At 39.7% G+C, this 144179-nt stretch overlaps 3 protein-coding genes and 1 pseudogene across 9 annotated transcripts; 3 read left to right on the top strand and 1 right to left on the bottom strand.

The window, feature by feature from the left end:
- The first annotated feature begins 739 nt into the window (after positions 1 to 739).
- Positions 740 to 1153, top strand: LOC116420502 (annotated as a pseudogene).
- A 39144-nt stretch (positions 1154 to 40297) lies between these two features.
- Positions 40298 to 54600, top strand: GNG13 (G protein subunit gamma 13). 4 transcript variants are annotated; one of them, XM_003761968.4, is made up of 3 exons: positions 40298 to 40892; positions 51065 to 51195; positions 53887 to 54600. In XM_003761968.4, the coding sequence occupies exons 2-3, from the start codon at positions 51098 to 51100 to the stop codon at positions 53990 to 53992; spliced, it is 204 nt and encodes a 67-aa protein (XP_003762016.1). In that variant the 5' UTR covers positions 40298 to 40892; positions 51065 to 51097; the 3' UTR covers positions 53993 to 54600. The 4 variants fall into 4 exon arrangements, with proteins under 4 accessions (XP_003762016.1, XP_031801600.1, XP_031801601.1 ...); XM_031945740.1 differs by lacking the exon at positions 40298 to 40892 and adding an exon at positions 50493 to 50598; XM_031945741.1 differs by lacking the exon at positions 40298 to 40892 and adding an exon at positions 50559 to 50648.
- On the bottom strand, positions 54492 to 106785 carry CHTF18 (chromosome transmission fidelity factor 18). Of its 3 annotated transcripts, XM_012543221.3 has the most exons (22): positions 106578 to 106780; positions 103740 to 103994; positions 101500 to 101644; positions 100003 to 100204; positions 98392 to 98484; positions 97554 to 97606; positions 95423 to 95594; positions 93806 to 94024; positions 93092 to 93189; positions 92113 to 92236; positions 90212 to 90354; positions 89020 to 89113; positions 88338 to 88436; positions 84976 to 85106; positions 82539 to 82695; positions 77743 to 77967; positions 76720 to 76869; positions 70789 to 70919; positions 64188 to 64332; positions 59660 to 59797; positions 55889 to 55946; positions 54492 to 54946 (listed from the first exon to the last, which is right to left on the bottom strand). In XM_012543221.3, exons 1-22 carry the CDS (start codon positions 106666 to 106668, stop codon positions 54810 to 54812), a joined length of 3060 nt encoding a protein of 1019 aa, XP_012398675.1. In that variant the 5' UTR covers positions 106669 to 106780; the 3' UTR covers positions 54492 to 54809. The 3 variants fall into 3 exon arrangements, 2 of the variants coding, with proteins under 2 accessions (XP_012398675.1, XP_031801598.1); XR_002769539.2 differs by lacking the exon at positions 64188 to 64332 and having other exon boundaries at positions 106578 to 106784; XM_031945738.1 differs by lacking the exons at positions 54492 to 54946; positions 55889 to 55946; positions 59660 to 59797; positions 64188 to 64332 and adding an exon at positions 66650 to 66988 and having other exon boundaries at positions 106578 to 106785.
- A 190-nt stretch (positions 106786 to 106975) lies between these two features.
- Positions 106976 to 129301, top strand: RPUSD1 (RNA pseudouridine synthase domain containing 1). Of its 2 annotated transcripts, none has more exons than XM_031945739.1 (7): positions 106976 to 107065; positions 115408 to 115565; positions 116966 to 117161; positions 118700 to 118823; positions 120757 to 120859; positions 121632 to 121733; positions 124538 to 129301. In XM_031945739.1, the coding sequence occupies exons 3-7, from the start codon at positions 116980 to 116982 to the stop codon at positions 124936 to 124938; spliced, it is 912 nt and encodes a 303-aa protein (XP_031801599.1). In that variant the 5' UTR covers positions 106976 to 107065; positions 115408 to 115565; positions 116966 to 116979; the 3' UTR covers positions 124939 to 129301. The 2 variants fall into 2 exon arrangements, with proteins under 2 accessions (XP_031801599.1, XP_003762033.1); XM_003761985.4 differs by lacking the exon at positions 106976 to 107065 and adding an exon at positions 113836 to 113928.
- Positions 129302 to 144179: the final 14878 nt, after the last annotated feature.

The raw sequence follows: 144179 nt of genomic DNA, 5'->3' as shown, positions 1-144179 counted from the left end.
TCAAGACAGAATACCTGTCCACAGTGATTCTCCTTAGGGAGATTCAGTTGGCCTTCTTTGCCCTCAATACCTTTTTTAGCATGTGAAAACTTGTTAATTCTCACTGATCACATTAGTTGTACTAGTTTCAGTCCTTTCCATTTGGTATTCATTACCCATGGTGTCTTGGAACCCAAAACTGAGTTGGTGACTACTAACTAGGGACCAGATTGAAAAGGTAACTACTGGATTTGGAATCAGAACCTAAATTCCAGCTTTGCTGCTCATAGACTGTGGGACTTGAAAGAAGTCATTCAATCTTTCTGTGCCTCAATCTCCACATTTGTAAAAAGAGGGTTGGACTAGATCATCTCAGGCCTCTTTCAACTCAGTCTAAGCATTCACTTTTCACTCGACTAATACTAATACCAGCAGCAATGCATAGATGATGTAGGATTATTTTTCACAAAGGATTTACTGTTAGTAATTTGATTTGCCATTAGTAATTTGAATCTTATCAGCATAAAGGGCTTAATGTGTTTTATATGAAACCAGTAATATTGACAAGCAGCTAAGTGGTACAGTGAATAGAGTCATTTTAGAAACATGAACTCTCCTTATAAGAATCCAATTTTCCTGCCACTCCCTCTCCCACCCACTGCCCTGCCCTCCTCTGGCCAAGCACCACACTTGCATCAAGCTCATACCAATCTCCCTCCTCCCACCACCACCATCATCTGGCGGAACCTTGTCAGCCATGATGGGGATGTTCTCCCACATTGCCCAATACCAACAAGATCCAGGAGGTCGCGAGCGGGTTGTGCCTGGAGGCAGGACAGAGGGCACCGCTGACGGTCCATTTGTTGGTGTGTGGGCTCCGAGAAGGAAGGAGCAGGTAGCACTGTTGATGAGTGGCGTGGACATGGTCATGAACCATCATCTGCAAGAAACGAGTTTCACGAGGAATCCTGCAAAACATCTGTCAGACTGCATGAAAACAATCAAAGGCAGACTTGAGGAGCACAAGCCAGTTAGAGTGGAACTTCTTTTAAGATGGGAGCAACATATCCTTGCTAATTTTAAAAACTATCATCAGTTCTTCATAGGCAAAAACATGAATCCAGATGTCATAGTGGTTCTCTTGGACTTCAGTGAGGATGGCATGACCCCATAAATGATTTTAACAGTGGTTTAGAAATGGCAAAATGTTAACAAATTTACTGATTTACCTTAAATCATTTGTCATAACTGATGACTGCTTTTTGTCATCTGTACAACACAGAATTTCAATAAACTTAGACTGATGTCATCTTAAACTTGATCCAATTGGAGTGGAAGCATTGTTTTTAAAATCAAGTCATATAGATGCTCTAAAATAAAAAGCACTTAACCTCCTTTGCCTCCCTTCTCCCCCAGAAAAACAATCCACAATGTATATTTTAATTTTAGTTGAGTAGTAAACATGACACCTTCTCCTACTTGGTGTGAGAGTGCCCAGATATTCTGTGTTGGGTTGACATTGCCCCAGCAATGAGTTGTGTCATTGATAGCATCTCCTTGCACGCTGTTAATTTTCTGCCTTTTCTGGGTATTTGTTGTACCACTGACACCCAGATGGATGAAATCTACTTAGATTGATGGCCAATTTCGTTGTTCAGTTGTGCCCAACTTTTCATGACTCTCTTTGGGTTTTTCTTGGCAGAGAAACTGGAGGGGTTTGCCATTTCCTTCTCCAGCTCATTTTATAGATGAGAAAACTCAGGCAAACAGAATCCTGTTCTTAAGGGTTGCCCAGGATCGCACAACTAAGTGTCTGAGGCAAATTTGAACTCATGAAGATGAATCTTCCTGACTCCAGACCTGCTGCCCTCTTCACCATACCACCAACCTGTCTCATATAGATCCCTGGAGAAGGCAGAATCCCACAGGATTGACTATTTATAAACTCAGGTATGATTGAGTAATTTTTTTGTGGATTAAATAAGACCTGTCCCATATTTAATTCAACAAACATTTATTAGGCCTGTGTTTTGTATCAAAAAAAAAAAAAAAAAAAAAGAATGCTAGGAGATAGGGATACAAAGATAAAACAAAATCTTTTCTCCCTCTTCTCCTCCCCCCCCCCCCCCCTAATGTATTCCTGTTAGGTTAACATGAGTGCTTGCATGGAAGCTCAAGTTGTAAACTCTTTTGTTCCCATAGGGATTATCAGAAAGCCCTGAAGCTCCCAGTCCAGTGTGAAACCAAGTTACTGGTTTGAGTCATCCATATTTTCTTTTCAGTCTTGTGGCTTGTTTTAAGTCTATTTAAAGGGAATCACTAAAAAAAACATTTTTATTCAGACTGTCTAAAGTCATAATGCTTAGGTATTATTTAAAGAATTCGATTGGATCCTCTTCATGGATCATAACTGAATGCCACCAAGTCAGCCTAGTGTTGTCATCTGATTCAGAAGGTTCCAAATGTCTTTCAGAAACAAAAACTGATTTGTGTGACTACACATAATCTATGTTGAATTACCTGCATTCTCAATGAAGGAGAGGGGGTGGGTAGGGAGGGAGGGAGGAAATAATCTGGAATTGTTTTTTCATGGAATTGGGGGAAAATAAAATACTGAATTTTTTAAAATTAAGGTAAAATAGAATTCTTCTGTGGAAAAGTTAAAAAAAAATAGAAAAACTGATCTGAAAACCCAATGTGCACAGTGATGTATGATGGTTATCATGATAAAACAGCTTCCTGGTTTTAAATGATGTTCATGTGGATGGTTCCAAATTCATGTATCACTCTGGAGAGAGGCAGTTTGGTTCTTTTAGCTGAGCCCCAAAGAAGAGGAGTGAAAAGAGAATGTGTGTGTGTATGTGTGCCCACACACATTAATAGGACAGGAAGCAAATTGGACAACTTGCCTTCCTTCCCACATAGTAGCTTAGATCTGATAAGATGGCAATGCTATAAACAATGTCAGCCTCTACCAAGCTGTTTACCTTCATGCTTTGTTAGCTTGGCCTCTGAAAATTCTCAGTCACCTCTTCATAAAAGCTGAAAGAAGGCAGAGAAATAACTATGGGTTTCTGGCTTGCGTGAGCTGTCACATGGTAGCTAGAGATGGTTATTTACCACAGAAGTCTTCAGATGCCTGGGAAATTATAAGAACAAAGGAAACTATATGTTCTCTGAACTGCAACTTCATCATTGCCCATGGCAATGGCTCTGTGTGCCCAAAGCATATCTGTTGATTTTAATTGACTTAGCAAAGGGAGAAGAATTGTGGAGTGGTAGGAAGAATGCCATGTGTCAGGTGGCCCTTAGTTCAGACTCTGGCCATGAAATTACCTGTGTGACCTTCCCATTCTTTTTCCTTTTGCCTCAGACACACAATAGTGAATGTTCCTGTTTTTTATTGGTTGATTTTGTTTTAATTGTTTTTCTTTCTTGGTAGTGGTGCAGGAAGGAGGGTGCCTATTCAGAAGTGACTTTTTTTTTAATTGTAAAAAAAAGAGATTTACGCCATAAAATGCATGGAACAGCCACTATAAAATCTACATAAATGAAACTATTAGCAAGTCATTTTATTTTCATGTTTGACTACATCAGTACTTAAAAAGCATTTAATGAATGCTTGTTGGTATAAAATCTAAAAAAAATTACATATATTGTCCACTGGTTCCCAGGCTTTTGTTCTCAGTATCTTTATACTATTAAAATTATTGAGAATCTGTCCAAAGTTTTTGTTTATGAGGATCTGTCCAAAGGTTTTGTTTATTAGAAATAAAAGCCAATTTTGAATTTGTAGACCCTTTGAAAGGGCTTCAGAAAGAGCCATCTGTACCTAGAGAAAGAACTATGAGGATTGAGTATAGTGATATACACACAGTATGGTATTTTCACCTTTTTTATTGTTGTTTGCTTGCATTTTGTTTTCTTTCTCATTTTTTTCTTTTTGATTTGATTTTTCTTGTGCACCATGATAATTGTGGAAATATGTGCAGAAAAATTGCACATGTTTAACATATTGGATTATTTGCCTCTAGGGGAGGGAGTAGGGGGAAGGGAGGGAAAAAATTTGGAACAAAAGGCTTTGGAAGGGTGAATGTTGAAAATTATCTGTGCATATGTTTAGAAAATAAACAGCTTTAATAAAAAAGAAGAGAAAGAAAGGACTTCATAGACCCCCAAGATTCTCTGGACCATATTTTGAGAACCACCGGCCTACTTGATAAGGTTTTTGTGTATTAAAAAAAAACACAACACTTTGAAGCTTGCCATAGAAATATGAGTAGTTGTTACATGTATTTATTGTAGTAATGAAACTTCCTACATTGGTTCTGGAGGAATACTACTTCTTTATAAAATGGTGGCACCGTCATTTCTGCCCTCTATTTCTAAATGGCTAAAAAAAAACCCAGAACCTTCCTATCATACTGTACTCCTGCCTGCCTTTTCATCTTCCTTCTTCCAATCTTGCCTCCTTTATCTGTTTTTGTACTTCTCTCTCTCTCTCTTTCTCTCTGTCTCTCTCTCCTCTCTCAATCTCAATCTCTCTCTCTCTCTCTCTCTCTCTGTCTTTCTGTCTCTCTCTCTCTCCCCCTCCCTCCTTCCTCCCCTCCTTTCTCCTCTCCCTCCTCCTTCATATGTGTGTGTGGGTGTGTGTGTATAGATAGATATAGATATGTAGATAGATAAATCATACAGATCAAATGGATAAGTTTATGGCCAGAGTTGTGTTTTCCTCCCCTACCTATTTCATTAAATCTTGTCTAAATTATCCTACCGAAGACAGGCACTGAGATTGAACTCTAACCAAATACCATACCTACAAAAAGCATTCATTACCTTGGTAAAATTGGCCTCCATGGATAGATAGAGCTTTGGATCTAATTCTCAGAATTATTAAAAAAGCCAAACTTAGATTGTTTTAGATATCAGGGTTTATTTATGTCATTCAGTCAGTCAGTATTTATTAAGAATTGCTTTGTGCCAAGCACTCTGCTGCTAAGTTCTGGGGATACAGAAAAATGCAAAAAAAGAAAAAGCCCAGTCTTTGTTCTTAAGGAACACAATCCACCGGAGGAGACACCTATGTATAAACAAGATATAGACAAGATGAATTGGGAAGGAAAGCATTAACATTAAGGAGGACTGCAAAAAGTTCTTTGCAAAAGGTAGGATTTAACTTTTCAAAACTTGTAGGAAGCTGGGGAAGTTAGTCCAGAGCTAATGCATCTTCTAAAATCTCAAAACTCTTATGGTTTAATGTTATTACCCCTGACAGCACTACTGACTTTGTATTATGGAATCTTGGCCTAAATCTGAAAAAGCACTAAGCTAGTTTTCCAGCTGACTTCTTGTTCTTGATATTTCTTTAGCTGTATTTTTTTTTAAGTGGTAATTTGACCTTAGTGCATCAATAATGTGATTCACTAATCCAGAGAAACTCCCAAATAAATGAACCAAGAGCACATTCTGTGCTTTAATTTTAAAAATCAGATTCATATTTCTAATTTTTCTTCTCTTATCAGGTAAGTGATCAGAAAAGCTAAGTTCTACCAATAACTCAAACCTGCTGATTTCAGTCCAATATTCTCCTTAAATCATTGCTGGAATAATGACAAACTATGACACACTTTTGAGAGCAGCAAGGGCCTGAGGTTTAGAATGGTGCATATGCTGTGAGCCATAGTTACTGCACTGCTTGATTTTGCTTCACTGTAAACCTATTTTTTTTTTTTAAATATAACTTTTTATTGACAGAGCCCATGCCTGGGTAATTTTCTGTTCTGACTTTTCCCCTCCCTCCCTCCATCCCCTCCCCAAGATGGCAAGCAGTCCAATACATGTTAAATATGTCACACTATATCCTAGCACTGTATACCTCTGTTAATGAAGAAAGTTAAGGGAGCAAAGGCTAGGGATAAAATGAGTCAAGAAATAACTACCCCTAAAGACATCAATCTCTTTATAAAATGTCACATAAAATTACCTATTTCTTGGAATAGACAACAGTATAATTACCCTATAACTCCCTTGCTGCTTTTAATTTTTATTTACTATTTGGGGAATTTGTTTTGGTATAAGGGGAGTTTCTAAAGGCATCCTGGTTTAGAGGATAATGTGAGACACTTAGATCCAGGAAGACCTAGTTAGGAGGCACAGAGAGCTAGATTTGGAATTGGGAAAATCCCGAATTCAAATCCTGACTCCCAACACTAACTGTGTGACCTTGGGCAAGTAACCTAACCTTTCTGAGCCATGGTTTCCTTCTTTGTAAAATGAGGGAATTGGATTTGATGGTAACTTCTATCCATCACGCTTCCTAGCTGTTATTAAAATCCACATTGCACCTAGAAATTATTCCCACTTCACTAAGAGTCCTGTGGAAATGTTTTGATCCTAAACTATTATGGAAGTTGGGATGGAAATTCTTTTCTTTTTCCTACACTTTTGAGGAGCAAAGGAGTTAAATTCTTTATCAGCCTGACCTGCAAAGCCAGAATCCAAACTGTAGGATCCTCACAATTGTACCCCATAATTATGTAACATCATTGAAGATCTTTGCCATGGGACTTCGGATAAACCAAATTATAAAATGAGAATGGGCCATTAAAGACTTACCTTGATAGTAAAGGGAACACAATGATTACACCCAAAAGACTAGGAAAGTTTTTGGAAATGGTTGAGGAAAAACAGGATTATATAGATGTGTAGCCTTGGTTCTGGAGCCCATGGGTATGGGACTTACTATTTAGATGAGATCCCTGCCCTGTGGGTGATGAGGTGGAGTTGTTGAAAGTCAAGAGCTGCAGTTTTTATCCAGATCCCCTTTTCTGGACTCTACAAGCAGGAATCCCTTTCAGGATTTTCCAAGTAAAAGGATTCGTTGAATGCAGAAATTAGAAGAGTTCAACCTCACTTCAGGTTGGGAAGGAAAAGACTGGGAAGATCCAATTGGTGCAGGCAGGCTCCTTTATGTTCCTACTCCCAGCTTGCTACTCCAGAGAATTCAGAGTGTTTCTCCTGGGGAAGACCAAGCACACAGTTGAGCCCTCTCCCTTTCCATGAAAAAGCTGCTTTATTTTATATTGTCTGCTATATATTCTACATATAACTTCTTTGATTTCTGTTTTGCTATGATTTGGATAAATGAATTTCTTTGTTTTTCTCTACTATGAAACTGGGATTATGTGGAGAAGGAGTAAAACCTTGGCTATATTCTTGGGATGCCTCTTCCCCCTGTATATGACAAAATGATAAAAAAATTCTAGCTTACATTCAACAAATTCTTGTCTTTTATTTTTTAAAAATGAGTCATATCCCCTAGACTTATAATATTTAAGGGAGCAGCTAGATATACTTCTAGCCAGGTACTCCCACTCTCTGTGGAAAGCAGAGAGGTGTCCTGGACCCCAACTTCCTGCCTCCCCTCCTGGCAGGAATGAAAGTCTAATCTCTTAGAAAAGGGTGGAAGGAGAAGAGACTAGAGATGTTTATTCTTCCTCCAAGATATGCAAGGAAAACCATCCTTGCCACACTGGGAGCCTTGCTACATATGTGGGGCCCACTACCATTCCCTCTATTCTCTTGTTGCTACATATGTACCAAAAAGCAAACTGCTGAAACCTCAGTAACACATGAGCTCCCACTCATGTATCCTCTTGGCTAAGAACAGAAAAATAAACTATTGGCTAGCTATTTTTACAACAGGAGACAATGTAATGGCTAGCATGTTTTCTCCAAATAGTAGATTTAGTCCTTTTGAAACTGTATAAAGTGAATTGAATTTCAGTCCCCTTTTTGTGGTCCCAATAGGCTTGCCTATATGTATGCATATATTCTGGAAGTTCCTCTTTTCCAATAATTCTTTTAAGGATGGTCTCTACATAAGTTCATTTCAATCCAGCAATGGACAAAAGGAAGTCACTCATCTGGAAGAGTTGTTGGAGAGGGAGTTCCTGCTTCAGGTAGGGCGATCCCTCAAGTCCTCTCTCATTTCTTGGAATAGTCTACTTAGAAGAGCACCCTTCACCCTGCTTTGTCTCAGGTTCTCAAAGCCCAGCTCTGGCAACTTTCTTTTCTATTCATCAATCTTAGGAATGTTTGCTCTGAAATAGATTTGCAATCCTTTCCAGGGATTAATATTAGTGCCCACACATACACACACACCCCAAACACAAATGTTGTTAAACTCCACAACGGCCACTTTGTCTGGGCTGCTTTGAGTGCCCACCAAGCCCAAAGTACATCCTCACCCTTGGGGCCTGGGTTTTATAACCTCACTTAGAAGAACACAAAACCAGCAGTGTTTTCCTCAGCCAGATGCATAAGGGGTGGCCTTGGGGCATTTTCCTGGAGAAAATTCTGAGCTGGAAGCATCTGGACCAACCCCTATACCTCAGCAAGAAGCCACACTACCATATTTAGCATATTTTTAGCATATTTACCATATTTAGCCTTCTATGACTGTTCAGAGTTTTCAAGTGATTTTAAAATCTTATTTCTGAAACTAGACTATGGACTTCTCGCAGGGAGGGTCCTTGAAAAAGAGTCCTTGAGCACAGGAGTTGAGATGGTTCAAATTCTGCCCCAGATACTTAGCAGCAGCTGTCATCCTGGATAGTTCGTTAAATTCTGAACCTGAGTTTCCTCAGCTATAACAAAGCTTCTTAAACTGTGGTTACCCACCCCATGTGGGGTCACATATCTAAATATGGGGGTCCTGAGAAATTTGGCAGCAGGAAAAGTTATCAGATATTCCTCCAGGATTTAATTCTTCATGCAAAAATAAATATATTCATCTCGTTAGTATACAAATTTGCTTTTATCTTTCATAAGTGGTAAAATGTTTACCAAAGAATTAACTTAAAGATTTTAATTTAAAATAAGTTAATATTTAAAGATATCTAAAGTGAACATTTATTAGTCACCTATTGTGTGCCAGCAACTGTACTAAGTAAGCATTGGAGGATATAAGGAAAAACATAAAATCATGGCCAAGCTGGCATCTTCAGGGTTTCATTAAGGTTTCATTCCAAGCCAGCCTTTGAGGGTTCATCCCACCAGATCTCCTCAGACTTGTTCTTTCCAGAAACCCTGAGAACCAAGTCTAGCTGGTGCAAAAGACTCCGAAGGTAGATGATGGTTCCTATATTACCCCCTCTAAAGAGAAGGGAGGTTCCTTAAAGCAAATTCAGCTGGCGCATCAGTAGCCAAATGATGATTAATACACAAATGCTGAGCTGTTGCCATTTTAAGTGATTATATTCTTATTAATAAATCCAACTTCGACCAACAGAAGCACGGATAAAAGAAACCACAGTTAGAGCAAGAGGTACATCCCTGTTAAGAGGGAATGGTCACTCACTAAAACTCTGATCCTGAGTATGTTGGACACTGGCTTTGCAAAGACTCAAGATTTGGGTTTTCTAGAATGACAGATGAAAAATTATGATGGTTTCTAGGAAATGACCTTATCTTGGCCTTCTTGTATAGAATGGCAGTGAGTCACTTGAACCCTTGAGAGGGTTTGTGGTAGTGGGACCACACTGACACCATTGGGCTTTTCATGTCCCTTCGGTACTGGTGTGAGCCAGGGAAGAAACATTAAGAGATTCAATCGACGTTTATTTATTATATGTGATACACCATGCTAGGCACTGAAGACAAGCAAGAAGCAGTCTCTGCACTCAGTTTACAATCTAGGCAGGATAAGTAAACATATACAATTAGAAGTGTTGTAGAAGTCAGAAGGGAGGTCATTCTGGGATGGGATAAGCACAGTGAAGAGAAAACTGGGCCTAGAGTCAGGATGATTCCTTTTTCCTATTAGATCCTGTTTGCCTCAGTTTCCTTATTTATAAAATAACCTGGAGAGGGAAATGGCAAACTACTCTAGTATCCTTGCCAAGAAAACCCCATGTCGAGTCACAAAGAGCCAGATATAGCTGGAAATGACTAAAAAAGAAGTGCAGGGAAAGGCTCTTGGAAGAGCTGAGCCTTTCCAGCAAGTCAGGTATCTCTAGGTAAGTACTACAATGTCTTTGTCTCATCTTGATTCACAGCTAGTCAAGATTCTAGCTATAGTACCAAGGTGGGGGACAACAGAGTTTGAATTGGTTGACAGGTGATAAATTTATAGAGTGGAAGAAACTGCTCAGATAAATGTGCCCTTAATGGGATTTGAATTGTGGTGTGATCAGAAAATTGTGAATCAACAAGTTCAGTGTCCAGGGTTTGTTAATGTTATTATGGGTCACAGGGTCTTCATTTCTCCTAAACTTTGCTTTTTCCTTTGCTGAACTTCCCTGAAAGAGGCATATTGGAATGAGGAATCCTGAGTCCTATTTCTGCTATTTATAAGGTATGTAACCTAGGATAAGTCACTTATCCCCTCTTGGGCCCCATCTATAAAATAAGAGGCCTAACTTTAATAATATTGCCAGGTATTTATGTAAGAGAATGATTAGGGGAGTCCCCCCAAAAGATCAGCTTAATTTTTTGTCAAACCTTGTTCTAGACTTTTAAAAATATCTTCCCATGGGAGTTGGGAAGGGAGGGAGAAAAATTTGGAACACAAGGTTTTGCAAGACTGAATGTTGAAAATTATGTTTGTATGTATTTTGAAAAATAAAAAAACTATTACTTTAAAAAGAAAAGAAAAAAATTTCCTTATGGAGGATGTGGATATGTGTGTATGTGTATATGTATGTATATATAAGTATATATACATATACACACATACATATATAATATATGTATATGTGTGTATACATATATATATATACATATATACAAATCTATATATGTGTGTATGTATACATACACACACACACACATATATATATATATATATATTTATATATATATGTTGGCACCTTGTTGAGAGACTGATACATGATAAAGAATCAGTAACTGACTGAAACTTTCACCAGGATTAACTGGTTAGGTTGGACTTTCGGTCAATGGTTTCTTGTAGGAGAAGCCAAATTTTTCTGCTGACCTACAAGATTAAATTTTTTCTCCTTTTCCACTTTTCTTGATATCCTGGAGGCACAGAATGTTAAGGGAGCAAATCATCCCTCCCACCTCTGACAAGAGGGGAAAGGAGACAGTGAAGTTTGGGGAAGAATCTTCATTCTAAGCCTAGTTCTCCTTGGGGAAGAAAAGTCTTTGTCCTTTTAAGAAAGGAACTCCAATCATCATCATCTAGATGGAGATGGGATTTAGAAGGATAAGAAGGGAATCTGTGAGATCAAACACTATATTTTCAGGTGAAAACCAAACAAAATGCAAATAGGTGACAGCTAAAATCATTTTTAAAAATTCCCTCACATTTGATTGAATGAGAAAATGTTTGGTTTTTTTAATTAAAGCTTTTTATTTTCAAAATATATACATAGATAATTTTTAACATTCACCCTTGCAAAACCTTGTTCCAATTTTTTCCTCTCTTTTCCCCTAGATGGCAAGTAATCCAATATATGTTAAACATGTACAATTGAGAAAATGTGTGTAAAGCATTATATATAAGCTATATGCTATTTTACAGTACTTTAGTCTTTCAGACCCAAGATCTCATTGGCTCTTCACAGCAAAACTGTTGAGTAGGTAGACAGAAGGAACTGTTATCCTTGTTTTCTGGAGTGTATAACTGGGACTCAGTGATATAGTTGATGGAACTTTACCAAGCGAATTACACTGCTTCTCTACCTTGTCAGAGCTTTAAAAGGATCCATTTTCTCTTTTATAAGAAAAATGCTTGGTATATATCACTGCAGGCTGTGTGTGTGGGAAGACATGAGGATGATAAAGGAGAGTTGAGTGAGTGAAAATCTCCACAAATTGGCCACTGCTTACCTTTCTACTCTGCCCTATCAAGATTAAATTTATTACAGAAAATTGAGTGGATGCCCATCAATTGGAGAATGGCTGAGTAAGTTAAGGTATATGAATGTTATGGAATATTAGTGTTCTATAAGAAATGACCAGCAGGATGATTTCAGAGAGACCTGAGAAACTTACATGATGCTAAATGATGTGAGCAGAACCAGGAGAGCATTGTACATGGAAACATCACTATTATACAATGATCAATTCTGTTGGACATGGCTCTTTTCAACAGTGAGGTGATTCAAGCCAGTTCCAATGGTCTTGTAATGGAAAGAACTCTCTGCACTATGAAAAAGAAAACTATGGAGCCTGAAAGTGAATCACAACATAGTATTTTCACTTTTTTGTTGTTTGCTTGATTTTATTCTTTCTTGTTTTTTTTCCTTTTTGATCTAATTTTCCTTGTGTAGCATGATAAATGTGGAAATATGTATAGAAAAATTGCACATGTTTAACCAATATTGGATTTTATTTGTTGTCTAGAGGAAGGGGGTGAAGGGAAGGGAGGGAGAAAAATTTGAAGCACAAGATTTTGCAAGGATGAATGTTGAAAACTATCTGCGTGTATTTTGGAAATAAAAAGCTATTATTAAGATTAAATGTATCACCTTGTTTGGAAATTGGACTAACCTATAAAGAAAGAAGCTCCAAGGGGGCAGGACCTGTATCCTACAATTTTAAGTGTCTAGGACGTGCCAGGTCCTGTGCTGAGTAGGAAATCCAAAGACAAAAGTGAAATATTCTTTGCCCTGAAAGAAATTACATTCTCTTAAGAGAGAGGATATGTATACATATAAATATTTACAGAAAATGAATAAGATGAATACAAAATTAATTTTGGTAGAAAGACACTAAATTGGAGGGGGGCTTAGAAAAGGTTTTACGTAGGAGATAGAATATGAGATGAGGTTTAAAGGAAACTAAGAATTCTAAGAGGAAGAAGTGTACACAGCTTTACAAAGGTACATAGAAAGGTGAAATTCAGAATGTGAGGAACAGCAAGAAGGCCAGTTTGGCTAGATTATAGAGTGCATTAAGTAATAAGCCTGGAAAGGTAAACTCAACTTTAAGAAATGCCAAACAGAAGTTTGTATTAGACTCTAGAGGAATAGGGAGCCACTAGGATTTATTATGGGGGTGGTCATTTATTTTTTTTTTGGGGGGGGGTAAGGGGGGAGGGATTACAAGGCAATTGACTTGCCCCAGGTCACACAGCTAGGAAGTGTTAAGTGTCTGAAGCCACATGTGAACCCAGGTCTTCCTGATTTCAGGGCTGGTGCTCCATCCACTGCACCACTTACCTGCTCCTGTCACTAAGGTTTATTGAGCAGTAGGAAAGTGACAGGTGGTATAGGGGCTTTCACTTTGACAGCTGTGTGAAGGATAGATTGTAGAGGAAAGAGAGATTTAAAAGGCTATTTGCAATAGTAATGGTCTGGACCAGGAGTGATTGACAGGTGTGGAGAGATGGGAAGGGTGTAAAAGATCAGCAAAATTCGGCAATTATTTGATATGTGGGGTGAAGAATAATGTGAGGTGCAAGCTGATGTCCCCTAGAGTACTTCCACCTCACCCCACAGCTGTCTAAGGGCATGTGTGAGTCTCTTACTAGACTGAGAATGAGATAAGATCAGAAACTGTATCTCATTCATCTTTTTCTCCCCCAGAATAATAACCTTATTGACAGAGCTCAAGAGGAAAAAATCATATCGAGTGAATGATTTTATGAGCAACTAGGGCCACAGCCAAACCGGCTTGAGCCACTAAAATTAATTTTTTTGTAACCAGACCCTTTAATGATGAGACAGAGCTATGGCCATTGCCAGATTAACAGATGGCCCCTGATCATTTATATTGCTCACCCCCCTTCAGGAGTTTGTAATTCCTTAATCTATAAAGCCAGGTGGCAGGATAATGCTGAAGCCCTGCAATCTGCCGAGCCTGCCCTGAGAGACAGTCCCTCAGGAGTTCATCCCTCGAATTCCCACCCCACCCTACAGTGGAGGCTGATCCTAAGAGGATCTGAGAATCAGGTAGGCAGGTGCTGATTGTACTGAGCTGTTCAGGGATGCAGCCTGGAGATAGCATCGCCTGGCCTTCGAAACAGACTGGGTACCCAAAGCAAAGACTTAAAGGGTCGTGTCCTCCTATTTCTTTTGTTGTTCAGTTGCTTCGGCTGTGTCCAACTTTTCATGACACCATTTGGCTTTGTTTGATTTTTTTGAGCAAAGCTACTGGAGCGGTTTGTCATTTCCTTCTCCAGCTCATTTTACAGATGAGAAAACTGAGGTAAACTTGGTAGGTGACTTGCCCAGAGTCACAAACTATTAAGTATCTGAGGCTAGATTTGAACTCGGGAAGATGAATCTTCTTTATTCCTATCCCAGTGCACTATCCATTGTGCTCCTCAGCTGCCCCACCTCCTACTTCTAGGAGGACCTAAATCCATGCCTTCAAAAAGTCAACCAGTCCATCCCCCTGCCTCCATGAAGGTCTCTTTTCCAATCATCACAGAAAGGATGTGGAAAGATGGGATGATTGTGAGAGAGATTATAAAAGTGAAATCAGCAAAATTTGGCAATTATTTGGATATGTGGGGTGAGAACAATGACGAGTGAGAAATGACAGTCCCTTTCTTAAGTATTTCTTCTGCCTTAGTATTTCCTTAAATCTCACCAGCAGGAGAATTGCCATGACCTTGGGTGTTTAGTCTACTCTGGCAGAAAGTTCTGGTGGAGTGGCAATTTGTGTAACTTTGGGCAAGATATTTTAATCTCTGAGCTCAATTTCCTAACCTGCAAAATGGGAATACTCCCATTTGTTCTTTGTACCTCCCAGAGTTGTAAAGATTTTGTAGAGTTATAGAAATTATTACTTTAAATTAGAATTATATCTTATTATGATAATTGTTTTGTAAAGGGGTATAGAAATTAATATTTTAAATTATAGATTATTATAATTGTTTTATAAAGGGATATAGAAATTATTATAACTCTGGAGGAAGTACCTCCTGGAGTCTAACCTTTACCCCTTCTCTTGTAGTTCAGACAACCACTATATAAAATCAGAAAGGAGGGGAGAGATGGTACAGACAAGTACCTTCCTGGCACCCCTGCCCTTGCCAGATCATCCTCCGTATTATCTTCTAGTCAACTAATCTCTTTCTGAGGTCCATGAAAATATCTCCATTAGGTCTGGTCCCCTCCTCACTCTACATAAGCTCAGACTTGGAAGGGACCTCAGGGTCACTTAGTTTAACTGATATCTGCACAGGAACCCCTCAGGGTACAGTGCAGAGAGGTATCAAACATGCTTTCATTGGCCACTTGTAGCCCACAATACTCTTGAGTGTGACCTAAACCACATTAATATGTAATTGGAAATAATTAATAAAATGGATAATATTACATTTTAAAACTTAACCAATGGGGAAATATGTATAGAAGAATTGCACATGTTTAACATATATTACTTGCTGTCTAGGGAGGGAAAAATGAATGTTGAAAATTATCTATGCATCTATTTTGAAAATAAAAAGCTATTGTTAAAAAATTAAAAAGCATCCTCAGGAAATTTAAGAAAAAAAAAAAAAAAACTAAGTCAATTTCTGGCCTGCAGGAATCCTTATCTATCGATTAGTAGTCCCTATTTCTATTCGAGTTTGACACCACAGGTAGAATGAATATAGTCCTGTACCTGAAATCAGGATGGATCTGAATTCAACTCCCGTCTCTAATACTTTCAAGTCATTTGTTTATGGGCAAATCATGTCTTTGGTTTTTTCTACCTTCTATAAAATGGAGAAAATATCTGTTGCACCAATCTCAAAGGGTCATTGTTGTTTTTATTGTTGTTCACTCGTGACTCTTCATTGACCAAATCTCAGGTTTTCTGAGCAAAGCTACTGAAATGGTTTGCCACTTCCTTCTCAGCTCATTTTGCAGATGAGGAAACTGAGGCAAACAGAAATTAAATGACTTACCTAGAGTCACACAGCTAGGAAGTGTCTAAGACTGATTTGAATTCAGGTTTTCCTGACACCACCCAACTACTTCATAGGGTCAATGTGAAGATCAAGTAAAGCCCTTTGCAGACTGTATGAAGGCCAGCTGTTATTTACAGGACGAGGGAGAAGGATTGACCTAATGATTTCATGTGTCTAAGGAATTCCTTTCTAACAATGGTGGATGGTACCTTCTTGCCAACATATATTCTGGGAGAGTTACCTAGAGTTTAGAGACATTACGTAATTAACTGAGGTTCACACAAAATCAATATGGAGCAGAAGTGGGGCTTGAGCCCAAGTTTTTTTTTTAATTTTTTTTTTTTTATTTACAAGCTATATGTTGGGTAATTTTTCAGCATTGACCCTTGCAAAACCTTCTGTTCCAACTTTTCCCCTCCTTCCCCCTACCCTCCCCCCCATCTGTCAGGTAGACCCATACATGTTAAATGTTAAAGTATATGTTAAGTACAATATATGTATACATATCCATATAGTTATTTCGCTGCACAAGAATTGGACTTTGAAATAAGGTAAAATTAACCTGGGAAGGAAATAAAAAATGCAGCCAGACAAAAACAGAGAGATTGGAAATGCTATATTGTGGTTCACACTCATTTCCCATAGTTCTTTTGCTGGGTGTAGCTGGTTCAATTCATTACTGCTCTATTGGAACTGATTTGGTTCATATCATTGCTGGAGATGGCCAGGCCCATCAGAATTGATCATCATATAGTATTGTTGTTGAAGTATATAATGATCTCCTGGTCCTGTTGAGCCCAAGTTTTACATGTTATAAGACCAGCTTTCCATTCATCTCCTATAGCTGCTTTTAAAATTTTTTCAATTATTTTAATTTTTAAAATTTAATTTAATTTTGTTTTCAATATTTTATTTAATATATTTTTCAAAGATCCTCCAGACTAAGTTATAAGCACTATCAAGAAAGACTAGACAAAAGGTTCTCAAAACGTGTTCCAAGTACTCCTTAAGGGTCCCTCGGACCACTTTATGGTGTCTATAAGGTCAACACAATTTTCATAGTAACAATAATAGAAAAGACATTTCTTTTTCTAACATGGTAATATTAGTAAATGACCCACTTAAATACAGACTTTTTTGGAAAGTCATTGGTAAATTTTGAGTTTGAGAACCATTGGAGCAGACAATAGAGATCAGAGATCAGAGAGAGCCCGTTTCCCTTTTAGAGATAGCGAATTTGTGTGAGCCGGCTGTTGCTGAGGCACAAGAAGGAGTGGAGACAGCTGCTCAGATTTTACTTCACATTGGGATTTTTATTTTGATCTGTTCTTGATGCACAATCCAATAACCCTGATTCAGTGCTATTTTGCTGCTAACCCTCCTCCCAGCCCACCCCCTCCAATCCCTGCTGGTTGCTGTTAGGGGGAGATTATGTTTGATGTCATCAACTCCATAATCTTGCCTTTCTGGAGCCAACCTCTCTGACCCCTCCGTGGGTATGTGCTGCTATTTAGAAAGCATCTCCAACCTTGGCCACCTCTGGGGAGTGAGCCCTGTCCTGCACAGGAGGAAGCCTCTCCCCCGGGCAAGTCCTCCATGGAATGCAGTTTCAGGGACCAGGAAAAGCCCCCATTGGGCCTAGAATCTGCTCCAAACCCCCTGCTCCAGACAGACTCATCTCATTGCTCCCTTCATGAACACACCAAGTTTTTTCCCACCTCCTGGTTTTCTCATGCTGTTCCCACCCCTCACCCCCTACTCTCTCCCATTTTTCTCTCCACCTTTATGAATCCTAGCATATCTTCAAGGTTTTATGCAAATCCCATCTCCAAGTAAGCTTTCCCTGAGTACTCAAACCTAGAATGGTATTTTCCTTTCCCAATCCAGAATAATAATAGCACTTTATAATTTATTTGTCATTTTCCTCACCGTAGCTTCAAGAGATAGGCAAGATTCTCTTTTCTTCATCTCTGACTTTCTAGAATCCTTGGTGTCTTTCAAGACTTTGATCAAGATGAACTGCAGGAGACCTTTCCATATCCCCCCAGATGCCAGAGTTTTCCTCTAAGATTATGTCCCAATCATTCTTTTTATTTTTAAAATTTTAGTTTTTCTTTAAAAAAAAAAAAATCTTGTTAAGTTTATTTATTAGAAGCAAACAGGGTTAAGTGACTTGCCCAGGGTCATACATCTAGGAAGTATCTAAGTCTGAATTTGAAGTCAGGTCTTCTTGACCTGGGATTGTTGTGAGGATGACCCTGGACCACTTACCTTCTTACCTAAGAGAAGGTCTCAGAGAAGGTGACCATCATCCTGCTGCATTGGTAGAGAGAATTTCCTCACCTGAGAGTTCCCTATACAAATGAATCAGGGCCACTTCCTATCTCTTAAAATTTACAAAAGACTTTTCTCACCAAGGAATCATTCATTAATCATGTATTTAAAGGGAAATGCGGATTGCAAGTTAGATTGCATCCAACTGTACTCTGTAAATATGCACCTTTTAAAATTAAAATGTTATTAACAACGATACTGTATAAGGATGTATTCTGATGGAAGTGGATTTCTTCGACAAAGAGATCTAACTCAGTTTCAGTTGATCAAGGATGGACAGAAGCAGCTGCACCCAAAGGAAAAAACACTGGGAAATGAATGTAAACTATTTGCATCTTTGTTTTTCTTCCCAGGTTATTTTTACCTTCTGAATCCATTTCTCCCTGTGCAACAAGAAAACTGTTTGATTCTGCACACATACATTGTATCTAAGATATACTACAACATATTCAACAAATATAAGACTGCTTGCCATCTAGGGGAGGGGGTGGAGGGAAGGAGGGGAAAAATCGGAACAGAAGTGAGTGCAAGGGATAATGTTGTAAAAAAAAAAATTACCCTGGCATGGGTTATGTCAATAAAAAGTTATTATAATAAAAAATTTTTTTAAAAATTGAATTAAATTAAAATGTTATTCAAGATGGATATTATTCAGCTACCTCTTAGCTATTTGTTAGTTTTTTGTGTTGTCATATCAAAGTTGAATGGATACCGTATCCACCATAAATTGGATGTGTTTTTTGTGTGTATCTTCGATTTTTATAAAGAGAGTAGTAAGTCAAAAAATAAAAATAAATAAATTGTGAAAAACGTGAAGAAACCAAACCCTATCAAGTTCGATCTCCTTTAAAAAAAGGAAAAATAAAATAAAAAATAAATGAAAAAGACCTGAATTATAGAGCATCAGTCTTGGAGTCAGGAGGATCTGAGTTCAAATGTGGCCTCAGCTGCTTACTATCTGTGTGATTGTGGGCAAGCTACTTAACCCTAATTGCCTTAAAAAAGCAAACAAAAAAACAAAAAAACTAGATTTAGGTCCACAGTTTATGGGTCTTTCACATAGTCTCAATGTCTCAATGCTCTCTCTGGATCAGTGGGGCTGAAATCAAATAGAAACGTTTAGTTTCTATTTGACCCTATTTAAGGATCCCCAAGAGCTGAGAACTGACTTAATTTTAAAATGTAGTTCGATCTATGTTTTATGATATTTTTATTTATTTTGTTAAATAGTTCCTAATTAGTTTGAAAATGTAGTACCTTCTATATTTTATGGCATTTTTATTTATTTTGTTAAATAGTCCCTAATTACATTTTAATCTGGTTCAGGCCTTACTCTAGAAAGCTGTGGACTACAGGTAGTCTAGAGCTTGTTCTAAGAAACTCTTTCAGACTAGAAATTACAGAAAAGATGCTTACTGCTATAGTGGAGGGAGTTTCCTCTACTGGGAGATTTGATATCTTAAAATGCTGGAAAATTCTCCCTCTAATATAATAGATAGGCTGGCATTTGACTAGGGAAATAAGTGCTTCTATTTCTAGTGTGATTATTTCCATATTACTAAAACAGGTGATTTCACTGGTGTTGGTTCTCCCTCTCCTAAGGCAGATTATCAGTCCTCTGCAGGTCAGTAGCTAGTCCCAATCCTCCCCCCACAACAAATCCAGTCCTATCCCCATGTTATAGACGTGGACAGTTAGAAGAAGTGACATGCCTTGCCCAGAATCCACCCAGCAGGATGAGTGTTAGAGGTACAACTGGGGCTCTCTGATACAAGTCCCAGGATCCTTCCAATATCACCTGCAGCTTTCTTGTGGTTGCTGTATCTTTCCCCCCCTCACAGAAGGCTTACTTGAATTAGGTCTCTGTGCTGCTAAAATAATTCTCCCTGCTGGCCATAGCTAAAATTATTTTTATATCTACTGGTAATAGTTATCCTCTTAAATGACTTTGAATGATATTATAAATTATAAATATCCAAATTAATCATAAGAACATATAAAGAAAAACACTATCTGCATCCAGAGAACTGACATAGGACAGAATTTTATATTTATAGAATAATTTTACATATATGTTATATACGCATATATGTGTATATCTATACACACACCTATCTGTGTCTGTTGGTAGCTATGTGTGGGGAGGGAGAGGAGGGGAAAAAAAGACATTTACATGATAACTTTATTGTGTATTTAAAAGGAATGGCAAGTTGTACATAACTGATTTACAGTTTTGTGTGAAATTTTTATTATGATATGGAAATGCTAGTTTTATTCCATAAATTAAAAATGAAATAAAATAGAAAAATAATGAAAGAAAAAAAGAGGTATCTTCTTAAGTACCCTTAGTTACTTGGTGTTTACTCATATTAAAACAGTGGTTCAATCATTAGGAAAAAACTTCAGCTGGTCTCTACACTGCTAGTTATATCACAAATATTTGCTCATGATTGATTTTAGAAAAGCCTGGAGGGACTTACATGAACTGATGCTGAGTGAAGTGAGCAGAACCAACAGAACATTGTACACAATAACAGCGAGATTCTCTGATGATCAACTAGGACAGAATTAACTCCTCTCTCAACAATGCAATGATCTAAGACATTCTAATAGATTTGGGATGGAAAATGCCATCTGCATTCAGAGAGAGAGAGAAAACTATAGAGATTGGATGTAGATCAAACATAGTATTTTCATCTTTTGGGGGGGGTTGTTTACTTTTTCTTTCTCATGGTTTTTTTCTCCTTCTGATCTTGATTTTTCTTGCATAACCTGACAAATATGGGAATATATTTAAAAGTTTTGTACATGTAAAACATATCAAATTGCTTGCAGTTTTGGGGAGGGGGAAGATAGGAGAAGGGAGAAAAATTTGAAACATGAAATCTAACAAAAATAAATGCTGGAAACTATCTTTACATGTATTTGGAAAAATAAAATACTGTTGAGAAGAAGAAAAACCCAACAAATATTTGCTGATCATTGCACTCAGTGGTGTCCTGGCCTATGCTCTAAGGGCTCCTGCTGGTCTGGTGTTCTTTCTAGTAGTTTTGCTTCTCCAAAGCAAGGAAACAGAACCCAAGACTCATTGTTGGGGGTGTTCAAGGAAAAGTTGGAAAACCATCTCTAGAGGATGCTAGAAATATTCTTGAATAAGTGCAATAGGTGGAGGATTAGACTAGATCTTAACTGAGATTTGTAAAGTTGGAGGAATTTTTCCTCCATCATTATTGTTCAGTAATTTCAATAATATCTGATTCTCTATGAATTCATTTGGATTTTTCTTGGCAGATACTGAGGTGGTTTGCCATTTCCTTTTCCAGCTCATTTTACAGATGAGGAAACTGAGGCAAGCAGGATAACTGACTTGGTCAGTGTCGTGCATCTAGTAAGTGTCTGAGACTGGATTTGAACTAAGGAATTATTAAATAATTTTAATAACGTATCAATTTAATAACATGTGAAGGTCTTAAAGGCCTTGCCAGTGGTACACAAGCTCTAGAAGATGTTTCTGTGGAACAAACATCAGCAATATCAGCATATAGAGTACAAGCAATATACTTTGTGTCTGTTTTCTGTGGACTAGCCCAGCCAAGTTCAGAAATGCTTTTTTATCAGAGAAAGTTGCTACATAATGATCAATTCTGATGGATGTGACCCTCTTCAACAATGAGATGAACCAAATCAGATCCAATAGGGCAGTAATGAAGTGAACCAGCTACACCCAGCAAAAGAACTCTGGGAGATGATTATGAACCACTACATAGAATTCCCAATCCCTCTATTTTTGTCCACCTGTATTTTTTATTTCCTTCACAGGCTAATAGTAAACTATTTCAAAGTCTGATTCTTTTTGTACAACAAATTAACTGTTTGGACATGTATACATATATTGTATTTAACTTATACTTTAACATATTTAACATGTGTTAGTCAACCTGCCATCTGGAGGAGGGAGTGGGGGGAAGGAGGGGAAAAATTGGAACAAAAGGTTTTGCAGTTGTCAATGCTGTAAAATTACCCATGCATATAACTTGTAAATAAAAAGATATAATAATAAAAAAAAGAAGCCCCTTGTAACATGGAAAAAAAAAAGAGAGAGAGAAGGTTGGCCATCGGGGAATGAATTATTTTAGCCACAACAATTTGTTAAACCAGCTACGGACCAGCAGAGGATTGTTCATCTGCCTTGGAAATGAAATTGGTACCGCGCCATTGAAATCACCTGTCTGTACAGGGTGGAAATAATAACATCAGGAACAGCAGCATTCATTTTCCCAGCCTAATGCTTACCTGTCTATTTTATTAAAGGGAAAATTTTCCAGCATTTTAGCATGATTTAATCTGCCAGACCCTGCCCTCCTTCCATTTGGGGCTCTCACTTGTCTTCTCATGCCCTGGGGTTTAGGGACCCTGCCCAGGCTGCTGGGAGTCTTATGTGCGTCACTAACGAGTCCATGGGGCTCTGTGACTCAGAGCAATTTGCAGCTGTTGGGAAGTAGGAGGACACGTTGTGTGTATGTGTGTATATGCATATGTATGTGTACATAAATACCCAGAGAGGACAGTATCTTGACAGTGTGTGTGTGTATGTAGATATTTATATATGTATGTGTATATACATGAACGAAAATATCCAGGGAGGACAGTAACTTGACTGCAGTTTCCCCAGCCCAACCTGATCATAAATTTAGACTTGAGAGCCCTTAGAGGTCAGCTAATCCAATACAAGGAGGAGGCTGAAGCCCGAATAGGTTGGGACTTGCCCAAGGTCACCTCACAGGCAGAAGTGCCAGAGCCAAAGCTGAAGCCAGCCCCTCGCAGGCCCTGTGCGGTGCCCTTGCACCCCACACCAGGTTATTACAGCCCAGTGGTTCTCATCAAGCCCTACTTCTCTTTGCCCAGCAAAGACGGTCCCCGTAACTGAACATCACTTTACAGATATTGACATACTATTTATTTTCTTTTTTTTTTTTAATACCATTTATTTTCCTATGCAGTGTCTCTTCTGAGCTCCACAGAGGGCCTGGGAGGTGATGGTTAGGGATTATGGATGAGGATTCTGAGGTCCAGAGAAAGTTCATGATGGTAGAGCTAGTTCATGTTGAGTTTGAACGCTGTACCTCCTCTCCCCTGAACCAGTCCGCCCTCCCTCTACCATGTTGCTCTGCCTTTCTGGGATAAGGCTGGCCCAGGGACAGGTCTGGCTGAGATATATATGGATTTAGGCATAAAGGCATTAATATATCTAATGCCTAAATCTATATGATTTAGGCATGAAGGATACCTTAAATTAGGAGAATAAGGGATAGCTTGCCTGTCAGATCTTTGGAGAAGGGAGGAATTTATGACCAAAAAAGAACCAGAGAACATTATGAAAGGCAAAATGGACAATTTTGATTATATTAAATTTTTTAAAATGTACAAACTAAACCAACACAAACGATTAAAAGGGAAGCACAAAGCTGGGAAAAAAAATTTTTTTACAGCCAGTGTTTCTGATAAAGGCCTCATTTCTAAACTATATAAAGAACATTGTCAAATTTATAAGAAGACAAGTCATTCCCCAATTGACAAATGGTCAAAAGATATGAATAATTTTCAGATAACAAAGTTAAAGCCATCTATAGTCATATGAAAAACTGTTCTAAATCACTATTAATTAGAGAAATGCAAATTAAGACAACTCTGAAATATCATTACACACCTGTCAGATTGGCTAAGATGACAGAAAAAGATAATAAATGTTGGAGGGGATGTGGGAAAACAGGGACACTGATACATTGTTGGTGGAATTGTGAACACATCCAGCCATTCTGGAGAGCAATTTGGAACTATGCTCAAAAAGCTATCAAACTGTGCATACCCTTTGATCCTGCAGTGTTTCTACTGGCTTATACCCCAAAGAGATCTTAAAGGAGGGAAAGGGACCCACATGTGCGAAAATGTTTGTGGCAGCCCTGTTTGTAGTGGCTAAAAGCTGGAAAATGAATGGATGCCCATCAATTGGAGAATGGTTGAGCAAGTTGTGGTATATGAAGCTAATGGAATATTTATTTTATAAAAACGATAAACAAGCTGATTTTAGAAAGGCCTGGAAAGGTTTGCATGAACTGATACTGAACAAACAAGCAGAATCAGGAATACATTGTGCACAATAACAGCAAGAATGTGTGATGATCAATTATGAAAGGCTTGGTTCTTCTCAGTGGTTCAGTGATCTGAAGCAATCCCAATAGACTTTGGACAGAAAATGCCATCTGCATCCAGAAAGAGAACTATGGAGACTGAATGTAAATCAACACATACTATGTTCACTTCTTTTTTCTATTTTTTTTTTCCTCTCCCATAGTTTTTCCCTTTTGCACTGGTTGTTCTCTCCCAACATGATTCAAAAAACAATGTGTGTTAAAAATAAATAAATATAAACATTCAAAAAAAAAACAATCAGGACTCCAAAACAAAAAAATAAATTCACACACAGACAAATGTATATAAATGTATATGTATGCACAGCGCACTTTTAAGTTTAATTTAAATATTAAGATTTTTCTCCAACACTTTCTTTTTTCACTCCTAAGGTAAGCAGAGTTAAGTCACATGCTTAGGATCACATATCTAATAGAGTTGAACTCATCTCCTGATTCTAGAGACAGTTTTCTATCCACTATGCCATATAGCTGCCCCACATCCAAATCTTCATAGTTTAATTTCGATTTTCGTTTTGTTTTTCTTGGCAAAGACACTGGAGTGGCTTCTCCAGTATCCCTTCTACAGCTCCAGAAAACTGGCATATAAGGTTAAGCCAGGAACACACAGCTAGTAAGTGAGACTGGATTTATACTGCAGGCCTAATGCTCCATCCACTGACCCATCTAGCTGTCCATCATTTGTCAAGTCCAGACAGTTAACAAAATAATAAATCAAGCCATGCTTTGTAATACTTGCTTATTTTGGGCTGTAAATGCTCACACTGAAATTTTAACCACTGGTTCTCTAGAAGCAGAGCCAATATAAGCCAGCTCTAACACACATCCCTGAATCCAGTCCACTAAAGCTAAGTGCAATCCTCTTCCTCATATAACAATCTGTGGTTGGGGCCCCCTGGGGACAGATAGATTTCAGAGTGTTGCCCCTTGTTATGGTAGCAAGAACAAAAACAAAACAAACCTGGAAACAAAGTTAAGTGTCTGTCAACCGGGGAAATATATATACATTTTTAATTGATGCCTTTTCAGTTCCATAGACTTGGAATGGAAAGTGCATCTGCATCCAGAAAGAGAATTATGAAGACTGAATGTGAATCAAAGCATAGTGTTTTCATCTTTTTTGGTGGTTAGTTGTTTTTTCTTCTTGTTTTTTAAACTTTTAAAACTATTATTATTGAACTGTTATAATTATATTTTATTATTATATTAATATAATTATAATTATTAAACTATTTTAAAAACTTGTGGTTTTTCTCTTTTGACTTGATTTTTCTTGAACAGCATGATGAATATGGAAATATTTTTTGAGTAATTGCACATGTTAACCTGTACTGGATTGCTCTCTGTCTTGGGGAGAGAAGGGAAGGGTAGGAGAAAAATGTGAAACACAAGGTTATGCAAAGGTGAATGTTGAAAACTAACCTTGCACATATTTGGAAAAATAAAACACTATTGGAAAAAAACAAAAATAAATAAATTGATGGGTTTTTTTTGCATCATTCATTTCTGAATATACCTTTCTCCTCCTCTCTCATCCAATAAGCCTGTCCAGGTTAAACAAGAAAAAGGGGAGAAAAAAGGCAATTACACAAGGCCTAATGATCCATCTACTGCTTCTGGCAATATATACCCAAATGATATTTATAATGTAATACTATTGCATTATAAGAAGTGACGAGAGAAATTCGGGAAAACTTGAAGATTTGGACGAACTGATGCAGAGCAAAGTTAGGAGAAGCAAAAGACAAGAATAATTTATACACGATCAGAGTGTGAAGGGAAGCAACCTTGAAAGACTTCAGAATGCCGATGATCCAGGGGTTTGACAATGACATACCTCCCTCATCTCCAGAGAGAGGGGTCAGAGCATGAGTTCTGCCCTGGGCAGAATGGTGTCTGCTCAGACTAGAGCATCTTAATATACACTGCCCTGTTTGTGTGTGTATGTGTGTATGTGTGTGTATATATCTATCTATCTATATATGTATATATATATATGTATATGCTATTATACATATATTAAAATATATGCTATTATTTATTTATATTAATATATGCTATTTTATTTATATATTAATATATATGCTATTATTTATATCTATTAAAATATCTCCTATTATTTATATATTAAAATATATGTGTGCTATTATACACACATACACACACACAATGTCCTATTCCCAAGGTGTCCTTAAGGCTCTGACAGGAGAGAAGGGGAAATGGGTGCCCAGAGAGAGCCAGTGGGAGATGTGCTGTGTGTTCAAATACAGCCTGGGAGGTTTCTATTTAAACATACAGCTGAGTGTCTAAACTCAGCCACCACATGGTGTGTGTGTGTGCAAAACAGCCCTTGGAGACGAGTAGCCCGTGTTACGAAACACCATGTGGTACCGAACAGAAAAAAGCGACAGCAGGTTCAGGGCTTTTAAATATGAACACACCAAAAGAACAAACCAAATGGACCGAGAAGGCAAGAGAAACCAGCCAAAGCTTTTTTCACAGCTACCCTGAGATTTTAATGCTTCTGAGATCCATATCATGATAGGAACTCCTCATTCTGATCCAGAAGGTATTGGCTTTTTTTTTTCTTTTTTTATATGGACATAACAATCATCAACAAACACGAACATGAACCTTTTCATATATAAAGAGCAAAAAAGAAATCATGAACCTCTCACATAAAATTTTAAGTGCACAGCAGTTTTTATATCTAAGCTTTTGTGCGCAGAATTGCCTTGTTTCTCTTTTGCTCCCCTGAAGTTTTTCCCGTCTTCTCCGAGCGACCCCTGGTCAGACAGTCAGGGGGGCTCCCCACGGAGAAGACCTTTGCCCAGAGGTTATTGCCGCAGTGACTTGGGAACTTGGCACTGAGAAGCGCCTTCTTGCTGAGCTGTGCAGAATCGCAGCGCTGAGCCGGGGTGTTAGAAGAGCAGCTCTGGCAAACTCTCCTCTCCACCCCCGGCGCGGCTCCCTGTTCGCCGGGACAGGTTGGAGCTTCGGAGGTGAGAAACCATCCCACCTCCTCGCGCTGAGAGCCGGGGAAGGTTGCCAGAGCTGGCCCAGCCGGTGGAAGCTTTGGCTCTCCCACTTCGCTTCTCAAGGGAAAGTTCCTGTCCCTGATGGACAATTGGCCGGTCTCTCCCCAGGCCCCTCTCCCACCCACCATGGGGAGGAAGAATGAGCGTTTTCTGTTTCTTCCGGTGCTGGCTGCAAGCGGCCAGTGCCCACATTGTTCTTTTGGCTATCACCCTTTCAATTTGGTGCTCTGATTGTTCGACCAAAAATAAGAAAAGGGGCCTTTCTGGCGTGCAGAGTGAGATTTAGGAAGAGATTTATTCCCTTTAAGCCAACCAAGACATTATATCGGTTCACATTAAGGTGAGTGGAGACAATGGACTGAGGAAAGAGTTATTTTTCCTCATGAAAGGAGACAGAGACAGAGAGAGAAAGAAAGACACACAGAGACAGAGACAGAGAGAGAGAGAGAGAAAGAGAGAGGAGAGACAGAGACAGAAACAGAGACAGAGAAAGACAGAGGCAGAAGTGGAGAGACAAAGACAGCACCCAGACCATGGGGATACAAAGAGACAGAGACAGAAAAGCAAACCCTGATCATCTCTTAGATTAGAAGAAACATAGTCTAGTCTAACAAGAGACTAATAAGAGAAGCTACTGAAGCTAAGTATTGCTGTTATTTTTATTTTTTTTATTATAGTTTTTTATTTACTAAACATATGCATGGGTAATTTTTCAACACTGACCCTTGCAAAACCTTCTGTTCCAACTTTCCCCCTCCTTCCCTTCCCCTTCTCCCCCAAATGGCAGGTAGTCCAATACATTAAATATGTTAAAATATATGTTAAATTCAATATATGTATACATTAAATATTACTATTATAATCCTAAGGCAGTACTGTGATAACCAGTGGGCTTACTTCTTAAGGTGAAAAATCCCCTCAGATTCGATTGATATTTAAGGGACAACAATGCAATTATATACCTGATAGCCCTATGGGAAGTGAGACACGATGGTCTGGGAGCTGCTGGTAAAACCACAAGCATATATCACTATTTGTATAGCCCTTTGGAAGAGGGAAAAAGAAAATCTGTCTTCTACAAATGACAAGGGGCTCCAGAGAGGGATGGGAAGAATGTCAGTCAAAAGCCCTGAGGGTACGTGGGGAAACCTAGTTCCTGGCTAAAAGCAAAAACAACTTATTTATAAAAATAATATATAAATATATTAACTTTCTGCTTCTAGGGAAACTGATTCCCCTATAGGGTGATTATGTATTGAATGTATAGACATCAACCTTGATACGGTGGAAAGAGAGCTGGCTCTGGAAGTGGAGGACCTTCCATCTCTGATGCTTATTACCTGTGTTACTTAGCTTTCCCGGGCCTCAGTTGTTTACCTATAAAATAAGAGAATTGGATTATATTTTTATTTTTTTATGTCATGGGTCCCTTTGTTCTAATGTTCATGACTACCAAAAACAGGAAGAAAAGATTTTTGTTTTGTTTTGAGAAGGATAAACGGTGAAACCAATGGATTCCTTCTTAGAATAATGTTTTTAAATGTACATAACAAAAAATATAGGATTACAAAAGAAAATAATTAAGCTGAAATAGTTATCAAAATAGAAATATTTTTTAAACTCATGTTCATGAAGCTCTGATTAAGAATACTCAACTAAATTCTAATTATGTTTTTTAGCTCCCATCCATACTAACACCAACATCAAACTGCTCTAGCTTATTGCTGCCGTTTTGATTAAGGCTTAAAGAGGACATTGAATGAATCCCTGGAAGTTGGAGTTGAAGCAAAGTTTTTCTAAATATAATGGGGATCCAAGGCATGAGATCTGATAGGATAGTGTAGCAGACTCAGTAAGAATATTGATACTTCTCACAAATGGACAAAACCAAGGCTTGAGGGACTGAAAGCTGTTTTGAGAAGCTGAGACAGATGCAGAGAGCATGGAGGATACCAGTATCTCCTGGGCCTGGATGGCACATTACTATGCGCGAGCCTAAATGATTGATAAGAACTAACAGACAAGACCAAGCCTTGGTCACACTTCCCTTTAACCTAATATATTCAAAACATTAAAAGAACTATAAAACTTATTTCAGCAGGTTATTTGACCTCTATGGAAGATTTATGGCCATCAGCATAGACAAGTGTTACCCAGGATGAGCAGGTATGAATGGGTTGAAATATGCATCAGCAGAAGTACCTGCATTGATCAGATGGCAAATTAATTGAAATATATGAAGAAACTGAGATTCATAGATGCTCGTGACTTTCCCAAAGTCACTTAGTTAATAAGCATCAGAGTAACTCAGCTCTCCAGACTCAGTCATCCAGTGGTTTGTGGCTTGTTTGTTTAATTTTTATCCTGTAATATTATTCTTCTCAAAGATGAGGCTCTAGTAAGAGTGATGTTTGAGTCACTAGGAGGTAAAGATGAAGAAGGACTTAAGAAAAGTGGTTCTTTAGTTGGGAACTTTGCCCAAAGGGCTGTCAAACTGTGCATTCCCTTTGATCCAGCAATGTTTCTACTGGGATTATATCCCAAAGGGATCATTAAAAAATGAAAAAGAACCCACATGTGCAAAAATGTTTGTGGCAGCCCTTTTTGTAGTGGCCCAAAACTGGAAATTGAATGGATGTTCATCAGCTGGAGAATGGCTGAATAACTTGTGGTATATGAATGTTATGGAATATTATTATTCTGTAAGACATGACCAGCAGGATGATTTCAGAAAGGCCTGGAGACGCTTACATGAACTGATGCTGAGTGAAATGAGCAGAACCAGGAGATCTTTATACACGGCAACAAGATTATATGATGATCAACTCTGATGGATGTGATTCAGACCACCAGTGAGATGATTTAGACCAATTCCAATAGACTTGTGATGGAGAGAGCCATCTGCATATAGAGAGAGAACTATGGAGACTGGATGTAGACCACAACATAGCATTTTCATCTTTGTTGTTGCTTGTTTGCTTGCTTTTTTTTCTTTCTAATTTTTCCCCATTTAATCTGATTTTTTCTTGTGCAGCATGATAAATGTAGAAATATGTTTAGAAAACTTCATGTTTAACCTGTATTGTATTATTTGCTGTCTAAGAGAGGGGATGGGAGGAAGGGAGGGAGAAAAATTTGGAACACAAAATTTTACAAGGGTGAATGCTGAAAATTATCTTTGCATATATTTTGAAAAATATAAAGGTATGATTTTTTTAAGAGTTGCTCTTGTACCAAGAGAACATTGTACACAATAACAACAAGATTATGTGATGATCAATTGTGATGGACTTGGCTTTTCTCAATAATGACAATTCCAATAGACTTTTGATGGAAAGTGCCATCTACTTACAGAGAAAGCTAGGGAGACTGAATTTAGATCAAAGCATAGTATTTTCACCTTTTTGTTGTTGTTTGGTTGCTTGTTTTCTTTTTCTTTCTCATTTTTTTTTCCTTTTTGATCTGATTTTTCTTGCATAACATGACAAATATGAAAAAACACTTAAAAGAACTGCACATGTTTAACCTAGATGGGATTTCTTGCTGTCTTGGGAAAAGGAGGGAGAGGAAGAGAGGGAGAAAAATTTAGAATACAGGGTTTTTCAGAGGGATGTTGAAAACTATTTTTACATGTGTTTAGAAAAATAAAATACTATTGAAAAAATAAAATAAAAGAGTTGTTCTTTCCAAGTTGTTTTCCCCCATTAGAATACATATTTTCTGAGGGCAGACACTGTCTTGTTTTCTTGTATTTATATCCCTAAAAGTTAGTACAATGCCTGGAACATAGTATGCACTTAATAAACACCTTTTCCCAGTGGAATGGTGGAGAAGGAGCCCTTATCTCCTGACCTGGCAAAGAATAGCACAAAACAAAAGACTATAAACTTTTATAAAATCTTAGTGTGGGATTTGAAGATGACCAAATGAATGAATATATGAATGAAACCCCATTTGTTAATCACTTACTATGTGCCAAGGACTGTGGAATCCAAAAGTAAAACAGTCCCTGCTTTCAAGGAGCCCAGGAAGAGACAATAAGGGAATAACTGCCAGTGGAGGCATATTTTAGTTTATGAAGATGAAACCCAGAATTAGTAGGGAGATATTACTAGGAATAGGAAAGAGTATTTAGCAATCATTAGTGAATTCAGGTGGCCAGACCCAGATCCCAGGGTATGGAGAAAAATGGTAGATGAGAATTTTGAACCAAGCTCAATGTCCTAAGGAAAGCAGTCAAGATGGTGAAGATGTAGATTATGCTATAATCCAAAAGAAACTATGGAAAGCGAGGGAAGTGCTATAAGCCTGGAAAAAGGCAGATGCTGTCCCAATTTTCAAAAAAAGAGGAAAGATAGTAGAATATTCATATTAGATAGAAGTGAACCTGACTTCCACTCCTATTAAAACTCCAGATTTTTTTTTAAGTAACAGTTACTGAGCAGCTAAAGAAGGAAGTGTTGATCAGAGGAACATCATGAATATGGCTCAAGAGATATGATGTATTTAGTACTTTTCAGATCTTAAAGTACTGCACAAAAAGCAATTTTAATTATGGTTTTATCAAGTACAGATTATAAGACTAACCCAATTTCCTTTTTTGATGGGGTTACCAGGGTGGTAGACCAGGGAATTGCCATAGATATATTTGACTTGGAAAAGGTTCTCACATTATTCAGGTGGATCAGATGGAGAGATGTAGATTTGAGAAAAATAATGTGATCAGTTCTGGGTACCACATTTTAAAAACAACATTAAAAAGGCTTCAGTATCCTGAGGAAAGCAGTCAGGATGGTGAAGATGTAGATTATGCTATAAAGATTGGTCAAAGGAACTGGAAACATTTATCCAGAAGGAGAGAAGATTTAGAAGGAGCATGATAACTTTCTTCTAGTCTTTGAATGCCTGTCATGTGAAAGATAAATTAGACTCATTCTGCTTAATCATAGTGGACAAACTAGATATATTGAGTATAAGATGCAGGGATAAAGATATCAGCTCAATGAAAGAAAAAAAAATTCTAACCATTAGAACTGTCTAGAACTACAATGGACCACCTCAGGAGATAAATGGTAGGTTTCTTCTCTCTTGAGGTCTTTTAAGTAAAGGTTGAATGATCCCTTGTTGGGATGCTGGCAACGATATTCTTGTTCAAAATGGGGTTGAGGCTTTCTTAAAATTTTTTCTACTCACCACCCTTTTTGCCCAAGAAATTTTTACATGATCCTGAATATATAGACATATAAAATAGATATACAAATCAAACATTTTTTGAAAATAAATCATAATTTTGCAACTCCCATATTCAGTTATGAGACCCCCATATGAGGTCACAACCCACAGTTTAAGAAGCTGGAAACTACACAATCATTGAGGTCCCTTTTTACTTTCTGATTTTGATTCTGAACTTCTGTGATTTTGTGAGATCACCTAATCTAACATTCTTATTTGATAGAGGAAGAAACCAAGGCCTAGAAACACTTCCTAATACACAGAAACAAAACTACAAACCAGAGCACCTGACACCAAAGCCAATGGGCTTTCTATTACCACAGTCAAATAACCAGCTAACCCATTAGTCTGTCCTTTTGGGTTTGGGAAACCTGATTAGAGCCACATGTTTTGTGTGGCACCAGAAAATAGGACAAGGATGGGAAAGAGAGGAAAGAAGGAAGGAAGGAAGGAAGGAAGGAAGGAAGGAAGGAAGGAAGGAAGGAAGGAAGGAAGGAAGGAAGGACGGAAGGAAGGAGGGAAGGAAGGAAGGAAGGAAGGAAGGAGGGAGGGAGGGAAGGAGGGAGGGAGGGAAGGAGGAAAGGAGGAAGGGGGAGGGATGGAAGGAGGAAAAAGGGAGGGAGGGAAGGAGAGAGGGAGGGAGGAAAGGAAGGAGGAAGAGAGGAGGGAAGGAGAGAGGGAAGGAGGGAAGGAAGAGAGGAAGGGAGGGAGAAAGGAAGGGAGAGAGGGAGGGAGGGAGAAAGGAAGGGAGAGAGGGAGGGAGGAAAAAATCATTTATTAAGCACTTCTCGTGCCAAGCACAGACTAGGACCAATGGAAAATAGGCTAAAGGGAGACATACTTTTGCTCAATACAGCATAACAAGTTCCTAACAAAGCAACCAGAAATAAAATAATGATATATTGACCTCCCCTAGTTGGGGAGTGAATATATTCAGAGAGAACAAGATACTGAATGATCCCCTATTGGGAATACTATAGAAGAGATTCCTAAAGCAGGCAGAGAGGTAAATTAGACCCCCTAAGGTTTCTTCCAGCTCTGAGATTTTAGTATTCCATAACAATATCTACTAGGGGAAAATCACAGTATAAGCTCACAGCAATATTTGTATTTGAAGATAAGACTCTGGAAAACTGCAAAACCTTCCAGATCCAAAGGAATAAAGTTATAATGATAGAATGACAGTCAGCAAGGTTAACATTTGGGGATCAAAGGACCTTACCTTGTGTTCTCTTAATTGACTGGACTGACTTTTATTCAACTTATGGGTAATGTCAACTTTGGAAATAAAGCCACTCTGCTTATTTGACCACCACCCTAGTTCTGGATTTCATCATCTCTTGCTGGACTCTGATCTCCCTACCTACACAGAGCTGCCAAAGAAAGGTTCCTGGAGCACAAGTCTGACCATGTCACTCCCCTATTCAATAAAGTATAGTAAGTCCTTTTTAATCCCTGGCTCTGATCTAACTTGCCAGTTTTATTACATGGATCTGTGTCCAATTCTCTTTCAACCAGGTAAATTCTGCCCACTGTGTGTGTGTGTATATATATATATATATATATATATATATATATATATATATATTCATGAGAGACACAATCTTTAGGGAAAGTGAAGTGTCAAAGCATCCACCTCACAGCACATTTGGCTCAAACAGTCCCAGGGGAAATGGAGAATCTGCATCTAGAAAATAACTTCTTACCACTGCACAGCCTTTATCCTCCTCCGCCATCAAGATCACTGTGGCTGGAAGTGACGGAGATCTAGGACGAGTCTCTTTTGTGGTAAAAATGTGAAAAACATGACCAGAGTTAGAGCTCCGTTTCTGTCCCACACACTTGCAGTCACACTCTCAAGGTTGCACAAGTCACATGTTCTTAGAAACTCTCACAAACTTGGTCAAAGCCATAAATTCTTCCTGAGCACCGAATCACACTCAGTTTGATGTACACAGAATTGGAGATGGAAGGGACTTCATCATCCATTCTGGTCTAACCCGTACAAGAAGTAATCCCAATCAAAACATACATGACCAGTGATCATCCAGTCTCTGACGGCCAAGGAGAGGGAGCATGCTATCTCTCCCAAGGTGTCCCTTTTCTTCTTTTGAACAACTCTGATTGTTAGGAAGTTTTTCTGAGGTTAAGACTAAATTAAATTCTTTTTTCTTTAAGGCAATCAGGGTAAAGTGACTTGCTCGGCTAGTACGTATCTGAGGCTGGATTTGAATTCAGGTCCTCCTAACTCCAAGGCCAGTGTTCTATCTCCTGTGCTTTTTAGCTGCCCCCTAAATTGAATTTTTTACCCTTTCTGGACAATGCTCCTGGTTCTGTCTTCTGGGGCCAAGCAGAACAAATCTAATCCCAGGCATTCATTTATTTACTCACAAACAATTTATAAAAGGTGATTTTTATCCTCCTGGTATTTACTCATTCTTTTAGCCAGAGGGGTATGAGCTGGCCACAGAATAAGTCCTGATCTCTTAATACTGAACCTAGACTTATCCCAAATTTAGACCCTAAACTGACTGATGCATAATGCTGGCCTTAAATCAAACCCTAATTCTCACCCTAGAATACGGAAATATTCAGGACCTGGACTGACTACTTACCATGGTCTCAAATCAACCCCAAATCCTAGCTATAGAATGATTCCTCTATTCCAAAATGACCCCTAATTAAGTCTTCAGACAACATGTAATCCTGTCCACCATCTGACCTTTACTTAATTTAGCTCCCGTCTAACTCCTGGTCAGCTGGCAAATATGAGTAAGACTGCAGGGACCAGGAAAGACCTCTTGCAGAGGATCTGAGCCTTCAAGGAAGCTAGGGGTTCTAGGCATGAAAAATAATCTGCTAAAACACAGTGATGGCCAATGATTGGAGACAGGATGGGTAACTCAGAGCAGTCTGTTCCTCTTTCTAGGGAACCCAGTTTATGGTGCTTGTCTCATCGCTGATGCCCCAAGAGTGTCACCTTCACACTAAGAGCTAAGATCCTCAAAGCTGCCACCCTCATGAATGTACTATTTTCTTATGTGATAAATGAAATTCTAATAGTCAGTGTATTGTCCACCTTTGGGACAGTCCCAAGGAGTCAGGACAAGTAGAGATTAGAAGCAAGTGCCATTCTTTATAGGGCCCTCAACTTACTCAGCTGTAGAATGGGGATAACTAATATGGTTATAAAAACAAACACTTAAATATCAGTCATAGCCTATCTGCAGAGCTGGATAGAGCTCATGAGATCATTGGAACCATCATAACCTTCAAATGACTTTGTTTGCTTCCTTGCCTCCAAGCTAAATAGGAATCATAGTTCATCCCAACAGTTTTCCTTTTATCTCCCCAAGTAACCCATATCTGTGAAAAAGCAGGGAGAAATGGTCTCTGGACAGTGAAGAATGTAAACTGGGAATGGGGAAGGTGTCTGCAAGCACATGTCAGAAAATACTGAGGCAAGTGGCCTGGAGGTAGAGAATTCAATTTAATTAGTTGAAATCCTTCTATAGAACTGCAGGAGTGAAGCCAAAGGGATTAAAGTCCTTTATGAAATAAGAGCTTCTTGGGCAGAAGTAAGAACCAATAGGAGAGATTAACCAACCTGCCAATGAAAAGCTCTTTCTTCTGAATCACTCGGGGATACAGACATGGGGAGAGAACTGGTCCAGAGAAGGGACCTCAGATACTAATGCTTGGTCAGTCCAAGTTACCAGCAAAATCACAAGGACATATGTTGTGGGGGGCAGTTAGAGAGAGACAGAGAGACAGATTCAAAGAGACAGGGAGAGAGGGAGAAGGAGAGACAGAGAGAGAGAGAGAGAGAGAGCGATAGGGAGAGAGAGGGAGAGACAGAGAGAGACAAAAAGACAGACAGAGAGAGAAAAAGAGACAGAGAGAGAGAGACAGAGAGAAAAAGACACAGAGAGGGAGAGACAGACAGAGACAGAGAAACGGAAAGACAGAGACAGAGACAGAGATGGGGGGCAGACTTCTGTTTTAAGCATTCAAAGTTCTCTCCTATCTGTCCTCAAGCTTTGTAGAAGCCCGTAATTATGACAGATACCAAAAATGAGACCCAAAGAAAGGAAGTAATTCCCTATACTAAGCCTTGCAAGTCAAATTAGTGATGGAGCCTAGTCTACAACCCAAATCCCCTGAATCCCAGTCTTTGGCAAGGAACATATTCACACTGAGGAGCAAGTCTGTTAACCATGACAGAGCAAGTTGAGTGAGAAGGTGAAGAGATCACCAGGATGGTGATCCTTCTGGTATTTACTCATTCTTCTAGCCAGAGGGGTATAAGCTGGCCACAGAGTAAGTACTGATCTCTTTATACTGCACCTAGACTTATCCCAAATTTAGACCCTAAAGTACTGATACATAATGCTGGACTTAAATCAAACCCTAATTCTCATCCTAGAATACGGAAATATTCAGGCCCTGGACTGACTGCTTTTACCATGGTCCCAAGTCAACCCCAAATCCTAGCTATAGACTAGAAAACCAGTTCCAGAATTACTATTATAGATAAAGAGACTGAGATTGAGAGAGAGACCCAGGGTCATATGGTGTGGCAGAATTTGAACCCAGACTTCTCTGAGCCCAGAAAGCCATGCTACATGAGGATTGGTCAAAGGAACAAAGGATATTCAGCCTGGGGAAGAGAAGCCGTAAGGGGGGAAAGATGTTTGTCTTCAAGGATTTAAAGGGCTACAAGAAGAGATAGATTAGGCTTGTTCTTCCTGGCCCCAGCAAGCAAAAGGAAGGGCTCTAGGAGAAAAACATATTTTAGCTGGATGGAAAAGGAAAGCACAATGAGAGCATTCCAAGAACTGAAAGCACAAAAAAATGTCCTTGTCCTTTGGCCTTGAGCACCCACTGGTAGACCTACATCCCAAAGAAATTCAGGGCACAAGGGCCTCCTTAGCTCCACAATATTCCTAGTAATACTTTGTGTGGTAGCAAAGACCCAGAAATGAAGATTAGAATATTGTTAAATAAACCAAGGTCCGGAGATGTAATGGAATATTACTTCACTGTAAGAAATGATGGATGTGAAGAATTAAAAGAGGCTTGAAATAGTGAACCAGCAAAACAAACATTATGTATCAATGACTTCAACAATGGAGTCACTGAAAGAATCCCTGAACCTGAAACCTGAATGAAAATTGTGGACCTCTGACTAAGCTTGGTCCCAAAGAGTAGATAGGAAAACAAACCTGTCCCTTCTCTGCAGTGAAGAAATATGGTTGGGAAACCTTGCTATTAATGTGTGGGTTAGTTTTTCTGGATTACTTCTCCATCTGTCTCTCTCGGTCATAGCTGTCCCAGATCAGAACTTCCCCACGTCCATACCAGTGTGCTTCATGAAGGGTCTTCAATCTCACTCTCCCCTTTTGTGCCTTAGCCCTCAAATACATAGAAATTAGAGACATTGCTCTCCTTGTGACTGCTAATGTGGGCATTCAGGACCACATCTGGTGACTCAGGAGCTTCTTATTGTCTCTTCTGGATCTTTTATGACAAGCAGGATCATGGTGAATGAAAGTAAGATATAGTATTTGTCCCTGACTCATGAGGTCATAGAATTGCCTCTCCTGGGAGTCATAATTTGGATGTTTCTTTCTTCCCAGGGATGTCAAAGCCCATTATTGATACTTCCTTGTTCCAAGTCCTGGTCACAAACTGACTTCAAGGAAAAAGGAAATAAACAAGTAGTTAGAAAAAGAATAAATATCCTTTAGGGTACTTCTAAGTCACCTAAGACATCATTGAAGGATATTAAATATGGGTTTTATTATAGTCTCTTTATGTGTGTGATCATGTGCTTCTATGTCTATATAAAATTTGTGTATATGTGCTCACATATGTTTTGTGCACATATCCATAATATTTAATTTTTTAATTACATGTAAAAATAGTTTTCAACATTTGTTTTTATAAGACTTTGTGTTCCAGATTTTTTCCCTCCCTTCTTTACCTTCCCCCTCCCCAAGACAGCAAGTAATCTGATATAGGTTAAATATGTGCAATTCTTTTTTTTTTCATGTCTGCAGATATTTTATTTAACAATATTAAATATAATGTGACATTTCAGCTAAAGTGATGCAATATATATATTTAAAATCTTTGGTCACCTTTAAAAATTTTAATAATAGTTTTTTATTTTCAAAATACATGCAAAGATAATTTTCATCATTCATCCATACAAAAACCTTGTGTTCCTTGTGTTTCTCCCTCCCTTCTCCTCATCCCTCTCCTAGACAGCAAGTAATCCAATACAGGTTAAACATGTGCAATTCTTTTAAACATATTTCTACATTTATCATGCTGCACAAGAAAAATTGCATCAAAAAGGAAAAAATGAGAAAAAAATAAGCAATAACCACAAAAAATGTGAAAATATTATGTTATGATCCATGTTCAGTCCCCACAGTCCTCTCTCTGAGTGTAAATGGCTCTCTTCATCACAAGTCTATTGCAAATGGCCTGAATCATCTCATTGTTGAAAAAAGCCACTTCCATCAGACTTCATCATCACATAGTCTTGTTGCCACTGTGTTTAATGATCTCCTGGCCCTGCTCATTTCACTTAGCATCAGTTCCTGTAAGTCTCTCCAGGCCTTTCTGTATTCATCTTGCTGATCATTTCTTATATATCAATAATATTCCATAGCATTCATATACCATAACTTATTCAACCATTCTCCAATTGATGGGCATCTATTTAATTTCCAGTTTCTGGCCTCTACAAAGAGGGCTGCCACAAACATTTTTACACATGTGGGTCCCTTTCCCTCCTTTAAGATCTCTTTGGGATATAAGCCCAGTGGAAACACTGCTGGGATCAAAGAGTGTGCAGTTTGATAGCCCTTTGGGCATAGTTCCAAATTGCTCTCTAGAATGGTTGGATCAGTTCACAACTGCGCCAACAATGCATTAATATCCCAGTTTTTCCACATTCCCACCAACATTTATCATTATCTTTTCCTATCATTTTACACAAAATTATGTGTGTTTTATGCATGTATTATACATGCCTGTATAATAATATATATTATATGATACATAATATAATAATAGTAATAACTGACAGTTATCATTTTAAGGTGCTTTGCATGCATTATTTCATTTTATCTTTACAATAACTCTGAAAAGTAGGAGCTATTATTATCACCCCCATTTTCTAGATGGGAAATTCGTGGCTCAGACAGGTTGATTTAGGGTGAGGAAGTGCCTTAAGGAGATTTTGAAACCAGACCTCCTTGACTCCAGGTCTATACTCTAGACCTTCTGCCATGCTCAGACATAGACTAACTAGATGATCTACGGGATGACCCTTAACTCCTTAGATTTTTACTCTTCTCATCTCTAAAATGGGAACAATTCTTACACCTAGAGCTGTTATCCTGTGCACTTTGCCTCTGTGCTGCTTAACATTTCTACGGTGTTTGTGTGATACAGGAGTATTCTGCTTTTCTGTGTCTGTCCCTGGCAGTGTACATACATTTTGTGTGTAAAAGTGGTCTGTATCGTGACTCTGCTATATAAATGTGTTCAAGTGTGTGTCAAATGTGTGGGTGCGCATTGCGCCTACATCTTTGTGCATTGTGTGTCCTGTATGTGTGTGTGTCCGTGTGTGTGTCGGGTCCGCTCTGCTCTCTGCCACCCCTCAGGGATACAATTAACGCCTTGCTCTCAGGGGGAGCGTGCAGTGGTACCCAAACCTCCCCTGTCACCCAGCGTCAGCTGCCAATGGAAATTACCCAGGAGCTAATGAGACAACAGTAGCTACCTCCTAATCCGCTCCTGTTTCTGCAGAACCTGTTATTAAGCACAGAGGGCACTGAGAGGGAGAGAAAAAGGACGCAGGACGCAGTTCGCAGAGCCCGGGGCTCGCTCTGCTGTTTGACTCGCCCGGCCCCTGCGCCAGCTCCGGCTCAGTGTGTCTGGTCCTCCTCGCTCCCTCCTCCAGCCTGCCCCCCCCCTCCGCTCCGGGGCAGCCCAGATCCGGGGGGTGAGCCGCGGGGTGTCCCCACCGTACGCGCCAGCGCGCCGGCTCTCCACTGTTCTCTCCAGCTGGGACTGCGGAACGGTCCCCAGCTCGCTCGAGATCGCGGAGCGGAGCCGCGTCTGCGGACAGCGAGGAGAATCTCCCGGGCTGCGGGGGAACGCCCGGCTGACGAGGGCCAGGGTCTGCGCTCCTAGGAGCTCTCCTTCCAGGTAGGGGATGGGGAGTGGATTGGAGCTGGGAGTGCCCGTACAGCCTTCTCCTCAAGCTTGTTCCCCCCGTGGTGGCTGGCTCCCGGCCACCTAGGCTGGAGGAAGGAAGGCAGCCTGTGACTCCCCTATCCCGAGGAGAAAAACTGGGCTGGTTGGGAGCTTGTCCTTGGTGTACTTGAGGCCTGGGGATGAGAGATCCCGGGCAAAGTGTGAAGGATGCAGGGCAAAGGATCTGGGTTAGGGCAGAGGATGCGATCTGGGTTTAGGGGTGCAGGACCGAAGTTACAGGGGTTCCTCCTATCTGGTCAGCTGTCAGGTTGGTCACAAAGGGACAAGGGCTCTTCAGGGTCAAGATCTTGGGGGGCTCTCAGAGGAGGACCCCATCTGTCTGACCAGAGAGCTTAAGCTAGGCAAGGCTAGACTAGGAAGGGATAATGGAAGAAAGAGGTTCCTTCATCAGTCTGCCTCCTTGTAGGTGGAGGTGGGAAGGGTGCAGAAGGAGAGAGAGGTACAGAAGCTTGACCCAAGAATTGGGAGGTCAGTGGCCACCTCCTCCCTCACCTCCTCCAGGAAGACCCTCCAGTCCTGTTCTTAGAGGCCCTGGTGGAATTCTGTAAAGAAAGGGGGAATGGATGGAGAGTTTGGGGGGAGGAAGGAGGAAAGAAGAATGAGGTGGGAAGGGAGACATTGTTGCCACTGGCCTTCCGAGTCATTTTGACCTTAATCCAATTTTTGATGACTGCTCTTCTAAAAAGAGAGGGAACATTTTGGCAAGGAGTGGGCAAAAAGTCAGACAGCTGCTTATGTGCATATGTAAATAGCCATTTGTGCCTATGTTTGTGAGTCTGAATATTTGTATATCTGTAAGCTGCATCTACCTGAGTACCTAAATCTCTGGAAGTGTGTCTGTGAATATATCTGTGCTTAAATCGGTATCACACACTTATCTATGGATATCCAATAGTATATGAGTGAAGGGATTCTTAGACTAGCTTACAGATAGCCCAATCTGTGGACAGAGACAGCCACCCCCCAAACAGTGTCCGAGAACCTGACTCCACAAAGCTCTTGTCCCTCTGTGACCATCTGAAAGCAGATCAGATAAGAGGAACCCCTCTGTGTCTGTCTGTCCATGTGCACGTCTGTCTGTACGTCTATGCCCATGAGTACCTATCTTTGTTTATCAGTGTGAAATTGTGTCTGTATTTGTTCTGTGTTTGTGTATGTGTGTGTGAGTGCGTGTACACACCCGATCAAACCAAAACAGCACCAGGAGGCAGTGTGCTTTGCAGACAGATGGAAAAATACCCATCTTGCTGAAGCTGAGAAAGGCATCCAGCCTCTCTATTTAGGCAGAAAGTAAGAAGGACTTGGATGCTCCCACCCTTTCTAGCCCCTTTCTCTCCCTTTATTGGGGACCTGGAAGGATTTCCAGGCCTCACATAGTTAAAGACAAAGCTACTGGCTCCCCTATACTCATCCTGTGCCAGGCAAGAGGGCACTGGGCCCAATTGCTCTCCCTTCACCCGCCTCACACACTTGCTAACGCTAAAAATAAAAATTTCAGCCAGACCTAAGAGGGCAGACACGCTTACCCCCTTCTCTTTACATCTGAACCAGGATTATCTCGGGTCCTGGAAATAGTACAACCAAATTGCCTTATGCCCCCCAAATCCCTTGTCCCACTGCCCTCTAGACACTCTCTCTCTACACCAGACCCCCAATATCCTACCACGCTCCCCTCTCAACTCTACTTACAAAGTCCCAAAACCTTGTATTCTAGATTTCCCCTCCTCCCCTAAAATCCAGATACTACATCTCCTAAGGACTGCTCCCCTCTGTCTAAAATCCTAATATCCTTCCCCCAAAACCCTGTCTTTAAACATCTTTGTCCTTTGGTCCCCAAAATCCTAACCCTTTGTACCCAACACTTGACCTTCTTTCCTCTCAGATCCCACTATCCAGCCCCTCGAAATCTTGCCCCCCAATTCTGTCATATTTGTCCTAACATCCAGCCCTCTAAATTATTCTGGTTCTCTCTGTTCCCCAAAAGTTGATCTGCTGCCTCCACTTCTCAATATTCTGCCTGCCCTGCCTTCCAAATCCTATCTTTATCTTCTGTAGAAGCTTGACTGCAGAAAGCCCCTGAGGACCTGGAGTCCAGAGCAAGGAGGGAGCCTCCAGGCCCCAGCACTCTGCTGCTATGCAGTGATGGAGTCACTGGGGGTGAGGGCCAAGAACTAAGTTCAGAGGGGGTAAGACAAATTCTCCCTAGGGAGCCAGCCTGGTTGGTCCTCCCCAAGTAGCTGGGCCAAAGCTCCTACTCTCCTGGGGGCTTTGACCATAGATACTTCTCTCTCCACCAGAGAAGATCCAGGTTACCTCAACACCTCATCCCTCACTGGGGACCTCCTTTTGTTTCCATTCTCTGTACCATTCCTTCATTCAGTAACTACTTCCTGGACACCAGCTCTATACTAACACCTGCCATGTTTCCCTTATCCCCAGCTACCTTTTGGTAGAACAACCCAACAAACAGTTCTGTACCAAGGCTCCATCCCCCAGCATTAACCCCAGGCAAGCTTGGTGTAGAACTAATTAGGGATTAGGTATCAGGAGCCATCAAGTCAATATATAACCTTAAGCTTAAGCAAGCCCTTTCTGGGTCTCTGTGAAGGCATATTTTAAGATTAGGTAAAGTTGGTCAAAAATGCAAAGGTTCTTAAACTTGTTAGTGTCTTGGACCCCTTTGGGAAGATGGTGAATGTGCTCAGGATGATTTTTAAATGCATAAAGTACAGGCCATTCCCAGAGTCTCAGTACAGCAATAAACTTTAATAGTGTTAAGACTTTTGGAACACCTATCCATAACATTACAAAGGAAACCAATTATATTGAAATAAATATGTAATTTATTTTTCCCAATCCAAATCCCAGAGTCCCTGAAATCAATCTAAGGACCTCATGTTAAGAACCTTCAGGCTACTTTATCCTTAAATTATCTTCTAGCTATAATAGTCATATTTTAAAAAATGTATTACTATCTCACTTTATCTTAATTTCAGAATATCTTCTCCTCCCATCCTTTGTCACAAAGAATTAAAAGAGAGACGGAGACAGAGAGAAATAGTAACAGCAATTATGGAATAAGAAAATTCTGTGTCATGAGTTCTAGTCATACCAATCTTGTGAGATGGATGGTACAAGCAATGATAATATTAATATTATGATAATAGCTATCACTTATATAATACTTTAAGGTTTATCAGGCTCTTTGTGGAAATCTCATTTGATCCTATTGTTATTCAGTCATTTTCCCGTTGTTTCAGTTCTGTAACCCCATTTGGGGTTTTCCTGGCAGATACTAGAGTTGTTTGCCATTTCTTTCTCCAGATCATTTTACAGACAGGGAAACTGAGGCAACAGAGTTAAAGTTCTTGCCCAGGGTCACAAAGGTAATAAGTGTCTGAGGCCAGATTTGAACTCTGGAAGGTGAGTCTCCAGGGTGCAGTGCTCTGTCCACTCTAGCACTACCTAATTATTATTTCTATTTTACAGATTAGATAATTGAGTTAAAGGTTAAATGAACCAGTTACAAAGGTCACATTTGAATTCAGGTCTTCCTGCTGCTAAGTCCAGCACTCTGTCTACTGCACTATCTAGCTGTCCTATTTTCATTCCCATTTTCCTATAGGATGATCTTGAAGCTCAGAAAGCTAATGGGACATAGCCACTCAAACCCAGGTTATTTGGTTCCCTGCCTAAGGCTCTCCACTACTGTGCCCTGCTTTTTTAAAATGTAGAACCTGTATGGATCAAGAAGGAACGTTGGGGCTTGGTAGTCCTTCCTTCCTTCGCCTCCAAGTTGACTGAGAAGCAGCCCCAGTAGGACTCTAGCCTCCTAAGTGGTAATTCCCAAGCCACGGCTGGAGCTGGGGTGAGAGGCCATATATCCCTGATTTCCAGGAGCATCTGAAACCTTCATGATTGCATCTAGACAACTTGCATAAAAAGTCATAGCCCCTGAATGGCCACATGTAACTTGCTTCCTTCTTCCTATCCCTGAAACAACCCCCAGTCCATTTCTTTATTTTATTTCTTCCTCTAATAGGAGCCGCAAAACACAATCTTAACCCTAGCCCTACTCCTGACTGTCAATCTAGAACTGAAAATTATAGAACTATAGATCCTACTAAAGGAACTTTTAAAAGGGCACAAACGAGAGCTGTGGGAACTGAGTGTGGAACACAATGTAGCATTCTCACTCTCTCTTGTTATTTGCTTGCATTTTGTTTTCTTTTTCTTCCTTCTTGATCTGATTTTTCTTGTGCAACAAGATAACTGTATAAATATGTCTACATATATTGAATTTAACATGTATTGTAACATTTAACATGTATTAGACTACTTGCCAGCTAAAGAAGGGGGTGGGGGAAGGAGGGGATAATTTGGAACAGAAGGTTTTGCAAGGGTCAATGTTGTAAAATTACCCATGCATGTGTTTTGTAAATAAAACACTTTAATTAAAAAATAATAAAATAAAAATAAAAGGGTACAAACATGAAATGTGTAGGTGGAAACTATAGCACACAAAACGTCAGACCTTAAAGGGGCCTGAAGAATATAGACTATAAGAGCTAGGAGGAATGCTAGAAACAATTCTAGTCAAATCTGCTCATTTTACAAAGAAGGAAACTGAGACCTAGGGAGAAGAGGTAACACACTTGGGATAACAAAGCAAATTATGTAGCAGAACTGGGATTAGAATCCAGTTTTCCTAGTTATATATTGTTTCTACTAGCAGCTAGGTAGCACAGTGGATAGAGCACTAGACTTGGAATCAAAAAGAAATGAATTCAAATCCTTAATTATATAAACTTGGGCAACTCACTTCATTGCAGTCTCCCTCAGTTTCCCCAACTGTAAAATGGGGGTAATAATAGCACCCACCTTCCAAAATAGTTATGAGAATTGAATATCTATAAAACATTTTGCAGATCTTAAAGTGGTAATATAAGGGCTATTACTACCTATCTAGCTGTCTTCCTACTGATGACCCTAAGTCCACCCAGGTTCAGAGCCTGTTTTCAAACCTCTCCCTACTCCTTCCAAGGCCTAGGAGCTTGTACCCCTTGTCTAACCCTGATCCCACTCTGTTCTGCCTTTGAATCCTTCAGCTCAGTTTTCTTTGCTGTTGGAACCTGATTCAGTCAGTGATTCAAATAACAGTCAAATCACAATCAAATCAGGTCTGATTTACCAGATTCAGGTTTTGCCTGTGAAATTCTTCTGACCAGCCCATGCAAAACGGCCCCAGGGGCACTCGAGGCAGAAGGCCAAATGAATAAGTCACATTTGTTCAGGGAAGGGTATACCAAGATTGTGACATGGCCCACTTTTAATTACCTGGGGGGCCAATGAGTGGGAGGAAGGGGAGGGGCAAGGGGACTATTAAACCCCAGGATTTCTTGTTTAGCTGGAAGGCCCTTTAGGGGGTGCAAGGAGGCTTGGTTTGGTAATGAGGAAACCTTGATTCACCACTTATTATTTCTTTGATTCTGGGTAAAGCAGTCCCCTTCCTCCTCGGGCAGCTCCTCTTTTGACCATTGCCACCACCACACTGCGACCAGTTCTCATTCCTGTTTGGCGCAGGATCTCCTTATCCACTGCCAAAGCCCATCTTGGGACCACATGGTTCCCTGGAGATGCCCTGGGGCCAGGCAGTTTTCCTTGGAGGGGAGGATCCCATGGGCCCAACTTCTCAGCTCTGGTTTTCCTTCTCTGGCTCTTCAAACTCCTTTTCTAAGTCCAAGCCTGAAATTGCTATGAACCATCAATCAATCAATCAATCATCCTGTAAGCAGGGTTCTCACTTCTCATTACAAGACAAACTCACACCTTGGTAAAGAGGTATGACTGACACCTGGAACGTTTTTTGGCCAGGATCAGTGAGGACCCAGGATGATACTTGAGTGTGCCCAAAATATGTTAAAATGAGATTTAGTCAAGGTTACATTGTTGTTCAATCATTTCAGTCCTGTCAATTCTTTGTGACTCTGGGATTTCAGAAATACTAGAGTATTTTGCCATGTCCTTCTCCAGTTCATTTTACAGATAAGGAAACTGAGGAAAACAGGATTAAGGGTCTAGCCCAGGGCCACATAGTTAATAAAGTCAGCCTGACTCCAGCCCTGGTGCTCTACCCACTGAGCTACCTAGCTGCCCTCGAGGGAGCACATCCAATTAGAAACAGGGAAATGAAGAGGTTAAATGATTTGTCAAAAGTCATTCAATGAGTAAGTGGGGATTCGAACTCAGGTGTTTCAGGTCCCCTGACACCAGATCTAGCACACTTTTCAAGACTTCATGGGCTGGGAAAGTATGGACTAATCACTTCCTTCCATAAATTGTTTCTTCACTCTTGTCCCTTTAGCTTTCCTTTAGAGAAAAATTCTTTTTTTTTTTCTTTAGAGAAAAACTCAAAATTTTTGTGAAAAGCTCTGGGAGAAGCTTTAGTGCAAGAAGATCATAGGAACACAGATTTAAGGCTAGGAGGGAACTTAAAAGACATGTAGCCCAATCCCTTCATTTTAGAGATGAGAAAACTGAGGCTGACGATAATTAAGAGTGATTGACCCAGGAGTGGACAGATAGGAAGAGGTGGGGTTTAAATCCAGAACCTCTGATTTCAGATCTATAGTTATTGCTGCTGTTTCCCAGAAGTTAGGAATTTCTGGATACTTGGAGATTTTCAGTAGATTTAAATTATTTAGGGTCAAAAAAAGATAAATTTCTTAATATCCTACATCCCCTGAGCCAGGGCAATGGGGAGTGGATCAGAGGTATCTTCAGTAGCCCCATGATTGAGATGACCAGGGTGTGGATCTCTTTGTCCTAGACAGAACTGGAATGGAGAGAGGGTAAATCTGAGCCCAGGGCTGGTTCATTATTAGTTTGGGGTTTAGTGATCAGTATAGAGCTGCAATTCAGTGTCAATCTGGTTTAGAAATTAATAGTTATTTCAGCTTTATACTGAACTTTACAATACTCAAAACCATTCCACTGAAAGAATCAAGTCAGGATTTACTATTTCACAAATGTAGAAACTGAGAAACAGAGAGGGCAAGTGTGCAAAGTTAAGGGGATCCCCCAAGTTGGATTCAGCAGTCCAGAGAGTTCTGACTCCTGAACCTGCCTAGCCTTCACTCTGGCAGAGAACCCTCAAGGATAATAAGGCAATGGTCACTGGGGGTCTTCTCTAACCTATTCTGCAGGAATATGTAGGCTTTCCTTTATGGAATCAAAGAATGTCAATGCTAGGAAAAACCTTTGGGGTTCTCACATTTTACATAGGGGAAACCTAGGGCACATAGGAGATTTCTTCCAGTCCTGGGAAATCCCATGCTTAAGTATAAAGCAGTGGGGTTCAGATCCCTTGGCTTTCCTGGGGACTCGAGGATGCAGACCTCTCCTTTTTTCTCTAGGATGCAGACCTTCCCCTTCCCCTCTAAGAGGTTTGCTGGTCCTGATATTCTCATGCCCTGGCAACTCTCAAATTTGTTAACCAAAAGCTCCAGCTGGTCTCTGGATTCAACACAACAGCAGAAGGCAAAGGGAAGTACTTTCAAAGGCTCTCACCAAAAGGCCTATTTGTCTCACCCATTCTTCTAGAATACAGGTCAGATTTTAGGGGTCTTGGGGGGAGGGGGACAAGGATGTTCTAGAATGCTGAAGTCTGGTTTTTATGAGGGCTCTAGAAACCCGAGAGCCTGTCCAAGGCAGTAGGGGAGGAGAAGTCTGTTCAATAAGCCGGATCATTTTATTGTTTCTTATCCCCAAGAAGGACTCTGCCTTGTTCCAGATTCTCAGTCCCACTCTGGGCAAAGTTCTTTCCAATGTCTAACCTTAGTCCTTCCTACTATAACAGAATCCATTAATCAACAGATCTTTATTGAACATGTGTAAAATCGACCAATCAATAAACATTCATTAAGGACCTACTATGTGCCAAGTACTGTGTTAGGCATTGGGCATATAAATAGAATAAATGGGTCAATCCCTCCACCCAAGGAGCTGACACACCTATGTTAGATGTTTTGGAAAATGCAGATAGATCAGAAATAATTCCCACATCCAAGGATCTTAAAATCTAATCAATAGATCTTTATTGAACATATGTAAAAACAATCAATCAACAACCATTTATTAAAGACCTACTATGTGCCAAATACTGTGCTAGGCCCATGAATATAATAAATGGATCAATCCCTATACCCAAGCTTACACACCTGTGGTAAATGTTTTGGAAAATACAAAGATAGATCAGAAATATTTCCCATGGTCTAGGATCTTAAAATTTAGTTAAGGAGACAAAGCATAGTTAATATTTTTCATCTGTGTATAAGTCAGTGAGATACAGATAGGAGGAAGATGAACTGGGGATCTGATAGAGATAGTATCTGAGCTCAGCTTGAAAAACAATAGGGAATCTGAAAGGTATAGATGGGCAGAAAGTGTATTCCAGGCATGGGCACCAGCTTGTACAAACCTATGGAGGCAAAGCAGAGCAAGACGCATTTATTAAGCACTTATTGGTGCCATGAATTGTTTTCAGCTCTAGGTATTTACATAAAAACAAAAAGAAAGACAGGGCCTCCTCTCAAAGAGCTTACAATCTAATGAGGGAAGATCACACACAAAAGGGAACTGGAAAGGGGTGTGTATGTGTGTGTGTGTGTGTATGTAGAATCATTGCACATGTTTAACCCATTTTGGATTGCTTGCTCTCTTGGGGAGGGAAGAGGAGGGAAATGGGGGAGGAAAATTTGGAACATGAGATTTTGTAATCTTGTGATTACAGAGACAGAGACAGATACAGTGAGAGACAGGGAAAAAGAGAGAGAAAGAAGAGAGACAGAGAGCAAGAGACAGAGACTGACAGAGACAGAATGAAAGAGACAGAGACACAGAGACAGAGATACAGACAGAGAAAGAGAGAGAAAAAAAGAGAGACAGAGACACAGAGATACAGAGACAGAGGAGGGGAGAGAGAAAAAGAGAGACAGAGACACAGAGATACAGGCACAGAGAGAGAAAGAGAAAAGAGCGACAAAGACACAGAGATACAGAGACAGAGGAGGGGAGAGAGAAAGAAACAGAGGTGGAGAGAGTGAGACAGAGACAGAGAGAAGAGAAAGAGAAAGAGAGAGAAAGAGACAGACAGACACAGAGAGACAGACAGAAAGAGATAGAGACAGAGAGAGAGACAGAGAAACAGACAGAGACAAGAGACAGAGAGAGACATGGGGGAAAGAGAGAGAGAGAGAGAGAGAGAGAGAGAGAGAGAGATGAGCTCAGGTCGAGAAGAGTTTAGAAAGAAGATGAGAGAACTCCCAGAGGGCAGCTGGCTGCTTTGTAGGGTGACTTGGGCAGTGGTAATGATGGTGATGGTACTTTTTGTGTGTGATTTCATTGATATGGGCAGCTCCTTATGACAAACTTATTACAGTACCACCGCTGAGGAGCACCTTATCTGCAATTCATGGTCTTGGAATGTTTCCAGGACGCTGAGAGTTTAAGTAACTTGGTGAATGTTTAACAGTCAGCTACAGGAACACACATTTTTAAGCTTAATCTGCATCGTTCTTACTTTCTTAAACCCAGAACTCGACAAAAGAAGAAGCCAAGGCAGCATTGGCTAGGTGGTGTAAGTGTTCACGCCGAGCTCAGTAAGGAGCCCTCCCGGCCCACTGCTGGGTGGGTGCTGAGTCTGGGGGTGGGGGAGAGGTCCAGATCGGACGCAGCTACACTTGGTCCCGGGCTCTGAGCCTCAGCTTCCCCGTCTGTAAGAGAAGGATACTAGTCTTTGTTCTGCGTCTCTCCAAAGTACTGGGAGGCTTCAGTGCAGCGATGGGTGTTAAGGGGCTCTGAAGAGCAAAAAGGGATCATTATAAAGCCTCAGCTGTATCAGAGACTTGTCTCCCTCTCTCACACTCAGCAGGGGAGAGGCTGGTCTTTCCCAAGAGAACCGGTTTGCTGAGACGGACAGGCCGAAGGATGTGTGACGTTGGTTCCCCGGCGGGCCACGGGCTGCGGGCCACCGGAGTTCGTCCCATTCTCTCCCACCTTCCCTCCTCGTCCCTAAATCCCTTCTTCTCTTCCTCTCCCGCCAGCCTGTTCCTGGAACCGCCAGCCCTCCAGGCGTCATGGAAGAGTGGGATGTACCCCAGATGAAAAAAGAAGTAGAGAGTCTGAAATACCAGCTGGCTTTCAAGAGGGAGATGTCTTCCAAAACAATCCCCGAGTGAGTCTTCCTAGCCCCCTGCCATGTGCCCTCCGGCGAAGCTCCCTTTTTTTGCCCCCTCTCCCTCTCAAAAGTGGAGAAAGCGGCCATTGTCGGGAGAAGCAAAGATATTTTCATGGTACAAGCTGTGGCCCAAATAGGCAAATTACATTCAAATTCCATGCAAATTAACCATTCCAAACAGCTGCCTCTGGCTTGGCCCTTGGGAGTCTGTGGTGCTGTTAATTTACCAAAGAGCCCTGGGGAGAAGGCAGGGTCCCAGAAGTGCCCGGGAAGTGGGAGTCAGAGGTCTTGTAGGGGAACAGCCCTCCCCCTTGGGTACCTCCGTGTCTTACTCCCCTTTTTCTGGCCCTTCGGTTGAATCCAAGGTGAAATGATCCAGAAAATTATTTTGGCAAGCACTTATTAAGCACTTGCTAAGACAGCGAGACTCAGCGCCGGGTGCCGGGGATACAGATATGAAACACCCCTGTCCCCCAAGCAACTTGAGGTGGGAAGGGGCAGCACAACATGTTAGATAGGGGTGAGACTGACTTGGAAGAAGCCCGAGGAAGGGGCAGGTATATATCTGGATGCAGATGAAACTTTCCATCACAAGTCTATTGGAATTGCCTTCAATCATCTCGTTGTTGAGGAATTAGTCTTCTTCCCACCCTTCAGACCTAACCCTGCCCCCAACTCCAGGGATGGGGTTATTCAAGGTGAGAGCTATCTAGCCTGGAAGACCCCTAAGGACTAATTCCTTCACCTCCCCAGTTGTAGCTCTGAGAAGGAAATGGGCAGATGTATGTGACTGTAAATATAGGATAAACGTGAGTTTTCTGGGAGCTTCCTCTGAGACTGGCCGGCCCCCTTTTCTCCCCTTGCCTTCGGTATGGAAAAGGAGCTAGGGGCAGTCGGGTAATACAGTGAATAGAGACAGAAGGACCCCACTTCACATCCAGCCTAAATTCTTACTAGCTCTGTGACTCTGAGGAAGTCTTTTTTAACCCCAGTTACCTCAAAAAAAAAAAAAAAAAAAAAAGACCGAGATTACCCCCAAAGCTTAGAACTGATGTGGGACCAACGAGCAAGGGACAAGGGACATTAGGAGGACTGGAAGGAGGAAGAGCACAGATTCATTTGTAGGCATCAGTTTTTACATATATGCTGTGGGGCACAGCTGGGTATTTGTATGCCATTTGTATACGCCAATGCAGCGCGCCATCTGTTCTCAATGATCTAGGCCCTAGTCCAAGAGGGCCTCAGATGGTGGGACAGAGATGGAACTGACAGGCTCAGGCTGGGTGAAAAGTTGGCCCAACAAATGCCCCTTGGTTGTGGAGTAGCCCAGCTGGTCTCAGGCACTCATCTGGGGGTCCCGGGTGACCCCGCTCAGCTCTCTGACTCTCCAGGGCCACACACCAAACTCAGGCCTGCGGGAGCCCCTCCTGAATGGAGCTCCCCTGGGGCCCAGCCTCCGAGCCCGCAGGAAAGCCCTGGAATTCCAAGGAGTTTGGCTCAATGCACTATGTGGTTACTGATGTCATTAACACTTCCTATCACCTTCTTGTCCTCAAGGGACCAAGTCAGGTCCTGGGTGGCAGCTGATAAGGGGAAAACCTTTTGGATTTGAATTTGAAGTCAGGAGCACTGCATTCATTTCCTGTTCCTGCCAATCTCTTTGGACTCTTGTTTCTTATCTGTAAAATGGGATTTGGCTCAATATCCTCTCAGGACCCATTATCCTTATGTTATAGATGGGGAAAGAGGTATCCACAGAGAAGAAAAATTAAGGCTGTAGATGTAAACCTACATTTTAGTACCTGGGGGCTCTTGAGCTCTTTCTACCATGGTTCTCTTTCTTTGTTCCTCTTCCTTTCTTTCCTTTGCTTCCTTCCTTTTTTCTTTCTCTTCCTTCTTTTGCTTCATTTTTTCTTTCCTTCTCTTCTTTCTGCCTTTTTTCTCTTGCTTCCTTTTCTTCTTGTTTTTTTTTTTTTTTTTTTTGGGCTAAGGCAATTGGGGTTAAGTGGCTTGCCCAGGGTCACACAATTAGGAAGTGTTAAATGTCTGAGGCCAAATTTGAACTCAGGTAGGTCCTCCTGACTTCAGGGCTGCTGCTCTATCCACTGCACCACTTAGCTGCCCTGTTCTTTTCTTTCTTTTTCTTCTTTCCTTCCTTTCTTTTTTCTTTTTCTTCCTTCTTTCCTTTTCTTTCTTCCTTCCCTCCCTCTCTTTTCTTTTTTCCCCTTTTCTTTCTCCTTTTTTTCCCTTTCTTCTTTCTTCTTCCTTCTCTTCCTTCCTTCCTTTCTTCCACAATCAAGATTAAGTGACTTGCCCAGGGTCACATAACTAATGTCTGACATGAAATTTGAACCCAGGTTCTCCGGTCTTCTAGCCCACTGCACCCCCTTCCACCATACTCCTGAAAAAGCAAAGACAAGTTGGACGAACTTCTGACAAAAATCATTAAGTCCCTAAAGTGTTTGGAATTAATTCTGATAACACATTTATAAAGTGGAGATGCAGCATGATATAAGAGAAAGCTGTGGCAGTCAGGAAGAGTTGGGTTCAAGTGCATTTAAAGATGAGGAGATCGACTCAAAAGTTGAGTGCTTTGACCAGAGCCACAGGGTTTTTGGTAACACACAGGGCTCTGTCCAACAATCACCGGCCTCCCTGGGACACTAACTCATTTCCTTCTTTCTGCAGACTGCTGAAGTGGATTGAAGATGGAATCCCCAATGACCCATTTCTGAACCCTGACCTGATGAAGAACAACCCTTGGGTGGAGAAAGGAAAATGCACCATCCTGTAGTGAGTGGCTCCAGCTGCCCCTCCCAGACCTGCCCTGGAGCAGACGCTCCCAAAGGGACAGAGAATTCTTCCCCATCACTCCACCCCCTCCCACTGACTCAATCTCTTCTCTGGTTTTCAGTTAGGTCCATGACGCACTAACGCAACCTCATTATCGCCTTGGCTTCTCATTTGTAAGGGGGGTGGGAGGGGAGGGGGAGGCAGGATTTCAAATCCTACAGGACAAGGACAAGGGAGAAATGAGGGTTTAGGGAAAGGTTAACTGGGCCAGGGAAGAATCTGGGCTGCGGGGTGCCTATGGAGTATGGGGTCAGGACCACCATCTAAGTGACTACGGTAGGGTAGGAGAGGAGGGAGCATTACTCCAGCTGGTCTTAGGGTTCTTGCTAACAGGGATTTCATTTAATGATGCTGATACTGGTGTAAAACCATTCAGACATTTTTGGGGGGGAGGGGTAAATGAACAACTTTTATAAAAAAAAAAAAAAAAGACTTTTCAATGGTTTTCAATACTTTTGTATATTGTAGAATATACAATTTTACAGTCAACAGGCTGACCATGCAAGAAACTTAAGGTTTATACATAAATAAAAACAAAGCAATACTTCACAAACTCTCAATGTTACAGTTTATTCACTGGTTTATTTATTGCAAAGTGGTCAGGGGAACACCTAACCTCCCCACATTCTCTGTCTCTCTCACACACACAGTGGGATGGGGGTAATCTGTCTCTCTGCGTGGACATGTGTCTTTCTCCCCCCTCAAGGAGGCACCCAAAACCTTCGAAGGAAGAACAGTTCTAGCCAGAGTCCAAGGGCTCAGAGTAAGTCTTTAATATAAAGGTTTCGCCGGACAGCATTGGAAACACCCTCGTTAAATCGAAACCACACATCGCTCTTCCCCACTGCTTTTCCCATACGCCTCTCCAATGAATCTCTTTCAGGTCCTTGGGTTTCTGTGGGGGAAAAACAAGGGAACCATGCGGTGAGTAAGGAGGACTGAGAAGGACCACCAGAGCCATGAATGGAACAGTCAGTGATATCTGTGTCCCTCCTGGGACAAGGATGGGGCTGAATTATGTGATCTCTAAAATCCTCTGAGGAAATTATCTGCAATGGGATTTGGATTAAGCCAGGGGCTAAGGCCCTGAATTCCAATGGCCAAACAAAAGAAAGAAGCCGTGAGGAGTTCAATCATCCCTATCAGAGGAGTTTCACAGCTGTTCTCTTACAACCACCTGCTGAGGGAGACTCCCATTTTACAGACAAAAAGCCTAGTAAGAAGTTACTAACTCCCAGGTCATGATGCTAGGAAATGCAAGGAGGATGTTAAGATATTTTGAGTGACTCCTTAAAAGCTCTGATGGGGACCGCCCCCCTCCCCAGGTTGGACAGGATAGATCTTGGAATCCTTGCTGGGTATAAGAGGTAGACAGGGGTCATTTTCTAAGCCTCAGGGGTCAGAAAGGGGATTCCTCAGATCCCAAATTTTAAGTGAAGAAGGGAAGGGGAACGATATACAGTGAAATGGAGGGGGCCTACATAAGCCAACAGTCCATCTTAGAGGGCCTATGGAAACCATTAACAATCCTTTCTCCTATTCCTGATTGTCTAATCTGAACACTCTAAATTCTTTCTCTTTCAATGTGGTGACATCTTGCTGTACGTTTAAAAAAAAAAAAAAAAAACAACAACAAACTCTCCCTGATTCCAATTTCCTCTTTGTTCAAAGGGAGACTTCTGCCCTTAGCAAATAAGAGCAATTCAGTGACTCTAGAGGTGAAAACCCTATTAACATTCATGGGTCCCATCTGGCCTTCCCCACCTCCCTCCCTGACACCTACAATTTCCTCCCTTCCCCCCACAGGAAGGGTCCCATTCTTTCCCATTCCACGTACCTTGACTCGGAGTGACAACCTTCCTCACTATCTCACGGCCAAAGAAATCTCTTTCCGGCTAAGGATTAAAAACAGAGGGGTTCAATCATTTTCTAGTACAGCCCAGCATTCACTTGTCTGAAAAACCCATCTAGACCAGCCAAAGAGAACTGACTTTAATATCATTATCCTCCCAGCTGCCTAAGTGAACAAATGGTCTGAAGGCAAATTCATTTCTCTAGGGATTAAAGAGTCTCTCTCTCTCTCTCTCTCTCTCCATTCCTGAAAGTCACCCTTTAAATCCTTTTCTCTTCTCCCCCTTTGCCCACCCTTTAAATTTTCATACATACCTCATAGCCCCTCCTACTCTAATACCCCAAATCAAGAATAACATCTTTTGTGTAAGCCTGAAATTTTTAAATCTTATATCCTGGGACGGAATTCTGCTTGGGGGGGATTAAATCAATGAGAGAGAGAGAGAGAGTGAGTGTGTGTGGTGTGTCTGTTTCCCCTTCCCCCACCAACAAATGATCCCCTCCCTCCCTACCCCAACAGAGATTAACTGTGTTCTGCCTAAAGGAATCAAAGGCAACATCTGTTAGCCAGGTGCCCCCTCCCTGCTTTCCCTCTACCACTGTCTTTGGGGAAGGGAACAAAGAGTAGGTTGAGGTCACCCTTGAGACTTGAGCAGGTCTCTTTACTTGGGCCTCAGTTTCCACTTCTGTAAAATGGGGAAGAATCACATCTGTGCAGTCCACCTCCCAGGAGGATTAAATGAGACAGTGAGGTCAAAGTGCTTGATAATCACAGCTCATGACCCAAATATAATCTCATGATTATCATTGTTATCTGGCCCTGGAAATACAGGAGGGTACTGCAAGCAGGGCAGATGGGCTTTGATTCATCAAGGCCCTCTGATTCTTAATAGCAATCACATCCTTCATATCTCCTGTACTTTACAGCTGCCCAAGGGTTTCCTTCCATCTTTGTTACCAAGCCTCATACCCTGAGGGAAGCTGAGTAGGGATTAGGTTCTAGTTTTCACAGGCCTGGCAAATGATATTAACATCTGTTAATTATTATTAATTAATATTACAATCATTTGTAAATGTAGCACATAGTAGGTACTTAATAAATGCTCCCCCCCCTTCATCATATTATTATCTTTTTATTATACCACTTAGTCCACACAGTTCTGGGATTAAGAGCCCAGGAAGAGAATTCAGGGCAACAAAATCCCAAGAGCAATAGACTCAGAAGGATCTGAGTTCAAATCCAGCCTCAAACATTTGACATTTACTGGCTATGTGATCTTAAGCAAGCCACTCAACATTCCCCTCAAAATCCCAAGACTAATAATATTTCTAGAAAGGTTGTTCTCTTTTCTGGTGGGTATTACTCCTCTAAGCTCGTCCTGTTCGTTCTCTATTTGTTTTTTTGGGATGGGCAATCCGGGTTAAGTGACTTGTCCAGAATTACACAGTGTCTGAAGCTGCATTTGAACTCAGATCCTCCTGATTCTAAGGCTGGTGCTCTTCTATAGCTGCCCTCTTGTTCATTCTCACTGGGCTGCAAAATCAAAAGGACGAAGTCTCTCACTTCTTGGTGGAGGGGAGATCCTTTGCAAATCCCCTCATCTCTAACCCCTGTGCACCCCCCACCCACAGCAGCTCTCCGGAATGCACACAATTACCATAAATCCCAGGACTACTCCCCAAGAGTTCCCCCAGACCCTCAGCACTCCAACAAGCTGGGATGAGTTAGTGTGCAGGTTTTAGGAAGCACTGTTTGTTTTTGGCTCGGACCTCCCTGAAGGTTTGAGTCTCCTACTCTCTCCAGCCCCTCTCCTCAGGAAAGGAAAGATGGTGAGTGATGGAGTCCTTTACTAACAGTACACACACTAAGCCCTCATTTACTACCTTCCTACAGGATAGAAATTTTTCCATCTAGGTAGAAGCTCTGCTCTTTTCTTTCTTCCTTTTTTAAAAAAAAAATTAACTTTTTCTGGACTTTTTTTTTTAAGCATTAGAATGGTTCGTAGTTTATTACTTTTTTTTTTTTTTAAATAATAGCCTTTTATTTTCAAAATTCGTGAAAAGAGTTTTCAACATCCACCCTTGCCTTGTGTTTCAAATTTTTCTCCCTTCCTCCCTTTCCTCTCCCCTAGACAGCAAGTAATCTAATACAGGTTAAATATGTGCAATTCTTCTAAACATTTCCACATTTATTATGCTGCATAAGGAAAATCACATCAAAAAAAGAGGGGAAAATGAGAAAGAAAAAAAAAAAGCAAGAAAACAACAAAAAAAGATGAAAATACTATGTTGTGATCCACATTCAGTCCCCATAGTTCTCTTTCTGGGTACAAATAGAGCCTTGTTCTCCAGAAACCCTGAACCATGTTCTGGCCCCAAGTCTAGCCTTCCTCCTGGACTAGGGATAGGCCCTCCACTCAAGCATCTATGCTGAAGCAGGATTAGGATGCAGAGTATTTGACACAAATAAAATCAGGCTTCTAACAACACAAGGCAAGAAGGATAGCTCTAGGAAATGTCTTAAGTTTAAGGAACTTTCACAGCCCTTGTCCAACATCAAGGAAACAGTTTTGATTATGTCTCTATCCAGATGAAAAATCTTCAATGGCTCCCCACTGAATGAAGGATAAAGTCTAAATTCCTTAGCTTATATTCAAGCTTTGAATTTGTATAGGAATGCAAAGGTAATGCGGTACCTGCCCCCAAAGACTTGATATTCTACTGGTGAGGATTTAACATGTTCCGAGAAAAGTAAATGCAGGATTAAAAAAAAAAAGATATTCAAAGTGATGGGGGTGGTGGGACAGGGGGGTGATGGAGTAAGTATATTAATCAAACAGCAGAAGTCTCTGAAGTATGTGGCTTCTGAGCTGATCAGGAAGGGAGTTTCCAAGAGATGGGGTGAAGGGAAAGCCTTCCCGGTATGAGGGACAGCCTGTGCTGATAGCGGAATGTACGTAGAACACCAAAGTGTCACTGGCCTTGTAAAGTGTTTTAAGTTAAGAACTTGCCTCTTAACCTAAAGGCAACAGGCAGAAGGGATGCTTCTCAAGTTGGGCAGTGGGATGTGGAAGAGAAGGGGACCATTTGGGAAGCTGTTACGGCAGTCCAGGTAAGAGATGGTGATGGCCTAGTCTATAGTGATTGTTGGGAGAGATGCTGAGGAAGTAGGACTGATGAGACTTGACAACTGACTGGAAAAGGGGTGGGGAGAGGGAGAAGAGAAAGTAGAAATGATCCGAGAATGACTCTTAGGTAGAGAATCTGTGTGATCGAAAGAATGGTAAGCCTGACAAAAATAGGAAAAAAAAATTGGGAACATTAACAAGTTCAGTGATGGACATATTGGATTTGAGATGGGGCATCCAAGACAATCCAGGTAGAGAGGTTCAGCAGGCAGGTGGGAGCCTGAGTTCAAATCTAGTCTCAGACACTAATTAGCTTTGTGATCAGAGTAAGTCACTGACTGCCCATTTCTTCCTCTATAAAGTAAGAATTAAAAACAGCACTCCCTTTCAGGGTGGTTGAGACAACCAAGTCAGGTAATAACATTTGGCAGCACCTGGACCTTAGTGGACGTTATTTAAATGCTAGATCTTTTTTTTTTTTTACATGCTAGATATTTTTGAAGCACACATCATGATCTCCATTTTATAGAGAAAAAAACAGACCCGGAGACGGGTAAGAATTGAGTCATGGTCACCCAGCAAGTCATTTCTGAGCCAGGAAGAGCTACATCTCTATCTTTCAAACTCACCTTCTCATCAAAGATAGTTTTTCTCTTCATGATGTGCTCCAGACGCTGCTCATGGTTCCGGATGGAAGCAACGGGTGTCCCTTTCTCCCCACTGTTGACCTGAGGGTTCTCCATCACCAAAGGGCTTTCCTTGTCTGTCTATTAGAGGGAGGAGAAAAGTAGAATGAGAGAGATTTTAGGAACACCTTGAAGCCTGACCACTCACTCCACAGACAATTACCAAGTCCCCATCACCAAGCACTACTAAGGGCCCTCTTAGGGATTCTGATGCACCAGGATATGCACATGTGGGTTACCAATGGCAACTTAGGGTCTGAGGCTTGGGATTCTGGTTCCATTTCTTGATGACCAGTCAATCAGTTTTCAGAAAACTTTTGTGATAGTTTATACTCTGAATGTCTACAGGATAGAAACAGAAACACTTACCTCTTCTAGCACCAAATAGTCCTCTCCCAAATGGTAATGGTAATCTGGTTGTATGATTTCATAGGTGTGGAGATTTCTGACAAGAAATGTCTCTACCAATGCAGACCAACAACTTCTTTATAATTTGTAATAATCTCCGTAATTGTAATTTTTCCTACCAACAACTTTTCTATAATTTGTAATAATATTCATAATTTGTAATTTCTCCTACCAATGTAGACCAAAAACTTCTCTGTAATTTGTAATAATCTGGGTAATTTGTAATTTCTCCTACTAATGGAGACCAAAAACTTTTCTGTAATTTGCAGTAATCTCCAAAATTTGTAATTTCTCCTACCAACGTAGACCAACAACTTCTCTGTAATTTGCAATAATCTCTGTAATTTGTAATTTTTTTCTACCAACGTAGACCAACAACTTCTCTATAATTTGTAATACTTTCTGTAATTTGTAATTTCTCCTACCAATGTAGACCAACAATTTTTTCATAATTTGTAATAACCTCTATAATCTGTAATTTCTTCTACCAACGTAGAACAACTTCTCTGTAATTTATAATAATTAAGTTTTAGAGACTTGGGGTGAATTAAAGTGGGGAGACACTGAGCATATATATAAAGTAGGGAGATACATAACCAAGATGTGTAATCACAATCAAAGGCAGGATTGAGATCCAAGCCTTTCTGACAACCCTCTATCTATTATAACTATACCACTAACAAGGAGTCCATGAATTGAATGAAGGTGGGTTCCTGGGGCTGGCAGGGGAAATGAGACTTCCATATGAGACAACCAAACTGTATAGAATTAAACATACTTTCAATCACTATATACAAGAGGTATAACAGCTAGAGGAGGAAGACCATGTGAAACATTTTCCAATTCTCCATGATACTGTACTTGAGAGAGAATAATGGAGTAGAATCAGAAAGGCAGATACAAGGTCTACACAAGCAGCTTCAAAGCAAAATGGAACCTCGTAAGTGGGAAGGAGATCACTGGAGTACACAGAGCTAGCAAGGGGACCTGGAGATGTGTCCAATCCCTTTCTTTTATAGTTAGATAAACCCCAAGTCTACAAAAGGCTAGGGCCTGGCAGATCGGATCATCCCAAATCAAGTTCTACTCTGCAGAACAGTTATTGGGCAGCGTTTTATTTCCCTACCTCTACAAGGAGGGGATTGAAATGGATACAGTGAGTGCTGACAATCAATTGTCCCAGGGCATCAATCCTGGGAAAGAAGGGCCTAGTCTTGGACCCTTAATGTGCAATAATCTAATGGACACCCAGGGATATTAACTATTCGGAGCACTTTCCTGTTGTTTTTCCCCATTCCCAACTTAAGAAGTATATACTTTTAGAGTTTCCAGATTATTCTGTTCAATAGCCATAATTTAGGAATGTAAACTCTCAGGTTCACAAGGCAGAGATTTGTCTAAGGTCACATTGACTTGACTTACCAGTCCAGGAGCCTAGACTATAGTGTACTTATTATTATTATTTTGATTGTGGCAGAACCTACTGTATTCTTTTTTTAAAATTTTTCAATAGTATTTGATTTTTTCCAAACATATGTAAGCATAGTTTTCAATATTTATTTTTGCAAGATTATGTGCTCTAAATTTTTCTTTCTTCTTCCCTTATTCCCCACCTCCCAAGACAGCAAGCAATTTGATATAGGTTAAATATGTGCAATTCCTTTAAACATATTTCCATATTTGTCATGTTATGCAAGAAAAGTCAAACCAAAAGGGAAAAAAATATGGTATGCTTTTCTACAGAGCTCATAATGTGTGCCAGGTTCCAAAAAGAACATAGAAAGGACCACAAAAAATCAGCAACCATACAAATCTAGTAAACTGAGGGAAAAGATAACTGGCTCTGAGGTTCAGGAAAGAATGGGAATGTTTAACCCAGAGAAGAAAAGACATGATAGTTGGGCCCATCTTGATCATGGTGCCCAGTTCTACGTATCCTATATTTCTGAGATGGTAAATGGTCTTACTTAATGTCCATCAAGAATCAACAAATTAATGCACTGTACCCACATTGATTCTTAGTTTAAGAGGCTGTTTATGTAGCTGTCTTCATTAGAGACTCTGAGCATACCAACCGTGTTTAAAAGAAAACAAAACCCACTTCATTAACCTTAGATACAAAACAATAAATATAAACATTAAAACTACCTCTCTAGGTTGCCTATTTGCTTGGGTGCATTAATAACTCCCCATGGAGGACAAGAGCTGCCAGTTAAATTGATGCACCATTAAACAGAAGCATCAGGAGTTTAGCTCCTAGAATTACAGAATATCAGAGCTGGAAGGAGCTTTAGAGATCACCTTGTCCATCCCTGCAATTTTACAAATGAGGAAATGGATGATGAGAGAAGTAGTTTCATCTAAGGTCAAAAAGCTACCCAGGAAAAGAGCTGGGACCAGAATCCAACTTTTCCAGCTCCCAAACTGGGGCACTGTCTGCTACTTTACCACGTTATTCTTCCACCCTGTGAAAGTTAAAAGTTGTTTCTTATTTTAGCTGGGACACAACAGGCATTCTTTTTAACCTTGTCTTCCTTAGGCTAATATCTTGCCAAGTGCATGGTCCAGTTAATCTCTTACAATCTCTGATGATGCGAGATGGAGAACTTTAAACCCGTTGTTGCACTTGGGCCAACCCCCGAGGGCAGCAGGCCGAGGCAGCCCCCATGTCTCCCCAAAGACATGATGCAAACAAAAATTCCTCGGGGCTTTAGCCTGGCAGCCTTCCATGCTGGTTTCTGCTGACAAGCGTGCTCTCATGCTGCCTCGGAAGGACTAATTATCCTGGCCTTGGATGCACCAGGGAGGAGGTTTTTGCTGTGAGTCACTAAATAGGAAAGGAAAAAGAAATCCAGGGAGGAGGATAAGTTAAGTAATTTCTAATCCACCTTAAGTGTGCACCCCCAGGACGACCTGCGGAGCTCCAGGAGTCCGACTGCTTACCTGGAATCCTTACCGCACGGCTCAGGTGGACATTCTGTGATTGTAAAAAGGGCTGGGGATGGGAGAAAGGTCTGGGATGGGGAGTAAGGTTGAAGGCTCAATATGATATGGTAATTAAAAAAGGGGAGGGGGGCAGTGACCTGCCACAGTCAGATACCCCCTGTAAGTAATATATTGTTTGGAGAAATCACATCTCAGGAAGATCACTGACGAATAAGTACAGGATTGACAAATAAGGCTGAAGGAACTAGGGAAGCTTTCAGGATAGAAAAGATATTAGGGAAACATGGGAACTGTCTTCCACTATCTGGAAGGCTATCATGGGGAATTAGATATCAATCAGCAAGCACTTATTAGACACTTGCTGTGTGCCAGACACTGTACACAAGGAAAGGCTTAGTTTTACAAAGTGGAGTGGGATTAATATTGAGGGGGCACAGGAGATGAAGGTATGGGAAGGCATATTTTGGTTCAAGAAAAAGGAATATGTTGACAATAAGATAGTAAGATTCCATCCTTGCCAAACCTGCATTTTCATAATTTTTTTTACAAATTTGGAAATCACTTGTAAAATTGCACCCAACCTTACCAAAGGTTTTTCAGGAGAGGCTGGATGACTGTGTGTTGGAGCTGTTACAGGAGGAATTCAGATCTCTAATGGGGAATAGATTAGATGATCTCTAGTAATTTTAGAATTTTATGGCCCAGGCTATCTTGGCTCCACTTTCCGTGAAGGTCAGTCCTTGATTTTGGTATTGAAAATCTGTCCCAATGCAATGGGGCAGGGGCTTCATTTCCCAGAATTACCCAGTGCATTCCAAAAAAACTAGAGCTGGTGGTCTGCAGGGCCTGAAATGAAAACACTCAAATTTGGGGCATCCTTTCAAATTAATTGCACTCAGACAAAACAAACTGGGACGTCAGGAGGCAGTCTTCCGAGCTCCCTTTCAAGAAGTCAGTGCCAAAGGCCAAAGAAAGGGAAAGACAATGAACTACTCATCACTGCCTGTGGATCACTGGAGGGAGGTTCCCATCTCCATCCTCCACCCTGGCCAATCCAAGTGTCCTCTCCCCTTCCATGGGGGAGAGAACCAGGGTTCGTGGTGTCCAGCCTACTCACCGGGCCACCGTATCGAGCCTGAATGGAAGCTTCTGCTCTCCTCATCTTCTCCAGATCAATTTCCCGAGCAATGAGCTGTTTAGTCTGATAGGTCAGCTGCTTGCGGGCAGGGAGATCGGGGAACCGGCAGACCTCCTCTATATTCCTTGTAGTTTGGGGAGAAGGGAAGGGAATAAAACAGGAGAAAGCAGAACTAAGACCCAACTGACCCTGGGTGGCCCATCTGCTGCTAGCCCCAGCTAAACTGGACTAACTGTCCCCTAAATTCAACAAGCCAAGCTTTTCTCATCTCCATCTCTCAATATTTTTCTCCTTTTGGCTCAGGTCACACACCATTTCCTCTGTGAATCCATAAGCATCAGGTGAGTAACTAACTATTCTGCATCAGGCACTATGCTAGGTGCTAGAAATACATGTATATAAAGAAGAAAGCCATTTTTCCTCTCAAGAAAAGGGACAATGGTAGCCCCTGGTATCAACTCCCCAACTCTTGCACACAGTCCTTGGCTGTTGCCATCCCTAATACCCTTTCCCTGGGAAGAGAAAACCATAATTTTATTACTCAAAGGGCTTATCTATTACTTAAAGGGTTTATTTATTCTTTCTCTCCTCAAGTTATCTTGTATTTACTTATTTGCTCCCCAACTTTTGCACACAGCTCTTGGCTGTTGCCATCTCTAATATCCTTTCATTGGGAAGAGAAAACCATAATTCTATTACTTAAAGGGTTTATTCTCTCTCCTCAAATTATCTTTTATTTACTTAATTGTTCCTCAACTTTTGCACACAGTTCTTGGCTGTTGCCATCCTCAATACCCTCTCACTGGGAAGAGAAAACCATAATCTATTACTTAAAGGGTTCAGTCTCTCCCTCTTCAAATTATCTTGTATTTACTTATTTGCATACAAGTTATGTCCCCTGAGTAGAAGGCAAGATTCAGGAGGGCAGGATCTCTTTAACTTTTTACTTTGTTCCCAGCACAGAATGAATGATTACTGAACTTCAGTTCCACTCTCAGAATGACAGCTCTGGTGAGAGCTCCGTAGTAGGAGACATTCAGCGTACACAGACTGTGGCGTGGCGTGGAGGTTTAATGTTTGAGGACCAGACTAACTGGATTTAGAGACTCATCTCCAAGAAAAGCTCATATTTCCAAAAGATTGACGCCATGGGGTCCTTTTGGCTTTGGACCCAGCATACTAAGGCATGGGATGTGCATCCATGGAAGGAGGATGGACCTGCACTCATGTAGTAAATATAAGGATGCTTCTGAAAGTAACTGTTTTCCAACCAAAGAAGAGTTTAGAAACATTAACTTCATTGTTTGAAGCCTCAGAGTGAAACTTCTCTCTGTACTTGGGGGTAGACTCCAATGGCTAGTTCGCAAATAAGCTGTTTTTAAAATATGCACATCAGCACATATAACCACATCCACGCAGCCTAAATAACACATCATGGTGCCCATGCAATTGAAAAATAGAGCCCTTGCAAACATTCCCAGAATCAGCTTCAGGGCTGCAGTGAATCATTTGTGAGAGAGCCAGAATCAGACCCAGAATCAAGTTTTTTTTTTTTTTTTCTTAGAACTTCCTAGTCGGCCTTGAGGAGAGATACCAAAGTTATGCTGGAAGATACAGCCAGAGCATACCTTCTGTGTCTACACAGGTTGGAAACTACCCACCTTTGCCAGCATTTATACATATCTTACAGATAGTAAGGGGGACGATATGGACTAGGTAGGTAGGTAGACGTAGGGCTAGGACAGAGGAGGAAAGATAGAGGTGTCTGAACAGAAATGGGGAGGGGTGGCTAAAGGAATGAAGGGAAAATGGGAAGGAAGAAGGAAAGGAAGGGAAGCAGAGAAGGAAAAGAAAAAAGGGAAAGAAAAGGAATGAAAATAGGAAAGAAAAGGAAAAGGAAAAAGAAAGGTATTTGAAAAAAGGATATAATAGAGGAGAAAAGGAAGAAGAAAGGAAAGAGATCTTGCCAGGCTTGTTTTGATAAAGTTTATAACGAACACAGCATTTGGATGCAAAGGTATCTAAAAAGTTTGTTCCCTAAAGTATTTAAAACCCATCTCTGTGATCTGGCTTTTTCTATTAACCTGCACATTCTTTTTTTTTTTTTTTTTTTTTTGGGGGGGGGGCGGTATCGTCTCTTTTTAAAAAAAATTTTTAATAATTTTTTATTTTCAAAACACACCACAAAGAGAGTTTTCAACATTCACCCTTGAAAAACCTTAGCATACCCTTTTTTTCAGAGATAAAATTGCAAAGATACCATTTAGTCCTGCTCTGTCTGAATGATCACTCACTCCTGATTAGTGTGGTCTGAAGGAACAAAGCCTGACAACATAAGCACTTTGAAAAGGTCATTCAGCATCCTATTTAGTCCTAACAACCAGGCACTCCTTACAAAGTGAAGTAGGAACTGAAACAGGGTTATTCACTCACATGGCTGCTGGAGCATCCTCCAGATGGACTCCTGTAACTGGATGGAGGTCCAGGCCACTCACCCTTTCTCCCTTACTGGCTTGTGCCTAGAGAGGGACAGAGTACCCTCTACTCCCTGGCAAATCCCAGGGCTCCAGCATGGAGTTCCTCCGTGACATTCTGAGCTGTCTCCATAACTACAGCCGAGTGATGCTGCAGGATGGCAGGAAGATAGATACAGAGGTAGATCAGCCCCAAAAGGATCAGGGCAACAGCCAGAGGCATACCCCAGTCAGTGATGAACAGGGTTTCGTGGCACCGGGCCTGGAACATTTGGGGTATAGTGCCAGCGGCTCCCCAGTCAGCGTCTAAAGAAAAGGGACAGCAGTAGCCCCTGGTATCAGCTCCCCAACTTCTGCACACAGTTCTTGGCGGTTGCCTCCCCCCCACCCAAAACCCCTTCACTGAGAAAAGAAAACCATAATTCTATTACTTAAAGCTCTGTACTCTTCACCTGACAAAGCTTTCGCATGGCCAGCTCCATAGATACCTGTCTAGACTTGAGGTGGGTAGTTGAAGCTCTGAGCCTGAATGGGTGACTTTTAGGAAGGCAGATTCCTAGATTTCAATGACAATGTGGGTCACCCCCACCATCCACTCCAAACCGGAAAGCTCCCAGCCCCAAGAACCAATCACCTTTCTGGTGGGAATTGTCACTAAGCCCCTTAGTGGAATCCAGAGTGGAGGGATTTGGAAAAAAGAATTCGCTCCGAAAGCATAGCTTGGAAAAGTCATTTTTGAGGTGACTATGTCCTGTCCATGACAAAATCGGATCAGAATGCTTTTCTGACTAATATCTCTTCTCTCTTTCCCTTGCCTGCCTAAATGAAAAGCTTCCCCTCCCCTAAGTCTCTAATTGTCACTGCTTTTCTAAGTCTTTAGAACGCTAAGAAACAAGAATGTGATGTGGTTGAAAGAAAGCCAGACTTGGAGTCAGGAGCACTGGATTCAGATCCTCATTCAGACATTTGCAAAGCTCAGTCTGCTCAATGTAAAATGAGAGGGTTAGATCATATGATCTCCAAAGGTCTCTTTCCATGCAAAGACTCTAGAATCATAGGATCAATAAGAATTACATAGAATTACAGGATCAATTAGCCAAGATAAGGTGCTGTTTTCCTTCAGGGAGTTCTGACCCAAATACTACTCCTGGGGATTATTTTGTTTCCCCTTTAACTGCCTGCCTTTGATTTTGCAGAACCAAAAGGTTCAAAGTCCTATGAGATTTTAGGGGTGCATGATAGAGGGGAAAGAATATTGCACAGTTAACAGTTTCAGGTTCTAGTACTGGTTCTGTCATCACTTCAGTATATGCTAGTGGGCAAGGCATTTCACCCTTCCAGGTCACAGTTTCCCCCTTTTATAAATGAGAGAATTGGCCCACAATGATCCCTGATGCTCCTTCCAGCACTGAGATTATGTGTTTTTAGGGATGTTGAGGGATAGGGAGGATTAGAATTCAGTAGCCAGAAAAGAAAGGGAGAGAAAAGGAGAAAGGAAGGACATTGTAGTTGGGAAAAGTGAAGAAAATGAAAAGGAGAAGGGATCTTTTTTCTAGGAAATTGAGAAGCAAGACAGACAGAGGGAGTCCTTGGAATTAAAGATTAAGTACAGGAATAAGGAGATTAGCTCAAGGGGGAAGGCATAAGGCAATGAGAGTGTTTAAAACCCACGTGAATGAAGATAAATGGGATGCTGGGGCTTAGTTGGCCATCTGCTTCCTACCATGGAGTGCCAGAAGTCCTTGGCCTTCTGACCTGCCAAGAGGACATGGCAGAAAAGCTTATTACTCTATGAGCCTTGCTCAGCCATGAGTGAGCCCATGGGCACTGGACACGGCCAAATCTCTCTTTCTTTAGTGTTCTGAGCCTTCGGGACATGAGGAGAGACTCCCCATTAATTCCAACTTCATTTTAAAGGCAGTGAAAAAAAGGAACTAGGTAAATGCTTCTGAATCCTAGACAGAATGCCAATAAGATACTTGGGCTTCTAAAAACAATTTTTTAAAACAGCATGCAAAAGATCTATATTCTGGCCTGTTGGTCTCTGGGAAGTTCTCAATGTGATAATTTACAGGCACAACGAAAATTTCTCATATGACTTCTCAGAGGGCAAGGAACCAAACCCAAAAAGATTTAAAAATTAGAATAGAGAGGCAGCATTGCCAAGTGGATAGAAAATTAGCCTCATAGTCAAAAAAAGATCTGGGTCTTCAAGTCCTACCCCGCCACCATATCCTGGCAGTCCGGCTGTGGGCTAGTCAATTAACCCTTAATACCCCAGATTTCTCTTAAAGACTTTATATTATAAAGAAGGTACTGGTTTGAATTGGCAGACAAAGTTCCTCACTGGGAACTCTCTACAGTAATGAAATCATAGGTTCAGTCAAAAACAATCTTTCCAAAAAAGTGCCTGATTCCAACTCCCACTGCAGACTATTAGTGAGAATCCATCATACATTTTTTTTTTTTTTTAAGGAAACTTGGATTAAATGATTTGCCCAGAGTCACACAACTACTAAGTATATGAAGTTGAATTTGAATTCATGTCTTCCTAACTCCAGGAGAACACTCCAGTGTTCTATTTTCCATTGAATTCTTCCAAAAAAAACAAAATGGAAGTCAGAGAGAAGATGTAAGTGCTTAAGATCAGACAGAGCATTAAAAGCAGAACTGGGGCATGAGGCCAGAGCTCTTTCTACTTTAAAAAAAAAAAAGTTTTATTTTTTTCCGATTACATTTAGAAACAATTTATAATATATATTTTTTAAAATTTGAGTTCTAAATTTTCTCCTTCCCTCCCTTCCTCTTTTAAAAAAAAAATTATTATTTTTTATTTATTTTTAACACACTTTGCTTTATGAATCATGTTGGGAGAGAAAAATCAGAGCAAAAGGTAAAAAACTATGGGAGAAAATAAAAACAGAAAAAAGAAGTGAACACATACATATGTTAATTTACATTCGGTCTCCATAGTTCTTTTTCTGGATGCAGAAAGAATTTTCTGTCCAAAATCTATTGGGATTGCTTTGAATTACACTGAGAAGAACCAAGGCTTTCATAGTTGATCATTGCACATTCTTGCTGTTATTTATACAATGTATTCCTGGTTCTCTTTGCTTTGCTCAGCATCAGTTTATGAATATTTTTCGAGCCTTTCTAAAATCAGCTTGTTCATCATTTTTTATAGAACAATAATATTCCATTATCTTCATGTACCACAGAGCTCTCTCTACTATCTCCAATCACATCCTCTTTAATGGTTAATTTTCCCCATTCATTTAAATATAGCTTGAATCTCCTCTTTATATCCTAAGTAGTCTCTGATCACATAATTCTTCTTCCCACTTTACCCATACTTACCACCCACATTTGTTTGGTTATACCCAACTCCGAGGATGGGCACAGCCAGGTGGCACAGTGATTAGAAAATGCCAGGCCTATAGTCAGGAAGGCTCATCTTCCTAAATTCAAATCTGGCCTCAAACACTTACTAACAGTATGACTGGGCAGGTCATTTTACCATTTGCCTCAGTTTCCTCATCTGTAAAATGAATTGGAAAAGGAAATGGCAAACCACTCCAAGTGAGAATTAAGAGGCTTGGGTTTTTTGATCTGATTGACACTGGGAAAGTCATTCCAGTCAGTCAGCCAATCAATTAATACACATTTATTAAGCACCTATGTGCCAGAGCTTTAAGAACTATTAGGCAATTTTACACCTGAATTGCAGTTTTCTCAACTACAATCTGGATGATAATGCTTACTAGCAAAACTTGTCAGGGAAAAATTTTGTAAAGTATATATCTAAAGGGAGAAACCAAAAAACTGCACTGGTGGAAAAGGAAATAAGAGTTTTGATTCCTTGAAGTTAGGAAGATCTGGATTCAATAATTTATAATAGATAACCCTAGTCACTTATTCCCTTGGGGTTCCAGGTCATTCTCTAAGACTATAAAGCACAAGGAAGTTGTTGATCTGCCTTAGTAGCCACAATGAGAAGTTGCCTCCAGTAATGGAATCACAGGTCTAGAACCCACCCTTTTTGCACATATAAAATGCCACGGATGTGAGCAATTAGCATCATCACTAGTATTACTGAGACTTACGGGTCCAGCTTATATGTATACATCCCATCGGGGGTCCGCTCCTGGTGGTAGGTGAGATTATAAGCCAACATGATATTTATGAGGTTGGCCAACTGCTGTTTCTCTTTGTTGCTATAGAGCTGGGTGCTCACCTGGAAAGAAACATTCAAAAGGGAGAAGGGCTCAGTCATTGGGAAAGGCCTCCAGAGACCCAGGGAGATTACCCTCTAAGAGGGCCTCCCAAAACCCAGCCACCATATAATTCAAATATCCCCAAATTGTAAACCCCAGTATAAAAACAGATAGCTGCCTTGGCCCACATACTAGGTCAAGTCTTTTGCTAGAGTCTGGGAGTGTAAAAATGTTCCTTTGGCTATTATTACATTTCTTTCTTGACATTCTAAGGAAAAATATTCTAAGATGGTGGTTCATGAAGGGTTCCATGAAAGGCAGCATGGTGCAGAAGAATGAATGGAAAGAGGACATGGACTCAAGCTCATGTTTAGCCAATTATTAGTATTGAAACCTTACTATTCCCCTCTCTGAAACTCAATATTACTTGCCTCAGAGGACTGCTATGAGGAATGCATTACAGAAATGTAATTTGTTACCATTATTATGTAGCTTATCATATCAACTATCCTTTCCTCAAAACTTCAAAAAGTATCATAGGATCATAAATTTAGGCAGACAAGGAAATGGAGGCATGAAGTGATTTGTCCATGACCATGTTTTTTAAACTTTTTTTTTCCATTGTTCTTTTTTTTCTGATTATACATGTCCATTAATTTTTTAAAATGTACATTTCTTTATGAGTCATATTGAGAGAGAAAAATCAGAACAAAAGGGAAAAAGCACGAGGGAAAAAAAAAACACAGAAGAAAAAGAAAAAAGTGAACACAGCATGTATTGATTTACATTGATTCTTCATAGTTCTCTTTCTGAATGCAGAGGGCATTTTTTATCCAAAGTTTATTGGGATTGACTTGGATCACCGGATGCTAAGAACCAAGTTTGTCATAGCCAGTCATTGCATAATCTTGCTGTTACTGTGTACAATGTTTTTCTCGTTCTACTTGTTTTACTCGGAATCATTTTGTGAAATAGCTATTAAGAGCCAGCTGCTTCCCACCCAGACTAGAGATTTAACATTTCTAGAGACTGAAGAAAAACTAGGGCCTTGGAATCTCAATGTTGAAAGAGAACTCGGGTGATTAAGGCTTCATTTAAAATGTCTTATAATAGAGAACGTTATTTTCTAAAGCAACCCATTCCATTCTGGGATAACTCTAATTGTTAAGAAGGTTCTCCTTATGTTAAATTGAATATTGTCTTTCTGCACTCTCTACTCAATATTTTTAAATTCTGCCCTTAAGGGATAAGCAAGACAAAGCCAGTCTCCTCCGCATGAAAACACTGAATATTTGAAGAGAGTCATTTATATCCATCTTCCAGTCTTTTCTTCTCCATGGTAAAAATCCCCTTTTCCTTCAACTGAACCTCTACTAGCCTAGTATCCAGAACAATGATCAATGAAGTTATTCTCTTGTGGGTGAGCTCCAGTTGGTAAACATCTTTCCAAAAAATGTGTGGTACCCAGAAACAAACACAATACTAACTCAATAGCAGAATCATCTCCTTTCTTGTTGTAGACTTAGTTCAAACAGATCTATGGTCTGACAATTTCCTCCACTGGAGCAAATGGCAACCATCCAAATCTTCTCCCATGATCTTCCATCAATTTTCCACAGAAGCCCCACTCAATGTATTGCAGTCATTCCTCTAGGAATTCTCTAGGTCTTTTTCCATCTTAGGGGTATCAGAGGAGCCCTCTGATTATGTTATCCCTTCCTTGCCCTTGCTCTTCCTTTTCTGATGATATATTTCTTCAATATTTCTTATTATAATCACCACCTGAATGTAGGCGATTATAGAAATATGCTATCACTTGCTTACGCTTTTTGTTTTTTAAACATGTGCACTTCTATACATATTTCCACAATTATCATGGTGCACAAGAAAAATCAGATCAAAAAAGGAAAAAAAATGAGAAAGAAAACAAAAAGCATCACTTAAGCTTTCTATGCGTTCTTTCTCGATACCCTTTGGACTACCTGCAACTGATTCCTCGATGAATGTTAAAATAAAAAATTCATAACCATATGGTATCACAGGGAGAACGAGTATATTGAAAAGAAGGGTCTTTGAAGAAAACAGATTGGTATCATGAAAAGTATTGCAAAGTTTCTTAAATGCAATCCAGCCTGTTTTCTTATTTAACCATGGACCCAACTTACTGCATGTGTAGTGCTTGCCTGAAATATATACTAACTTGATGGACCAATCACTTAACTGTATGCTATATATAGTCTGGCCAACAGACATTTTCCTTTCAGTTTTCTGCATATGGATTATTAGGCCAATCTCTTGAAAAATGATGAATCTCCCTGACAAGGTCCTGTAACATCCTGGGGGTTTTATGCAATCATTCTCTTCAAACAAAAGTACTTATAAGCTCCTCACCATCTGGAGGGAATCTCTTTCATCTGCAACTTGCACAAAAAATCCTCTAGGATGATGGCGAACCTCTAGGGATCTCTTTGTTGTTACCAATCACGGGGTCACTGAACAAAGTCATCTTTCTAGTTGTATTTACCATCTTTTACAACCTCAATTTATATAGGTTGTAGAACATCCTTTTAGGTTATGGATCTTTCTGTCCATCCAAATGAATTTTTTCCCCTCCTATGATAATCAACAAACATAATGGAATCTTGTGTTCTCTGCTGTCAGATAGAGAGAAAAACCTAGACAAAAAGGGATTTTTATTTTTGCATCTCCAGCACCAAGCAATAAATGGCACAATGATCCCCAAATGATTAGTAGTTATTTGGAAAATTGTTTGCAAAAGCTTGCCTCTTTCCTCCTATTTACACTAAGGATACTTTTACTGGTTATATAGATCTTGAATGAAGATGAGAAAAGTCAGCATATGGGTGAGTAGTTATGGATGTTTTCTTAGTTGTCTCTTGGGGAATTAACATCAAGATTCCATACCCTGCCCCCTAATCTTTTATTATCTTCCCCTCTTCTTGGTTTATCCTGTAAAGCAATATCTCAATGCCTTCAAGATTCTGTGGTCTCCAAGATGGACTTCTTCAAGGAGAATTTGGTCTGGTCCAATCATCCTTCCCAGTTACATCTTCCTAAATGCCATTTTTGCTTCTTTGGATACCATATCAGAACTGAAGTGCTAGGGTCCAAATGGTGATGGTTCCTCTCACTGATGATGAAAATAGATCACCATAGAAACAGTGATAAATTTGCTCCACTTTCTGTCTATTTGTTTTCTTGTCGGTTTCATCTATTAAATGCTTTTGGGAGGATATGGCTCATTTGGTCTGATGCCAAGTTATCTGTAGACTGCTTTTTTGTTGTAAAAGCAGTCACTGCTCCGAATAGTCCACTATCTTCCTTTTCCAGTGTTTTACAAATGAGTTTGTATTTCTAAACTAGTGTTGCTCTTAGCTGTCATTATTCTATACTTGTCAAGGAGCTAAAATATTTTGTGGTTTCAGTAAGTTTTTAGGTTCTTTTGAACTTGACATTGTTATAACTTTTGTCAATTAAACTTCAGAAGAAAATGATGGTGATTCAGGTAGATTGATGTTTTTGCCATTTCCCAATTTTCTGGGGAAGCCAAGTGTGGGATTCCTTAGTAATCTACAAGATTTCTATTTCTTGTTTCTTAAATCTGATCCATATATTACAAAGTATTTTTCATCCCTTCTCCCAGTACCCATTTTTGTGCTGAAGTCATTAAGTATCAATGTATGTTTGACTTAGCTGAGGGGATCTTGTGATATTCTTAATAGAATTTTCCCTCATTTTCATTCTCTGCAACACCTGGAAGGCTGCAGGTTTTTTCATGGTGGCCTTTCCATTTACACTACTCATAAGAATTACAAGACAAGATCATGTCCCATGAAATGATATATCTGGATGTCTTTGGAGTACTGAATGACAACTCTGTCAGGTCCTTTTTTTAACCTCTCTAAGAGGGCTATCCTCCCATTTAGCTAAAATGTTCTTTTATCTTCTTTTTCTTAAAAAAAATACTCACTAAAGTATGGATATTGACATGGTTTAGTCTTTTTATTGGTTTAGATTGCTGACTATTGACAAATATCTCCCATTCAGGTAATTAATAATGATAGCCAGCATTTGTAAATCATTTTAAGACTTAGAAAATGCTTTCCATAATGCTTAACTCATTTCATCCTCACAACAACCTTATGTGTTAGATGCTATTATTATCATCTCTATTTTATAGATGAGGTTGAGACATTAAATGACTTGCCCAGAGTGATAGTTTATAAAGTGTTCAAGGCAGAATTTGAATTTTACTCTTCCTGATTCCAAGTCCAATCAGCTGTCAATTAATTTAATGTTTGTGGAGGCTCTAAAAAACAAATTCTGGCCCTTGCCTGTCACTCTGTCACTACCAATGCCGATGCAGAAGTGAAACTACACAAGACCAAAGGCCATTTTAAAGTTTTCTCTGTTTTAAGAATTGCTACAGCCAAAAAATTCCTCAATCTACTGAAATGCTTCTCTATTCTTAACTAGGTTTGTTCTTGGATGGCAGATTCAATCTTCACTGGAGTCATATCTAATGTCTTTCCATCACGGTAGAACCTAGATAAGTATTACTGCACATAGCAAATGTCTAATAAATGTTGGAAGAATTTATACAGTATTACTGCACACAATAAATGATTAATAAATGCTAGCTGAATTGTGGACTTGTACACCCCTAGTGTAGGCTTTGAGAACAAGCATCACCTTTGCATCATGATAAGACAACAGAGGACTTTGTGAACATCACTACGGTCAGAGGGAAGGAACAAGAGAAAACAGATTTTGGAAACATATGCAATACTTTTGAAGCTAGTACTCTTTATAGATCTAAAATCTACTTTTTTGAGTTAGGAGCATTAAAATAATCATGTTTGTTATTGGAACTGAATTCAAATCAATCAACATTCATTCATCAAGCACCTACTATGTGAAGGAAACAGCCACATTATAAGGCTACAAGAAAAAATACAAAACTATCCCTGCTCTTAAAAAGCTTACATTCTCCAGGGGCAATGTCTAAAAACATTGGAAAAGTTTTTGGAAAATTGCTTTATTTCTCTAAAACTATTTCTCTCCAGTCTCTTTTCTTTCTCTCCCTCCCCTCCCCCCCCTTTCCTTTCTTATTTTTGGGCTTTCATATCAGTTTCTTCCTCTGTAAAATTATAACGGGTAAAGTTTGGATAACAATCAGTAGTGTCAAATCCAAAGGGAAACGGATCCCCACAGGCCACATATTGATTTAGAAAAGCACAAATTACCATTATACTGTATTTACTTTGCTAAACATTTTTCCAATTACCTTTTAATCTGGTTCAACTATACTAAGACCCATTCATCTATGAATTTGACACCTCTGACCAGATGATTCTTATAACTCCTTTTGGCTCTAGGATCCCACAGTTCTAAGCTATTAGGACTACCATTGGACTTATGAGGAGGGGAGCAGAAGGTACCTTGGAATTCTTAAGTCTCAAGCTTCTGAGAGATGTTTATGGTCTTTAAGGAGACACAATCAACAGTGGAGTATTCATGGTTCTCCTTATCTTCTTTGACTCCCTCTTGTTAAAGGAAATAATATCCTGATCTTAGAAGGGAAATGAGTTCCTCACATGAACTCTACTCAACTGGGATACTTTGATTTAAGGCCCCAAACCTGAAGAAGTGAGCCCTGATTCTGTGTCCTTCCCAACTTCTGGGGATTCAGAATGTACCCACCACTACCCTATGAGATTATTTGGGCAGACTTTACCTCTGCCCTCACAAGCTTTGATTTATACTTCTTATAAACCCTCAACCCAGAAGGTGACTCACAGGACGAAGCTTAGGGGAGATAATGTCCAGGAGTAGACAGAGGGCTTCAAGGATGAGGGACTGCGGGCCTGCACGGCTTCGGGCAGCTGGAGTGACTCCTGATACCAGAGACATAATCAGGTTCTGTGTCTGGTTCATCTTATTCAGTGCCTGGAGATTGGTTTAAAAACAAATCTGTTATTGCACATGTTTAACCTATATTGGATTACTTGGCTGTCTTTATAATAGTAATTGACTTTACTATCTTTGCATGTATTTTGAAAAATAAAGAAGCTATTATTAAAAAAACAAACCAAAAAAATCTGTTTTGAACTAGTGGTCTGATAGTTTCTTCCCACCTCCCCAACAACAAACAGGATTATCTGGGCTTTAGAATGAAGGGAAAGGGCCAACAGCATAACAAGTTGAGAAAACACTAGGACCCATTGGGATGGGGGAGAGGGGAGGGTCAAACATGTTCACTTTGGCAAGGATGGGGGCAATTGTTGCATTGCGGGGGGGAAGATTCTGAAGTTAATTCTTGAAGAAGAAGGGGAATATAGGATAGGGATAGTCAAGATCCACTCTAGGAAGGAGACCACTGGCAAGATCTTAAAGAGCTCCAAAAATCAGAGTCCCCAAAAGCTGTTTGGAGGTGTCAATGGCAAATGATACAGGGAAAGAACACCTTTTCTCCATTTCTAAGATCTCTGAACCCTTCTCCATTCATCAGTCCATGAATTTGTTACTAGGCAAAAAGGCAGATAAGCAATGGTTAACTTTTTTTTGTTTGCTTGTTTTTAGTGGATAGAAGGCATAGGGTATTTGATTGGGGAAAGGAGAAAGGTTCTATCCCTATTTAAGGGAAAATAGGGGGTACAGCAGAATAAAATTGGAAAAAATTTGGAGGGAAAAGTCTTGGACTTGAAGTCAAATAGATATTAACTCTAATATTAAGAAAAATAGAGAAAATCTTATTTCAGATGAATTCGCACTATGAAGAGTCCCTTTACCTCCCCTTCATCCCAAGGGGCCAGCACTTGCCTCATGCTGACTGTTGGGGTAGGAGATCCTAGGGATGCTATTGGCTGCAAAAAGGAGGTGGAAGGCGACGGGAAGGAAAGGTAAGTATCTCATGAGCTGGAAGTTCTGACCATGGCGTACAGTCTGATCTAGGATATCTTCAAATATCAACCAATCCATGGCAGCGCACACGGAGTTTAAGGTGGGATCCTTGAGCTTCATGTTCAGGAAGTTGTCATAGAGGCCCTGCAATGGATGAGATCAAAAACTGTGAGTCAATGGGCAAGACATGGGGCTTAGGGGGAGTCATAAGGGAATGGGTATATTATACTTTCTTCTCTTCATCCCTTCCCATTCTAGGCTCTCACACATCATTTTCCTCAGGGCTACTGTAATAGCAGTCTCCCCATCCTTCAAAGATGACATTCCTCAAACATCCCATCACTTCCTTATTAGAAGCCCTTCATTATTTTCTACTGCCCAGAGCAGTGATTTGCAAAATGAGGGCCACAACACAGATGATCAGCCAATTACTGGGATTATCTACAACACAAACACACTTCCTTACTCCTCAACATTCCCCAAGGAATCTTCCTCCTCTATATAAATTCTCCACCTCATTATTTCTGAGGCCGAACTGGTTCCTTAGAGCTGTTAGGTTATATTAGCTACTTGGGAACCCAAAGCAACACTGCACAGGTACAATGGGGTAAACTCCCCCTGCTCCCTGTCCATCCTCAGATTACCCAGTGGTTATGGATGGTGTCCCTGTCCTCATGGACAAGGATTACTATCAGGCTGTTTCCAGTCTTTTCATTTTGGGAATCCCAAAGGACAAATTGTAATTTGCTCCTGAGACTTTGTTACATTCTCTTTCAACTCAAGACTATTTCTTTTGAACAATTAAAGTTCATTCTTCCAACTACCCAAATTTATAATCACATTCAACTCTTCATTCTTTCTCATCCCATTTATCCAATCAGTTGCCAAATCTTGTCACTTCTTTCTCAACCACAGTGTATCTGTCTCCCCGGCTGTAGCTCAGGGGGACATTATCATCTTTCTCCTGCCCTATTGCAACAGCTAATCAAAATGTTAATAAAACCCTGCCAAGTCTCTCCTAAATCTGATCCATCTTCCACATATCTGCCCAAAGTGAACTTTCCTAAAGCTCAAGTCTGAACATATCACTCTCCTACTCAAGAAACTTTATTGCTGCTTAGTGACGATTAAATGTTATTTCATCTTTATCTCATCCTTTCAAAAATATCTATTTTTGTGTTGTTTCTTAACATACACAATTATTTAGATAAAATATGTGCATATATTGGGGAGAAATTTTACTCAAAAGAAAAATGCTTGAAAAAAGTTTTTTGATGGGAGTATGTGATCAAGAAAAGATTGAAAATAATAAAGAGAACAAAAAGCCAAATTCCCTGGCCTGGCCTTCAAGGCCTTATTTACAAATGCACTCCTTGCCCAGATCCCAGACCAACAATAGTTGATTGTCTAACAAATGTTCTGTGCATGGTCACATAGGAGAACCGAGCAAGTAGGGCACAGCTGAGGGCAGATCATCCCTGCAACTAAAAACAACTGAATTTAGGTTCTCTCATTGTTGAGAGAAAAGAGTCACTACAAAAGAAGAATATATCATTTGAAGCCTAGATTCTTCACAAGTGCCTCAAGGCTACAGGTAAGTCAGGAAGAAGCAGCTAAGTGGTTCAATGTATGGAGTGTGGAGGTGGGAAGGCAAATTCAAATTCAGCTTCAGATAAATTTAGTAAAGATAGTAAATACTAACTGTGTGACTCTGGGCAAGTCACTTAACCCTGTTTGCCTCAGTTTCCTCCTCTGTAAAGTGAGCTAGAGAAGGAAATGGCAAACCACTCTCTTTGCCGAGAAAATCCCATGGATGATAACTGGTGTGATACGGGCCATAGGGTTACAAAGAACAATAAAAAGAAAGAAGCAATCTGAAAAGGACATTTAAAGGAAAACTACTCTTTTTCCATAGCTGACAAACATATCAGTACTGTCACAAATCATAGCTTACCTTGTCTTTCATCATCTTCCTTTATTCCTGGATGGGCAGCAAGAATCCCCTCTGTATAAATTGATAGGGGCTTGGCCTAAGCTGCAAAAAATTCTTTTTTTTTTTTTTTTTGGCTGAGGCAATTGGGGTTAAATGACTTGCTCAGGGTCATACAGCCAAGAAGTGTTAAGTGTCTGAGGCCAGATCTGAACTCAGGTCCTCCCTGACTTCAGGGCTGGTACTCTATCCACTGCACCCCCCTACTCCCCTCCTGCCTAACCATATGCTCTCCAGCTGCCCCAAAATATTCAATTTTTAAAGTGATTTGCTGAATGTTCCCATCATGCTGCCAGCCTGAGTTAATCAGCAGGTTGGTATGAAGAGGAGAATATTGGATCAGGAGTCAGAAAAACCTGAGTTCAAATTTAGCCTCAGATACTTACTATATGGGCAAATCACTTAACCTATTTGCTTGTTTGCTCATCCGTAAAATGAGAATAGCTGTTGTTTGTCCTTGTTCCTGAAGAGGACCATGACATCAGGGAAGTGATGCCATGAACTGAACTGAATTAAATTCAGCCTTTGTGAATTGAATTGAGAGAAGGCTGTGCAAGGTCACCTGCTTCAGTTTCTCCTCCAGCGCCATCTGGGCCCAACGACCAGATATAAATCCAGATAAACTGGATGAAAAGAGAGACCTTGACCTTTTTAAACAAAAGTCTTCTACAGGTCTCAGTTTGACTGAAGCCGCACCTGAGTGATTAAGGCTAGATAGGAATTAAGGTAAAGAATCTCCTCTTTCACCTAGTCCAAAAAAAAAAAAAAAGATCTAGATGAATGAATGAATGATCTTGGAGATGAACACCCTCAGAGTTTCTGGCCAAAGCAGAAATGATTCCTATTAACATTCAGTCAGGACCCATTACCTCCCAGGACTGAGGAGTATCTAGGTGATGCTGTAGTACACAGAACACTGGGCTTGGAATCGGGAAGCTTTACCTTCATGAGTTCAAATCTAGTCTGACACTACCTGTGTGACACTGAGTAAGTCAGTTTACCCTATTTGCCTCAGTTTCCTCATCTGTAAAATGAGTTGAAGAAGGAAATGGTAAAATCATTCCAGTATCTCTGCCAAGAAAAACCCAAATGGCATCATGAAAAATCAGACATGACTTAAATGAATAAGAACCAAGTAAAATAACAACTGCAAAGTGTGTGACACACATTAAGTGTTATATAAATGTTAGCTATTATTGTTGTTATTAAAAGTTCATGGAATATTCACAATAACAATATATAATCAAAGAGCACTTTAAGATTTCTTATAAAAATTTTATTTAAAAACTGTTTATATTTCTATTCTTCACAACAATCTTGTGTATTATATTTTCCATTTTATAGATGAGGAAATTGAGATTCAAAGAAAGAAGAAATGAGTTGTTTGAAGTCTCTAAGACAGTAAGAGTTGAAACTGGGATTTGTATTAAGGTTTTCTAAAGCCAAGGTCAAGGTCATGCTCCTTTCTGCTATATGATGCTGCCTCTCATAAGTTAGCCTCCAAAAACTCCTACAGCTAAACACGACCACTTTTCATTCACTAAAGTAACTCAAAATCTAGTGTAATTCTGTCCCAGATGATAGAGATGGGATGGGGTGAATGCTTGTTAAGACTGCTGCAGATCCCTCCCAGTGAGAGCATCCTGCCCTACCCCAGGCGAAGAGTGCTTAACACACCTGCTCATCTTTCCAGGAAGAAGAGTTTAATATCAATTTAAAAAACAAAACCCAAAAAACCCCCAACAAACTGGGATTCCGTGTGTGTGTGTGTGTGTGTGTGTTCTTTTGCATCATTACCAAATCCTTGCCTTAGCTCACCTGCATTACCAAGTCCTAAAATTAATCCTTCAAAACAAATCCAGGGATCAATTCAGAGGTTTCCTGGAAGCCCAGAGGGATCGTTTCCTGTACAGACGCACACAGGCTGGTTTGGTAATCTAAAGCTGTTTTAAGGGAGAGAATCCCTAGTTTACCAAGGACAGGGTTCCTGAGTGAAACGGAGAGGCAATGGAGGTACCAAATCAATTAACCCTTCACAGAGAAGCACTGGGGGGGCAAGGGGAGAGAGAATGAAAAGAGTGCTGAATTTGATAAACAAGAAACCCAAGTTCATACCCCAGAAATATCACTTACAACCAAAGTGATTTAGTTCATCTCTGTGGGATTCAATTTCTCTATATGAATGGGGGGTTATAACAGAGTCAGTCTCTTGATCCCCTCTTATTTAGGGACCTCCAAACCCCTTTTCAAAAGATTTCTTTAACAAATTAAAAGAGGGGGAAAATGATAAAGTCCTGGGTCACTATGTGGGGTTGGCAGAAAGAGCCTGAAGTAGTGATAAAAAGAAACCTCATGTTACTGTATCTGATCCAAAAGCCAAGTTATGTCAAACTCTCAAGATTACATTTCCCCTATTAATCTGTCCTTGGCCCATGCCATCTTTGCCGACTCCCTTTTGGGTTTTCTGCCTCGTAGTGTTTCCCCCTACTCCCCTCCTGCCTAATCACATGCTCTCCCAACACCATTACCGTTCTCTACTGGCTCCTTTCATTTTGTCTGTCATGCCTCCTAGCCAAAAAGAACCAAAGAATGGAGGTTATCACGCTTGCCTAGCTGTTGCTCGCGGCACTTGTTTCTGATCCATCTTCCTGCGGTTAGGAAGACTGCCTTGTGCCAGAGAACCTCAGAGGCAACAGCATTGGGGAAATGTCGAAGGCAGCTTTACCTGGGCCACCTTCTCATGATCCCCTGTGGAGGTGGTGATGTGTAGGATGTGGTGGAACCTCTGGGATGATGAGTGCAGAGGGCCCCTGCCCAGAGGGCCACTATCACCGTCAAGAAGTGTCTGATGTGGCAGGAAGACGTCTTGGCCGATGCGCTGCCTGGGGATGCCAAGGAGAAACAGATCAGGCTCCCACCAGGCCCTCTAAGCTCGTGCTCCTGCTCATGAAACCCCTACACAAAAGTAACGTCCATTCTACTTAAGTTCTTCTCCCCTTCACTGGATGCTATCCTAAGCCTGGATCCCATGTCCAGCATCAAATTATCTGTGTCAGCAACAAGACTAGGGGATGATCAACTCTGATGGACACAGTTCTTTTCAACAATGAGGTGATTCAGGACAGTTCCAATGATCCTGTGATAGAGAGAGCCATCTATGGGGATGGAATTGGATCACTACATAGTATTTTCACTTTTTTTGCTGTTAATTTGCTTATGTTTTTTCTCTTTTTCTCCCCTTTTGATCTGATTCTTCTTGTGCAGCATGATAATATGTTTAGAAGAATTGCACATGTTTAACCTATATTGGATTACTTGCTGTCTATGGGAGGGAAAAAATATGGAACACAGTTTTGCAAGGATGAATGTTGAAAATTATCTTTGCATGTATTTTTGGAAAATAAAAAGCTATTAAAAAAAATAAATTATGTTAACAATGAACAAGTCTCTTCTCTCTGATGCTCTGCACAACAAGGAAATGAGACCCAATGGTCTTAGAAGTCTTTCCTAGGCCTGGTAATTGACATTTCACCATCTAAAGTGACTTTCTCTTCTGACATCCTGTAATTCTCTTGTGGATGTGAGTCAAGAAACATGCAGGACACTCTCCAAGAAGCAATGCCAACAAAGGCCAAAGATAATAATCATAAAAGCACAGCTGTGGTATAACAACACACACAGTTGTGGAATAGGGGGAAAAGCCTCAGCTTTGCAGGTAAAAGAACATAGTTTTAATCTTGGCTGTGCCACCTGGGAACCTATCTCTCCTCTATGCATCTCAGTTTTCTTCTTATAATACAATAAAGTGTTGCTGGTCAGGGCTTTTTTAAAACTTTTTTTGTGTCTATGAGGTCTCTGGACCTATCAATTATATTGAAATACAATTATCAAAATATTGAAGAAAACAAAAAACCTCCCAAAACTAAGTTTATGGCCTCCAGGTTTTTAAAAACTTCTGGACTGAGGCTTCTTTCAGTTCTTACTTCCTATATTCTATATTCTAAGGTTCTATCTCTGACATACTACAATTCGATACATATGTGAGATGAAAAACATTAATAAAATACCAACAAGAGCAAGAAATGACATCGATAGAAAGAAGAGAGAGAATTATAAAATTAAATTTAGATAGAATTGTGATGGGAACCTCATCATGAGCCAGTCTCAAGGGGGAAATAATTCTAACCTATGCCTCAGTAATTCCTGAAAGTATCATGGGATTAAAATTAAGGAGAAAAAGATAATAGCTTTTCCATCTGCCTACTGTTTTGCAAACCTTAAAGCACTATGTAAATGTTAACTATTATTATCATTTCATAGGTGAATGTGACCTCAAAATGACAATCTGGCCCAGCCTCTTGTTTGAGGCTAAAATTGACCCATTTAAAGCCAATGTTAAGGGAAGGTGAGAGGATTAGAACACAGATCACTTGCTTCTTATATGACATCTGTTTAAATGACTATATTAGCCTGAGAATAAGTCATATTTGTTTAGCATCTTATTTGTATTTTTTAATCTTCTTTTATTATTATATACCTTTTTTTGAAGGCATCCTTTTTGTAGAAAGAAGGAAAAAGAAGGAAAGGAAAAATGGAAGAAGGAAGGAGAGAGAGAACAGAGAAGAAAGAGAATGTAAAGTGCAAAGAGAGGAAGGAAAGAAGAGATGGGAAGAAAAGAAAGACAGAGAAGAGAAAAGGAGGCTGATAATATATTTGAGAAAGATTCCCATCCAAAATGGTGAAAATCAAAAAACAATTGTGGGATCTAAAGGGGTAATACTTAATTAACTAGAAAATTCATATATGTGGAACTCAGGTGCAATTGCCTCACCTTGTGGTAGGATGAATGAGGTGCTGCTAACTTAGTAACAGACTGATGCACAGTCAGGTGATGGGCATAGTGATGGGGAACCTGGTGGTGGTTGTAAAGGACGACACCTGGTGGCTGCACATGGCAGGCTTGTGAGGTTGAGAGCACAGGAGAGTGGGTGTTCCTGCTGGATCCACTGGTGGGCTGCATTTGAGCACCTGGCCAGGTAAAGGAGACCAAAGGAACCCTGCCCTGGCAATTCCCAGGACTGACTTTCTGGAGCCTTTCAGGGTACCTCTGTGTTCCCATTCCCACATACTCCAACATTCCCAGTCCAGAAACACAACAGTACCTCTGAATCTTGGGTAACTGGAATATTTCTTGCCAAATGGAAAACAAGCCCTTCTTCTGGTCCTTCAAACCAATGCTCATGGTCTGTACCATCCTTGAACTCAGCTCCTTTTGGCCTTGGCCATAGAGAAACTAGCAATCCACCAGCCAGAGGAGATAGGAAAACAAACATATAATATGAGGAAGGAACAAGTCAGTTGAGGGCAGGAAGCAAACTTAAAATATGACATGTTAGGGTACCAATTTCAGTAACTTCATTTCCCAAAATCTTGGTGTTATTCCATTATTTTTTTCCTTTGGGTGACAAGCCGGGAAATTGGGCGAAAGTTTTATTTTATTTTTCTCAATATTATTTTATTTTCCCCAATACATGTAGAGATAGTTTTCAACATTCTATTCCATTATTCTTAAAGCTCACAGAATATGAAAGTGAAAGGAATCTTAGACCTATCTCATTTTACAGAGGAGAAAATAAGTAAATGAGCCAGGGTTTGAAACCAGATTTCTGGCTCCAACCTTGAGGTTTTTTTATTGTACTACATAAACATGTGCAAGGTTTAGAGACAGAGCAATAGATGAGTGTCAGATATTGGTTCCAGTAGAGAACATGGTATGGACCTCATTTTCTTAAGGAGTAGAACAAGGAGGCTGGAGCTCCAAGGTCCAGTTTTGACTCACAGAACTTTACAAAATGTCTCAACCCAAGGAAGAAAAACAATACATGTGTGAAGATCTTGAGATCAATATATTCAAATGATGTAATGGGTGCCAGAGGATGGCCCTACAAAGCCAACTAAAACCATGAAGACTCTTCAATTTTGAATGAGAAAAGTCAAGAGTTATCAATTTGAAGTCAGAAGATCTGGATTAAAATATAAGCTCGGTTTGTCATTCAAGTGACCTTAAGTAAACTGCTTAATCTCTGTGGGTCTTGGTTTCCTTGTGTGTAAAAACTGAGGGGCTGCCATTCTGGAAAACAATTTGGAACTATATCCAAAGGGCAATAAAACTATACCTATCCTTTGACTCAGAAATACCACTGTTAGGTTTGTATTCCAAAGAGATCAAAAAAAGAGGAAAAGGATTCATATATACAAAAATATTTATAGTGGCTTTTTGTGATGACAAAATATTGGAAATTAGGAGGAAGCCTATTGATTGGGGAATGTCCAAACAAGTTGTGATTTATGATTGCAATGGAATATAGAATAGTATATTACTATAAGAAATAATGAGCAGGATGCTTTCAGAAAAACTTAGGAGGACCTTCATGAATTGATGCAGGGTGAAATGAGCAGAACCAGGAGATCACTATACAGTAACAGAAATATTGTTAAGAATGATCAACTGTAAAAGACTTAGCCATTCTGCTCAAAATCCAAGAACGCCCAAAGGATTCATGATGAAAAATGCTATCCACCTCCAGAGAAAGAACTGATAAACTCAGAGTGCAAATTGGAGTATAATTTTTTTATTCTTTGTGTTTCTTGCTTTTTCTTCTTCTTCTTCTTCTTTTTTTAGCAACATGTCTGATTTGGAAATATATTTTGAAAGACTTCACATGTATAACTAATATCATATTGCTTTTCTTCTCAACAAGTGGGGGAGGGAGGGTCAGAATTTAGAAATCAAAAATATAGCCCTGAAATCAGGAGGACCCAAGTTCAAATCTGGCCTCAGACACTTAACACTTCTGAGCTGTGTGACTCTGGGCAAATCTCTTAACCCCAATTGCCTCAGCCAAAAATAAATAAATAAGAAAAAAATGAAAGAAGGAAAATATGTTTCAGTCTGCAATATGAGTCAATCAGCTTTCTTGAAGTGGATGGCATGAATCCTTTGGAAATGTGGTTGATCATTGGGACGGATTAAAAATCTTTCAAAGATGATTATCTTTATAGTATTGCTGTTACTCAATTAAAATTCTTCTTTTTTGGTTTACTTCATGATACATCTGTTCACATGAATCTTCCCAGGTTCTTCAGAAATCATCTCTTTCATCATATCTCATAGTATTAACAGTATTCTATCATATTCACATATTAGAACTTGTTAGACATTCTCCAATTGAAGGGCATTTCCTCAATCTCCAATTCTTTGCCACTAAAAATAGCTGTTAATATTTTTGCACAAGTCTTTTTTTTTGTTTCTTTAATATTTTTGGCAAATAGACATACTAGCAGAATAGTTGGGTTAAAAAGTATGTACAGTTTAGTAGTGTTTTAGGCACAATTTCAAAGCTTTAAAAGTTCTCCCTTTAGATTAATATATTTATGTTTACTTAGATTGGAGGTTGGGAAAGCTTTCACAAAGATTAAATTTTAAAATAAATTTTAAAAAATTAAAGTTAAAAAATATTAGGTGGATACACCATATGCCATTTGAGGTTCTTCTTAATTCAAAGCTACCTATGATAAGTTTATAGTATATAAATATATATCTAAAAACAAACACAAACAAAAACAAAAACAAAGTAACAAATATTACTGCATTAGTCATAGTCAAAAATAAATAAGAAGGGGCAGCTAGGTGTTGCAGTGGACTTTAATAAGCTTTAATACCTTAAAATTGCCCTATGAATTATGGGACAACTTGCAAATATGTGCATATTAATTTAACTGATACTTTTTAAAAAAATATCAGTTATTTTGACCATACACTTCCTTTCCTTCTACCCCATACCCTTTGAAAGGAAAAAAAAAAGCAATACTCAACTAATATAGTAACCATATCTGCCATGGTATACACTATTCAACACCTGTACTCTCAAAGTAGTTAAAATCACCCAGGGTTCAGTATTCTTTTGGATGTTTTGTCCCATTTTTAATATTATATTATGAAATGACCTGGAAATCCCATTATTTTGAAGCTATAGGTAACCTTAGAGAAGAGAATCACAGACCCCACAGGACAGAAAAGGTCCCATGATGTGCTAATGCCCTGGCCAATGTGAGAACTCAGGTCTCCTACCCCAAGTCAAGGGTCCTTTTCGTTCTGTCAATGGGTCTCTTTCCTAGTCATCTAGAAGGATTTGGAAAAAATCCATTTTTCCTCTCATTAGATTTATGATGGGTTATTAAAGGATGGAGGGAATGCTTGAGGCTTGTCCTTTGGACATGGAGGGTGGATATCCTTGGGGGTCCCCACCAGAAACAGAATCTGAGACTGATTCCAGGCAAGGAAAAAAGCTGCCATATTCTGGCGACCTAGAGAAGGCTCCATGTTTTAGAATGCCATCAAGAACAAGAGCTACCCACTGCTGCCATCTCCTACAGAAGGAGGGGCCATTTCAGTTCAGTGACACCTCTGTCCCACCCCCCATCCCTGAAAGTCACTGCCAAAATTGTCTATTTGGGCTTCTACCTGGAGGGTGTTGATGCAGGAGCGGATATCATTTTCTGTCTTCTCACACAGCATCATGAGGGTACCAGTATCTGCCTTCATTCCCTGCCGCAAGGAGATCTAAGGCAAGATAATATTGGAGGTTAAACTTTCCTACTGGATTTATGCACTCCCAGGACCAAGTCTGGGACAGCTAGATGATAAGACCTGAAATCAGAAAGACTCGCCTTCCTGAATTCTGGCCTTGGACACTTTACTAGCTGTGTGCCCTTGTACAAGTCACTTAACCCTGGTTATCTCAGTTTCTCAACAGTAAAATGAGTTAAAAAAGAAAATGGCAGCATCTTTACCAAGAAAACTCCAACTGGGGTCATGAAGAGTTGGACACAACTGAACAACAACAAAGAATCAAGTTTATGTCCATAAGTCAGAAATGAGAAAGTGCTAAGGGAAGGCTGACCTCCCCTTCAGGAAGATCCTTTTTCTCACTTGCTTTCGCTATCTTGGTCTATTCATTGAACAATCCCCTTGCTTCATTTCTCCCCCTGAAAAATTATACAGATTATTCTCCATTGCCTTATTCTCTCTCTTCAAATACTCCATCCACAGCAACTAACATGTTCTAAAGACATAAAGTTAGCAGTTGAGTAGAAATACTTTTTAGATTGGGGTCTCCTGCCTTTACTTTAATCAAGATACTGACCTCATTCAATCTCTGGACTAGTCGGGAAGGTAGTGTTTGTGGGAACTGTAGGAGGAAAGCCTGCTGCTTCAGTTGTCTCAGAGAAGGTGTGTATCTATACAGGATCAAAAGAGATATCTGTGAAGCTCTTTAGCACAGTGCCTAGCACATAGCAGATGTTTAATACATGCTTCCCTCCCTCCCCCTTAATAAAGAGTTAAAGTCACAGAAAAAGCCATCAGAATAGAAGTAGAAAATAAATGATTGTGTCTTAAGAGTTCAATAACCCACAGAATGGGATGTGAACTACAGAGCCTAGATTTAGTCTTTGAAATAAAAGTGCTCCCTCCAAATGAGAAGTGGGACATGGGTTTAATGAGAACATTAAAACAAAATCAAAACACCAATCTGATCATATGTCCAGATATTAAAGAGTACAGGGAGGTGGAAAAGGAAAAGCTGATTCAAAGTAAAGGCTCTACTTAAGAATTATCTGATAACATATACTAAGTCATAGGATGACCAACCCCAACCATCAAGATCTGTGATAACTGAGATCTTGAACAGGGGACATTCATCAAATAAAAAGTTCCAAATGAATTAGTTTTATATTTATCAATAAGTAGATAGCCTAGGGCTTATATTGGCATCCATGATGTATTGTAAGAAGGCCACCAGTACCTCAGATAGCTCTTTTATGGCAGGTTTACTCAAAGATTCCATAGCATGGCAAGAATTCCATAGGATGAAAAGGGGTGGATGGGTTAAATCTCCATCTAATAAGGAAGGGCCTACACTGTTGAACACCCACAATTTCACCAGCATTTTTAGATAATTCAGGCCTGTAAGAAGTATCCCCTATTTGTGAACTAATGACAAATGACCAGGCAATTATGTGTAGTGGAAAGAGCTTAGACTAGAAAATTTCTAATGTCTCTTTCATTTGCAATTCTCCATATTCTATATATGTTTTGGTATTGAACTCTCTTATAACAAAGAAAATTAGCAAAGCTAAAACAATCAAAGTAGTGACCACATTTGGCCGCATAGGTAACATTTTGCATCTGTAGGTCTTCATTAAGAGGCCCTAGAACAGTTCTAGTAGCATCATTTTGAATGACACATTAAAGCTGGAAGAGGCCCTGGAAATCAGGTCCTAATTCCCTATTTTAGAGAGGGAGATATCAAAAAGAGAGGAACCATAGACACTCACTGATCATTGCAAATGCAGATAATAGGCCGCAATAAGAGCCCCCCTTCTTTCTTTCGTTTCTTGCCACCTCCAGCTGTTCCTGTTGTTTCTGTCTCTCCAACATCCTTACGATTAATGATGCTAAGAAGAACATTGATGGAGGGCTGGAGAGAAGGAAGGAAATACATGGGTGAGTGGCTGGACTCCAGCATACAGGGACATGATATAAAACCGAATATATTTCTCTGAATAATACCCATATTCAAGAGTATACTAATAAATGTTTAACAATCAGCTCTCTGGAGGAAAAAAAAAAAAAAATATATATATATATATATATATATATATATATATATATACACAAGACACACTTAAATTTAATCTGCACTGTTAACATGTTTTCCATTTAACAGAACAGTAAGTCAAGACCTGATAAGTAGGATTTGCCATTGTCTGAGATAATAAATGGTCACACTGAAAATTTAACAATTAGCCCTTAAGAGTCTTTATGAGCTAACTCCAATATATATTTGTGTCTATGCCATCCCTATCCCACTTAAAAAATTACCACCAATGGGTGGGAAAGAAGGAAGAAGTAAAGCAACAAAAATGTGTAAATTGTACAGATCTGGGCCCCTTTAGGCCTAAATCTGAGTCGTGTACACTTCCCCCTTGTGAACTCTGCAGTAATCTGGGCATTAATTTGTCTGCTCTGTGAGGTGGTGAGAAAACGGTAACTTTTACTTGATAGTGTTTGTCTCACAGTAGAGATAGGGAAGGGAAAGTGAATTAGCAGATTAAAAACATAGAAGTGAGTCCCAGCCAACTTAACATTCAACCAAGAGACTTCCTGACTGACAAGGAATGAGCCTGGGATCACAGACTGGTTTGGTATGTCCAAGTGGGCAAGTCCCATGCATGGCTTTGATGAGTTCCAGAAGAAGGGATGCAATTCTAACCTTGGTGCCCTGGGACATAAGAGGCTTCCGGTCTAAGGAGAAACACGGTAAAGTCGGGAAATTTTGTTCTCCCGGTTTCCTGGGTCTTCATTCTTGTTCTTCCAATTTCACCATCTTTTAAAGGTTTAGCTCAAGCTCCTCCTTGTCCTCCAGGAAACTTCCCCTGATTATTCTGGCCCATATATTCTTTGCTATGAAGTCCCCAAAGTTCAGGTCTAAATCTTTTCTTACTCTCATGTATTCCATCTATCAGTAGATGGCTAAAGTCTGGGCATGGATGTTCACAGCATATAGATAGGTGGGTCTATAGAATGACAAATTTGTCCTTCTTAAAAAAAAAAAAAAAATATATATATATATATATATATATATATATATAAAATGTCCCACTTTACGTGAGAAGAGCAGCTGGCACTTTAAAAAAATTGTTGTTCATTTTTCAAACTTGTTTAGTTCATTTGGGGTTTTCTTGGCAAAGACAATGGAGTGACTTGTCATTTCCTTCTCCCTTTTTTTTTTTTTAAATTTTACATATGAGGAAACTGAGACAAACAGAGTTAAGTGATTTGCCTAGAATCACATCACTAATAAGTGTGAAAGGCCAGATTTGAATTCAGGAATGACTCTTTCTGATTCTGGCTCCATCCAATGCATCACCTAACTACTACCTTGGCACTGGGAGTAAAATACATTTTAAATAATTTCTACTAATCCATTCAGACATTCCTTCTGTCTGGCAATGTCTGAGAACAGCTGATGGGGACAATGGATCAAGCTGCTGTCTCTGACTGAAGTTCACTGGCCTATATGGGGATGGAGCCCATGATTTTGGCACCAGGAGCACCGCAGTGAAATAACTGGGTAATGATCTGAGAGTCTATACCCACACTATGGTGGAAGGCCTGTGGAGAGCCAAGATCTGATTGTACAGTAGCCTAAAAGCTCTTCCAAACCCAGGCATACCGTGGGCGCACCATCTATTTCGTCGATGATCAAGCAGTTGGGCTTCCCCTTGGCTCCCAAAACCGACTCCATCTGTGTGGCTGCTTCGATGCGAGTCTTGAAGACCTCAGGACTACGGTCATCACTGAAATAGAATCAGCCCAAAGCCATCAGAGCAGTAAAGAATTACTTGCTGCCTAGGGGAAAGAGCTGGAGGAAGGGAGGGAGAAAAATTTGGAATAAGGTTTTGCAAGGGTGAATGTTGAAAAGTATCTTTGCGTGTATTTTGAAAATAAAAAGCTATTATTATGAAAAAAATTCCCTACATGGGGTCATTAAAAAAAAAAAAAAGAATTATGAGTTGGGAGATCTCAGAAGGTCATATAAAGCAATCCCCTGCCTTGAGGCCAAAGAATGACTATACAATATAAGGTGGACATTTAAGAAATCCTTCTTGTCTCTAATATAGATCTTTTCCTGTTGATAGCTCAGATAAAGAGGGGAAAAAAACCCCATTAGACTTGAGAGTTTAAAAGTTTAGATCTAAAAGGCTAAAAATCAAGATTCTGATACTTATTAGTAACAAAGCATTGTAATCCTTGGTTTCCTCAACTCTGAATATATATAATGATACTTTGACAATCTCTCTCAGAGGCTTGTTGTGAATAGTAATAATAAATAGCATTCACCTAACACTTCAAAGTTAACAAAGTGCCTTATTTATGCTATTTCATCTGATCTTTACAATAACCCTGAGAGATAGATACTATTAGTATTCCCACTTCACAAATGAATAAAATGAGGCTGGTCTCACTCTGGGAAGTGTACTAGGAAGGATTTGAACTCGGGGTTCTTGCCCCAAAATCCAATATTGTATTCCACACTGTGTGCTGTCAATCATTAAGTTCTCTTTTTTCTTATTAAAGAACATTTTCCTAGTTTCAGAATTCACCTGCTAGAGATTTCCTCCCTTGAAATCTCTTGCCCCTGCACTACTCACCTGGCATTCATCTCCACCACACTGTACCCAGCATGTTTGGCAATCACGTGTGCTAAGGTGGTTTTTCCCAGCCCAGGTGGGCCACATAGAAGGGCTACCTGTAGTCAAAAGGAGACAGAAAATGCCCTGAAAGTCTATAAGGGTATGAAATCTTCCTTGACTAAATTCAACCCCACCATATCCCCCCTTTTTTTGGCTCCTAAAGGAATTATAAATCAGCACCATGCAGCTCAATGCTTGATAAAATATCATAAAGTATTGTTTTCTGTTTGGGTTTGGTCTGTGAATTTTGTCTTCCCTAAAAAAGTTTTAAGAAGAGCAGAGGACCTGGGAAACCTGGACTCAGTGTCTGCCATTTAAGTTCTGTGATTTAAGGCAACTCAATTTATTTCTTTGGACTTCGATTTGCTCATCTCTATAGCTGGTACAATGAGACCAGCACAACCTTCTTAGCTGGATTGTTGTGAGCAAAGCCCTTTACAAGCATGAGGGAACAGAGTTTATTCTCATTACCATATTGCTTGTTTAAAGTATTCCCCCCTCCCCCTTTCTCATATGCAAAAGATCTCCTCCCAAATCTCACCCAATTAAATACACAATAAACATGAAAGATAGATTTCGCCTCAGCTTCTGTCCAAACAGTCACAGATTTGGATGAGGAATTAATGATATGAGAATTAGAGAGGTTGAATCTCAGGTCTGCTGAGCCCTCACCTTGAATTTGGGCCTGTTGTTCTGATCCAGCTCAGCATCCAAGATCTCCTCCATTATCTGCTCTTTGGTCTTCCACTTCTGGGGCTCTCTTCCGTGTTTGGAGGGACCTCGGGCTGATGGCTGCTCAGAATTCAGTTTTGGTTTCTTGGCAACCTTCTCTCTGCCAAACACCACCACGTCCCATAGCTTGAGCCACTTTAGAAGACAGCGGTTGGTGTACTGTTAGGGAGAGTGGACATTTTCATGAGCAGCAGAGAAAGAGAGACTACTGGGGAAATTGTCAATTTTGTTATTCAGTTTTATTATTCAGTCACTTTCAGTCATTCCTAACTTTTTTAAAAAAAGCTTTTTATTTTTGAAACATTTGCATAGATAGTTTTTAACATTTATTCTTGCAAAACCTTGTGTTTCAAATTTTTTTTCTTCCTCCCTTCCCCTCCCCTAAATGGCAAGTAATCCAATATATGTTAAATATGTGCAATTCTCCTATACTTATTTCCACAATTATCATGCTGCACAAGAAAAATCAGATCAAAAAGGAAAAAATGAGAAAGAAAAAAAAAAGGCAAGAAAACTACAACAAAGAGTGAAAATATTAGATTGTGATCCACACACAGTTCGGGATGCAGATGGCTCTCTTCATCACAAGTCTATTGGGGAAAAAAAAAAACAAGAAAACCCAAAAAAACAAGTCTATTGGAATATCATGCCTAAATCTTCATGACTCTATTTGGGAGTTTTCTTGCCAAATCTGCTAGAGTGGTTTGATATTTTCTATTCCGGCTCATTTTACAGCTGAGGAAACTGAGGCAAACAGGTTTAAGTGACTTGCTAAAAATCACACAGCTGGGAAATATCAGATTTAAATTCAGGAAGATGAATCTTCTTGACCCAGGCCCAAAGCTCTGTGCACTATGGAGCCACTCAGCCACTATTAGAGATTACCTAATCTAACCCTTAATCTCACAGATGGGAAAACTGAAGTCCAGAGAGAGCACATAGCCAATTAGTGGTAAAGATGAATTCAGACTCTCTCCAGCACTGTTTCCAAGCCAAATGATTTGAGTACAGCCAATCTCTGCTTCCAGAGAGGTCACTGTTTGATTTTTCTTGCTCTTGGCTGCCTGGAGAAAGATTAAATTTTACAAAGAACCCCAAAAGCTGGCTTCTCCAATCAGGGCAGCTCACCAGAACGCCTTTTCATTGGACATTTCAATTATTTTGAAGGAAATGTTTATCACTAACAACAATTACATTGCTTTAACTGGCTCTGCCAATGACTTGCTATGTGACCACAGACAAGTTGCTGAATTGCTCAGGACCCGAGTTTCATCTAAAAAATGAGGGGCTTAAACAAGGTCCTCTCCAGCTCTATCCATGACTCTATGATCGAACCTCCTTCGGCCATCTGGATTTATCAGTAGCTTTTCCTTTAACCTGTAAAATATCCACCTTTCAATTCCCTTCAAGCCAGTGGCCATCATTCTACTAGATAATCTTCCTAGAACTAGCAAGACATCAGTTAAATTTGTTTTCTACTTCTACCCCTAAGCTCCCAACATGCACACAATTTTTGTGATGAAGAAACCAATTCTGCTTTTTGGAATACAAACTCACATCATCACTGAGCAACTCCCTGTAGTGCCTAGGGGTGAATAAGTCGACCCAGAGGCTGTGCTGGGAAGAGTCTTGATTTTCTTTCTCCTCTTCTTCCTCCATCCCTCTGGCTCTACTGACACCATCCCCCATTTCTGGGGTCTCCCCTTCGGGTTCACTGGCCCCCTGATGCCTGAAAACCAACATAATACCAACAGGTGAGCATCAAACACTCTACATCCACACTGCCTCCTACTTATAGCACAGGGATGCAGTTTTCCCCTCACTGGTAACATTTGGTGTGTCCCTAGAGCTGTACACTAGTGTATTATCATTATATAATATTGTCATTTTCATCACAACCCAACTATGAACAATGAACATCACTCTGATTATTTAAGCTTTCCTATTTTGCTGTGAAGATTGTTTTCTAACTCTATTCACCTAAGTCCTGAGTTCTTGGAGAGAGGTTAATTTTTATTATGAATGAAATTTTTTTTTTTTAATCTCTTCCTGACTCTTTTTGGCAATAGAGTGATTCAGGTCAGTTTCATGGATATGTGATAGAAGGAGTCATCTGAATCCAGGCAAAGGACTGTGGGGACTGAAGGTGGATCAAAACATGGTGTTTGCACCTTTTTTTGTTGTTATTTGCTTGCTTTTTTTTTCCTCATTTTTTCCCCCTTTTTGGTCTGATTTTTCTTATACAGCATGATAAATGTGGAGGTACGTATAGATGAATTGCACATATTTAACATGTACTGGAATCCTGGCTATCTAGAGGAGGAAGTAAGGGAAAGGGAAAGAGAAAAATTTGGAACATAGGGTTTTGCAGGGATGAATGTTGAAAGCTATCTTTGCATATATTTTGAAAATAAAAAGCTACTATTTAAAAAAAAATCTCAGGGGAAGCTAGGTGATGCAGTGAATAGAGCATCAGTCCTGAAATCAGAAGGACTTCACAGTCATACTCTTAACAATTTCTAGTTTTATGACTCTGGGCAAGTCACTTAATCCCAACTGTCTCAGGAAAAAAAAAAATCTCTTCCTAAAGGGTCTCGTTAGCAATAGAGGGAAAGTTTGAGGATTTTGGTGTGTTTCACTGTATGTCTTTCTATTGATGGAATCGGTTGTGATTAATTTGTTCATTGATTTCTAGAATTCTTTTTTTTCTTATTATACATTTATATTAATTTTTTAAATACACATTTCTTTATGAATCATTTTGGGAGAGAAAAATCACAACAAAAAGGAAAAACCACAAGAGAAAAAAAAAAAAAACAGAAATGAAAAAATAAAGTGAATCTTGTACATTTGATTTACATTCAGTTTCCATCGCAGATTCTTTAAAGTAAATCATCATATTGTCTGCAAATAGAGCATTCTGGTACAGTTTAGAAGAAAAGTTGCTGGATTTTGAGTCAAAGGACCTGAATTCAAATCTCATTTCTGATATTTACTGTATGTATGACTAAGAGCAAATCAGTGATCCTTTTTAGGTCTCAATCTTTTTATCTGTAAAAGGAGACAGATGGATGATTTCAAAGATGATTTCTAAGGTGCCCTTCATCTCTAAAATCTATCATGACTTAACTGTCTCACAGTAGGATAAGGCCCAGATGCTGTGTTTCTAGTGGTGGGAATGTACTATAGTAAGCTATCTACACTTTCTTACACATTGACCAGAGCATGAATTTGGCTAGTTAGTGGGATTATCTATAGGGACTCAGCTTTAGGCTAAGACCCTCACATGAACAGGAGGGTACTTCCTTCTGGGGAAGCAACAAACAAAAGGGACTTTAGAACCAGTGTCAGTAGTGTAAAATTCACAGAAGGGTAAGAGTGTTGGGAAGCAAAGTCTTTCCTAGATAGACCAGTTATTGTTGTTCAGTCATTTCACATTTGACTCTTTGTGATCCTGTTTGGAGTTTTCTTGACAAAGGCACTCAAGTGATTTGCCATGTCCTTCCCCAGCTCATTTTACAGCTGAGGAAACTGAAACAAACAGGGTTAAGTGACTTGCCCAGGGTCACATGGCTGCTGTCTGAGAATGGACTTGAATTCAAGTCCTTCTGACTCCAGGCCTGGTGCTCTAACCACTGTGCTACCTAGCTGCCCTAGAAAGAACAGGAAGAAAAGTGAATAAACTCACCTGTTTAGCATCTCAGTCAGTTTCTGTGAAGCTTCCAGAACCTTCCGCCTACGCTGCAAACAAACAGAGGAGAGGAATCACATATAAATAATATATATGTGTTATATATAAATAATAAATTCTATTGTTTTATATAGACATATATAGTTATATATATATATAGACATTAAGTGATAAAGGTTCAAACCCAGCTATTTCTTTACCATACGAAATTAGGATTACATTATGCTTTTAAGACCTACAAGAAAAACATATTTTGTAGGTTTAACAAAAAATTTACATTTCAGATTACAACCTAGATTTTTCAAAGAGAATACAGACTATTTTATAGAAAGTAGATCTGGTTAGGAATTGGGAAACTTTGATTCTAATCTTTTCTCTGATTCCTTAGACAAAAAAAAAAAAAAAAAAAACACCTCTCATTGTAATAATACTTTGCAAGCACATAGAGAGAGAATGAGACATATATCTACATCAAAATAACAACTAAATTTCCATTTCTATAGCCTGTATGAATATTTACAAGGTTTTCTCCTTCATCCCAGTTCAGTGATATAAGAAAAGTCATTTTAAATATTAATAACTTAAAAAGGTATTATTATTATCCCCATTTTACAAATGAGAAAATAGGCTCAGAGAGGCTGACTTGGTTATGTTAGAAATGCGAAACAAAACAACAATTAAAAAAAAAAGAAAAGAAAAGAGAAAAAAAAAAAACAACTTTGGACTCCAGATCTAGTGCTTTGCTTTTGTTTTTTCATCAGGCTTCATCAATCTTTCTCCCTCCTCCAACCAGGAGTCCCTAAGCACAAAAAAACCACCAGACATGGAGCCTTACCTCATCATCAACCTGCTCCTTCAGGTAAGAAAAGGGCATACCCAGCAAATGGAGTTGCCCATGTCCACGCCAGGCAGCATCACACTGGGAGAGCTGGGGGAAACAAGGTATGTAGATATAGCACTTTTATAAAATGCCCTCCCAGGGGCAATCTCCAGGCCTCCTCTCTGTGTTCCCCGCCAGATGTCCTTTCCCTCCACAGATATGTACACCCTCCACTTCCCGGTAGTATACCTGGTCATGTAAAGAGAGAATGAATGATAATTCAAATCTCTATGGATGGGAATGAGATCAAGGGTTTAATGAACAATGCTTCTGACCATTTGTATTTTAATAGGGCCAAAAGAATGAGCCTCTTAACAGCAGAATTTTGGAAGCCACTGTGATGGGTAAGAACTGAAAATGCAGGCAGTCTTTAGGACTAATGATAACACAGGTCAAATCCTATTTAAGCAGGTTCCACAGATAGCTCAAATTCTTTTCTTATCCTGGAATTAATTAGGCCACATAGTTAGGCAAAAAATCCAAACTCACTAAGATAAACTGGTATGAACAAAGTACTTAATTTTACACAAGAACCCTTCCTTCCCTAAGACAAGAATGTTCCTTTAAATCATGAGCTATCCTGGTTAATTTTAAATTAGGTTTCAATTTATATACAACTTTTCAGAAAAACTTTACCTATTGTACAAAGGGAGGCACATTTGAATGAAGCAGCCAGCATAATGCTGGGCACAAAGATAGCTGTGAGTGCCCAAATGAACTAATTTCTAAGATATCTTCAGCTTTAAAGTTTTAAGATATTTCCAAAACTTAAAAACTGGGGTGTAATTGGCTAGGGTTTCTACTCACTGTCACTTTGTTATGAAGGTCTAAGCTAATTCTTTTTCTAAAATCCAAGGAAGCTGGCTCCTAGACTTGACTGGACTAGAAGGCTAAAATTCAAAAAGGCTCGTGTCAAAGAAGCTTCCTGGTCACCTAAGAACACAAATATAAGACATCCCAAATATATACATAAGGGCATACATATAAGATATATACAAATACAAGGGTATAAATATAAAGTATAATGTACCATAAATAAGGGTACATCAAGATGTAGTGAAAGCCCTTCACACCTGACTGACGTTCCAACGTCTTGACCAGACCCTTTCAATATGGAGGTGAGTGTGTATTGGGAATACTATGTGTACCCAAGCTGAGAGTTGTATCCTTGATGAATATCCTTTTAATGCTATGACTAAGTAAATCTCCTTTTCTGGACTGTTGGATGACTTTTAAGTGTCTTATTTCATTCCAAAATTGAACTTAAAATACTAGACCTGAGTACTAGCCCAATACATGGAACCATCAGACTAATTTTTATTCTCCTCTTCCTCCTTTCTTCTTCTTCCTTCCTCCTCCTCCTTCTTTCCTCTTCTTCTTCCTCATCATCATCCAACTTACCTTTTTTGTCTTAGGTCATACTACTTAGTTTCATGTATCCCACATTGCAGGCAAAATGGACTACTTTTTTTATTTAGCTGGTAAGCTGCTTGAAGGCAGGGCCTATATCACAAGGGGTAGAACACAGAACACTGAAGGCTCAGCCAACCCTCCAGTCCTTCTTACCTTTACTCCTACTCCCAAGGGATCATCTTTTACCGCCATGTAGACCCTGGTGCCATCGGTAGAGGTCACATTGATATATTCCTCCAGGACTGGGGGACGTTTCAGAATTAATTTCTTATTCCGACAAGGAGATGGTGTCATCTGTAGGAAACCCACATCACTGATGTCCAGGGGCCCTTGGTCCAGAAGCTTGTCCAAGTCTCTATAGCATTCACAGGGAACAAGCACAAATACTGATGAGCAAGTCTGAGGATCCAGTGACAAAACCTCCCAGTCCCATATCAGTCACCAACTTCCCAATTTTGTACAGTGGAATGAGCACTGTACTAAGAATTGGATAAGATTGCAAACTAAAGTTCTGTTACTAATTTGCTACATGATCCGGCAAATCACTTTTCCACTTTCCTCTAAAAAATGAGAATGACCTACTTATTAATAATATATTTAATATTATCAATAATTAACTTATACAACACTTTAAGATTTACAAAGAGCTCCATCCCAAGAATCTCATGAGTTCAGTAGGACAAGCACTATTGTTCCCACTGTTAAAATGAGGGAATGGGTTCAAAAGATTATGGATTATATTCAAGGTTATCCAAATACTAAGTATTGAAGCAGTAACTTGAATTCAGTCTTCTGACTCCAAGATCAGCAACGTTATTACTGTTCAATGATGCTTCCTACCTTTCACACTCATCATCTCATCCTACTCTTCTAAAAGTAGGGCAAATATCAAAACTATGGAAAAGGAAACTGAGGCACAAAGTGATCATATTAAGCCAAGTTCAGAGTTTAGAGCTGCTGACTGTAAGTCTTGTGCTTTTTCCATCTCACAAACATGCCTTCCCTGTTAATTATTTCCTGTTTTAACCTATATATAGGTTAAAACCTCTCTCTCTCAATATATATATATATATATATATATATATATATATATATATATATATACACACATACACACACACACACACACTGACCTTTGCTTCATAGGAAGACCGTATAGAACCTCTTTTCAAAGCTGAAACTGCCTCTCAGGGTGTGTGTGTGTGTGTGTGTGTGTGTGTGTGTGTATACACATGTTTTGTACATATTTATTTGCCTGTTGTGTCCTCCATTAGACTGCAAGCTTCATAAGGACAGGGATTCTCTTTTTGCATCACTAGAGCCATGTTTTATGAGCAAAACAGAATTGCAGTAGTTCAAAAGAAATGTGAGATGAGCAAATTTAGAGATATCTCTATTCCAAATGAACTATTTGTGCCCAACCCATGGTAGAGCCTTTCAAGCTTGCATTAGTCTGATGGATCAGTCAGACATACTATATCTCAACTCCAACATAATGATGTCATTCTGTTTTTCTTCAAGGAGGAAGGACAACCACTTACCAATCAGCCAGCATCCTCAGTCTTGGACACAGTGCCAGATGTATAGTAGATGCTTAACAAATACCTTGCTTTTTTTGCATGATAGCCACCTGACCATATTCACACCTACCTGTTATTCCACGCCTCCTGGTGGTCCTCAGGAGAAAGGGGTGGGGTGATATCTTTGGGAGGGGAGTCAGGATAGATTGGTTCTTCCTCTTGTCCAAAGGTCAGCTTCTTGACTACATCCAACCTCTGCCTCTTGGGCTTAGGAGCTGTTGGGACAGGGAGTAGAAGTAATAAGGAGCCTGTACAGGGGGACCAAGTTGCTTAATTTCTTTTTGTTTGTTTCAGGCTCCTTAATTTCTCTAGGGTTGCCTCTTAGTTTCCAATCTTTTGTATTGTTTTGGTCAAAGGGGTGGAACCAGGATCCAAGAGCTTCCTAAAGCTATTCATTAAAAATGTTGAACTCTAAAGCTTAGGGATATCACTCCCAAACATCCTCAGCTTCTCTAGATAATCACCTTTGTCACCTGGGAAGACCATATGGAATCTCTTTTCAAAGCTGAAACTACCTCTCAGGGTACCAAGTTCCTGAAATTCTATTCTCCTGAGAATAACTAGAATTAGATTAAAAATGTAACTTGGAATGTGTAGTATATATTATATAGGTTTTTTTTTAAAAAATGAAATTTGTCTCATATTTTGAATCCTCTCATATTCTACTGTGCACAATTTTTCTTTTCCTATTTTGTATTTAAGTTTCAAATAAATAAATGTAACTGGGAAATATTTAATGAAATAAATAAAAATATAACAGAACATAGATAATGATATGTGGTTTTCTAAGCCAATATGCAGCTATCTATTGTTTGGGTTTTTTTTTTTTTTTTTTGAGTTTGATAGTGCTGTTCTAGATATAAATTGGAAATAGTATGTGATTTGCCCTAAAATGAGAAAGCCCCCAAAAAAGCGAATGAGATCTTAAAAGGCCCAATTCATCACAAATATTTAGTCCAGAAGGCAAGTGTGATAGTCCCAGGTAATATCTGTTACTTGATATATGCTCAGTTTTAGTCATGATCATATCAGCCTTCTTGCTGCATTTTAGAAAGATTTAGAAAAGTGTGTTCAGAGGAGAGCGATGAGGTTGGTTTCTAAACCATGCTATGGATTAACTAGGAATTGGGGATACATTAGACTTGACAGGGATAAAACATCATTTTGTCTTTGTATTCTCATGAGATATTTATAATAAAAGATTGCTGGAACTTGACCCTAAAAAAGAAATGCAAGGTGGCTAACAAAGGGGATAATGGGTATAGAACATGATGTATCATATCAGACTTCTGATTTGTGAGTTAGTTTGGTTGAACAGTTTATTCCTCTTCATTTTTATTCCTGAACTTGGAAGAACCAAGTTCAAATCTGCATACAAATCACTTAACCTCTCTATGTCTCAGTTTCTTTATCTATAAAATGGAAATAATAGCACCTACCTCTCCCAGTTGTTTTAAGGATATTATGAAGTAGCATATAGTACTTTGCAAACCTCAAAGCATAATGTAAATGCTATCATTATTAAAGATGATTCTCTGAACATAGGAGAACAAGAGACAAAATGGGAAATGTAGGTCATGTTAAAATAAAAGATATCAATTAAGACCAAAAATGCTTATTGGTTTAGGAAAAAAAAAATTAATGATTGTTGTTTAGTCATTTTTCAATTGCGTCAGCTTAGGGGTTTCCTGGCAAAAATACTGAAATGGTTTGCCATTTCCTCCTCCAAGCTCATTTTACAGATGAAGAAATTGAGGCAAAAAGAGTTAAGTGACTTGCTTAGACTTATGGCTAGAAAGTATCTGAGACTGGATTTGAACTCTTCCTAACTTCAGGGTCAGCACTCTACCCATTGGACCACTGAGTTATCCATGTTTACAACTGTCTACATGAGGAGTCAACAAACATATTAGACTGGCTTGTTTTGTTTTTTTTACATTTGTTTTTTTTTTTAAATAAAGAGTCCTAATGTATTTTAAAATGTAAAGACTATTCTTAGCTTGTGGGCTGTATAAATAGATGGCTGGTGTATCTGGCCCTCCAGATTGCCAACTTTTTTTCTATACAAAAGGAGAATGGGCTGAGAATCTATAGCTAATGGAGAGGTCTGCATATGGGCTGGACAGCTACTTTTCAGGGATGTTATGTTTCATGTGGAGAGTTAATCTAAGTGACTTCTGAGATCTCTTCTATGATTTGTTACCAGTTTCAAGTTAGTTCTATTATGTTCTTAGTTTTTGGTGAGCCTGTTCGTGTGATTTAATAGGCTCTGATTCCTTCTCTAGTAGCAGGATGATTTGGCCAACTTACTGAGTATGAGGTCCTCTGAGAATAAAAACTCAGGGTCATTTTCTTCTTTTTTTTCCTTGAGGTCAGCAGTCAGGATCCGTTTCTTGGAGCTGCTGTCTCCAACGTCCTTATGGTTTTTTCTCGGGGAAATGTCATTCTGTTGAGGCTGGCTGCTGATGAGAGAGGGAATGACATCCCCAGACGTAATGGCTTCTTCAAATGTCAGCTTGTTCTTCTGGGGTTGTGAGGCTCTGGATGGCGGGAGAGAGCGACCTTCTGGAAGAAAAAAAAGCAATACTGTCATAGGCTAGAAGTAAAGGGGGCATTTCTGGGTAAAGGGACTACAAAACTAATAGAGTTATACAGTGGCTTTGGAGTTAAAGGATTTGGATTCAAATCCTGTCTATCACTCCCTACCTATGTGACCACTTAAATGGTTCTCATTTTCCTCATCTGTGGAGCACTGAGAATACTGGGCCTGGACTGGAGAAGACCTGAATTCAAATTTCTCCTTAAATATTTATTAACTGTGTGACCCTGGGCAAGTTATTTTATGCTTCAGTTTTCTCAATTACAAAATGGGATCATAACAACACTCATCTCACAGAGTTGTAAGGATCAAATAGTCAGCAGACAATAAATATTTATTAAATTACTATTACATGATGCAGCTGGGTAGCTCAGTGGATAGAGCATTGAGCCGGAAGTCAGGAAGACTGGAATTCAAAATCTGGTGTCAGAAACTTATTAGCTGTGAGAACTTGGACAAGTCACTCGAATCTTGTTTACCTCAATGCACTGGAAAAGGAAATGGCAAACCATACCAGTTTCCTCGCCAAGAAAACCCCATGGACATGGTCCACAGGATCACAAAGAGCCAGATGCGACTAAACAATGTAATGGGCACTATGCTAAGAGCTGAGGATACCAATGTGGGGGGAAAAATAGACAATCCTCACTTTCAAGGAAGTTTTAATCTAATGATGAAAGTTATATGCTATGTATACTTATTGTGTATCTAATTTATATTTTAATATATTTACCATCTACTGGTCATCCTGCCATCTAGGGGAGGGGGTGGGGGAGTAAGAGGTGAAAAATTGGAACAAGAGGTTTGGCAATTGTTAATGCTGTAAAGTTACCCATGCATATATCCTGTAAATAAAAGGCTATTAAATTAAAAAAAAAAAAAAGTTATATGCTAATATGAGAATCAAATGAAATAAAAATTGCAAAGTGCTTAATAAATACACACCATTATTATTATTACTTGTAAAACACTTAGCTTTCTCTCTCCAGTAAAATGGAGAGACTAGGCTAGATATCATCTAACTATGATTTATTTCTATTCTATATCTGTAATTCTATGATGAGTTTTTACATTAAATAGTGTAACAGTTATGACAACATAACAGCTTGTTTTTAAAGTGTTTTATGGCTTGATTTATGGTGTTTCTGTGTGATCCTAAGCAAGTTACTTCATTTTTATGTTTGAATGACCTTATCTGAAAAATGATAAACTGAACTCAATGGCCTCTAAGGTCCTTTAATACCAAAACTTCTTAAACTATAGGTCACAAAAAATTTGACAATAAAGGGCATCAAATATTCTGCCAATATTTAAAATAAGCAAGCACATCCATCTCATTAGTATGAAAACTTGCTCTCATCCTTAATAAATGATAAAAGTATATGTATACCAAAGAATTGTTTTAAAATTTATGATTTATTAAAAGCAAATGTTTTATTTGCATACCTATTATACATCTATGCATGCATACATACATATGTAAATACCATATGCATATATGCATATGTATATATGCATGTATACATATGTACATATACATATGTATACATGTACATATATATACACATATATATACTTGGGGGTCATATAAAATTTTCTTGGGCAAAAAGGGGTTGTGAGTGGAAAAACTTTAAGAAACCCTGTCTTACCTTATTCATCTAAGATCCTCTATATATACCACTGACCTATAAGATGGGTAGTACAAGGATTATCATCAATTATTCTTCAGATGAGGAAAACTGGCCACAGAGAAGGGCCTTGCAAAGCTGGAAAAGTAACCAATAAATAATCCCCGCTCATTTTCTTTAGTGTTTTTCAGCATGCAAAATGCTTTCCTCACAAAATACCTTGAGAAGGACTTAGTGCAAACTTTTATGATCCCCGTTTGACAGATGAGGAAAACTGAGGTTAGTGGGGGCCCAAACCCAGGGTTCCTTCCAAATGTCAGGCCACAGTTACTCGTACAGCACTACACACTGTACAAGTGTACTATGTCCCACGGGGAGGAAAGACTCCAAAAGGTGAGAAGAATGGAGAGTCCCTAGAACTTAAATCTTGCTCCTTGGTGTCTGTGCTTTCTATGCATCTTACAGAGAGCGGGACGAACTGCTGGGCCCGAGGTTGCTGCACAAAATGGTAACAATTCACATTTAGGTGGTGCTTTAAGGTTTACACCGTTTATTTTACGCTTACAACCACCTTGTGAGGTAGGCGCTATTATTATCCCCATTTAACAGAGGACGAAACTGAGGCTCAAACATAATTTGCCCATAACACAGGAGACTCCGCAGCCGCATTACTTTACCACAACTTTGAGACGGAAGCGCTATTATTGTTATCCCCATTTTACGGATGGAGACTGAGGCGGATCGGGTCACTGCCCCGGGGCCCGGAAGAGTCTGGGCGAGAGTGAGAACCGACTGCGGGTGCCCAAAGGCAAAGGATGCCGGCGGGGCCGGGGCCGCGCCAGGGCGGCGGGCCCCCGCGCTCTCCTCGCGCAGAAAGGCACCGGTTCCGCGTTTCCCCTGGGGCTCCGCAATCCCACCCACCTTCCAGCTCCGCTAGGACTTCCAGCTCGGAGGCAAACTGGTCTTCGAACTCATCTTCGATTCCGTATAGTTCCTGCTCGTAGTCCTCCATCGCGGCTCCACGCACGCAGCAGACCCAGCCCTGGAAGCGGCGGGGGCCGCAGCGGCCCGCGGGCGCAGGCTCCCCCGGCCTAAGCCCCGGAGAGCGCCCGGTCCGAAAACCCCGCGCTTGCCCAGCGCGACGCAGGGCGCGCGCGCCGCCGCCCTCGGCGAATTCCGGGGACGTTCCACCGGCGGCAGCCAACCAGCGCTGCTGGCGGCCCAGCGGGTTCGGCCGGGGGCGTCACAGGCTCTCCCATTGGCCAGCCTGGCTGTCTGTCTAGCCATGGAGGCGGGGGGGAGGGGGGGAAAGCCAATGCCGCTGCCGAAGGGTACGGTAGTGCAAGCCACGGCGTCCCCGGCAAGTGAGCCGCTGCTTGCTCTCTCCGCCGCGCACAGAAAAAGCTGGGGTGAGTCGGAGCGAACTCGCCCCGAGAGGAACCGGGCCGGCCCCGGAGGCTGGGGGGGGGGAGGGGGAGGGATTTCAGGCGGCGGGCGGGCCCCTTTCCTGGCCCCCTTCCGGCGCGGCTTCGGGACGAGCGCGTGCGGCTCCCCCAGCGGCCCCGGGCTCGCGTGACAGCTCGCTCGCCCCGATGCACGGTGGGACGGGCTGCATTCCCAGTGCATCTTCCTTCGGGAATGGGGCCGAGCATCCGGGCCTGGAGCGCCGGGGTCACGCTGCCGTACTCCGGGGCTAGCCTCCGCCCTTCTAAGGCCGCCGTAGCGGGACGCCGCCCGGAGGAGGTGCGGGCGGCGCACGTACGGCCCTGGGAACGTGAGGCACCTGCGTTTTGCTAAGTGGCAACTACCGTTTTACCACCAGACACCCCGATGAACCAGGGCTCCCTTCTGAGTCCCGTGGCGCAAGATCGCGCCCAGGGCCTTTGCGCCCCGTTCTGTCTTCTCCGTCAGGCAGCTCTCACACTGAACCCCAAACTCCCGGTCGGGAGAAGAAGGCCTGTGCAAAGTCCTCCTTTAAACCTGTCACCGGCCTAAAAGTCGCGCCCGGCAGCGGGGCGGGTTGCAGGCCATCATCCCCTCCGAGACGCCCCTGGGAATTCTGACATTTGTCTTCTGATTCCAGCGTTGGTTAGGAACCAGGTTAGGAGGGCAGATCTAAAGGCAGACCTTGGGCAGATGCCGGAGAAGGAAGCGATTCCTTATAAGGGAAAAAGAAAAAAAAAGAAAAACATTGCGGCGTACTTGATAGGACATAAGAAGGGAGTCAAAAATGCAAAGTTAATAATAAGTTTCCGCGTCAAGAAATCCCGTATGATAAATAGCGCACACTGCGTTCCGGGCTATCCATCTTTTCTTGGTAGGTTTTTATTTGCTCTCTGCTCTGTTCTTCCCCTCTCTTCCCCCACCTCCCAAAGAAGGCTGTAATTAAGTGCAAGATATCTATAATCATGCATATATTTTTATCTTATTTTATTTTAATAATTATAACTTTTTATTGTCAGAACCCGTGCCTGGGTAATTTTTTTACATTATCCCGTGCACTCTCTCCCTCCAGTCCCTCCCTCAAATGGCAAGCAGTCCTATACATGTTAAATATGTCACAGTATATCCTAGATACAATATAAATCATACATATATTAATGTGCAGCTATCCTATGCTGTTTGTCCTCTGTTCTACTGAATGTAGATAATATTTTCCTTCATATTTACGTCTTTCAGTATTTTTCTAACTCCATCAGCTCATTTCCTACACCACAGCAATATTCCAACTTTATACTATTCATTTTTAAATAGTCTAAAACAATATTGATTAATATGGTTTCCCTACTTTTCTCTTTTGATTAAATCTATTTTTGCCTTAACTTTGTCAGAAGTCATGGTTATTATCCCTGCTTTTATTACATTAATTCTTTGCCTGATTTTTATTTTGTTCGTGTGTATCCCTCCCGACTCCTCTGCTTTACTTCTACCCACTGCTTTTTCCTCCTAATATTTAACTTACTCCCTACCTCCAGAATCTTTCTCTTCTCCTCTCCCTCTTTCCTTTCCCCTTGCCTTCTTGTTTCTATCTGAATTTATAAGACTTTTATTAAGCCTTACGAATATATATATATGTTGTTTTGTCTGTATCCCATTCCCCTTAATCTACATACTTTATCCTATTCCCATTAATTTATAATCCTTCTATATACTTTTATCCTATTCCCTTACCCTCTTGTTTCTTTACAAATGTAGAAGACTTTTACTCCCTTCTGAAGTTGTTCTCTCTTTAACCCAGATTTGATGTGAGTAAAGGTTATCTCTAAAAATCCCCTTATTCTCTCCCTTCTCTTTATCCCCTTACCATTTTATTTCTTTCTGAATTTAGAAAACTTTTATACCCTTCTAGATATATATGTATTCCCTTTTTAATCCATTCCCATGGAGAATAGGGTTCAAAACTATCAACCCTCTTTTTCCATCTGGTTCCTATCATCTTTTGCATCTCATTTGTAAAAGATAATTACTCTTTTTACCTTTTCCTACATGGTTTTGCTTTTTTTGTTTGGTTAAGGCAATTGGGGTTAAGTGACTTGCCCAAAGTCACACAGTGTTACACACGGGATTTGAATTCAGATCCTCCTGACTTCAAGGTGGGTAAGCTAGCCACTGTGCCACCTAGCTGCCCCCCCATGGTTTTGCTTTTTTCAAATCACATCATATTCAGTTCTATCTTCATCTTTCTTTTTTAAACTACCCAATTACTAATGATAATCTTAGATATGTGGTTTACATTTTTACATATAAAAAAATAAACAAAATGCCGAGCCTCTTGTAGTTAATCTTTGACATTCACCTTATATTTCTTGGGTCTTATATGTCAGATTTTCTATTAAGTTCAAGTCTTTTTGCAACAAAATCCTGAAAGTCTAGCAATTCATTGAATATTCTTTTGTTGTTGTTGTTTGTGATCATGGTTAACATCGCTGGATTGAATAATTCTGGCTGCAATCCCAGTTCTTTTACTCTTTGAAATGTAGTGTTCCCATTAATACATTGTTGGTGGAACTGTGAACGGATCCATCCATTCTGGAGAGCAATCTGGAACTATGCCCCAAAAGTTATCAAACTGTGCATACCCTTTGATCCAGCAGTGCTACTACTGGGCATATACCTCAAAGAGATACTAAAGAAGGGAAAGGTACCTATATGTGCAAAAATGTTCGTGTCAGCCCTCTTTATAGTGGCCAGAAACTGGAAACTGAGTGGATGTTCATCAATTAGAGAATGACTGAATAAATTATGGTATATGAATGTTATGGAATATTATTGTTCGGTAAGAAATGACCAGCAGGTTGATTTCAGAAAGTCCTGGAGAGACTTACATGAACTGATGCTGAATGAAATGAGCAGAACCAGGACATCATTACATACTTCAGCAACAATACTATATGATGATCAATTCTGATGGATGGGGCTCTTTTCAACAATGAGATGATTCAGGCCAGTTCCAATACAACTTGTGATGGAAAGAGCCATCTGCACCCACAAAGAGGCCTGTGGGAACTGGAAGTGGACCACAACATAACATTTCCCTTTTTTTTGTTGTGGTTTGTTTGAATTTCTCTCTCTCTCTCTCTCTCTCTCTCTCTTTTTTCTTTCTCTCTGATCTGATTTTTCTTGTGCAGCAAGATAATTGTGTAAATATATATGCTTATTTTGTATTTAACATATATTTTTACTATATTTAACATATTACATGCCATCTAGGCTTGTAATTTTCAAGGATCTATGTTGAAATACATATCCTTGCATATGTTTTGAAAATAAAAACTTCAATAAAAAAAAGAAAGAAAGAAAAATAATAAATTGAAATGTAGTGTTCCAAGAACTGCGGTCTTTTAATGTAAACACCACTAGGTCTTATGTAATTTTAATTGTGGCTCCCCCTGTATATGAATAGTTTTTTTGTTGTTGCTTGTAATATTTTCTCCTTGAACTGGGGTTTTTGGAATTTGGCTATTATATTCCTCTAGGTTTTCTTTGTAAAAAATTTTTTTCAGTGATTGATGAATTTTTCCTATTTTTACTTTCCCCTCCTGTTCTAACATTTTAAGATAATTTACTTTAATTATTTCTTGTATTATTTTATCAAGATTCTTTTTTGATCATCGCTTTCAAGTAGTACAGTACTTTTCAAGTAACTCTGTGATTTCTCTTCTTGATCTGTTCTCCAGATTAGTTGTTTTTCCTTGTTTCATATTCTCTTTTTTTTTTCATTCTTTGTATTTTGTTTTATTATTTCTTAGTGTCTTAGAAGTAGTTTCTTTGTAGCTTCCCCTTGCCCAAATCTAATTTTCAAGGGGTCATTTTCTTCCTAAAGATCTCCTTTTACCATTAGTTGATTTTCTTTTCATAATGTTCTTGTCATCTTCACTTAGGAGGGACAGCAGTATACATGGACTGTTCTCACATAGGGATTTACTGATTCCCCCTCACATTTCTCCCAAATTTTGCATAACCATCTCACCTCATTCTTCTTTGTTTTTCCACTCAGTTCTTTCCCAATATATAGATGATCTGTTGCTTTTCTCCTCTGATTTAGGAGCAGGAGAATATGATGCCATTGCCCTGTTTTTCCCTGGACAAACTTCTGCTTTGCTGTTCCTCTGCTTAGTTCCTTGGGCACTTCCTATGGCATAGCACTGCCTCCCATAATCCTGCTTGGATAACAGCCACTCAGAACTTCTCCTCCTCTGCTTCAAAAAGACAATTTGGGGACTTTCTAGCTTCATTGGATATTGCCAATCCTAAAGACTCAAGTGTTCTGTCCCCTGGCTTCCAGAGCCCTAATCCCCTTTCTCACTCTATGAAGCTTCAGTGCGTTAAGTTCTCCCTTTTGGAAGCACTGGCTCTCACTCTCCCCAATTATTCCCTCCCCTGTGCTTTTTGCTGTGGAACAAGGAAGGGATGCTGCAGGGAGCACAGAAGCATAGGGAACGTACAGACTGGTCGGATATTGTAGCAAACAAATAGAAGCCATGGTCAGAGGCTTTACCTCAGAAACATTATTGCATTGGCCAAAGCCCTTAAGCAGAGGTGCTTTTTGCATCCCATGAGGTTAAAATCGCTCTGAAACTCACATCCCACTCAACACCTGTCAAGCTAGTACCTAGCAAAAATTGCATCCAACTGCTCAAGAGACTTAAAGCACTGACTCCTGCTGAGCTTGTAGAAACTACCTCTTGCCATGAGGGCTGACCGTGGCTCTGTTCTAGCTGTGATTGCACCTGTGGGATCACCTATGAACTCCAAAGTGGCCCTCCAGGAAACCCCTGTCTTGGAGGCTGATCTCATCTCTTCATGGATGGCTCCTGGCTGTGGAATTCTGGGGCAGGTGGTTACAGGTAGTGGTGAGGGCCTGAGAACTGGGGTAAAGGGTAAGCATTAATATAGTGGACAGAGAGCCGGTGCAATTCAGAATTCGTCCTGGTCATGGTCTGTATGCTTTCTAGTTGGGTGGAGATCTTCCTATGGGATGGAAGGGAAGGCCCCATGTGAGTCCAGTATCCCCTCCTGGGGAACATGCCCAAAGGTCGGGAATAGGGAGATATTATCAGCGTCCACATTGTGTCATCATAAGCTCAGGGTTATTTGTCCCATCCCTTCTTAGACTGATGTAAGCTCCATGAGGACATAACTTTCTGTCCCTCCCATCTCCTGGCACAATGCTGAGCTCTTTCCCCAGTTAAGTGCTTCCTTTTACAAACTTGGATTGGATTGCTTATGGACCTGGCCCGCTTTCTGAAAATCACAAGAGGTTTTGGCCTGGAGCCCTGACTCCTCCCAGCTTCCATTAGGGTCATCATTTCCCCTCAGCCTCAATTAAGGTCTTCACTTATTCCATTAAGTAAATTGCGGGAAGCCATTTGTCTTTTTCTCCAGGCAGTCCACAAACCTAGCTAATGTTCTTGCTAAGTGTTATCTTGATTTCTGGGAAGAGTTTAAAGGAAATTAGGAATGGGGAAGAAAAATAGGTAGGTGGCTGTATTAAACTTGTGTCCTTAATGATTCATGATGACAGTTTATGGAGAACAGGGGCCCGAGTTTGAATCCTGCTTCTGCCATGGACCAGCTGTGTGACCACAGGGATCTTGTCCAGCTCCAAATCTGATCTTGTTGGCAATTCCAGTAGACTATTGATGCACAGCACCAATCACAACCACATCCTGAGGGAGAACTGTGGAGACCGAATGTGGTTCAAATTCATAGTATTTGCACTTTTTTTATTATTGTTCATTTCCTTGGTTTTTTTTTTCTTCTTATTATTTTTCCCCTTTTGATATTATTGAAGATTAAAAAGGAGACCCCAAAAAGTTGGGGTCACAGACTGGTGTGGCAAGGTGTCTCAAAATAATTTTCAGGCTTGAGCCCACCTCTGAGTCAAGGAGCAAAGTTTATTGTAATTGTGACACCAATTGAAGTGGGCTAAGTTCCAAAAGAATTTAGGAAAGAACCAGGAGTAAGAAGATAAATTTATAGGAAAAAGCAGAGATCCAGTTCTTCATGTCAGTGATATGTTAATTTTATGGCTTAGAGGTAGAACTGAGGAGTGGTCTGGTAGGCACCTACCATTTGTCTCAGAAACTCTGTTATCACTGATCAACAGATGTTATCTGACATTGGTCATTATTTCTAGGACTATACTACAGTATTCCTGAAGCCAGGAGACTTTAAGATCATTGACAAACAGATTGTTAGAACAATTGCACTCCTAAAGTCTAGGTGGCCTCAGGATTACTGCTATATTTCTCCTAGAAGCTGCACCCCCATCAATCTGATTTTTCTTGCATAGTATAACAAATATGCTTAGAATTGCACATGTTTAACCTATATCCAGTTGCTTGCTGTCTTGGGGAAGGGGGAAGGGAGAGAGAGAGGGAGAATTGCACATGTTTAACCTTTATTCAATTGCTTGCCGTCTTGGGAAGGGGGAGAAGAATTGCATATGTTTAACCTATATTTAATTGCTTGCCGCCTTGGGGAGGGGGAGAAGAATTGCATGTTTAACCTATATTCAATTGCTTGCTGTTTTGGGAGGGGAAGAAGAATTGCATGTCTAACCTATATTCAATTGCTTGCTGTCTTGGGGAGGGGGGTAGAGAGGGAGAGAGGAAGGAAAATTTGGAACACAAGGTTTTGCAAAGATGAATGTTGAAAACTATCTTTTCAGGTATTTGGAAAAACAAGATACTATTAAAAATAAAATAAATCTGATCTTGTCAAAGGGATGTAAAAGAAGGGATGCCATCCACCCTTCATTTTACCAAGGGTAAGTGACTTGCCCAGAACAATCCAGAAATATAATGGTGCAATTGGGGTAGTAAGATCTTCTCACTTCCAGGCCAGTGGCCTTGACAGATTATCTCCCTGATACTCCCCCACCATGCCCTCCCCAACCTTGTTGTCCCTCCCTATTCCTCTCTGCCCTTGGTGCCCCTCAGCTCACTCTCCTGCAGCAAAGTTTTAGCAAAGTTTTCAGTATAATTCAGTATAATTTTACAAATTGAGTCAACAAGCATTTATTAAGCATTTTCTTTGTGCCTGTGAAAATACAAATACAAACAAAAACAGAAAAGACAATTCTTGCTCTTAAGGAGCTTGTATTCATCTAAAAGGATCAACCCATTTAGGGAAGTTGTGTCTAAGAAAAGGAATTTTGAATCCTATAGCATCCCAGCTGGCCCCCTCCAAACTTTCCAGTCATTTTACATTCTATCCGTCTGACTGAATCCTGGGCATCCTGGCCTATTTGCTTTTCTTGAAGGCCTTGCTCTCATCTCTGTACAATTGCCCTTTCACCTTTCTGCCTTTATAACTGCTGTTCACTATATGGAAATACTCTCCCTTCCCAGCATCCCAAACATAAATGGTCCTATGAGCACCAGCCCTGAAATCAGGAGGACCTGAGTTCAAATCTGGTATCAGATACTTAACACTTCCTAACTGTGTGACCTTGGGCAAGTCACTTAATCCCAATTGCCTCAGCAAAAAAAAAAAGGGGGGGGGCTATGAAGGTTGCTCTTTTTTTTTTTTTTTTAATAGTGGTTTACTTTTTTAGACACATACAAAGATAGTTTTCAACACTCACCTTTGCAAAGACTCTCTAGCATCCTCTGAAACTCAGTTAGGTGCCACCTTTCTCTGGAAGCTTTTCCTAATTATCCCCTCCCTGCTTCCCTTCCTACCCCCCAAGGCTAGTGCTGTCCCCTCAAAGGTTACCTGCATGTTCTAATTGATGTATACTGTGTCTTGCATCAGAATGTAAGCTCTTTAAGGGGAGGGACTGTCTGCTGTTTCTGGCCATCCCCAGAGCTGAGCCCTGGACCTGGTACCTTATAAAAACTTCACAGAGAAAAATTATCCTTGCATATGTTTTGAAAATAAAAAGCTTCAAGAAAAAAAAAAAGAGAGAAAGAAAAAAATGATGATAATAATAGTACCTAGCTAGGTTGCTGTGAGGATCCAATAAAATAATATAAATAATATTTGTAAAGCCAAAAAAACCCCAACAACTTCACAGAAGCTTTTTGATTGATGGGGAAATCACTGAGACGGTAAGTGCACCGTACAATAATTGATTGACATCCCTTTCTAGAAAGCAGTGGTACTACTGTTTCTTCCTGTGTGATCACTAATTATTAACTCTACCTTCAGTGACCTATTATCTAAGATAATAGCTTCCAGCTAATATGCTGGGTTTCTCCCCCAGAGAATTCTGATGCAAGCACTGTTTTTACTGTTTCCACAGTCAAGAGATGCTGCCTGGAATGTCTTCCAGCCTCCTTGTCCCTTCCAGCAACCCGAAGTGAGAGGATCCATGGAAAGAAGATGATTTACTGAATGACCCATGGGACTTCAAGACCCAGCACTTGACCTGTGTTTCCATCTCTGCTGTCAACTCCCCAGGTGATTTGGAGTAACTTTGGTGACTTTTCTGGGCCTTAGTTTCTGTCTACAAATTGGCAAAGTTGCTCTATGTGACAAGATCCTTCATAGGAAATAAAAGGCACTTAATGCCATAAATAGGCCTATGAAGGTTGCTTTTTTTTTTTTTTTAATAGTATTTCAATTTTTTAAATACATGCAAATATAGTTTTCAAGATTCACCTTTACAAAATCTTGTGTTGCAAATTTTTTCCCCTCTTTTCTCTTCCTCAAGACAGCAAGCAATCCTATATAGGTTAAACACATGAAGGTTGCTCTTAATTCCTTATGCCCGGGCTGTAGACAATTCCCAAGTCGTTTCATTTTGGCTTTATAATGTATTATAGAAATAACCATGTGATGTCCTAGAATTGTTTTCAGAAGGCTTAGATTCAAATTCTATTTCTTTCTCTTATTCTCTTATTATTTTACTTATTATATTCTCTTATCTAACCCTAGGCAAATTACTTATCCTCCTGATACCTGTTTTCCTTCTGTGTATAATGGAGACATCTTACTTGCCTCTGGAAACTATAAATCTAAACTATAATCTATACTATTATATTTCTTCTATACTATAAATCTAAATTATAAATGACTCTGGAAAAGTAGAGTTCCTTTGTTTTACTCACATCCAACTCTCTGACCTTGTTTGGAATTTTCTTAGCAAAGATTACTGGGGCAGTTTCATATTTCCTTTCTCTAGCTTATTTTGTAAATGGGGTTAAGTGACTTGCCCAGGATCATACAGCTAAGTGTCTGAAGCTGAATTTGAGCTCACAAAGATGAGTATGTATTTGAAAAATAAAAAGCTATTATTTAAAAAAAGAAAGGTTTTGTTCTAAGATGGTGGAGGGGTTTCATACCAGTAAAATCACATGTATTTACTTGTTTTGTAAGATTGACACATTTCTCAGAAAGTGAGCATGAGCTAAATTTATCTAACTCAAAATTCTATTCTCAGTACTCCTGAGTGGAGTGAGGATGGCCATCTTAAGCCATCCTACTGAGAACTCTGTAAATAATTCTTTTTATTGTAAAAAATGGATGCTTTGGGTATTTCCTTTTGAAAGTTTAGAAATTTATTCAAATCAAATTTAAAGTAGGTTCTTTCTGAATAGGTCCCTCCATCTAGTCTCCTGCAGATTTAACTTTCTATTAGTTATTCATTTCTGCAACTTAAGCATCATCTAACAAGTTCGTTATCCTGGGACTTCTCCCACTGTCTCTGCTTCTGTAAACTTAGTATCATAATGTTGGGCATGTAGTAAGTGCTTAGAAAATGCTTATTGATTAGCAGAACCAATTCAGGATTACTCCTTTTGGTAGAAGGTAACCGATAAGTTTGGGAGGAATAAAGTCTTTGTTTTATTGTTTGACAGGCTTCAAGCCCAGCATGGAGCCAGGGTGCATAGAGAACCTCTCCATTCTCTACCAGAGTTCAGACTTCATTGTGGTCAACAAGCATTGGGACCTCCGCATTGACAGCAAGATGTGGTATGAGACCCTGACCCTGCAGAGTCAACTGAAACACCGGTTCCCAGAGCTGGCTGATCCTGACACCTACTACGGCTTCAGGTGTGGGGCCCAGGGTTCCCTGAGCATCAGAAATGGAGGTGCTGATAAAAGCAGGGCCCTTCGATGGGTAGGAAAGAAATCTCGGATTCTCTAGTCCTGATGCTATATGGCAAATATGTGGCCCAGTGACCCTGGGCTAGCCACTTCACTGCTTTTTCTGGGCCTGTTTCCTTCCATGAAGAAGTTCTTCTACAAAGTTCCTTTGAATTTAATATTTTTAACCTATTATCCTAATAAAATTCCTAGCAATTTACATTTTAATGCATCATTTTATGGTTTGTACACCTCTTTTACACATGCTATCTCAGCTAAGATTCTCAACAAACAACCTTATGAAGGAGGTAACAGTATTTACAAGTGACTAAACCTCAATGCAACTTTTCATGCAATGGAAGATGTTCTGGATTTTGGAGTCAGAAGATTTTATTTTATTTTTTGTTCATTCATTTTTTTTTTAATTTTATAAAATTTTACAATATTTTCTTTTTCCAAATACATGAAAAGATAGTTTTCAGCATTCACCTTTGCAAAACCTTCTGTTCTAAATTTTTCTACCTCTTTCTCTCTTCCTCTCCCCAAGATAGCAAGCAATCCAATATAGCTAAAACATGTGCATTTCTTCAAAACCTATTTATTTGTCACATTGCACAAGAAAAATCAAATCAAGGTGGGGAAAAAAACACAAGAAAGAAAAAAAAACAAGCAAACAACAATAATAACAAAGATAAAAATACTATGTTTTGATCCACATTCAGTTTCCATAGTTCTCTCTCTGGATACAAATGGCATTTTTGCTATCTCAAGTCTATTAGAATTGCCTTGAATCACCTCATTGTTGGAAAGAGCCAAGTCTATTACAGTTGATCATCACATAAACTTGTTGCTGTGTACAATGATCTCCTGGTTCTGCTCATTTCACTTAGCATTAATTTATATAAGTCTCTCCAGGCCTCTCTGAAATCATCCTGCTGTTCATTTCTTACAGAACAATAATATTCCATAACATTTATATACCATAACTTAGCCATTCTCCAATTAATGGTTATCCATTCAATTTCCAGTTTCTAGCCACTACAAAAAAGGGGCTGCCAAAAACATTTTTGCACATGTGGGTCCTTGTACCTCTTTTATGATATCTTTGGGATTCAGACAAAGGATGCGGTGTTCAATCCCTGCTCTACCACTTAGTATCTCTATGGCCTTGGACTGGGGCTCAGTTTCCTCATTTTTAAAATAAAGATTTTGGTCTGAATGATCTCTGAGATCTCTTTTAATTCCAAAAATAAATAAGTGAATGAATGAATGAATAAATAGATGGATAAATGAATGAATGAAATAGATAGATAGATAGATGGATGGATGAATAAATAAAGGTGCTTTGTTCAGTGTTTCTCAGTAAGAGAAGTCACTGGTGGAGCTGGGAGGGAGGAGTGTGGATTTCCTGCCCTAAAGTATGGTATCACACTGACCCTTTTCCCCCTTCCTCTGTCTCTGGCCAGAGCCATGGGATGTCCAACGAGTTTTGTGTCTGCCCCCAGGTTCTGTCACCAGCTGGATTTCTCCACCAGTGGAGCGCTTTGTGTGGCTTTGAACAAGGCAGCCGCTGGCAGGGCCTACAAGTGCTTCAAGGAGCGGCAGGTCACCAAAGCCTACCTTGCCCTGGTATGTGACCCCAGGACTATGAGAGCAAGGTTGTACCTTGCTATGTTTGGGGGATCGGAAGGTGGGGGAGTGAGAGATGCAGGGGAGATGGAGGTGGCTTAGTTTATGTGGCCCTTGATGGCCAATATCAGAGATATCCTTACAAAACAACTTTAGCCATCCCCCATACTAACAACTTTGATATATTGTGAAAGTAAACTTGGGATATGTGGGAAATCTCTAAATTAGTCACATTTCTCCTTTGCTGGAAAACTTTCAAGTGGTCCCCCATCCATGCCATGATCTATGGGTCCATGGCACCCTAACCTGACATTCAAGGCCCTTCCTTGCTTCCTTCCCTGCATTATCCCCTTCACCACTCCATTTTCCATCCAAAAAGAATGATTTGTTCACCTCTACTTTCCCGCTTCTGTGACATCCCACAGCTGGACTACTTCTCCCTCCATTGCCTCTCTTAGTGGAGTACCTTCCTGCCCTTTAAGGTCCACCTTTAATGGTGCTTTTTCTATGAAGTTTTCTCCAATCCCCCTATCCCCCATCTGAGTTTATAACACATTGGTACCTCTCTTAGGTACTCATTGTCTGTTACTTATATTAATGTTTATGCAGTCAGAAAAATCCTCATTATGTCATTGTTATAAACCCAGCTTAATCTTCACTCCTTCTAAGGGGCCTTCCCTGACCATTCTAGCTTACGCCAATCTCTTCAACTCCTACAGCAATTAATTATGGCCATAAATGAACACCTGATCACAAACTATCTCCTATAGTGTGCTCTATTTCAAATCAGATAATTTGCAAATTATTCTGCCCCAGTGCCTTGCAAATAGTAGACACTTGTTCTTGAGAATATCTTGAGAGAAGGAAGATAATGTAGTGCCCTTGAGAGAAACAGGGTCCTTCTCTGGAGATTCCCCAGGGAGGGACATATTCCCCATTTATTCTAGAGAGGTCAGTTATTCATTCACCAAATCTACTCTGCCTAATGTGTGATTGGTTTTAGTTAGGCATTGTGGGACAAGGCAAAAATATAAGTGAAATAGAGCAACTTTTCCCATTCGTAACCCAGTTTTCACCCAAGAAATTTTTACATGATCCTGTGTATATAAGTATATAAAATAGGTATACAAATCAAACATAATAAATCATAATTTCACAACCCCCACATTCAGTTACAAGACCCTAGATGAGATCATCCACACTTTAAGAAGTTAGGAAATAGAATATGCTACAAGCTGGAGGGAGTAGAGGAAGGGAAAAAGCATTTATATAACATTTACTATGTGCTAAGCACTTTTTTTGGTGATTAATTAATTTTTTTCTTTTCACATAACAAAGTGATATTACAGTACATAAGTTATCTACAACTGTTTACAGTACATAAGTTATCTACAACTGTGCAGTAATGTGTCGCACAATAAATTATCTAGAAGACAGCAAAAATACATCATTAATATGCTAAACACTTTATAAATTGTCTGATTCTAAGTAGAGCATACCATAAGAGCTAGTAAGTGATCAGGTGTTGATTTATGGCCATAATTAATTGCTGTAGGAGTTTGGAGGGATTAGTATAAGGATAAAGGAGTCAGGGAAAGCCCCTTAGAGGAGGGGAAGCTTGATGATGATGATGATGATAAGTATTTCTATGGTACTTTGGGGTTTAAAAAATTTCCAACTACCAATCCTGTAAGTTGGATATTATAAATATTTTCCCCATTTTACAGATGAGAAAACTCATGTGTAGAGAAATCAAATGACTTCTTAGGGTCACACAATAAGTATTTAGTTCAAAATTAGAATCTGAGTCTCCCAGATCCAAATGGGCCTGTTCTGTTTTGTGAGCCTTCTTATATAAATAGGTACTAAAGTGTCATTTGGTGAATTGTTTTGAACTATTTTCAGGGTGCATGATTTCTTTCTTATTCCAAAGGTTCGAGGCCATGTGCAAGAGAGCAAAATGACCATCAACCATGCCATTGGGAAGAATACTACAGAAGGCCTGACCCACATGATGTGTATTGAAGGAACAGAAGGTAGGGAGCTTGGACCTTCTTAGCTTCCTGTCACCAAACTGCCCTAAGTGTGCTCTTAACTTTCAGGCTAAGAGTCTTTCCTTCCCTGATGGATTCTTCTGTGAAGGCAAAACTAGGCCATCTTTTATCTCAGTTCTCACCTAACCTTGACAATGGAATGAGTGTTGCCTCAGACAAACTTTGGCTTTGGCTTTAAAAGGTCTAGGTCTCTCATTGCATCCAGAGCCATCACCAGTTGTCCTCATCTGTGTCTTGCCACTGGACCTGGATAATTCTGGAGGGGAAAGTGAGGCAGATGACCTTGCACAGACCTCCCTCACTTGAAAGTCAAGATATCACCTTCTTGGGATCATTGGCCTCTTTTGAGAACAACGGATGAACAACAACAATGTTTTTGTTGCATAACCTTGGAATGTAAACTTCCACAGAGCAGGACCAGGGTCTGAGTAGGTCAGGTTTTATGCTATATGAATGAATTTAATTTTAGGGCCATACTTTATCATTAAGTCAATATTGAACAACCAGGAACCAGCTTCTGAGACAAGAACACACTCTCAAGGAATCCATGGTCTAAGGGCACAACAGATAGACATCTTGTCTAAGGAAATGTGCCTACTTGAAAGGAAAGGGACAGTCTAAGACTTTATGTGGGCCTGTGGAGAGAAGAACACGGAGGGAAATCCAGGAGGGTCTTTCTGCAGATCCACTTGTTTAAGCCAGGATTTGTAGCTAGGTATCCCACAATCTCTCTTTTCCTATTCTTACTCCTCAGGCTGTGAGAATGCCAAACCGTGCCTGACAGAACTAACAGTCCTAGAGCGTGGGGTGTATGATGGTGATCCAGTCTCCAAGGTCCTCCTCCAGCCTCTCACAGGTAAGGTAACCACCACCTCAGAGCTTACCTGGCCAAGGTCAGGGGAGCCATCTGAATGTTTTGTAGTAAGGAGTTAAGATAAGTGACTGCTTCTGGAGAAATTAACTTTGTGTGGTGGGTTGCCCCAAGAGCATGGTGAACTTCCCCACTGAGGAAAATTTAATATCTCCATAGCCCTGAATAGTTATAAAGTACTCTCACAAATATCCTTTCATTTAGCCTTATGCCGTAATAGAATTGTCTTATATCTGGAAAATTGAGACTTAATGAGACCTGGTGACTTAAGAGATTGGTTTTCATAGCTTAAAGGTTTCTTTGAGATTTTCTAGAATAACCTTTTCATTTTTATTTACTTTTTAATTTGGTTTTTTAAAAAAATAAGAAAAATGTATTGCTTCTTCCTCCATTGGGGGAAAAAGGAGCAAAAAGAGGGGGGAAAAAACTCATGTAAGAAATAGGATAGTTGAGCAAAACAAATTCCCTTATTGGTTATATCCAAAAGAATATACTTTATTCTTTACCCTGAATCCATCACCTCTCTGCCAGGCTGTGAGTAATAGCTTTTAATCATCCTTTTGAATCTTGAATTAGACATATTATAGATTAGATTAGTGTTATAAATGAAGTAGCCAAATTGGGTAAGTGGCAGGGCTAGGATTCAAAACCAGATTTATTTATTTATTTGTTTATTTGTTTGTTTATTTATTTATTTTTAAAACCAGACTTTTTTTTGACTGATTATATTATTGTTATTAATTGACATTTATACAAGGGATCCCAAATGCTATTTTAAGCTACTGAAGCTTACCCTTGTAGCATTTTTAAGGCTTAGGAAATGCTTTTCCTCCATTCTTTTCATTTGATCCCCACAACAATCCTGTAAGGGGAGGTTATTACATACACTTCTATATCCATTTCACAGATGAGGAATCTGAGGCTCACAATGACTTGTCCAGGCTTACAAAAGCTAGTTGTGTTAAAGGAAGGATCCGACCTAAGGAATTTCAGCAGTCCCCACCTTGTAAATCTCAGATGGAATAGAATTAGCACCAGTGCTTTGCCACATGAAAGTAATCTAATAGCCTTATTCATCACTTCAGTCTTACCTTTCCCACCACGGCCTCCTATGGCCACACTGGGGAGAGGGGGTGGGCATATAACTAATCATATATAACAGCTCTCTTCCCTCAACCTTGCCATGTGCTGGCTCCCTTCTCCCTCCAGCTGACATTGTGGTTGTGGTGTGTACCCCAAGCTCTGAGAAGTGACAGCCTCATCCCTATACCTTAGCTTTCCCCCAAATCCCATCTCTCTTTCAGATTTCCCTTTCATTGACGGGTACCACAATCCTTGCGGTTACTTAGGGTCACAATCTTTGGATCATAGATGCTTTATTCTTCCTCATCCCAGAAAGTCAGTCACTTGGTAAATTTTGCCCTTTCTAATCCCAACCACATCTCCTTTTCTATCCCCTTTTCTGTACTTACCCAGCCACCAGCCTAGTTCAGGCCTTTATTACCTTTCCCCAGGACTATTTCTGTAACTTTCTAAGCTTTTTAGCCTGCCTCAAGTCCCTCCCTTTTCCAATGCCTCCTCCCTTCAGCTGCCAAATTGAAAACTGATCCTCCTAAAAGCACCATCTAGTACTCCATAAATTCTAATGACTTCCTATTGACTCTAGGATCAAATACTATTGTGTTTTTGCCACATCCTTTGAAAGTGTCCATTTTTTTGCATAAGTTTTATAATATTATCATTACTATAGTGATGCATATATATCATTTATGAATAAATAGAAAAAATATTGGGGATGTGTGCTAAATTTTTTTTTTTGCTGATAGGGACATATTTTCAAAAAATTTAGAGCCTGCAACTTTGGAGAGTGATAAAGAGTAAAATACGGGCAGAGGAAGTGAGAGTAATGAAAGGAGAGTGAAGAATTCTTTTGATCTGAGAATGATTGCTGCCCATCCTATTTAGGTGGAGGTTGGAGAAAAGCAGTTTCAAGTGCCCATCACTGACCCCAAGCCCCAGAAAATTTAAGCTGTGAGATGCCTTAAGGAAAGCCCTGCACTTGCCCCAGCTCTGGCTCCACCTGTCAGGTGTGTGCCCTGCCCCTCAAAGACCCTGTAAATGTAACCAATGATACTTTCACTTCTTACTTCCCAACTCTTTGTTTTTAAGTTTTAATTTAACTATTAAGCACTTAATAGTGCTATAGAAATGTGATCTTTCATTAAGAGATAGGTAAGTGATGTGATGAATAGGGTCCAGAAGTAGAACCTGGAAGGCCAGGGTTCAAATTCTACTTTGGACATTTACTAGCTGTGTGACTGGCAAAAAAAAAAAAAAAAAAAAAAATCATTCAGTCTCTTTAAGGCTTTGGTTTGTTTCCTTCCCTGTAAAATGGAAGGACCTGGACTCATTCGGCCCATACTCTTTTCCAGCTTGAAATCCTATTATTCAGACTAAAAGGCTTCTCCAATCAGGAAAAATGGGTTAGCATCTCAGTAAAGGGATGAGGGCAGATGATGGCCCTTGTCTGCAAAAACCCAATAAAACTGTAATTCTGAGGGAGGAGATTTCAGGACAAATCATAGGCCTTTGTGAGTTGAGGCAAGCCACTTTCCTTTTCTGTAAAGAGGTAAGGGAATGGAACTAGATTTCCTCCAAGGTCTCCTTCCAGAGCAAAATGCTATCATCCTAAGGCAGCAAGAGGGAGGATGATTTCAGAAAGGGCCAGATCCCAGAGGGAGGGCTAGCTCCTGGCCGGTAGGTGTTCTTGACATTGTGTTCTCCCAAAGGCCGGACGCATCAGCTGCGAGTACACTGCAGCAGCAGTGGGTACCCCATTGTGGGTGACTTCACCTACAGCTTCAAGAAGGATAGCCGTCCGTTCCGTATGATGCTGCACGCCTTCTACCTCCGCATCCCCACGTGTGGGGAGCTCATCGAGGTGAGCACGCCCGACCCCTTCGTGCCGACGCTGGATGCTAACTGGCAGCCCCAGCAATTGGTCCACCCGCTGGAGCAAGTCATCCAGACCCTGAAGGCCACAATGGATCCACCCCCTGGGGACACTTCACCTCTGCCCAAGGTTGGCCAGAATGTGGTCACTCAGGAGACCAGTGCCAAAGAATCGGAGGAACAGCGGGCCAGGTGCCAGCAGTGGTTGGCCGAATGGGCCGTGGAACCAGAGAACTGAACTGCATCTACCTCCTGCCTATCCTTGGAAAGGGGCTCGGTGATGTGCCATTAGGAAGTCCGACCCATTCCCTCTTTCTAACCTAGACCTTGAGTGTGAAGGGGTAGGGACTTCCTGGGGGGCTCAGCTCAGCCGGAAGGGTTTCTTCTCCCTCCCTCCTTTCCCCACCAGCCTCCCTACTCCTGCAGCCAGTGCTTCCCAGCCTGAGGAAACTGAACATCAGCATTATTCCCACGAGGTTGGGATGGGCTGGTGCTGTAAAACAAACAGCTCACTAACCCCTGATTCCTCACCCCGAGCACCTGCAGTACGCAGACAGAAGTGGATTCACTGTCCCAAGTGGGAGAGGGAGGGTGGATCAGATGTTTTCCTGTCACGTCCGCAGGCACTGGGTCTGGAGTCAGGAAACCCTTAGTTCAAATTCAGTCTCAGACACTTACTTACTCACTAGGTGATCTTGGGTAAGTGACTTAACTTTTATCTCAGTTTCCTCATCTGTAAAAAAGGGGTCACAATAGCACTCCCAGGTTTGTGGTGAGGACCAAATGAGAGAATATCTCTAAAGTGCTTAGCCTTGTGCCTGGGAAATAAATGCTATATGACTGCTATCATTATCATTATTATCATCACTGTGTGTCAGGGGATTATCCGAAATGAGGAAAAGGAAAAATAGTCTCCCTCGGAACTTTTGGCTTCTCTGACCTGGGAAACAAAATCTCTTGTTGAAAATAATTCAGAAGGCAGAGCTTATCACTAGGCTATCTGCTTACAGTCACCCCAATTTTATAAAAGAGAAAACTGAGTCCAGAGAGGTTACTCTTCAAGATCACATAATTTCTTAGCCACCTTTCCTGATTCCTCTAGAGTGCCTATATTTGGGAGGAAGATTTTTTTTTTTAAATCAAGATAGGGTGGGAGGTAGGAGGGCAGGGTGCAAGGGTAATTCTTCACTACAGTGGAGCATGGACGTCATGTTCCAGATTTACTTGGACCATCTGTCACCATGGGAATAGAGGAGATTGATAAGTTCTAATAGGATGCTGCTCCACTTAGTCTCAGGTACTTGCTGGCATTGAGCCCTTCCCACCACCCCTTGCCCACCCAGACAGGACAGATCCTGAAGTGCTAGGGGTGCTCTGGGGAGGGAAATCTCCAATTACTCCATGTGATAGACTGTAGAGCGCTCTTTCACCAGGAGAGGGCACCAGGGGTCCACAGGTGATTAATGCTTCCAGCTCAGCTTGTGAAGCTGGTCCTGCAGCTATTTATATCTGGCCCTTACCTGGCCCCCAAAGCCCTGTCTGATTAGAGAAGGCTCAATCTCCAGGATCCTTGTACATAGAACAAAGTGTTTGGGTTAGTTCTTTCCCCAATATCTAAGTTATTTGCCAAGTCCTTTTGATTTTAGCCCTGTAACCTGATTCATCCTTTCCTGTCCATTCTGGATGCTACCATTCATTATCCTTGGTCGAGGCCATCAAAACAGCCTCCTAACTGTTCTCCTTGCCTCCATTCTTTCCCTTTTAGTGCTATTTCTTATGCACTCTCTAATCATGTTGTCTCTTGCTGTGTTCCCTCTTTCCTGAGGTGGAGTCCAAACTGCTGATCCTGGTCTTGCCAGCCCTTCATGATCTGGCTGTTAAGCTTTTAAGCCTTATCTCCTGCTCTCCCCTTTCATATCTCCTCTGCTTCAGCCAGTATTATATTTTAACCACGCCAGGATCATCCCTGCCCATAGCCTCTTGCTTGGGCTTTGTACTATGCTTAGAAATGTCCTTGCCCTCTCTCCCTTTTAAAATCCCTCTTGTCCTTCAAGTCTTAATGTAATGCTGTGGATTGGATATTTAAAACAAGAAGGGAAATTAGAGCTCATCTTGCCCAATCATATCATTTTACAGATGGGGAAACTGAGGCACAGACTTTTTTTTTTTTTAAGTGACTTGTCTCTCCTCACTACTCATACAGCCAGCAATGCCAATTCACACTCTCAACACCTTGTGCCAGGCCTATGAAATAGCCTTCTACCTGTCTTCTCGACTCAGATTTCTTTCCTTCTCAAATCCATCCTTCCTATGACAGCTGAAGTTATTTTCCCAAAGTGCAGGTATGACCTTGTCATTTCCTTAGTCAAAAAAAGCTGTGGTTTCCTGTTGTTTTTTGGGTCAAATAGAAACTGTGGTATTAAAAAGTGGCCTCGGCCTTGTTAGCCATCAGTCCTATTCCTATACACTGGGCCTCCTGCTGTTTGCCCTGGCTCTTCCCCACACCTGGCATTGACCCCCTCCCTACCTCTGTCTCCCTACACAAGATTCAGTTTGAGCACCTGCTAAGTGAAGCCTTTATTCCATCCCCTATCGCCCCAGTACCAGTTCTTCCTCTCCAAACTACCTTGTATTGTAATTAATGCATTTGTATAGTACGTATTTAATTTAATTTATATAACTGTGTTCTCTTCCCGATAAGAGTGTAAGCTCCTTAAGGGCAGGGAGTGTTTAATTTTTGTCTGTGACTAGCACAGTGCCTGGCACATAGTGGGCACTTAATAAATAGTTAACTGATTGATTGCCCAGTGTCACTCAGGTAATATATAGCAGTCAGGATTTGAATCTAGGTTTTCCAGCTCCAGATTCAGTACTCTTTTTCAGGAAGCCTTTCCTCATGTTCCCCCTCACCCCCCACCCCAGCTCACAGTGAACTTCCCCTCAAAGCTAACTTACATTCTATGGGGGTACTGCCGGACCTCTCTCCCCAACTAGATTGTGAACTCTCTCAGGGCAGAGATGGTATCTTCTTCTGTCTTGCAAAAAATAGCCTCACATGAGGTTGAGAATAAGGTCGATGTTCAATAAATGAAAATTTCAAAGAAGTTCATGAACCGAATTTTCAGTGAGGGGTGACAAAGCCAGCCACAGACTTCAGTAGAGATTTATGCTGAAGAAAGCCTCTTGTCTAGCTCCAAGCACCAGCTCCTACCACCCAGGAGGGTCCCACGGCCCCTTACTTTCCCCATCTGACTCAGAGGAGAGTCTAGTCAGTGGATTTTGTGCATATGGGTATCTTCATGTAGCACAGATCTGTGCCAGATTGTCTCCAAGCAAATGAAGATCTGTGAAGGATCCAGATCTAAAAAATGTGTCAGACCATTAGCAGTTTTCCTGACCCCTCATCTCCTTCTAGAAACCATCCTTGGCCGGTACTTTGCTCTTTATCCCCGGGCTAAAGCCTTTCATTATTTTTAACTTCTCCCTCACTGTGAGCAGTGCCTCCCTGAGGCAGCCAGCCTCCTAAACACTTCTAGCCAGTAATCCTATGTGGTTTCTTGGGACGGAACCCAGCTCAGCCTGGTTCTAGATGCCCCCTTCTCCTTACCAGAATACCCTTTATCCATCATTGGTCCATCCTACAATCCTTGTCATCAGCCATTCAGGGAACTTCATGCATTAAATGACAATGTCTCGCCTACATTCCTATATAATCGCTATCCAATTTCCCCCTTCCTCAGCCAAGGGAAAAGCTAGGATATAAAAATGGAGTACAGTTATCCCTTTTCACCTCATGATTTTTCCCATCACAGTTTTGATATATCATGGTTCAGCATAAGAAAGAAGAGGGTATTTCGGGGGAGTTTTGTAGAAGGAGGCCAATAGACAACACAGAAAAAATTTAGAAACTTAGAATCATAAAATATATGTATAGTTTATGACCAAATATTTAGTCCAAATTGTCCAATAAGGCAAAACACCCTCTAAAAAAACAAAACAAACAAACAAAAACAAATTCAGACTTCTCTGTATGAAGGGAAGGCCAAAAAATTTTAGATGAATTTTCCAGATCATCCAGGGAGGGGATAGATTGGGTGGTCAAGATTGGATTAGAGGACTTGCCATATTCCTAAACCCATAAAAAAGGGATAACTGTAATTGCATGGTATGATGAAAAGATGACTGTATTTCATGACTGAAGATCTGGATTCATCATCTACCTCGGCTACTTATCTCAATTACTTGGGGCAGGTGAATCAAATAATTTCTCTGGGCTTCAGCCTCTATATCTGTAATAGGAAATTGAGCTAAATGATGTCCAAGGTCCTTTCTAGCTCCAAACCTGTGCAGCTAAAAATGTCATTCTCATCAATTTAAAAGTCAGATCATCAATTCGATGCAGAAGGCATTCTGAAGATAACAACAAAATTTTTTCCTATACAGCCTTGTAAAAGAATGAAATCACACGTCTGTCCTTGAAACTCGGGCATCCATCAATCCAGGCCTCAAGTGTTCCCAATTCCCAATCCATTAATAAATGGTGTAGTTGACTGAGCAATGGAAAACTAGTGAAGCCCAAGCTAAAAAAAAAAAAAAAAAAACCAGGTCAAAAGAATGGCCTAGAATAATAGTGAAATTCAATCTGAGCATTAAATGTTCATCATTTCTCCTTTTCTACCATAACCTTTTCCATCTCTCTCTCTCTTTTTTTTTTTTTTTTCTCTTAATGAACACTTGGGCTCAGTGTTAGAACTATCACAGAATAAAAGCCCAGACCATCTTCAGTCTCTTGATAATTATAAATATACATTAGTGAATTTATATCATATGCTCATTCACTGACTTCATGCATGAATAGAGGCTTCCTGTTTCATCTGTATTGTTATGAAGTTGTTCAGAAATAGTGGCACATCTTTGTTTATTTAAATTAATTTCCTCTATCATGGTTTAAGGACAGAGGTGGAGTTCTATTATTAATAGTCATGTTTGACTTTTTGACCCCACTTGGAGTTTTCTTGGCAAAGACACTAAAACAGTTTTCCATTTCCTTCTCCGGCTCATTTTACAGGTGAGGAAACTGAGGCAAACAGAGTTAAGTGACTTGTCCAGGGTCTTATAGCTAAGTGCTTGGGGCTGGATTTGAACACAGGTCTTTCTGATTGCAGACCCGGTGCTCTAACCACTGAGACACCTTGATGCCCAAAGGTAGGGTACCACAGTGGAAAGAGTACTAGCTGGGATAAGGGGGAAGACCTGCTTTGATGCTTACTACCTGTTTGACCTTGGGCCTCACATTTCTTATCTCTTAAAATGAAAGGGATATTGTGTTGTGTACATAGAAATTTTTTTTTTGGTTTGTTTTTTGTCCCTATTATTTAAATTCAAAATGAATAAAAATTAAAAAATAAAATAAAGGGGTTGGACTGGATAGTTTCTGCAGTCCATGATTCTGTGACCCAATTTAAAATCTTTTTTTTTTTTTAATTGGGTTTTCTTTTCCCACTCAGACCAGAAGTGCAGGGGTTACTTATAGACCCAATCCCAGTACTTATTAGAGTAGAAGCTTTAATCTACTTCATTTTTCTGACCTGGTTAGTTCAGTCTGATGCAGATTTATGCAGATCCTCATTAACGTTAGCCCTACCCTAGGTTAAAACTCCCAGACTTTGAAAAATCTGTCTATTGACTAGAAAAAAATAATAAAGTTTATCTGAAAGAACAAAAAATCAAGAATTTCAAGAGAATTAATGAAAAAAATATAAATGGCCTAGCTATACCAGACCTAAAACTATATTATAAAGCAGCAGTCATCAAAATTTGGTACTGGCTGAGAAACAGTGGAAAAGGTTAGGATCACAGGACAAAATAGTGAAAAATCTATTGACTCCTTTGGGGTCAAGAATCTCGTTAGAGACTTATGTAAGTATATAGACAAGAATTACTCATGATAAAGAGGATATAAGAATGGGGATTTGCATTGGTGGAGGCGGTATCCCCCAAGTGTATTGGCTGCAATGGGAATCAAGCTTCTGCTGAGCCTCCAAGGGCATCTTGTAAGAGTGTATGAAAGAGAATGATATGGGAGGTAAAGAAGGCTGGTGACAGAATGCAGAGGGCCTTGAATGATTGGTAAAGGGGCATGAATTTCATCCAGTAGAAAAATGAGGATCCACTTAAGACTTCTGAGAGCTTGGTGTGATTATGACTTACTCTATGCCTAAGACAATTTAATTTATCAGTGGTATGAAGGATGGATTGAAAGGTAAAGAGAGTGAAAGTAGTAAGACTCCTTAGAGTTAGTGTCCTTAACCTTTTCTGTGTCCTGGTCCCCTTTGGCAATATCATGAGAACCCTTCTTTTTTTAAAAGTTTTTTTTTTTATTTTCAAAACATACATAGATAATTTTCAACATTCATCCTTGCAAAATCTTCTGTTCCAATTTTTTTCCCTCCCTTTCCTCCACCCCTTTCCCTAGACAGCAAATAATACAATTTATGTTAAATGTGCAATTCTTCTACACACATTTCCACAATTATCATGCTACACAAGAAAAATCAGATCAAAAAAGAAAGAAAACAAAATGCAAACAAACAACAAAAAAAGTGAAAATACCATGTTGTGATCCACACTCAGTCTCCACAGTCTGGTCTCTTCATCACAAGACCATTGGAACTGGCCTGAATCATCTTGTTGTTGACAAGAGCCACATTCCCAATGAACCCTTCTAAAATGAAATACGTAGAATTAACAAGGAGAACCAACTTTATGGAAAGAGTTGTAATTTTCTCTTATGCTAGTTCATGGACCCCAATTTCCATCAGTGGGCAGGTTCATGAACACAAAGTGAAGAACCAAGATTTACCACAGTAGTCCAGGGCAGATAATGACCATTATGAAAGTGGCAGAGGTGAGAAAGGTAAAAGGAAGAATAAAAAATAATACCAAGGATTCACATTTGGAGGATCGCGCACACGTTGGTGCCATTGACAGGAATAGTTAAGTGAGAAGGAGGCTTAGGGGGAGGACAAATATTTTTCCATTTTAGATATGTTGAGACTGAGGTGATGATGAAAGGAAGGCTCATTCCTTAAGGATGCTGAGAGAAGCAATATGGTACAGTGAAAAGAGAAGACCTGAGCTCAAATCCTATTTTTGAAGCTTTATTGTGTGAACTTTGTTGAGTTACTTAATCCAAATTTCATTTTCTTAATCTATTTTTTTAAATGATAGTTAAATTATATGACATTTAAGGTCACTTTCAGTTCTGGATCTATAATTTTATGACTAATGGATGGCAAGAGAATGATTGAGGGTGATGAAGAAGTAGAAAGGCTGGGAGAGTGAAATACCTCTGCAGCCATTCTCACAAACAGGTTTGTCCAGCATCGGGGACCAGCTATTTGCTATCTATGTGGGAGATCAAGTTCAGACACTTGTGTGGGCCTCAGGTATGGGGAAGAGGGCAGGGCTGAGCCAGGGAAAAAGCCAAATCTTTTAATAGTCCATGCTTGAAAAATAACAAGCACACTTTGCAGGAGTTGGGGAGGAGGGTGGTGGGAGAGATGTTCTGTCACACTTCATTTCACAGGGGCCCAGAGAAGAGAATTCAGAATCACCTTGTGGGTCAGTGGCTATTGCAGGGCCTTGATGACAGGACTCTGGATACCCTGCTGTCTATTTTTGTCATTGTATTATTGTGAAAAGAGCAGAAGGAAATTCAGAGGGAAATAGGCAGTTTTGGCATTATTGTTATGTATTAAAAAAAAAAAAAAAGAACCACACTATTTATAATAGAGTCCTGTGATTTTATATGCTTCCTGGTGTTTGTCAAGTTCAGGATAATAAAAAAAAAAGATTTTTTTTAAATGAAAAATTACTTTATGGGTCATGTACCTTTTGCTTTGCTCTTATTGAGAATAGAAATATCCTAATTTTTCTTGTGCAGCATGATAATTGTGGAAACATGTATAGAAGAATTGCACATATTTAATATATATTGGGTTACTTGATGTCTAAGGAAGGGGGTGGGGGAAATGGAAGGAGAAAAAATTTGGAATGCAAAGTTTTGCAGGGATGAATATTGAAAACTATCTTTGCATATATTTTGAAAATAAATAAAGAAAAAAAAGAAACTTTTTAAAAAGAGAGAGAGAGAAAAAATAGAAATATATTCCCATGGGCCATCTCTCTCTATGGTTGATGAAAGAGCTGGATACCTGTCAACAGTGCCTAGAAGTTCATTTTCTTATGGGATAATGACTGGCTACTTCTAGCTCCCAAGAGAAATACTCTCTCACATCTCTTTTTTGAATTTAAAAAGCATAAGACTTTAATTTTCTAAGGCTAGAAGGAAGGCAGTGTGGAATAGCAGAAAGAACGTAAGATTTAAACCTGAGTTCAAAACTTGACTTTGCCTCTTGTCTGGTGTGGGAGGACATCACTGTTAACTGAGTCTCTTTGCCTCATTTGTACAATTATGGAGGTTAGATTAGATGACCTCTAAATTTCATCTGTCCCTAATCTTTTCCCTCTAATAAAGCAATAAATAAGATGGCAGAGCTGACAATTGAACTCAGATCTCCTAACTAAAAATCTATTTGTCTTTCCTTTGCTCCATTATTTTCTACTTTACATTATGCTTATCTCTGAAGATGCCATTATTCTTCTATCCCCAGTTAAAGTCACTTTCCTTATCTTCAAGCCTTCCCTTTATCCTGGGCCACCTAGACCCATGGAAGAATACTATTCCAAGTACTGCTTGGATAAACTAGGAGTCACAAATTCTAATCCTTCTGGTGAAATGAAAAATAACCACCTTATTACTTGCCTTGCCACTGAATTCTAGCATCTTCCTATGCTTAATACTTGTCCTGCCTCTAGTTTATAGATTCCTAAGCATTATTTTTTTTGTTTCTAAAAGCAATATGTTGAATATAATACTTAAAAAAAACACTCTGGATATAATAAAAATTCATGATTTCATAGATAATCTTTTTATTATTATGAAATGTTCATGTTTGTTGGTGTTTGTCAAAATCAGAATCACAAAAATAAAGATGATTATTGTATATAAAAAAAGAAAAAAAATCACACATCACTACCATTAAAAAAAAACTGAAAAAATCAAGATGTCTAGTTCTCTATAGTTTTTCCATTTATAAATTTGTATGACACTATGGGTCAATCTCAATTATTTATTATCAATTGTCAAATGTCATTTGACAATATTAAGGGTATCATTTCATGGCATCTTCTACTTGTAAATGGCAAATTCCTTCTTATGGTGAGTGCCTCTAGGGAACTTCGCCTGCATTTTTTTCCCTTGTTAACTGCTGACACCTTTTAGGCATTTAGCCCACCTTGCTAAGCATCTCAAATGTGGGTTCATTAGGAATTGCCTACCTTATGGCAGCAAGTTCTCCAGGAACAGCCTGTCTTTTGGCAAAATCAAGGGTATCTTGTTAATTGTGAGTTCCACTATGGAACTTAGCCCACGTCTTTCACCTTGTTAATCACTAAACTCCTTTTTGGAACTTAGCCTGCTGCCCACAGCATAATAAAGTCTTTGCCTCTTAATTTGGAGATGGTCTACTAAGCTTACTAATTCTTTTGAGATACCTCACAAGATCAGCCCCAAACACCAATAGATTTTGGGGGTTCAACCCCTGCCTTCCATCAGTATCACTCTCTTCCTTATAGGACATGGCATCCTGCTGCCAGGTCAATCTGCTGGACTGTCATGAAGGTTGTTCCTTAAAACTGGTTCTTTTACAGATTTAACTCTTGAACATATGGTGGCTCTTCTCAGTTTGGGATCTCAAAAGATCAATGGCTACCAGGAGAAGCTTCTCATGGAGCTTTAAGATCCATAGATCCACAATAAGCTCTTTCCAGAGGGGGGAGGAGGGGAAGAATTAATTAAGTTAATGAATTAATAATTGTAAAGAGCTTAGCACAATTCCTGGCACATAGTAAATACCATATAAATGTTAACTATTATTATTCCTAATCAACTACTTTTTGAACAGAGTTCTGAATTCATGTCTTTTTTTATCTCCCTAATTATATGATCCCTCTTAGGCATTTTTTTTTTAATGATTTGCTGATGTACTCTAAAGATCCCTGGGACTTGCCATCTGACCATCTGATGTACCTTCAAGATTTCTGGATTTTAACATCTGTTTGTCAGTTGGAACTCTCTTTTCCCACAGGTAGAATGTGAACAGGGACTATAGATTTTTCTATTTGTATCACTAGTGCTTGGCATAGTATTTGGCACATAATAATCCCTTAATAAATACTTTTTCAAAGGAAAGGACATATTTTGGAGGGGATGTGGAAAAATTGGAATACTAATGAACTATTGATCTAACCATTCTCTTTGAAACTATACCCAAAAGGCTATAAAACTGCACATACCCTTTGACTCAGAAATACCACTACTAAGTATATCCCAAAGAGATTAAAAAAAAAATAATCAACTGTGACTAACTTAGCTATTCTCAGCAATATAATGATGTAAGACAATTCTGAAGATCTCATGATGAAAGATGCTGTTCACCTTCAAAGAAAGAAGTGATAGAGTCTGAGTACAGATTGAAACATGAATATTTTTACTTTATTTTTATTGAATTTTTATGGGGGTAGTCTGTGTTTTTTTTCACAACATGACTAATATGGAAATATGTTTTGTATAACTGCATACGTATCACCTGTTTCAAATTGCTTGCCTTCTAAATGAGGGGGAAGGAGAAGGATGGTGGGAGAGAATTTGGAACTCAAAATTTTAAAAATGAATATTAAAAATTGTTTTTACGTGTAGTTGGAAACAATAAAAGATAAATAAATGTTTTTTCATTCACTCATTTTATCTTACTATCTTCACTGCATTGTACATTGTAGATATTCAATAAATATGTTGACTATTGAAGTATTCTTTTTATCAGCACATGCCATCTCTCTGCATAGGGCAACTGTCTCTTATTAAAATGATTGAGCGTCATAAAATAATTGATTTTTAATCTGTAGGGATCTTAAAGGTCATCTACTCCAACTCCTTATTTTCACAGATAAGGAAATTAAGGGCCAGAGAAATTAAATATTTTTTTTCTTTGTCACACTGGTAGGAAGCAGTATTTGAACTTGGGTTGTTTGACTTAAAATCAAGTACTCTTTTCCATGATATCAAACTTTACTCCTTGATAAAGAGATTTAAAAAAAAATACAGTTCAAATAGGATTTCTGTATTTAAGAGATGAGGGGGAACAGAAATTGCCAGCAGGCTTTCTGTTTACCTGCTGTTGTATAAGAAATCATCATTTTCTAATAAGAAGAAATTTCTGGCCAGTCACATTCATCACCAAGGTATGCCTTGGATTTTGTGCTATGGTGTTTGGTGTCTCAGTTTAATTTTTTTTCTTGTTGTTTTTACTTGTTCAGTTGGGTCTGACTCTTGGAGGTTTACTTAGAAAAGATGCTGCAATAGTTTGTCATTTTCTCCTCCAGTGGATTAAGGAAAACAGATTACGTGACTTGCCCAGCACCCTATCCAGTGAGCCATCTAGCTGTTTCATCTTGTTTTAATTAGGAAGCAGGAAAATTGACCTGCCATTCCTGACTGATCCTAGTTTCTGATTTGGATATGGACTTCCTATGCTGCTATTTTCAGGATTAATTTTTATAACTCCAGCAGCATCAGCATTTACTTTCAAAACAGCAGGTCAATTTGGTCAATTCAACCCAACATCTGGTCTTTTTATGCTTGGCTTCCTCTCTTCCTCTTGGCTCCTCTGTTTATACTTCACAGTTTCTATGTAGCTGTGGTCTTTTCATCATGAAGTCCTCTCATTAAAGGCTCATTCCCCCCACCTCCCATATGATTATACTGAGTTTTTCCAAGTAAGTTATTTTTGGTAGTGAGCCTATATCCTTTGCCTTTTGAAATATATTCCAGACCATCTGTTCCTTTAACATGGTAGCTTCTAAATCTTATAAGATTCTGAATATGATTCCTTAGTACTTGAATTCTTTCTGTCAGTATTATTTCTTTCACTTAGAAACACTAGCTTTTGGCTTTAATGTTCCTAGAAATTTCATCTTGGAGTTTCTTTCAATAGGTGACTGATAGATTCTTTGTATTTACGTTTTCTATTTTTATACATTTTTCTAGTTCTTAAGAGGTCTAGATAATTTTCTTTTGTGATTTCTTGAAAGATGATGTTAAGAATCTTTTTTTTTTTTAAATCATGGTTTTCTTTCCTTGATGTTGTTTTTGCTATGAGATACCTTTTATTTTCTTCTATTTTTTTCAATCTTTTAATTTTGTTTTAATATTTTTATTGTCTTGTGGAGTCATTATCTTGTATTTGAACCATTCTGATCTTTAAGTAGTTTGTTGCTTGGACAAGGTTTTGAACCTCTTGGACCAAGCCTATTATTTCCTTTTCATAGTATTCTCTTTTTTCCGAGTTTTTCTCTAGATTTTGGTCTAACTCATAAAAGACATTTGGAAACTCTTGCTTCATCTCTTCCAAGAATTTGTGTCCTAGCTTTGTTCTCCTTTGAGACTTTGCATGTCAATGTTTTGACATCAATCTCTGGATTTGTGTCTTGAGCATCCCTTTCACTATAATCAGATTCTGGGTCAGATTCTTGTTTGTTATTTGCTTTATCATTTCATGCTACTTCTGAATTTGAGGTTTCAGGCTGAGTGTTTGGCCTACGTCTCACTACCACTTTTAAGCATGGGTCCCTTCCTCAGTCTGCCCTCGATCTGTGATCTAGAACTGGGTAGTGAGTGACAGAGCAGCCTGTTGATAACCTGTTCTTGTACAAGTTCAGACTTTCGGATGTGTGCCCTCTTACTGTTCTGATAAAATTGCAATTCCTTCAGGGGATGCTCCTGGACAGACTTGGTTCCTAGTCTTTCCCAAGTGTCTGCAGACTTTTTTGTCTGTCTCAATGTCAGGTAACACTGGAAAAAGGACTTAGAATGTTATTTTCCCTGCCTTGGATTTCCCAATTAGAATTCGGTTTTATTTATTTTCTATATCTGGCTAAAATGGTGGGGTAGGGTATTTCTTCTCTATGTTGTATTTCTACTCTGCCATGTTGATTCGAATCCCTTTAACCAGTACTAATCTTCATATAACTCCATGTAAGGGTCTTCCCATTTACTTTCTGGGACAGTTAGGTGACACAGTGGATAGAGTGCTGGGCCTAGAGTCAGAAAGACCTGAGTTTACCTTACTAGCTGTGTGATTCAACTTGTTTCCATATCTGTGAAATGAGCTCAAGAAAGAAATCACAAATACATACCATATCTATGCCAAGAAAACCCCAAATTCATTTCCCCTTTGAGCTTGGGAAACAAAAAAGGCTGCTATGATTTTCACTTATTTAAGAAGTTGAGGGAAGTTGATTTCCAGAAAAGGGAAAGGTATGAATGGAACTCCTCATATATCCCAACAGATTATTTTCTCCTGTGGAAGAAAATTCTACTTGAGAAATTGAATAAACATCATAAGACTGCTTGGTGAGCACACAATGGGATCAGAAGCTTCTAATGATAAAGAAGAAGAGACTACTAGCCTTTTCTGGACTACCAGCTTGGGGGAACATTTATATGTAAATGACCTATCTAGAGACTAGAGGCATTTCATCACTGTAATAGCTTATGTTTTTAATAACCTTTTAATTGTTTGTTTTTAAAATAAAATTTTTAATATTAAAAACTGATCAGCAAGTAGTCCTTGATTCAACACTATAAAAAGTCAATTATAAAGACATGATCCTTCTTTCCAAAATCTCATTTTCTTCTTTAAGACCCGTGATACACTGAGGTATAACAAAATCACACATCTGCTGAAAAGTTTTCACATCTTCATTATATTCAAAGGGTTTTGTTCTGGTCTTCCTTAAGGACTAAACTTCTCCTAAAACTTTCCCATTTTCATTGCATTAATAAACATTTTCACCACCATAAAGTCTCAGATGATGATGAGGTCTGAGCTGCAAGTAAAAGGCTTTTCCAAATTGATCACATGCATAATATTTTTCTCACCTATGAAACCTCTGATGGTTTGATCTCTCCTTAAAAGACTTCCTATATTCGTCACATTCAAAGGGTTCCTATTATGTATGAATTCTCTGATGTTCAAAAAGGACTGAATTTTAACTGAAGGCTTTCTCACATACCTCATATTTATAGAGTTGCTCTCCAGTATAAATTATCTGGTGAACAATGAGGTCTGATTTCCTGGTGAAAGCTTTTTCATATTCTTTGTATTCATTGGGTTTCTCTCCATAATGAATTCTTGGATCATGAATAAGGACTACAGTCAAAATGGAGGTTTTCTCACATTTGCTACATTCTTAGCTGGTGGGTCCTTAAAAAATAGGTAGCAGTTTAGGCTGCCAAACTTTGATATATATACATATACATATATATATATATATATATAATTACTTTTCTTCCTCTGATTAACCTGGGCCATCTGAAAGCTTTGTCAAATTTACCACATTCATAGAGTTTCTCTTCACTATGAACTCTCTGATGATGAAAAGGTCTTAGCTCTTCAGGAAAGCCTTATTGCATTCATTACACACATAGGGTAATTCATCCATGATGAACTGATTTTTATTGAATAAGGAAAATGAGAGCCCTGCTTGAAAGCACCCTACATTCATTACAGAGATAACTGACAGACTATTGACAGTCCTTATTATATTCTTAGGTTCTTGGTATAGTTATTGGGAATTTAGATAATAACTTTTCTATTTTAGCATCTCTGGAAGCCTCCAGATTTGAAGTAGATGTCATGTAATTTCATTCAGATCATAGTTTATAATGATCTAGGAAGATATTATTCCTGAATTTTCTAGCATCGTATCCCCATAAAGCACTCAATAATAGCATAAGGTTGTTCCCACTTCCTTGATGTGAGATACATGGTCATATTATTGAGGTATGAGAGATACCCTAAGAGTGATGGGATCCCCAGGCTGGTGTTGCAGGTTTTTGTGAAAGAATTCGCAGTCCTGATCTCCAAGGGAGGTTTTTGGCCAAAAAAAAAAAAGGGGGGGGGTTATTTTCACTGAGAAAACCATTCAGTGAGCCAGTTACTGATAGGAATAATCAAAGATTTGGGTACAGAATCTTGTCTTTTATTAGTCTTCTATGGTTTGGGCCTAGGGAGCGATTAGGGGCTAATTTTCCAATCAATAAAGGGTGGTGATTGTATCCCAGACCAAAGTGATTCCCAGATTAATTGGAGGTAGGAAATTCCCATGGGAACCAGGTAGGAGAGTGGGGATCATTTTTAGGAATTTCCCTAGGCCAGGTGGCCCACCCTCCAGAAAGATCAGGTAGACAGAGAGTCCCATTACAATATCCTTAAATGTCACTAACTTCTTTTCAAAGAGACAGCTGGTATTATCTGGTTTCCTGGGTTTCCCTTGGGGGAAAAGGATGAGAACTTGGGAGCTGATGAGTAGGGTTATGATTTATGGAAGTGTCAGAGTACCATTATATCAAATACTATTTCTTAAGTGTTCTTAAGCAGTTGATAGAGGCTTCCATTTCCTCCTTGTAACATGAATCTACAAACAGATAAATTGGTTGTTGTTGTTGTTGTTGTTGAGTCATTCATGACTCCATTTGGGATTTTCTTGGCAAAGATGCTATAGTTGATGAAGTCTTTGCTGCTGCCTCAGCCCCAATAATCCTGTAACTCTTTTCATGGACCTCTTTAGAACGAAAGGGCCTTTTCCTTTTCCGTGTATACCTTATCTGAGATTATCCAAATGAATGCAAAAATCTCCTCTGAAATCATCCAATTTTCTTTTTTTTTTAATTAAAGCTTTTTATTTATAAAACATATGCATGGGCAATTTTTCAACATTGACCCTTGCAAAACTTTGTGTTCCAAATTTCCCCTCCTTCCCCTCCCCCTCTCCCCTAGATGGCAGATAATCCAATACATGTTAAATAAATCATCCAATTTTCCTGTTCTACCCAATTCTCCTGTTTTTCCCCCCTTACTTTCTCTTCTATCTAGAAATCCTTACCACATTGTGCTGGGTTACCTCTCTCTCTTAGAAGATTAGCAGAGTGTGTCACTCCTGACCCCAAGTAAATGCCCCAAATAAATGTCCTTGCTTGGTTTGGAAATGGTTTGAGCCTGAATTCTTCCAGAGACAACACTGTAAATTTGTTTTGCAAAAAAAAAAAAAACAACTGTAGTTTTGTTGTTGTGAGGATCCCATGACTGTAAAAGTTGTTGGCATAGGGCAAATGCTATCTGTTACAGCAGCCCTAAGGACAGATGTAGTAGGCAGGCAAAAGCAGCAGGCTCAGCCACTTCCTTCAGGTCCCTGTTGATTCCCCTTAATTTGTAAGCTTGCCAGATTTCTTGAAACCATTGTGCAGGTCATCAGCACTGGGAGAAAAGTTTGTTATGGGTGATGAAATTCCCAAACAAGAAATGAGCTTCATGAGAATCTATAAGTCTGTTGACTACATAGAAAGGATATTTAATGATGGATCTTCACAGTAGTATTCAGTTAAACTCCGGAAGAAGAAAAGAAAAACATGTGAAATATATTGTGAAATTTTGCAAGTATGTGTATTTGTGTGTATCCTTGTAAATTTTTATTGATTATTGCAATTCTGTAAGAGGAAAAATAACTGTAATGCTAAACTGTGACTAGTGAAACTTGCTTTTGAGATCTCTCTTGGGACTCTGTGTTTTGAATTGTGAATTCACGTATAATTGTCTGATGCATTATTAAACCAGTAATCTACCATTGAAGAGAACTACTACAAGCTACTCAGAAGGATGCAATACGGGTGGAGGACTGATCTGGACTGGGAGGACAAACTGACCCAAGGTTTAGATGGGCTCCTTCTGTCTCAATTCCTTTGAAAAGGAATGTTTCCCACCTGAGCTTTCATCTATATAGCATTTTACATAAGTTATTCCATTTATAGGATCAGAGATGTAGATGTGGAAGGGATCTCAGAGGCCATCTAGTCTAACCCCCTCATTTTATAAATTAGGAAACTGAAACTTGGAGTGATTAATGATTTGCTAAGATCCCACAGTGGTAATTATCAGAGGCATGATGTAAATCCACATTCTCTGACTCCAGAAAAGATCAGCAGGATGATTTTGAAAAAACCTGGACTTATATGAACTGATGCTAAATGAAATGAGCAGAACCAAGAGAACATTGTACACAATAACAGCAAAATTGTGTGATGATCAACTATGATAGACTTAACTCTTCTCAGGAATACAATGACCCAAGACAATTCCAATAAACTTGGGATGAAAAATGCCATCTATATCTAGAAAAAGAACCTTGGAGACTGAATGCAGATTAAAGCATACTATTTTTGTCTTTTTTTTTTTGTTTCTGTCTTTTCTTTCTCATGGTTTTTCCCTTTTATTTGGATCTTTCTTTCACATGACTAACATGTAAATATGTTTAAAATGATTGTATATACATGACCTATATCAGATTATTTGTTGTCTTGGGGAGGGGGGAAGTAAAGGAGGGAGAAAAAAATTGGAATTAAAAATCTTACAAAAATGGATGTTGAAAACTATCTTGTAATTGGAAAAATAAAAGACTATTGAGTTTTAAAAAAAAAGCTAGCAAAGAGATTATTACTGCTTCTATTTTCCAGATGAGAAAAAGGCTTAGAAAGGGTAAGTGACTTAGGTGCCTAGGTGCCCAATGAATAAGAGCAGAACTGGACCTGGAAGCTGAGACTTCTAATTTCCAGCTCTTTCTCACTGCATCACACTCCCCTATTCCCCACTCCCTGCCTAGATGACCAGGCATGATCCTCCCACATGAGTCAGAGCAGCCTCCATTCCAGAGGGGACTGGATGCTTAACCACCAACACATTCCTGTTCTTCCATTTACCTTTGTCGGTGGTTCCTATCAGCTGTTCTTTGGGACACTGCCTCATGAAACAGACACATCACAGTGCCTTATCTTAGAATGGAATTCATGCATAGCTTCTCTCTTGTGCTTATGGACCTTTTTTTGTGGCCAAGTGGGAAAAGCACTGAAGTTGGAGTTTCTCTTACCTCCTGGGTGACCTTGTGAACAACTCATAAGCCCTAGTTTTATCATCTGTATAATGAGGGCATTGGACTAGATGTCTCTAAGGTTTCATTCTAGCTACAAATCTTATGTTTAAATAAAGACCTTTTTATAAATTTTATTTTATTTAATATTTTCCCCTGGTTAGTTTAAATTTTATTTTATATTTGTTTTTAAAAATTTTGAGTTCTAGATTCTCTCTCTTATCTCCACCCACAATTAAGAAACCACTTGTGAAGTTGTGCAAAACATTTCCATAAAGGTTATGTTGTGGGAAAAAATATATAGACCTCCCACCCTAATGGAAATAAAAACTCTCAAGAAAAATTAAGTTAAAAAATATAGAGAGAGAGAAAGAGAAAGAGAAAATGCTTCAATTTGTATTCAGACAGGATTTTTCATCAAATGTTTCAGAGCAGTCATGGATTATTGTACTATTGAGAATAGCAAAGTCATTCACAGATGAAGACCTTCCTTTTAATGAAAGAATCTGGACCTAATTCTCATATGTAGGAAGCTTCCTGGTCTTTTCAACAACATGCATATGGGCTTCTTTTTTGGAAGATAAGAGAGGGAAAAGAGACTTGTGAATTAGTATAGAGTGAAGTATGCAAAATCAAGAAAATAATATACATTATGATGATAATGTGAGCAGGAAGAACAAAAAATCAAAATGGGAAACTGTCATTTCAAAAACTGGCATGAAAAAAATTGAGAAAATGTGCTTTGTGGTTTCTTCCCTTCCTTTCTGGGGTGAGAAACTATGAGTGTAGAATGTTATCTGTATTCCCAGAGTCAGGTTGCTTTGACTGAATCATTCTTCCCCCTTCCTCCTCTTCTAAAATCTTTGTCAAGAGGAAAGGCTCAATGAATGTGGGAAGAAGGGACATATTTAGAAATGAATGTGATGTAAAAGCAAAAGACATCAATGATTTTTTTTTCTTTTTAAAGAAAGGCTTTCTGAGGTAGCAGATCTCATCCATTCTGTGTTAGTGTTTTAGAGTTAACTTTTTTGATCCTGTCCTCAGATCCTGCTAGTGATTCCACAGTGATCTTAATAGGAGTAAGTGTCATTGATTTGATTTAATAGCTTGCCTGAAGTTTGCAGGGGAGCTAGAACCCAGGTAAGCTGGCTATCAGGTAAGGCAGAAGTCTTCTCTTCCATGATCAGCCTGTCACCCCAAAAGTAAATCAGTCCTAATTTCATCAAATCCCTTTGAGGAAAAAAAAAAACAGCAGTGGGACAGCCAGGTGATGCAGTGGATAGAGGACCTGAGTTCAAATGTGACTTAAGACACTTGATACTAGCTGCGTGACCCTGGCAAGTCACTTAACCCTGATTGCCTCCAAAAACCAAAACA

The sequence above is a fragment of the Sarcophilus harrisii genome, chromosome 1 (genome assembly GCF_902635505.1).
Source record: "Sarcophilus harrisii chromosome 1, mSarHar1.11, whole genome shotgun sequence".
Lineage (NCBI taxonomy): Eukaryota > Metazoa > Chordata > Mammalia > Dasyuromorphia > Dasyuridae > Sarcophilus > Sarcophilus harrisii.
Note: the sequence above shows the minus strand (reverse complement) of the source record. Positions and strands in the feature narration are given on the sequence as shown.

Excerpts from the sequence above, each read along its gene's own strand:
- GNG13 (XM_003761968.4), top strand. The coding sequence starts at position 51,098 with ATGGAAGAGTGGGATGTACCCCAGATGAAAAAAGAAGTAGAGAGTCTG. Across the intron at positions 51,196-53,886 it reads TCTTCCAAAACAATCCCCGA|ACTGCTGAAGTGGATTGAAG; the intron begins GTGAGTCTTCCT and ends TTCTTTCTGCAG.
- CHTF18 (XM_012543221.3), bottom strand. The coding sequence starts at position 106,668 with ATGGAGGACTACGAGCAGGAACTATACGGAATCGAAGATGAGTTCGAA. Across the intron at positions 95,595-97,553 it reads CTGACTGAGATGCTAAACAG|GCATCAGGGGGCCAGTGAAC; the intron begins GTGAGTTTATTC and ends GTTGGTTTTCAG. Across the intron at positions 54,947-55,888 it reads GGTTGTCACTCCGAGTCAAG|AAACCCAAGGACCTGAAAGA; the intron begins GTACGTGGAATG and ends TTTCCCCCACAG.
- RPUSD1 (XM_031945739.1), top strand. The coding sequence starts at position 116,980 with ATGGAGCCAGGGTGCATAGAGAACCTCTCCATTCTCTACCAGAGTTCA. Across the intron at positions 118,824-120,756 it reads CCAAAGCCTACCTTGCCCTG|GTTCGAGGCCATGTGCAAGA; the intron begins GTATGTGACCCC and ends CTTATTCCAAAG. Across the intron at positions 120,860-121,631 it reads GTGTATTGAAGGAACAGAAG|GCTGTGAGAATGCCAAACCG; the intron begins GTAGGGAGCTTG and ends CTTACTCCTCAG.